Source organism: Sceloporus occidentalis, unplaced genomic scaffold (genome assembly GCF_023333645.1).
Source record: "Sceloporus occidentalis isolate IW3139 unplaced genomic scaffold, rSceOcc1.0.p SCAF_15, whole genome shotgun sequence".
NCBI lineage: Eukaryota > Metazoa > Chordata > Lepidosauria > Squamata > Phrynosomatidae > Sceloporus > Sceloporus occidentalis.
This window is the reverse complement of record NW_028316995.1, coordinates 17,602,520-17,746,698: the sequence shown is the minus strand read 5'-3', so window position 1 is coordinate 17,746,698 and position 144,179 is coordinate 17,602,520. Positions and strand designations below refer to the sequence as shown.

General features: G+C 38.5%; 1 protein-coding gene across 1 annotated transcript; it reads left to right on the top strand.

Moving 5' to 3' along the window:
* The first annotated feature begins 25,166 nt into the window (after positions 1-25,166).
* Positions 25,167-136,131, top strand: ACOXL (acyl-CoA oxidase like). The gene is made up of 19 exons (XM_089481531.1): positions 25,167-25,177; positions 27,163-27,259; positions 28,338-28,421; positions 29,503-29,589; positions 35,766-35,864; positions 36,291-36,405; positions 38,102-38,188; positions 39,998-40,070; positions 42,227-42,359; positions 42,518-42,552; positions 63,609-63,725; positions 64,740-64,893; positions 73,936-74,025; positions 80,024-80,133; positions 91,772-91,883; positions 95,031-95,118; positions 103,776-103,846; positions 110,282-110,383; positions 135,937-136,131. Exons 1-19 carry the CDS (start codon positions 25,167-25,169, stop codon positions 136,129-136,131), a joined length of 1,860 nt encoding a protein of 619 aa, XP_089337657.1.
* Positions 136,132-144,179: the final 8,048 nt, after the last annotated feature.

Genomic DNA, 144,179 nt, shown 5'->3' with positions numbered 1-144,179 from the left:
GAGTTAACCTCTTAGAGCCCAGAGGGAAGGGCAGTTCTTTAAGCCATGGTCCCCCAGAGGTTTCCTCCAAAACTGGGGGTTTTTCCTCGCCTGAGTGCTGAAGAATGACTCTTCGTGAGTCCAGAGGTTGCTCCTTCTCTGTCCCCTCTGCTCCCATCTATACAATGTTTTTAATTATATAATAAAGCTTTCTTTGTTCCCAAAATCATTCTTGTCTGTGAGTTATTCTTTAAAAGGGATTAATATATTATTTCCATAAGTCTGCAGCGATTTGCTAATGAACATTCTTTTGTGGACTAGCAATTTGATTTTATGCAATTAAAATGTATTTTTCTGTTAAAGAAACACTGACACTAAACATTGTATTTATTGTAAAAACACATTTAATTAAAACAACACATTTATCAAAACCTAATGTATTGACAGCCATTAGTGAAAGTAATAAAACGCAAAGGGTCATCTTTGTCGCAAACTTTTCGATTATAGGCTGCACCTCTAATTAAAGATTTAAATTAGGGGAAAATATTCCAGCATATAATCGGGACAATACGGTACATAATTATTTACAGTTACATAAATAGCTATGAAGAGGAGAAAGAATCTTGTAAAACGTGCACCCTTACCACACGCCTCAATTAAAGGTGTCCTTTCTTAAGCCACTTGAAATGTTGAAAGGTACGATATATTCATTTTAAATAATATATTTTGTAATGTAGTGGGATAGCCAATTGGCCACTGAGCCAACGAAGCGCGTTCTCCATACTTCCCCTTGGAAGTCCTCATACAATGACCCAAAACAGATGATTATTTAAGTAAATCAAAATTAGATTTATTCAGTTAAAACCATTTTGATGGAGTTTATACTCTCCGTGCTGACATATCCAGAAAATATGGACTGGTTCTGACCCTTAAGGCCTGGAGTTTGACAATCCTATGTTATAGACAGGAGGCTTGCATTTTCTCCTTAACATGGAAGTGCTGGTCCGTAAAAGGAGAAGGCTGTTGATCAGTCAGTTTAAAAAAATCAGTTACCCTTAAGTATATGGAGCAGACAGCTTAATAAGGCTGCCCGCTACCATGGTAACAATATGGAAACAGAAAACAAAGTCAGATTCACTACTTACATGCAAACATTGTAATTGACCTCCACCTGCCAAACGCACACAAAAAACACATGTATACATATATAAATAAATGTATCTTTTTAAAAAAAAAAAAAATAGAACGCCAGACAAGCTTGTGTGTTACGAGACGATGTAAAACAGGCCAAATCTTTTATCAGCGGCATGATGAAATGTTTGAGTGAGTACAAGGTTGGGTGATTATTACAAGTAGATCCTTGAAATTTTTAAAAGCTGGATTAATTCCTAGAATTGCAAATTTATCAGAATAATAAATTCTCCAGGTCTGACCCAGAGTCAGCTTAATTTTAGCCAAGTCCACTCCCTGCCTACTTTGCCTCCTTCATAAGATCGGCAACCAAGTAACATAAAAATTTAAAATGTTTGTGTGGTGGCAATTATTAAATGTAATATATAAATTAATAGGAGTGTTTCACTAATCCTCCACCATTGAACTATACATATATCTCTTCCTCTCAGCACTTGTAATTATGTTTCCGGGAGCAGGCTGGGGTTTAATAGTGTCCTTGACACTTTAAGGCGAGCAGCCAATAATTTACCATACCACATCAAGTGTGCCAGTTTTGGCTGGATAGTCATGATTTTTCTGGCACTGTCTTGCTGTCACACGTAGTTAGGCCAGTTGGGAAAATCTTCTATTCCCCTTGACCCACCTAGGTAGCTGTTACATCAAAGGAAGATTGTGCTGTTGCAGCTCAGACCTCTAGTGAGTGCCTCTCCTACGTAGCGGCGCCTTTGGATTGTAAAATGGGCAGTATTTGGGGGGAGTGTGTATGTATACATTCTCCAACAACACATGGTTCAGGGATGTATTGCATCCTTCATTTACTATAAGAACGTTAAATATTGTGTCTCAAGGATGCAGAGATGGACACCATGCGTTCCCATAGGGCTGTTCTTTTTATTTTCCCCATTCTACAGCATCCCAACACATTATAACCCAAATGCTCATTTTCATTCTTAGCACCCACTTAGCACAATAAGGAGTTAAATATACTTACAACTTGTCTGCAATTTGCAAAGGTTTAAATTCAAGTAATCCACTCAACTACAACTCCCTTTTTCAAGATGTCATACTTGCTGCATTGCTCTCACTGTGCCTTACTTAATCACCATAGTTTGGAATAGGGCAATAATGTTGCCAGACTTATAATAATAATAAATAATAATAAGAATAATAATTGTATAACACCTTAGCACAACATGTTGCAATTTTAGTAGCAGAATGATTTTTTGAGTAATGTTTGTAAAAACCTCTTCACAACTTTTCTCTTCAACTTCTAAATTCTGCAACCAGGGTGCAGCATTTCTCCCAGGGAGCAAGAACGATTCCACTCTGCTAAAATAACTCTTCTGACTGCCTTCAAAGCAATTAGTGAACACCTTTTCAGACATGTTCCCCTCTAGCAGCTAACAAAATAGGAGAGTGGGAGTTCAGCAAATAACATGATGCAGGTGCTTCTCCGAAAGATCCTGGAAAATTCAGATCAAGGTATGATACTTGAACTACTGATGAGCATAGACTGATGCGCATGTGCGCATAAGTGTGCGTTAACATGAATGTGGGACACGTTGCTTGTTAAGTCAGGGGGGGCTGGGGAAATTTTCGCTCTGAGGTAGTGTGGTTTCTAGTTATGCCCCAGTACATAAATACAGACTCTGGTGATGTTATTAGGATGTATTATTATCATACATGGGAACTCTCCGGGTTTGACCCGGAGATTGCCAGGTGATCACTGCTCCTCTAGTACTCCTGGTCAAGACCCGAATCCTCTGGGTCGCAGGAGCGGGCTCTTGGCACGCTCCACTCCCTGCCCATTTTTCCTTTAAATGGGGGTGTTTCCCGCTGCCCTCTGGGAACCCCCACCTGACATCAGCCGGACGTCTGTGCGCAGTCCTGGCTGCATCCCGCAAGGGAAGGCTCCGGTTTTAGTTTTATATAGCTCCATCATATTGCGTAGAGCTGTACAATGGGTAAACAGGACATAAGTAGTATATAACATAACAATTTCACTTACAGAAACAACAAGTGAGGAGGGCTCTGCTCAAACGAGCTTATGAGGTATGATTTGGTTGTTATTATTTATTGATAGAAATTGCACCATCATATTCTGCAGTAATGAGCAGTGGCGGTTATAAGGCAAATCCTTAACATGAAAGACATCTAAAATAAAATAAAAACAACTGCCCTCCCAGCCAAAAACTTTTGAAAATAACTAAAAACCTATTGAACCTGATTGAGCACTTTGGCCCTCCTGAAACACCTACACATTTATGTGGGGTCTTTCTGTACTCAGAGGATGTTACTGAACATAAAATGATTTTTTCACACACGGCACCGAACGTAGCCCAGTGGTGTAAATTAAATTAAATTATATATTTTTTATTGACCTAACATTTTAATTTTTTAAGCTTTCCAGAGTATCAACCACCTTTGTCAAGTCAAAAGCAATTCTAAGCCATGAAAGGTCAATGCACTTTGACCGATTTCCATGAAACGAGGAGGAAGAGCTAAACGCGCGCTCGTGATGTTTGCAATGAATAGGCGGACGATCCGGGTCGCGTGACCGCGCTCCGCCCCCACCCCTTCTTCCTCGACCTGCAAGACAGATCGAGCCGAGGCGGAGGCGCGCGCGCGCATGCACAAGAGAGGTGAAAGCGCTGCAGACAGTGCAGAGATTGGGGCACTCTTACCAATTGAATGAAATAAAGGCCATTCTTCAGAAATTGCTGCTAGTGGGATAACCGCCCCTGTCAACAGTCCCACACTTCCTTCCTGCCTACAATATGGAGAGACAGTCTGCAGATCTGGGGATCACCCAGACCCCCCTGTCCCGATTCCTGGATGGAGACTTCTGGGGTATGAAGAATGAGCTGAGGAGGCAGATCGCGGAGAGCCCGCTCTTTCTGCAGAGGTACCTGTGAACCTGTGCACACCCACACTGTGGGCCTGTAATCCTCCCGCTGTACGGCGCTGCGGAGTATGTCAGCGCTTTACACCGGGCAGTGATAATCAGCACCCTTGTGTCAGCCATAGGCACGTGTTTGTTTACCTGTGAAAGGGGTGATTGGCAGGCGCGTTCAGGTGTGAGAGGTGCAGAAATGCTTAAAATCAAAGGCTGTCTCTTTTGAGACGATGTGTGTTCCGCTACGTCTCTTGTGTCATGAGAGGCACAGAAGTTGGTTGCATGATACATGGATGCTGCTGCAGGTGCGTGCGCAGGTGTTCTTCTAAATGCAGGCATTCCCAAGTTGCAGACATTCTGCAGCTGTAAATATTACGTAAGCATCTCATAGCCTTATACCTGCCTGGACTACAACTCCTACCACATGGATGATGAGAGTTGTACTCTCCAACAGCTGGAGGGCCAGAGGTCTCCTGTCCCCATGTGGTGATGTTTACTGGGGATATTCCATCATGGTGCATCTACTGAGTTATGACACACATCCAGCATATTGGATTGGACACAGAGTATCATTTAAATCTCAATATACAATATAATGTATTTTTTTATTATGATTATTATTTGCATTTTTATTTTAAATAAACGCTGTCTTGCTATCTGGGATTTAAAAGTTACGGCGCTCTTTGTCCACCCTTCTTGGTCATGTCCTCTGCTGTGGACCATTAGAAAGTCCACTGTGGAAAGGGTGAAGATTAGCCAAGTGCCAAAACCTAACTATACACACCCTGAACCTTAAATGAAGGCTAAGGGTTTTATTTTTTGAACATTGCCACTACTTTAATCCAGAGCAAGTCTGTCCTGTTATTTATATTTTTAAATAATTAAGACAAATATTATTCATGTCTTTTCACTTCATAAGTAGTGTTACTTGTCCATGCTAGGAGAGGTGTTTTGTGATTTGACATGGTTCAACATATGGACAGCCGTCTCCTGTGGTAGCAATCAATGAAATCATTCCACTGGCGGCTTTGTTTTATAGAACCATTCGCCCCATCTAGTCTGGCCGTTTTTCTTGATGTAGTTATGAAGACCTTAATCAGTGTCCTTCATTGTAATAGCCTCTACCACCTCTGATGGGAGGCTATTCCACTTTTCTACCACTCTCTCAGTAGAGTAAAACTTCCTTACATTATATCTAAACCTCTGACCTTTCGGTTTAGAATATGGCCTCTTGTTCTAACATTCTCTTCTGAAATAAACCTCCTTCCTGTACCTGTTAAATTCCATATAAGTATTTAAATATTTCTATCATTTCTTTCCATTAAGGTATAGATGTAAATTTCCCTATTTTCACCAATAACATTATGTCAGCAGGTAGAATATATTAGGCCGCAAGTAAACATTTCGTCCTCAAAGTTGATGTGTTAGAAGCAGGAAAATGGGCAACCGTAAGGATCTGAGTGACTTTGACAAGGCCCAAAATATTGTGATGGCTAGGCGACTGGGTCAGAACATCTCCAAAACTGCAGCTCTTGTGGGGTGTTCCTACAGTGGTCGGCAGTGGTCAGTACCTATCAAAAGTGGTCCAAGGAAGGCAAAGTGGTGAACTGAGGACAGGGTCATGGGCGGCCAAGGCTCATTGATGCACGCGGGGGCAAAGGTTGGCTAAAACAGACGAGCTACTGTAGCTCAATTTTCTGAAAAAGTTAATGCTGGTTCTGATAGAAAGGTGTCAGAACACACAGGGCATCGCAATTTGTTGCGCATGGGGCTGTGTGGTCATAATGTTATGGCTGATCGGTGTATGTTGCAAACCATTTACCACTTATGAAACTTCCCACTTCTAGTGCTCAGACTAATCACAAACGATAATATTCATTCCAGGAGAAACCTTTTATTTTTTGCTTATACTACAAGGTAATAGTTGATGCATAACATTACGAGAGTAGTTTTAATTATTTTGGATTGTGTTTGTAATACATTTTACATAAAATACATATTTTATATACACTTCAAGAAATTACTTTACATTTTATATAATTCAATAACATGTTTTTGTAGAAACATGCGATTGCAGTGTTTTCTGATTTTGTTTCGGATTTAGAGTAAACCATGGTGATTGTGAGTAAGCCAGGTAGCCTATTGGCAGGGATATTGTATAATTGAAATACATACATTACATGTATGATCATGTCTCAGAATTTTTTAATATCTTTAAAAAAAAAAAAAAAAAAATTATTGTAAGATAGGTTCTTCAAACTGCGATTATTCTGGATGGCTTCAAGGAGGGACATTGCAGTCCAAGCATACCTTCACGTTCCACAATATCCCCGGTATGCAGAAGCTGGTTTTCAACACGATAAGCGTATTTACCATTTCCTTCTAAGTGTGTATTGAACTATCACACATCAAAAAAAAACTGGCAAATGTCATTATTGCAGCATGTGATTTATTTCTCATGTGGTTAAATGTGAAAACAATTGAAACAATGAATCTTCACTTTTTTTTTTTTAAACCGCCCATTTACTCTTTACTGTACATAATTACATGAACCCCGTATTTTTTTTAATTTGCTTTTGTTTAGAGGCAATTCCCAAGTTTCAAATGGGTGAGCAGTGTAATGGGTTGGCAAGGGTTAACAATTTACACGGAACAATTTTATTTTATTGAATCTCTTACCTGCATATGGTAAGTCTAAGTATAGATATGGTCTTAAAACAGGGCTGTCATGTATAAAGGTAGACATTAATTAATAGATTAGAGGTACAACACCATATGACAGTTGTAAAGATATGTTTTTTTTTGCTTCATTATCCCTTTTTCCCCTCTAACGGAGTAAAATTTCCATAATACATACCGCCCTGTCCTTTACCCGGCATTTGGTTGCTCGCTCTTCCGTGAGAAAGTATTTGGGGTACAGTTAGACTAGGGGGGGCAGTTAAGAAAGTAAATGTAAAAATATTTGCATATTTGTAATTCATGCAGTTTATTCATTTTAAAATTGAGACTCCATTGTTATCATCATTTTCCAGCTACTCATTGTCCTCTCAAGAAAAAGGGGATCAAACATTGCGGAGCTCCCACCAATCTTAGCTGGTCTCACATCTTGACTCTTTACAATCCACCATGAACTCTGCTGCCAGATATTTCTCCATCACCCATCGATATTCTAAGCCCTCTCTCGTTTGAGGGCTTGTTTTGCACAGATGCACTTTGGGTATTACTTTAAATTCAGTATATTTTTCTAGCAAATGTGTGAATACCGAGATATTCCGTGATCTGCTTCCTATTCTTAGCTGACACCATGAAAACATGTTTTGGCTCATATTACATGTATTTCATGCGTTCAGCATTTAGCGAGCCCAGTCTGAAGATTAAACAAATGGGTTTAGGTTTTGAATTAAAACATTTTGGATGATTCCTTATTTCTGTATATGTGCTTTAGCCCTGTAGAACAACATTGATAATAAATGACGGCGTTCTTCGCATGTTATGTATACTCATTTCCATTAATATTGGTTTGCCTCATAAGATGCATATCTCATTTTTATGACATCTGATGAACTTTGACCTACTGTGAACATGTGTATTATATAGTACACAAAGTTCATTAATTGTGCCAAATGTTAGTAAGATAACTAGAGTATATTAATAAAGGGCCATTTAGTCATTTAGTGTGTATGCGTGTTGCTGTTTCCAAATAGGACCAACACTTAACAGCTCTTCCTCCGCTCAATAATCTCTTCTTCAGACCTATAGAGATGGAGCATGAACTATAGGCAGACCAGAACTATGCTGCAGCAATACCCACATTACTGGCTACTAGAAATTAGATTTCCAGTTGCATGAAAAAGTTAGATCCATGACCAACACTTTAATTGGATAAGCAGGAAACTTGTTTAAGAAACATATACTTTTGATACAGAAATTATTTATTTAACCCCTTCGAGACAAAGGCTGATTTTACTTTTTGTACCCTTTGTGACAATGGCCTTTTTAACATTTCTGCGCTGCTTGTGTTTAGCTGTAATTTTCTTCTTTCCCGTTTACTGAACCCACACACATTAGATATTGTTTTTTTCAGGACAAGAAGGGCTTTCTTTAGATGACATTGTTTTGATTGTATCATATTATTTACTATTAAAAAAAGTATAAAATATGGTGAAAAATTTAGAAAAAAATGACTGTTTCTAACTTTTAGTTGAAAAATCTTTTACTCATCTATAAAAGGTAATGAAAAAACCTGCTAAATAGATTCTACTATTTGTCCTGAGTTTAGAAATACCCAATGTTTTTATGTTTTTTTGCTTTTTTCTACCCATTATGGGGCAATAAGTACAGGTAGCGTTTTGCTATTTCAAAGCCATTTTTTCCAAATCTGGTAATTCTTCCCCCCCATGTGCCATTTCGGGTATCTTTGAACCCGGCCAATGCAATTTACCCCATCAAGCCATTTATATTTTTGAAAACTAGACAGCCCAGGGTATTCCAAATGCTAGTATTTTAACTCTTTCCATGCACCATATCTACCACCAGTCTTTGTCAAACTTTATGGTAGTCATTTTTTTGCATTTGTTTTGTCATACACATTTTACTTCAGGTATGAATTAAAATGTTCTAGTTTATGTCACTATCACAAAACACCCCAATATGTGTTCAGCAACATCTCCTGAGCGCAGCGATACCCCACATGAATGATTTTGCCTGGCTGTTTGGGGGCAAAAGGGCCACATTTGGGGCATGCGCATTTTTCAATGTTGAACTTTGGCATTTGGGGATCCACTGCCCATGCCCTATTTGGTACATCTTTGAGCCGGGCCATTTCAGTGTGCCCAATAAACCCATATATTTTTGAAAACTAGACACCCCAGGGTATTTCAAATGCTAGTATTTTAACTCTTTCCATGCACCATATCTACCACCAGTCTTTGTCAAACTTTGTGGTAGTCATTTTTTTGCATTTGGTTTTCCACACACATTTTAATTCAGGTATGAATTAAAATGTTCTCGTATATGTCACTATCACAAAACACCCCAATATGTGTTCAGCAACATCTCCTGAGTACAGCGATACCTCACATGAATGATTTTGCCTGGCTGTTTTGGGGCAAAAGGGCCACATTTGGGGCATGCGCTTTTTTCAATGTTGAACTTTGGCATTTGGGATCCACTGCCCATGCCCTATTTGGTACATCTTTGAGCCAGGCCATTTCAGTGTGCCCAACAAAACCATATATTTTTCAAAACTAGACACCACAGGGTATTTTAAATGCTGGTATTTTAACTCTTTGCATGCACATATTTTACCACCAGCATTTTTTCAAAGTTTGCAGTAATATTTTTGTGTGTGTATTTTTCCCACACACACCTACTTTATGTATGAATTTACAGCTCCTGGTATATGCCGCTGTCACACGACACCCCATAATGTGTTCAGCAACATCTCCTGAGTGCAGTGATACCCCACATGCATGGGTTTGTCATTTTTTGGGGGAACTAAAAGGCCACATTTGGTACGTGTGCATCCTTCCCCCCGTGTTAATTGGGACGTTGTTGAACCTGGCCCATTCAATTTACCCCATCAAATCATACATTTTTTAAAAGTAGACACCCCACGGGCATTTAATATGCCAGTATTTTAACTCTTTCCATGCGAGAATTGTTTTAAGCTAATATGCTAATTTTAGGACTTGCTCACAAAAATATATTTTTTATATATATATATATTTTTTTTTAATTTAAAAAAAAAAAAAATTTAACATTTTTTTTTAACTTGGAGGTTCCCCTGATAGTGACATCAGTGGGAAATGATTTTTACATTTTACTGTTTTTTTTACTATTTTTTTCTAATTATTATTTATTTTATTTTTTAATTTATTTTTACTAATCACACTGTGATTAGAAAGCTGGGCTCCATTGACTTGCATGGTGAATGCAGTACCTGTATTCAACCTGCAAGTGGAGCCAAAGTTCTCTAGATGGTCTGGACTATCTAGCGAACTTTTAAAATTTGTGGTTCCTGTTACAGGACGGCGGCCATCTTCCTTGATGGCGAAGATTGCCGGCAGCTGCGGCTGTGACCGCTCTCCGGAGCGGTCACAGCCCATCAAAAGGTTAGTGTTTGGTGTCGCTGGATGCCTCCTGATCGAGGCATTCCAGCGACACCATTTAAGTTTAGGAGGCGATCGTCGATCGCCTCCTAAACGCTTTTAAAACGGGCGTCCGCCGCCATACAAAGTATGGCGGATGTTGACGCCCCGTGGAGGGGCCAGAGATGGCCCCTTCGTGCCGATCGCGGCGTTGCTGAATGCCTCGAGGTCGAGGCATTCAGCAACGCTTTTTGGGTGCAGAAAGCGATAGTAGATCGCTTTCTGCACCCGTTTAAAGACGTGCCGGTCCTGGCACGTCAATTGTCGTAAAGCACATGCTTTTCCGTGCCGTGCCAGGACCGGCAATTGTCATTAAGGGGTTAAAAAGAGTTATGAAACAACCAATACAGTTTTGTGAAAAAGTAATCACTGCCTAAGACCAAAGCATGGGTACACACCTTTTATCAGCAAAAAAATATACTCCTGTATTTATTGATCAGTCTACATCATTGAGGAGCTTTGACCCACTCTTCAACGCAGAATGACTTTAATTCAATGAAATTTGTTGGTTTTTCCGAGCATAAACTACTTGTTTCGCTTCCTGCAACAACAGGATTTAAATACAAATCAGATTGTTTGGTTCCTTAATGATGGCAAGATGTCCGTGCCTGGTGCAGAAAATCATCCCCAAGCCTTAACGGTACTTCCACCATGTCTGACCATTGGTATGCGGTTGTTAATGTGGAATGCATTACTTGCACTTTTATCAGATAAAAAGGTTTCAGTGTTGCCCCAAAAGTTCCACTTTGACTAATAAGTAAATACTGAATAGAACACTGTTTCAGAACTACCGTGGAGCATGCAGTTGGGTTTTTGCAAACGCGAGTAGAGTGTATGTGTCTCTTGTGGAATTATGAACACTGACCTTGGCTGAGGGAACCGAGAGAGGCATGCAGATCCACAGTTGTTCTACGGTCTGCTAGAAGATTTTAAACCTTGGTCTTTGGAAGCTGTTTGTTGGACATCCAGTATGTGGAAAATTCACTAGCATCCCAAACTTCATCCTTCAATCTCTTCAAACTCTACACGTGGTCCACAGTTGGCAAATTTCTACTGCGCAGGGCAGGTCAAATCAGGTCTGATCATAATAGTAAGTTCGATTGGGTTGGATGAGCATCAGTATGGGTTCTTCAGGAATACATAGCTGTTATTACCCCCTCAGTAAACGCAGCACAAAGAAAGTAATTATTTGGGGTGTATCTGACCAATAGTAACACAAACAATGCTATTCCCACCACAATTCTGTAAACGTTTCCTTGCTGCAAGTCTTATTCTTGATTTACTTGTGAGCCAAGTCTCTGCTAAAATGATGAAACTCCCCATATGTCACAAGGTTATTTAACATAAAGCAAGTCTGCAGCTAGCAATCCCTTTCTTTTTAGCCCTTGTAAAACTTGGACTTTAGTGAGTAGACTATTCTTATTTACGCTAAAATTATCTGATTTAGAGGATAATAGTGTAGTACTGTAATATACTGTAAATAGTGTATGCCAAGTAAAACCATTCCCTTGTGCACTAATTAGCTGCAAATAAATACCTGATAAGAACTCCCTCAAGATTACCGGAGAACTTTGCATCTTAGAATATAGCAAACCCTGTACTCTTGTTATCGTATTACCTTTAATTATCAATAGGTCCCATAATTAAGAGCACTGGGGCCAAGGTGTTGCAGAGGGATCAGGCAGTTTATCAGGTTATAGAAATACATTTGAAGATTTGCACCTTGGCTGATAGGTCAGAGTTTGTAACCATGTGGGGACCTCGATATATATCGCTCCAATTAACTAGACTCAAAATGAGATCCATCTCCAGTATGTGTGTCCAGCAGGTTATGTAGGTGATCTGCAATGGTCTTTTTAGGTCCCCAGAATCATTTTTAGATTCAACAACTCTTTATTATTATAGGGAACAGACCGTTATAGCAATCCTTGTCACATTGTGAATATTGGACCGTAGTCTAGAATCATTGGGTGTTCCATACAGGCTTTGGATCAAGCCTTTTTTCTTTGATGCCTCTAAAAATGATGCATGTCATTTATTTTTTAATTTATCCTCTGTTCATTGCTAGAGAAACATTATTATAAAGGATCGTTATTAAAAATAGCCGAATTTTGCATCTTTGTTTTCAGACATGCTGGTGAATGTTTACTCTACTCTACAAAATATGTACTTCAATCTACAAGAGATTGTAGAAATCCACAGGAACTGTCGGTCTGTAGTTATGGTATACTGTGAGTCTAACAGTTATAGTTGTGTGAAAAAGAAACTCTTTGAATTATATGGTTTTGCATATCATCTGTTCCTTAACAGGTCTAAACATTAGGTAAATATAACCTCAGATGAACAACTCATGACATATCACAATGCATCGTGATTTATTTAACGAAGATAAAGCCAAAATGGAGAAAACGTGTTAAAGAATAAATAAATAAATAAATGTACACTTTATGATTCAATTGTTTGTAGAACCAACTTTAGTGGCAATAACTTGGAGTAATCGTTTTCTGTGTCTCACGTCATTGCTTCAGTTCGTTGGGGTTTGCGGGTATTTGTTTATTCACAGCTCTCTTAAGGTCCTGCTACAGCATTTCAATCAGGTTGAGGTCTAGACATTGACTGGGCCATTGCAGCCGTTCTGTTGTAAATTTACTGGTGTACTTTGTCTTTTTCTGTTATGACCCAATTTTGGGCAAGCTTTAGCTGTCGGAAAGACGTCCTCACATTTGACTCTAGAATACGGAGTAGTTTATGGTTCGCACAATGACTACAAGTTTCCCAGTGGCTGCATGTTAGAATATTCTTTGTCTTGAATATCTAAGCTTCTCCAGTGATCAAACAGCAATCAAGACCACAGCTTCTATGTCTTATTAATAAGGTTTATTCGATAACAAATTATCAATTCATACAATACCAATGCTGGAACAAATGTTGATAAAAGGTACTGTAGGCTAAGTATCTTGGTGAGATGAAGATGAGAGCGTGGAAAGAGCGTGGAAAGAGACCTTGTCCTTGTAGTCATGCCAATTTATACCCCTTTACATTTGGTTAGGGTATACGTAAAGGAATCCTATTGGAACAGTAATAGGATACACCGGCATTCCACAGAAGACCCTCTAAACTACGTCACTTAATTGATACCATATGTTCCTAGCACTCAAGTTGCATTCAGGCCTAAAATGTGCAGAACAAAATAAAAGTATAAAAATGATTTCTTACACTTCCCCCTGTTTATGGTTATGTACCATAAATAAATGTTTGCTGTCCATTCATACAACATTCGTATCACATTCAGTGAGTGCAGGAAGATATGTAAACGATAATATTATAAAAAAGAATCTGTGGAAGACTGATGCATCCTACGTCTTAAAGTTTCCCTTAATATCATCTCTCCTTGCTTTATCTTTTCTCGAATAGTTAAATATGATTTTCTTATTCTACATAATAAACATATTTGAAAAATAATACAGATAAAAGACACAAATAAAACAATAATAAATGGATGTAACAAAACATTGGTGATAGCGGAGCCAACAGATGATTTTGCCATAATTTCTGTTGACTTAGCAAAGTTTTTCCACCAAGATGTACCTGAGACTATTGACCATTCATGTTCTATGTTTTTGAGTTTACCTTGCTCATGTTGAAATACAATCTGTGCTTCTTTTAATTGTTTTTGCAAGACATTTAAAAATCCTACATCTTTCCTTATCTCATTTGCCCACTTTTGCCATGGAAATTCACTTACTTGTGATAAATTAAACTGTAGTGGCAAAACATTTAATTTTTGAGAATTAATTTGAGAAACATTAATCTGAGTTCCATATATATAGATTGCTATTGGATCGCCATCAATACAATACAGACCTTTCGATAATATTTCTGTATGCGTACATTTAGGAAACATTGCTTTAATCAATTCCCCATTAGACATTACCTGTACACATACTCTACCTTTCTCTATAGGCGTTACAAGATCGTTAGATGTTTTCACACTTTGAATTGTACCTGAACATGAGCTCTGGTTATGAAAACATGAATGATATATAGTCTCAGCTTGATGAGACAAACAAATAATTTTGGACACAAAATGTAAACATGCAGACAAGTCTAACTGTTCCGGTTCTGACATATCTGTGGAAAAAACAAAATCAGGATACTCTAATTTATAAAATAATAATTGTGTACTACTGACAGGTATTCCCAATACTCTCATCGGGAATAATGTTTCTTCTTTACCTGCCATTGGTATTAAAGATGTACCTTTACACACATCATTACTACATCCTAACCATTTATTTACCCATAAATCAGTATGATTTCGAGCAAATGTAAATTCTTCAGGTAAACTACGTAGAATTCCTAGAGGAGTAATACCACCTTGGAATGCTTGTGCCATTATTTTGAAGTCAGTAGAATATTCAATTTGGATTTCCAAGCAAGCTCTGGCTACTTCTGATAAATCAGCATTAGTCATTAAAGCCATGGTTGCTTCCTGGAGATGTTGCACTGCAGGTCCTATCACAGAAGCTGTTTTTATTATCATATTCTCCAAGATTTTGTTTAAACCTTGTTGAATATGTGTTTCTTTACTTCCTATTAACCCTGCAGTTTCCAAATCAGACTTTAGTGTCTTAATATCCATAGTATTAAGTATACTTTCTACTGTATTTACACCTGTTAAAATTCCTTGTATTACATTTCTCTTTTTCCTATTCAAATTTGTATTATTTCTACCAAACCAGTCATCAACACCTCTTTCCATATTTAATAAATATTTTTTGCATTGTGGAAATCTAGATGAAATTTTCCATTCTGATATATTAAAATTCCAAATTATTGTTATAAATTTACCATCTAAAAGGAGAGGTTTGGAATGGAGATAGTTTACCTGAAATGGACTTGATTCTTTAAAAATTTTGTTTTCACACACAGATATTGTTGGTGAGATGACAGTAACATTTACATCTACACATTTCCTTTCAAAATTTTTCAATCTTAAACAACACTGATAATTCCCCTTGTCATTGAGAGTAGGCTGGTCTTTATGATATGTAAATCTCTTCTCAGACCATTCTACTCTACCTACTAGACCTCTATGTATCATACTCGGATTTGCATTAGAAAAACTTCCCAGGAACTCATCACCCTTAATCCATGTCATTAAAGACTCAGGAGATAACACCGACTCAATACTACATGTCAACACTAATTGATCCCTTCCTTCTAGGATCTCTATAGAATTAGGAAATACTTCTATATTAGGAATAATCAAATCTGTTACAGTTATTGCCATTTCCACATTTACAAACTTTGAATCCCTAAATGCTTGTATTTTCCATACTATAGGTGTATTTGATATGTTATTTTGTAGTATTGTTCCTGGTTGCAGAAATTTATACCATACTTGTTCCGTGTATAATACCTTTGTTCTCGTTTCTCCATCTTTAGTTACTGCCAAACCTGGAGTATTTGGTGCTAGATCTCCAGACCAATTTACTATCACATCACCATGTATAACTACACTCAAGTACGCTACTTCATTTATAATATGATCCCAAGACCCAAATTTTTCATCATCTTGTGTGTAGGTCCCTTTAGTCCAACTAAATAAATGTTTAGGCCCTATCGTAACATTTAACCTTACATTACTTTGTCTATTAAAGTTAATTCTAATGTTACATACTGATAAGTACCCTTTCATTACACCAAAACACACATGACCATTAAAATCATCAATTTCTCTCTTCTTTCTAATAATGTCTGGGAACACTCGAGTTTCGTTAATTTGGCTAGTTAGTTGTCGAATCTGCAGATCTTCAATTTGTGGATCCTCCTTAAAACAGTCAATCATCAGTATTGTCGTCATCAGAACTGCTATAAACAAAAAAGATTGTCTCTTCTTGAAAGTCAAATGTCTTTGCCATAAGGAACTTTTGTTGGAGTCTGCATCACCCATGGATCTGTTTTGTACACACTAGGGAAAACAAAATATACAATATCAATATTTAGTTATATACAATTTACATTGATCAGAATGAACCCAAAAACATTTTTGTCTGCGTTTGTTACTCGCATTATCCAATGGTCGTTGAACTTTTAACATTATCTTGCCCATTGTATCTATAATGTTATACGGGCCTTCCCAATTTGCCTCCCATGGACCAGTTTTCCTAAAAGTTTTTATCATGACCATACCCCCCTTTGAAAACTTTGAAAAATCTGGAGGTGCCATTTTCTGCATACGGGTTGCTGCAAATGGAAGGAGCTCTGCTAAGTTATCTTGCAACAATTGTAACCATTTTGTTTTAGTAATAGCATCTTTTTGTGGCGTGGACAAATATGGTTCATGAGGGAAAGCAAGTGGCATTTTTCTACCAGTCATAAGTTCAAATGGTGTATACTGTGTAGCTGATGATGTTGTACCTCTAATACCCATAAGAACAGCTGGGAGAGCTTCTACCCACGTATTACCTTTGTCAAGTAACATTTTTGCAAGTCTTGATTTCAATGTTCTGTTCATACGTTCCACAATGCCAGATGATTGTGGGTGATATGGAACATGAAATAGTTGGTCTATTCCCAAAATTGCGCATAAAGACTGCATAACCTTACCAGTGAAATGAGTACCTCTATCGGATTCAAGCATTCTAGGAAAACCCCATCTGCTGAAGATATGACACCACAAAGCTTGTGCTGTACAAAAAGAATCATCTTTCCTTAATGGTATACATTCTACCCATTTAGAAAATACATCTACTACCACTAAGGCATATTTCAACCCATTTTTTCCTGCTGGTAATGGACCTATGAAATCTATTTGCAATGTAGACCATGGACCATCTGCTGGTGCTATGCGTTGCATTGGTGGTTTTTGTCCTTTGGGCCTAGGATTTACCTGTGCACAGATGAGACATGATTGCACTACTTGCTGTAATGTTTCTTCCATTTTTTCCCAATAAAATTTCTCCTTTAGTACTTCTAACAACCTCTTTTGTCCTATATGACCTAGGCTTTCATGATTATACTGTGTAAAGAAAGTCTTCAAATGTTCAGGCATAACAGGACGTAATTCTCCATTTTGGTCATGACACAAAACCCCGTTCTCATGAACAAATGGAGGTTTCGGATCAACCCGAGAGGCAGCAAGGGATGGATCCTTTGCTTGTTCCTCTGCAAATGAGGGAGACTGCGTACTTGCCTTTTTTACCAATGCTATGACTATAGGTTCAGTTTGATATACGGGTTCACCTGTTAAAGCTGCCCGTTTGGCTAACATGTCAGCTGTTTCATTCCCTACACTGTGAAAATCTTTGTCCTTTCTATGTGCTGGTACTTTAACTATGGCATGAAATTCTGGAACTTGAAAAGCAAGTTCAAATATAGCTTCAAGTGAATCTTTGTGTGTTAACACTTTGTTTGAAGCATCTACAAAGCCTCTTCTTTTCCATATTGGTAAATGTTCTGTCAATGATCTTACTACATATGAACTATCACTATAGATCACTAGGGGGCCTTTACTTTCTTTCTCCTCAATCTCCAATGCAGTTTTTACAGCTTCCAATTCTGCTCTTTGTGCTGAGAAGTGTCCTGGCAATTTATGTTCAATTGAATACCCTCTTTCTGGATACCAAATGGAATATCCTGTGTAATACTTTCCATCTGAACAAAATCTGGACCCATCAACAAATACAGATTCATCAAATTTTCCTACCTCCTTTCTGAAAACCGAAGGAAGATCATCTTCTAAGTTTACAATACACTCATGTGGTTTACCTTCATATTGCATAAGTTGTGGAAGCACATACTTAGCCTTATGATCCACCGTGATTCTTTTAGAAGACAATGCCAACAACCACTGTGAAAATCTCTGATTTGAAACACCTGGTATACCCTTTTCAAGTAAAAGTTTCAAAGGTGTATGTGGTGTTTGGAGAATGATATCTTTAAACCCCACTATGTGCTCAGATGCCATTACAGCAAAATGCACTCCAACTAAATGCCTTGCACAAACATCCAATCCTCTTTCCACTGGGGAAAGAACCTTGGAAAAGTATCCTACAATTCTCCATGTTTCTTGTTGCAATTGTAAAAGTACTGCTGAGACAGCCGTCTCAGACGTATGTACTTGAATAGCAAACGGTGCAGTAGGATGTATGGTAGCTAAAGTAGGTGCCCTTTGCAGATCTTGTTTAAGAACTTCAAAAGAATTTTGATGCTCTTCCTGCCATGGACCAAAACAAGATTCATTATCTTTTAACAGGTCATATAAAGGTTTTGCTTTTTCAGCAAATCCTTCAATGAATTCCCTGGAAAAAATCATCAATCCCAAAAACTGTCTTAATGCCTTAAGTGATGTTGGTACTGGAAGTGAAGCAATTGTTTTAATTCTTTCCTGTACTGGCTTTCTATGTCCTGGACCAATATGAACCCCTAAGTATTGTACTTCTGGTTGCATCAGTTTCACCTTACGTGTGTTCAATTTTAACCCAGATTCCTGCAACAGAGAAAATAATTCAGTCAAAAGAATCAAATGTTCTTCTTCAGTTTCAGTTTGCAGAAGCATGTCATCAACATATTGTAGCAAGCATTCTGGTTTAGAAAATTTAGACAAAACATTTGCCAATGCCTGGTGAAAATAAGTTGGTGAACTGTGAAATCCTTGGGGTAAAACAGTAAACACATATTGCTGATTCTGAAAAGTAAAAGCAAATTTATACTGACAGCTCTGCGTGAGAGGTACTGAAAAGAAACCATTACTCACATCTAACACAGTAAAAACTTTAGCATTTGCCAGTAATCGTGACATCATATCTGGAGTATCTGCTACCACATGTGCTGAAGCTGGTGTGTATTTGTTTAATACTCTTAAATCAATAGTTAATCTCCATGAATCATCAGTTTTTTTAACAGGCCATAGAGGGTTGTTGCATGGACTGTTTGATTTCCTTACCACCCCTCTTTGTTCCAGATCATTTACCACACTTGCAATTGAATTTATTGCTTCTGGTGGAAACCTGTATTGTCGCTGAGCTGGAGGATCAGGTCCCTGTATATCAATCATTACATCTTTGAATCTCCCACATTCATTTTTACTTTGTGCCCAAAGTAAAGGAAATTTTTGTACTATCTCTTTAAGACATTGGTTATTACCAGTATATGGCCATTGTATTTCTGTAGAAATTGCCTCTACTGGACATACAAATCCCAAATCACCGTATTCTGAGGGATCTACCAACACTGGTTTTCTACCCTTAGCATCTTTCCAAATAGCCTTATTTCCAAGATCAACAATCCAACCTCTTTTCTGCATTACATCAGTACCAATAATATTATCAACATCCTTGCAATACCAAATATCAATTTTCGTTTTTAAATATCCTGGTATTTCTAAAGGAATATCTGATATTAATGTTGCAGTAGCACCACCTGTTTTGTCAAATCCTATAACAGTACATTTAGGTGCCTCGTGTGACAACGGTAACTTCAAGCTGGTTACACTTAGCTGTGCTCCTGTGTCAATCAAGAATTCAGTATCATGACCCTTTAGAAAACCCCGTACATGAGGTCTGCCACAACCATCCAAATAAACCGGAGCCAAAAATTCAAGTGGACGCGGGGGCAGGGTCTCAGACCGTCATTGTGGAACAAGTAATTTATCCTTAGCACTGCATGTGTTATCAACATAACTATGTCTGTTTTCTAAAGCAACATTATTTGCAGTAGCTACAATTTCCCTGACTTCTCTAATGAGTGGTGCATATGGAGATTCTCTCTGTGATGTAGTGTGTACTGGATTCCTTCTATCTATTTGGTCAGACGTGTGAATAAATCCATTTGATTTCCCTTGTCCTTTACATTGCATATCATAAAAAAGTTTACGACATTGTTTTTTAATGTGACCTGGTTTGTTACAATAGAAACACTGTATAGGTTCTTTGTTCCAAATCCTTTGTCCCCTGGGAGCCAACATGTGGTTCCTTTTAAACTCCTGAGGAGGGGAAGGGGGATGAAAGGAATTAACCCTTTCCTTTCTGTGTGTGTAAAAACTTTTGTTAATAGCAGCCACATTCATTTTAACCTTTTCATTTTTGCGTTCCCTTCTGATTTTATCAATAAACGCAGCAGCAGCCTCAAGTGTTTGCATATCCGAAGCAATTGCAATACTAGTAGGATCCAAATATTTAAACTTTTTAACAAACACTTGTATCATAGAAGCAGGACATTCATCATCAGAAATTTTAAAAACTATTCTATATGCCTGCTCAAATCTTAACAAAAAAGAAAATGGATCCTCTGAAATTGTAGGTTTCAGGTTTTCTAGTATGTCAAGTGTTGGATTTTCATTTCCAGTTGTAAACTTAATCAACTGTTGGAGTCTATCCTTATCTGTTCCATGGATGATTTCATCATCCTCCACTATAGGAGTACTTATTGGAGCTACTAATCTTCTACTCATGTATGTAGGCAACCATATTTTAAATAATCTGTTTCGTTGTTCATTAGCCAAATTATGCTTCTCTGTATTCGATTCAAATACATCTGCATTACCAAATGCATCCAAATTAGAATTATACGGCGGTATTTCTTTAAGTAATTTCATTAATTCGCTTTGTATCTGTAATTTTAATTTTGCTGCTTTATTTCTAAGCTTCTTCCTTTGCAGTTCCTGTTCTGAACTGACCTCTGGTTCATCCTCTACATTTTCTGGAATTAAGCTGTGTCTTTGTCTATCTCCCCTTGTAATTACACAAACTTGTTTCAAATCTTTCTGCAATTTTGTAATTAACAAATTCTTAATTTCTAAGCAATCCGACAAATCAGAAATCTCTTCAGTTAATAAATCACATTTAGGACATTCCTTTTCTATTGCACACACATTGTGCATCTCATTTTTAACCATGTCACTACTCTGTGAATTACTTTGACTAACATCATTATTAGTCAGATTAACACCACCATCAAGTAATGTATTAAAAATCTTAATCATTTTCATTACGTTTCTCAACTTTTGTTTCTCCTTATTCACAGAAAATATCTTTTTGTCTATCTTCTTATTTGCATCTTCACATTGACGCCATAAATCATGCCACAAAGCTGAATCACTAGCCGTATAAGGAACAAACGTAAATTCAAGTTTACTTCCGGAAGACAAAGTATTAATAAAATCCATACTTACCGTAGATCAGTTGCTTGCTCAATCTGCTCTCACTACGATACACGGTTCTGGAATGCTCTTGCTTCTCACCACGTGGTCTGGTAATGGTCTGGTAGTGTCGAATTACACTTTCTTCTGATCACACTGCTAGGTTTTTTTGTTTTTTTTTAGTCAGAGGATCTCTTTGATCTCTTCAGACAACTGCACACTATCCCCCCTTTGTCGGAAGAGGAAAAGTAAAAAACAAACGTGCAGTAAAGGCTCGCCGTAGAAAACTGACTAAAGACTGGCTGGCTCGTCAATTTGTTAGAATATTCTTTGTCTTGAATATCTAAGCTTCTCCAGTGATCAAACAGCAATCAAGACCACAGCTTCTATGTCTTATTAATAAGGTTTATTCGATAACAAATTATCAATTCATACAATACCAATGCTGGAACAAATGTTGATAAAAGGTACTGTAGGCTAAGTATCTTGGTGAGATGAAGATGAGAGCGTGGAAAGAGCGTGGAAAGAGACCTTGTCCTTGTAGTCATGCCAATTTATACCCCTTTACATTTGGTTAGGGTATACGTAAAGGAATCCTATTGGAACAGTAATAGGATACACCGGCATTCCACAGAAGACCCTCTAAACTACGTCACTTAATTGATACCATATGTTCCTAGCACTCAAGTTGCATTCAGGCCTAAAATGTGCAGAACAAAATAAAAGTATAAAAATGATTTCTTACACTGCAAAAGAAGCCCAAATCATCAACCCTCCATCACCGTGCTTGAGCGTTGGTATGAGGTGTTTGTACTGATATGCTGTACATGGCGCTGTGCATTATGGCCCAACATCTCCACTTTGGTCTCGTCTGTCCAAAGGACATTGTTCCAGAAGTCTTGTGGTTTGTTCAGATGCAACTTTGCAAACCCAAGCCATACTGCCATGTTCTTTTTAGAGAGAAGAGGCTTTCTCCTAGGAACCCTTCCAGACAAACCATACTTGTTCAGTCTTTTTCTAATTGTACTCTCATGAACGTTCACATTTAACATGCTGAGGCCTGTAGTCTGTGATGTAACACTTGTTTTGGGTTTTTTTTGCAATTCCTCCGAGCATTGCATACTCTGACCTTAGGGTAAATTTCCTGGGACAAGTGTATAAAAACTATCACTATCTGCTTTTTTGTATCAAATAACACACTAAAATGAATCTGACCAATCAGAGGCCAAAGCTCGACACTCAAAGAACAGCAGACTAAAGTCAATTTTTTATTACAGTGTGTCTCAGAAATTGTATAAGATTTGGCTCATTATGAAATGTGTAATTATGCTTAAACAGTGAATCTATATAATGTGCATATAGAAAATGACAGACATTAATATATGGAGTGGATGTGTTGTTCCTTTTAGTAATATACCATATGTTTGTCCATTGTTTGCTACTTAGGCTGTGGAGCCATCCTTACTGTATGTACTACCGCACACCACAAAGCCAACCTCAGGGGACTCCTGTGATGTGTAGTACAATAAACATAAATGTTACTTTAGGATGGTTTTTCTCTCTACTCTGTCTAATAATAATAATATGTGATGAACGGTAAAACACCCCCTGCTGTGTGTGAGCTTTGTTACTGAAAAGGCATGATCTTGGTCCCTAAATGCTGTGCGGAGGACATTGGCGACTGACGGAGGTGTATCTTATTTATTAACACTCTGCAGATGGTTATCATAGTGTGTACATGGCCTTGGGTCTGTTTATCCCTGCCTCCGGAGACTGGCAGAACCTTGATAATTAGAATCAGACATAAAAGATCTGCAGTACAGGTCAAATCCGTTTTATGACCGGTTTCTGAAAGCCAGAATCTTTGTTCCTGAATCCAGACTGATAGATTTACATATTTCAAGTATGATTTTTATTTAAAGGGATACTTCAGGGCCCCATTCAGACCAACCAAAGAAGATTGTAGTGCCTTGTAACTGTGGATGCATTTTTAACTAAAAGAAACAATGAAACAAGAACCCCTTACCTTTAGCCAATCAGGAAATGTTCCCATTGATTTCCTATTTCTGTGCATGCAGGTGGAAGAACTCATTAGCTCTCTTGTATATCTTGTGTTCCAATAGACACCGAGACCCATGCCCATGCATATGTAATACAACCTTTATAATTGAAACATCAGCTTAAAGCTGCATTGGCACTGCTCTGTATTTTTAGGATACACTATACAGGTTACAGCCCCGGGGAGGTGTTTTGTGCATGGATGACATGCAAGTCTTGTGTATTTATTGAACAAAACAGCATTCTGAAAGCAGGCTGTTATGCTAAAATAGACGCATTGGTGGCACGTGGACAACATGTGTCAAAGAGCAGATGATGTTTAAGGAAATCCCCCAAAATATGTAGCAATGTGGTTTCTTTGAAGAGAATTTATCTATTTTAGGATAAGAAAATGCTTTCTTTTTTATGCTACGTTTGTCTAGAAGTGATTTTTTTAATTGTTGTATGAGGCTATACCTTTAAATCGATACATGTAAAAACAATTTGGTTCATAATTTAACAGCAATTCTAGAAATTACAGCCGACACCTAGTATGTGGCGCCACCTGCTGGACAAGGACTACACTGTCTTTTATTTTGATGCATGCTTAATAAAGTAAAGAAAGGTTGGCTGTATCACACAATTCTGTCCTCTACAATACTGTCAACATAGGAGCACAAGGGGGTTGGCAAATGTACACTAACATTCAAAAGTCTGGGATCACTTAGTTGTTTTCATGGAAAACGAGGATATTTCTAGCTGTGCGAATGTTAAAATTTTTTTCCAAGGATCAATTAGCCTTTTAAATTTAAACTTGGATTAGCAAACACAATGTGCCATTGGAACACAGGAGTGATGGGAGTGATGAAGCTATTCCATGAAAAAATCAGCCAGCTGGAATAGTCATTTACAACATGAACAATATCTACACTGTATTTTCGATCCATCTAATGTTATTTCAATGGACAAAATTTGCTTTTCTTTCAAAAACAAGGAAATTCCTAAGTGGCCCCAAACCTTTATGTAAAATTTATGAGTCAGAAACAGGGAGAGTTAAATGTTTCTGACACTTCTACCATAAAATGCGTATTAAGGTACCTGCTGCAGGTGTCCTCCTCCATGGGCCTATTATTCTTGCCACTGATTGGCTGCTTGAACCGATCAATCAGTGTCAAGAAAGTGCATCTATTGAAATTGCTGAACAGACCTCTCTGAGTCAGAGCTGGAGCCAACTGGAGCTATGTATATCTCACACAGGAACACATCTCCTGCACTGCATTTAGCAGGGGATGGTGAAAGGGACAATTACATATGGGGGGGGGGGGGGTCCATGCATTTGCCAAAGGAGATGATAGAGCTAATATATATATATACTCTGCATTTTATTAGGTACACCTTGCTAGTACCGATTTGGACCCCCTTTTGCCTTTAGAACTGCCTTCATTGTCATTCCAAGGTGCTGGAAACATTCCTCAGAGATTGTGGTCCATATGGACATGATGGGATCATGCAGTTACTGCGGATTTGTCGGCTGCATATCCATGATGCCAATCTCTCGTTCCACCATATCCCAAAGGTGCTCTATTGGATTGAGATCTGGTGACTGTGAAGGTTATTGGAGTACAGTGAACTCATTGTCATGTTCAAGAAACCAGTTTGAGATGATGTGAGCTTTGTGACATGGTGCATTATCCTGCTGGAGGTAGCCATCAGAAGATGGGTACTCTGTGGTCATAAAGTGATGGACATGGTCAGCAATAATACTCGGGTAGGCTGTTGCGTTTAAACAATGCCTAATTGGTACTAAGGGGCCCAAAGTGTGCCAAGAACATGTCCCCCACACCATTACATCACGACCAGACTGACCCTGCCATCTGAATGTCGCAGCAGGAATCGAGACTCATGAGACCAGGCAATGTTCTTCCAGTCTTCCATTGTCCAATTTTGGTGAGCCGTGAGAATTGTAGCCTCAGTTTCCTGTTGTTAGCTGACAGGAGTGGCACCCGGTGTGGTCTTCTGCTGTTGTAGCCCATCTGCTTCAAGGTTCGATGTGTTGTGCATTCAGAGATGGTATTCTGCATACCTTGGTTGTAACGAGTGGTTATTTGAGTTACTGTTGCCTTTCAGTCTCGAACCAATCTGCCCATTCTCTGACCTCTGACATCAACAAGGCATTTTCATCCACACAACTGCCTCTCACTGGATATTTTCTATTTTTTGGACCATTCTCTGTAAACTCTAGAGATGGTTGTGTGTGAAAATCCCAGTCGATCAGCAGTTTCTGAAATACACAGACCAGCCTTTCTGGCATCAACAACCATGCCTCGTTCAAAGTCACTTAAATGCTTGGTTTGAACTTCAGCAGGTTGTCTTGACCATGTCTACATGCCTAAATCTACTGAGTTGCTGCCATGTGATTGGCTGATTAGCTATTTGTGTTAACAAGCAACTAAACAGGTGTATCTAATAAAGTGGCCAGTGAGTGTGTATAATATATTAACCCCTTCAGTCCCATATGGAAGTACTGGTACGTCCTGCTCTTCTTGCAGCGGCAGGGACACATCCCTACCACTGCACGGGAGATCAGGCTGTCGTTAGTGATTTCCAAAATAATACAATTAATAATAATATTAAAAAAACCCCAGACCTCTAACCATTTAAAAATAAATATATATATATATTAAAATGCAAAAAATAAAATAAAAACACCCCTTACATCCCATTGCCCTAACACAATATCTACCCAGTATAACCCTCCTGCCCCATTCACAACCCCCAAACCCGTTAAGCCATAAGCATAACAGTTCTACGAATAATGTACACCTTATAGTATGTTCCCTATAAGTGCTGGGAAAGTATGGAAAATCTATATAACTTGGGTATTTCTGAAATCAGGACACCTGAATTGATAAACTTGGAGGGGATTTTCCATCACTTTACCTAATGTTGTGAGGATTCAGAGAGAAAATGTGTGTATATATATATATATATATATATATATATATATATATATATATATATATATAAAAAAAAAATAAAAAAAAAAAAATAGGTGTTCGCTAGTTTTTACAAAATTTCTCATTCTAAATTTTCAGCTAATCATCTAACTATGGTATATAAAAAAAAAAAAGCTCTATCTGTCCTTGAAAAAAACAATATATAGTTTACATGTGTACACTATTCACAGGAAAAGAGAATAATCACTGAACCGACATAGCGCAAAAATGGCAAAATTGCTCCGGGACTTGAGGTACCAAAATTGAAGGGATTGAAGGAGTTAACATTGAAAGTGGTATTACCTTATTTTTTTTATAATTGAGGAAAGAACATCCCTGTCAATGATCTCCTGCAAGAAGAGCCAAGCTGGCTGACATAATGTATGGTAAACTATCAATTTAAATGATTTAACTATACAAGCCAACCAAGTTCTTTGTTACGGGAGAAGCTCACTGTGGTTGGACCGTCATGAAGTTTAATGATGTTAATGAGGGGAAACACAGCAAAGCCCCGGGCTCTGATTTAGTGAATTAACCCTTGTCCTGGTGCTATTCAGCCAAATAAAGCAGTATGAAAAAAAGAATGCTGGGATGCATGGTGGCGTACCTTGTGGAAGCACAAATTATAACTTTGAATGGAAGATGCATCTTGTGGTCTTATTGAAATAAAGGTTTATGTATATAGTTGAATGTATACTTTGCACAACAGCAATTTTAATATAATGTAACCTGTTTAATCTGTTTCAAACTGTTTACTTTCATTTCTGTTCTTTTTTCTTTTATTAACAGGTATGACTTGACTCTGGATGAGATTAGGGACCTTACCTTTGAAAGAGTGAAATTTACCATGGGTTTACCTGAAGTTCAACGTGCATTTGTAGAGATGGTAAGACATTCCCGTACCCTACATTTATTTATTTAGAGGTAATTCCATGTGCGTTTGCACGCAAAGAAAAATTTGTTTTCCAAATAAAATGTTTTGCCCAATGTATGTTATGTATTTGGGCTAGAATATGTAGGATAAATCAGTAAGATGACAAATGCGTCTGATGGTCAAGGCAGTGCAGAGGAAATAAATGTAGGTGAAATTGTGTAGAATTGGAAAATCCTGTTGATTTGAGTCTGTTGTATTATTTAGAGGAATCGATCTTCTACCGTCCACAGTAACGGACTTAGACTCTATCTTTTCTTTACCAACTTCACAGAAATTTATATTTTGATGGCAGATAAGAACTATTCCATCCATATAGTCTGCCCATTTTTCCAAGTGGAGAGACCATTATCAGTCCTTGGCTTTGTCTTAGAATCGGGAAAGATTTATGCCTATCCCATGCCTGTTTGAATGTCCACACTGTATTAGTCTCTGCCACTACTGATGGTAGGCTATACCATTCATCTACCTCCCTTGGTAAAGTTAAACGCCCTTACATAAGCCTCCACCGTTCCAGTTTGACTAGGCCCTCGTGTTCGTTTGCCCTCTAAAGTAATCTTTTGGGCCAATACTTTGTAAAATAACCTTCCATCAATACACATCACAAAGCCTAGTGGTACTGAAGCTAGTCACCTGCTTTTGAATACATGCCCCCTTACAAGATTTCAACAAAAAAAATAAGAATGGAAACATTTGAGTCTTCGTGGTGTACTGTGATAGTTGGCAGTGCACATTGTACCCACCAAGTACCAGTAGACTCAATGTATTGCAATCATACTGTAGTCTTCAATGTAAAGGTAGAGTCCAACTTATCGTATAATCAGCATTATTCTTGGGTAACCAGAAGCCCTAGAGTCTGCCAGTTGGGTATGGAGAGAGGTCCTATCCCACAAACACATTTTACTTAACAATCATTCCAAACAATGGGAGCTATGTATACAGAACAGTCCTGTAACTGCGAACGTGGTGCACTCGCCTTAGTAACAAATGAAATGTACTTTTTTATATATATTATGTTTGTTGTTGTGTTTAGATAGATAAAAAGAAAAACTTTATCAACAGAAGTCTGGTTATTGGAGAAGTCCTGTGTACTGCAGATATGACAACTGGAGTAAAGGTAAGATCATAGACTCCTGTGACAAAGAGCATGTAGTAATTTTACTTTTTTATTCTGAAAGAAAAAGGATCTTTTAGCAGGAGGATGATTCCTTTGCAGAACATATTCAAACTGTAATGTTATGATATAGTGTTGTGTGTCTATTTACTGTAGTGACATCAGTAGGGCCCATGTTCTCATTAAGAAGTAGGAGGACAGGACCCATAAGTAATTGTCTTAATATCAACTAGTTTAGCATATTTCACTAGTGCATATTATAGAGCACTATATAAGTATTTTTCATTACTGGTGTACTTTACACACCCAAAAATATAATTAGAAGAAAACAGGAGAAAAAGTATTAAAGGATCATAATTCAACATGTTTACGCTGTGATCAGAGTTAAGATATCTAAATGTAATGCTGATAATGAGCTGGATTTAATGATTGCAAGTAATCACAATCACAGATAATGGGATAGCAATCCTCACTCAGATTGTAATGGATAAAATTGGATACAAGCAGTTATACGTTAACCCCAGATTCATCAGCGGACATAAAGCATATCAGTTTTTCAATTCTCTCTATCCAGCCCAAGGTTTCCATTGCTTCGTTAGTTAACACGATGCTGTGTTCCGCAAATTCAACAAATCATCCTTTAGACCTCAATGTATTCAACAGTGTTTTACATTGGATAATTTATTTTAATATATTTTATAGACATGAAAAGCTTAACAAGGCTGTATTAATCTGTAATTACATTCATTGCGTTTTGCACACTTCTACTTTTAATTCTGAATGTATGTTTTAAGCATCACTGTTCTTGAGATCAGAGTTTGTGTGTGCATCTGTTTGAACTTCCCAGATCTCCTCAAATAATCCCAGGCACCTTTGTTAACACTCTGGCAGGAGTTTATGGTCATTATATACTGTATATGCCGATTGAATCTGATACAGTACTTGATCCAGCTATGAACATGTAAGGAGACCTGCTTGACTTTGTAAGAGATTTTTAAGGACCAGCGATGAGGAAATATACTCCATTCCAGAAGATGTGACCTAGTACAAGCAGAACATTTACTGCAACTTCCATTTCTTACAGTGCGGGGTTATTTGCTGGTTGTTTGGTGGAGCTGTGATGAATCTTGGAAGTCCAGAACACATTCAGAAATGGTTCCTTCCCTTAAAGGTACAGCATCGATGCTCACTGGAGTCCTGGTTAATGTATATCTCGATCTTTATAAGTAGCAGTATTGACATTGATTGGCCTCTTTGCAAAGTATACATCATTAATGTATACTTTACCCTATGTATACATCATGGAAGTCCCCCTCTCATGCAACGATCTTTAATACTTTCTCCTTTTTGGCAGACGTTGTCACCTGTCCTCGATCGTATTATAATGTGAAATTATCCGCTGTCATAGGGTCTGGACGGTTTCGGTTACATATCGGGACATATGTCCTGTATCGGGACAGTGAGCACATATGGTTAGATAAAGCACAGTGGGTGATTTGCAATAGAAAGTAACATTAAATTAATCATGCAGTATACATTACTGTTACTGTTTGTATTTTGAGTGGAAGAATTGTCAAATTAAATAAAAATAGCATTGTTCGTTAGGTGGCGCTCATGTACTTTGGTTTCGGTATCTGGCACACACTACGAGAATTTATTTTGAAGAGGAAAAGTTTATCCCTTTGTGAGAATGTGACTGATACTTTTATCTGTGTTTTAAAAGTTGCCATGCCATAGTGGGGAAATATTGGCTGCAGTTCTTGTGTTTTCATGTTGTGGAAGCTTCTTAGCCACATTTGTTTGGCTGAAGCACAGATTTTTCCATAATATTGCGTGTTCTCCCTAAATCACAGCTTAAGTTAATGTTTATGCATTGTCTGTCTAATCTTCACCTTTCACCTCAACCCTAGGCTACAGGAGGGAGTAAGGGGGTGGTGGTTCAAGAGGTTTGTGTACAAGGCCTGGGGAGCATTGGCTGGATCTCCAGTCCTACTTAACGTCTCGTCATGAGTTAGAAGCACTGGAACATTTTCAGAGTTTTTGTTTTTAAATGTTGTTTCTTGGAAGACTCAAAGTGAATTAAAGGCTAAATGCCCAAGAAATCAAAGAATAAGTAATTCATTGCCCAACAGATATAACCGAAAGCCATTAAGCTTCATCTGAGGTTACTGAGGGACGTAATTGTGTGTTCTTCAGTACATAGCACAGGTGGACCTGTCATTCTGCTAAGACCCTGATTGATCAAACCCCAAAGAACTACTCTGTGTGGGAGTGCTGACAACAGGCTTACATATCCCAGCACTCACAGTATTTACATGTGGAACTGAACTCTAGATGCTACGGATATACTCTATATGTATACAACACACTTCAGCAACAGTATAACCAATATCACTGGCATCAAATCTGGTCACACGGTGAAATGTACCTCCAAACTGCTCAGTGTTAATGTCGCTGAACTTGCTTAGTGGTTTAATTTCCAAGAGTGAAAGGCAAGAAGCAGAGGAGTTAACAAAGCAGGTTTATATAGGCAGCTGGTGTGACTCAACCGAGCAAAGCTTACGGTGGTTAATGTAACGTTTATAAGTAAACAATCATTGTGCTGCACATGTATGGTGTCAATGTATAACCGATTTATTACCTTAACAAGCCACTGGAGCATAAAATACAGTGCTGTATACAGTAGTATGGATTGGTTTTATCTCAGTTTTGGGCAATAAATTACCCTTACCTACAAACCTGGGGGCAGGTCCAGGGTAGCGGAAGTTCCCCTGCTGTAAAACCGGGGGGCAGGTGGCCCTCTTGGAAGAGCAGGCATCCTGTTGTGTTGATGCTTAATGGGACCGTTAAAGGAGGGATCTTTGATCTCCCCCAACTGGCCCATTTACATTACATTACATTTATTTCTATAGCACTAGCAGATTCCATAGTGCTCTTACAATCTGTAAAATCATTTTAAATCACAAACAAAAATAAACCGATACAAAAGCAGAAGAGGGCCCTGCTCTAGTCAGTCAGTGATTGAGGAGGGAGTGAAACGGTAGGAGAGGACTGCATGGATGGGGATGAGTTGCTTGTTGATCATTCAGATGGCTTGATTAGGGTAATGGCTGAGAGTATTGGGAGGATAGGTTGTACTCTTCTTTTGATAGTTGCGTACGAGGCAGAAAGTCAGTGTCGGTACTGCCACCGGCTCCATTAAATGGTGCTGCACAACTTTTAGATGCTGTGCGCTGGGATTTTATATAGGTCAGTTAAAATGGTGCATCGATAAATAAACATACCAAACAATAGAATATCTTGGTAATGAGAGGAAATAAAGTGTTTCTTCTGGAAATTCCATGCAATAGGTTAATATAAATTTGTGACCAACCCCCCAAAACCAGACCCCGGTCTAATGCCACAACGCCTACAAAGCTATGCTTGGGCGAGCAGGCAAATCACTTGCTGGGTAAGGCCCAAAGGACCCTTACTTAACTGACCCATATATTTGTAGTCCGCAACCCTACCTGTAATTCCTTTTCTAAGCCAACCCCACCTGGTAAACCTTGAACATTTGGGTCAGCCCCTACATTCCGTCTCTGGTGCTTACTATCACATTAAAATGCGTTCATCGTTGTTGAAGCACCAAACTCTCCCTTTAAGAACAAATGTGTTGCATCTCAAAATTGCCAATATGTTGCATGCCTAATCTTATCCACAACAAATCTTCTTGGGGTAATTATAATCCTACATATATCAACCATGTAGAATTATAACCAATATTACAAGGACTAAAGGCAGCATTAATACCCTTACTGTGCAATCCCTTTTAGGTGAATATGTGGAATAGTGCCAATAAAACATTGCTTCCAAATATTTTCTGGGACAGAGTACATTACATGGCTAGTAGGCTGGTCTTCTGGGCCAAATTGTGCCAGCTCTCCCATGTATTTCAGAGCCATGTTGGCCTTCCCTTAAAATCATACTAGATGCTTAGCTGGTAGGTGGTTCAACAGTGACTCTACCCAGTATGGTCAATAGCCAGCTGCTTTTGGACATAATACCAATGCCCTATTCTATTTTTAGGGTCTGGATAGCGAATTCAAGTAATTAGTATTACTAGGAGTACCAGTACCACGTGCTCCTTCTGAAAAATATGAGCTTTGTATTTCCTAAAATATGGTTTAGGTTTTTCAGAAGAAATTATAATTTACTTTAAAGTAACAGATACATTAATCTTTTGATGGAATAGCTAGATCATGTGGCTTAGATCCAAATTTTTTTTTAAAATAATAATAATAAAAAAGCAAACCTAATTGTGGATGGAAAACCGGAATGGAAATATTATCTAAACGTTAAATCCCTTTGGATTAACAATTATTAAAAGTTAATGTCATAGTATCTTGCAGCCAGACACTTAAATAAACAAAAGGGAGCTAAGCAAACAACTGGAAGGAGCAAAGCCATACTTATTTTGCTTGCTTTGTTATAGATTATAATGTCTGCTAAATATTAACCATCCAACATGTTGACTTGCAGTGTATAGAAAAATTATCTACATTTTTGTTAGGGTGACGTTGTAGGTTTTGTGCTGCCGACCTACTGCAAATTTATATGCAAAACCCAACCTGTAAAATAGAATTCTAAAAAACAGATGATGAGTTTCAAGGTCTAGGTCCTCAAAGCTAAATGGCCCTTTTGTCTTTAGCAGCATATGTTTTCAGCATCTCCTCTAAAGGCAGAATGAGTGGATGAACGGCAACAAGAATATTTGTAACCTTTTAACCCGTTAGGCAATAGAGGATTTTTAAAAAGTTTCTAAATGTATATTTACAGTGCTTTTTTGTCATTGGGGCGATCAGTAAGCAAGGTGTTATGGCAGGAGACCCTGACAGATCAAGAGGCTTCCCCTGTGATGTCAGCAATAATGTTATCGGCACGAAATGCCTGAGCTTCAGGCATTTTAATCACCTTTGAATGTAATGGAACTCAGAGCGCCATCACGTTCAGTCTGACAGCTGGGGCCATCAGGGAATGCCGTGTCCAACAAACTGCGATGTGTGTTCTGACACCATTCTATCAGAACCAGCATTAACCAATTTCAGCTACCGTAGCTAGTTTGTTGGGTTTGACCACACGAACCAGCCTTCGTCCCCCATGTGCATCAATGAGCCTTGGCCACCCACGACCCTGTCACTGATTCACTGTTTTTCCTTCCTTGGACCTTTTGAGTCGCTCGCATCCTTACGCTTGCCCATTTTCCTGCTTCTAACACATCACCTTTGAGGATGAAATGTTCACTTGCTGCCTAATATATCCCACCCAGTGACAGGAGCCATGGTAACAAGATTATCAGTGTCATTCACTTCACTTGTTAGTGTATACATACTAACGACACACATAGACATAGAAAGTGACGGCAGATAAGAACCAGTAGGCCCATCCAGTCTGCCCAACCTCTGAGTACTTTCCTTTAGTACATGCCCTTATCCTATATCTAGCTTGGCCTTATGCCTATCCCATGCTTGCTTAAATGACTTTACTGTATTAACATCTACCACTTCTGCTGGAAGGCTATTCCATGCGTCAACTACCCTTTATCAGTAATATTTTCTGATGTTACCATTAAACCTTTGCCCCTCTAGTTTATGCTTGTGTCCTCTTGTTGTGGTAGTATTTCTCCTTTTAAATAAACTCTCTTCCTTTACCTTGTTGATTCCCTTTAAGTACTTAAATGTTTCTATCATATCCCCCCTGTCACATCTTTTTTCCAGGCTATATAGGTTAAGATCCTTTAACCTGTCCTGGTAAGGTTTATCTTGTAATCCATAAACCATTTTAGTAGCCCTTCTCTGCACTTTCTCCAACATTTCTATATCCTTCTGGAGATACGGTCTCCAGTACTGTACACAATACTCCAAGTGAGGTCTCACCAGTGATCTGTACAACGGCACGAGCTCTTCCCTCTTTCTACTGCTAATACCACTCGCTATACAACCAAGCTAATGTATATTAAAATTGGGAAATATATCATAACTTCATTTTTTGGGGGGATCTACATGATCTTTTACGTTATCACCAACTAATTATTCTGTTGCTTCCAACCGTTATTGCTCGAGCGGGTAAAGACGGGTAACTGATCAGATAATGCTGGCCTTGCCACAGGCTTCCGCCAATCCCCCTCTTCCATGAGGTTACATGTTAAACTAAATATCTCAAAACCTGATTATACTGATTGCCCATGGAAGCTATAAGTAGTCTTCATTTCGCATAGGTCATTATGCCAAAAGCTGTGACAGCAAGACTTTTCTTTTAAGGATAGAAAGTATGAGATTTTAAGTTTCCCAGGCGATTGAAACTATAGATGAGCCGAACTGTTCTTTATATGTCATCAAATTGTTCAGTCTTTCTTTAAATAATTACAAACTGGTTCTTCTGAATAGTTTTCAAAACCAGCCTCCATGCTGCACATTACCTTAGCTTGTCTCGACATGCAGCGTCGGTTGTGTTCACCTACCTTTATCGTGGAGATGAGAGGTGGGAGCTGCCAGGAACGCAAAAGAAAGATGTACAATTTACGTGAAAATATACACATTTTGATGATAGGTTTCCTATCTGTTTTGTGGACTGTTATTTTCTAGGCAGTCACTTTGCCACTCATCGGTCAAACACTTTGGCCTGAATGACGATCAGAGGAAGAATAATCCAGTACTTAATTAGTGAATCAGGGAATCCCAAATGTGGCTTATTAGAGCCCTACTAAATATAGGTGTAGAGTGCATCTTTTTTTAAAACTATAAATTCCTAGAATAGGAATAAAATGTGCTTATGTTATACTTTTTGGTAGGGGTTTAATTGCTATAATCTTCTAAAGTCGTAATGTACTAGTCACTGTAATTATATTCAGTAACCTATATAATAATGATAATAAATGCATGTGGGTTTATGATGTATGACCTTGGTGCATAATAGATTTAGATAAAACAAAACAAAAAGCGGCAAGTTAAGCAGAATTAAATATTGGGCAACTTATCTACGTGTGGTATACATGGATGTTTTAAATGGTTCTGAGAAATGTTAATGTACAAATGTTGTGCTTGTATGCAACATACATCTTTGTGTGCTACAGATTAATGTAAAACGGTTTGCAGTTAATGGTTCCATGTTTTTACTAAGTGCTCCAATTGAAATAGAACCCATCTCTTTATTCCATAAATTAAAACTTTTAGAAATATTTTTTACTCTGTCAACATTTTGGTTCCTAGAGATATACAGTACTGTGTATTTGACGGCAAAGTGATAATTGGGCATGGATATTTTTCTGGTATTGACAATCAAATAGTATTTTGTTTTTTTGTACAACAGAGCCAGGTATTCACAGGGATGTTTGCGATGACAGAACGAGGACACGGCAGTAATGTAAGAGGGATTCTCACGGAAGCTGTTTTTGATCCAGCGTCACAAGTAAGCAGCTGTGGTCATGTATGTAATATGTAGTAAAATGTTTTGCTTTAATACTTGGGTTGAAATATCCCCAGGAACTTGAGTAGCGTCATTATATTAGGGAAACCTTTAACACTTACGCTTTTACTTGACAAAGTGAAAGAAATAGTAACATGTCTTTAGAACTATATAAGGCTGAATCTATAGATGCACAAAATGTTTATCGGATCTTGTCACTGGAACCTTAACGTGTTTCTACAATGTAATTCCTTGGCTCTTGCCACTTTCACTCTCAACCCTTCCTTGAAATATTATTTTAACATATAATGGCAAAGTTTCCCAAAGTGCAAGGTCAAACCACACCTTAAGATCTCATCTAGAACTTTTAGTTTACTGTAACTATCCTCTATGTTTTTATTTCTTCTTATTGTTTCCATTTACATTTAGGAGTTTATAATCAATACGCCATGTGAAAATGCACAGAAGATGTATATTGGTAATGCAATGAAAGGGAACCATGCCGCTGTATTTGCACAACTGATCATCAATGGAAAATCTCAAGGTTTGTATAGGTCATTCTTGGTTAACTAGGCTAGGACCTCTTAACTGAACTATAGACACTACAAGGACTCGTTATAACATTAACAACTGTCCAAGACATTGCTATTAGCATACTTCACGCCAGTGCAAACACGGATACTATTTTATATATACCTTCCCTTTGTCATATCTTCCTCCTGGGTTGTCTCGCTTTTTCTTAGGGCTTTTTTAGAAATTTGATGTTTGTGAGTATGCAGTGACATTCAACAACAGTAAAACTCACAATAATGTGTGTTTAAACTGCGTTACAAATGTATGAACACACTACTTGGGTTTTGAAAGAAAGGTATATTGGCAATTATTATTATTATTATTATTATTATTATCTTTTATTTATATAGCGCCAACAGTTTACGCAGCGCTTAATACAATACATAAATTCAAGGGATATGACAAGACAAGAATTGACAGACTAAGACAAACCGATACATTTGGTGGAGAGAGCCCTGCTCGCAAGCTTACAATCTAGAGGGAAAATGGGGTGATAAACATAAGGCATAGAGAAAGGGTGAGAGGTATTGTGGGGGTTGTATCGATGACAAGGAAGTTCTAGCAGCTAAGATGGTGCGGCTTCTCTGAAGAAGTGGGTTTTTAGATGTTTCTTGAAAGTTGGGAGGGAGGGAGAATGCTGAAGGTTCCTTGGGAGTAGATTCCAGAGATATGGGGCAGCTCGAGTGAAATCTTGTAGACGGGAAAAGGAAGAGGTGATGAGTGAGGAGGAGAGCCTTAGCCCATGGGAGGAACGTAGGGATCGAGTAGGAGAGTATTTGCTAATGAGGTCAGAAATGTACGGAGGAGCGGTATTGTGGATGGCCTTATATGTCAGTACCAGGATCTTAAATTTAATTCTAAAGGTAAATGTGTTTGGGCTTAAATTTGAGTTAGCCATATATAACTGCTTGTAAATCTTTTAAATCTTTTCTTGTTGTTTTTGATTTTACAGGCCATTTGTATATTCTACATTCTAGATATTTATACTTTTTTAATGGTGTGCTTCTTTATATAATTTTTTTTATTTGCATTGAATTCAGCAGCATCCGAGTTGTCGTGTCGTACACAATTAGTGATTTTTGTTACAATATTAAAATGCATAAAACAATATACCATATAAAATTGTTTAATATGATATAATATATGCATAAAATAGTGAAGCAAGATGAGTAGAACATACATTGAAAGTTAAAAGGTGAGCAAAAAATAATTATCCTGACAGTGAATTCTAGACCAATGAAGGGTTTTGTGAATCGGTTAGTGAGTAGGGAAAGGTTTGAAAGTGAAAATGTCCTTATCGTATCTTTCGTTATTTAAACACATGAACTGGTTTCGTAAAGTAATTTTTTTTTTTTTTGCTCATTTTATCACTTGAAATGGTTAATCTACAGGGTTAAGAATAATATATCACATAACTCATGTTCTTTTCAATAGACAATGTATTGGGTATCTTACGCTCTGGAGAAAAGATAAAATAAAATGTTACCTTGCGTGTCTCCCACACTGTGAAAGTGCTTGTGAACACTTGTTATCTGCCACTTGTACGCTAAATAAATATCACCTTGCTTCAGCTATGTTGGTTATCGCCCATTTGGCATTACCATTGTAGATTTGCTGATCCAAATTCTGATGTGTTTTGGTTTTTTTTAACCCCTTTTGGTGTTTAGGACCTCACTGCTTTATTGTCCCTATACGTGACCAAGATGGGAAAATGTATCCGGGAGTAGAAGCGATTGATATGATGCACAAAGAAGGTACTTAAAAACGCGTATGTAAAAATATTCCATGAATATACAATTTTATTTTAGCCTGAGCAGTCCATAAGGGAAAGGGATAGAAACTTCTCCATCCAGAAAAGGTAGTCTCACATTTTACAACTCAGGAGCGCCACTGTTCAATATTTATTTTTATTTAACACCCCTTAACTTTACTAGTGTTGCTGATCCATATAAATGTTAGCGAAGGAGGTCTTCTAAGATGGTGGTGTTGCACTCGATATCTATCTATATGTCTTTGACTGCCAGTTCCTGGGGAAGTAGAGAACTATTAAGCATTAATGCTCACTTGCACTGTATATGCTCCTTTAGAGGATATTAAATATGCAAACCATGGAGGTTTATGCAAGTGGTTAACAAATTTGGCGATTCATCATTCTTCAAATAACCAACTAGGGCTACTGATATATTAAAATTAAATGTGAATAAATAACCCATACTGTACCCAAAGTTAGATGAAAATATCACAAAGCACACCTATAAGCCGGCTACATCCAAGTGGAGCTGGTGTCTGGTCCCTGTCTTGTGTGAAGCAGCAGCCTTTGCTGTGCATGTGTCCTTGTGATCCACGTGTGTACACGTTCACGCTCCCACATCATTCTCCTGTAGTAGCTGGGATCAGATTTAAACCATGTGATGTGTGCCTTTGGCATACCAGTGTACTAGGCAGGTTCAATATAGTCCTTCTCTAATAAAAAACATCTAATGAGACCCACCTGGTAGCCATTTTTGGAAGAAAAAAAACAAACCAAAGTCTAAATGCTGTAGCAAAATACTTTACAGTTTTGTGCGTATGTTGTACAGGAAATTGCATTGCCCGCTAACTTATGTTGCAGATATAGCAATTCTTAAGGTTTGGTAATTTTTTTTAAAGAAAACTAAAGGACAAAGAGTACTTATAAACCAAAAATGCTAGTTTTTTTTTATTCTGTGGTTTATCAACTGTATCTTGTGGTGTAAAAAAAAGCAGATATCTGTGGTGGGGGGGGGGGGACTTTTAGTCATAAATACCTTTCTGCTTCTTTTAAGATGTGCCAGTGAGCTACACCAACACACAGTACATTCAGATGCATGAAATATCACCAAACAATATCCTCAATTCTGGTCTAAAGGACTATATTCAATGAAATGATTTGCTATAATCCATTTAAATTGATATTTTAAGTATATTTATTATTTCTTCTGCCTTAAATGTAAGTTTAATAAAATGCAATGTTGACCCCAAATATTTTCTTATTCTTGCCTGTATATGGTGGCCCATAAGTTAATTCAAGCAATGTTACTATACTTTATAGTGTCCTCTTTGATGTAGAGTACATGTAGCTTTCTGGTAACTATGCATATACCATGCATAATTTTCACCTAAACCTGGTTCTTTATCAAAGAAATCTTGATTTAGAAGCACATTTTTAGACATTGTAATGAAGCGGTGTGATCCAACACCTGACTCAGTTTGGCCCTTCCACAATAGAGCAGTGTCAGCTGCAACCAAGCTTGCTCCAATTTCTCCTCTCACGCATAGGTACTGATACTGATGCTCGCTTTTCTAAATGTTTCTTTATGTTGTCGATGAGACTGGCTTGACAAGCCAAACCTTGTGTCCGCTTGTCCGGCATGGTTTGTGCCATTCCTCCAGCTGGCTCACACACCTTTAGAAGTAATCAATGAATCAAGTGCTGTGCCCAGACTGGGTCCACCCAGTAGCTTCCTTAATGGCACCACAATCTATGTCTATAGTATATAAAATTACTTTTCATTGCTCTTAATTATAGTCCTCTTTTCTTTAAGGTCTGCATGGTGTCGACAATGGCATTCTGACATTCAGACAAGTTCGTATACCAAGAGAAAACCTTCTAGACAAGTTAGTACAAGACCCTTCATTGTTGTTTGTAGCATCCTGGCGCGGGTTGTGCGTGGTTAGCAGCAACTGGTTCTCCTCCCATGAAATTAATAGAAAAAGACACGCAATATTTTTGTATGTTTTCGGCACAGATCTAGGGGAAAATTAAGCGTTTTTTAAAACAAAATTGTAAAGGACCCGTGGTTCCTTTTATGTAAATATACTTTCATTTTGTTATTTTAAAGTAAGCAGGTAATGAGAATGACAAAAGTAATGGGAAGGAACCAGTGGCAGCCTCCATGTCTGACATTTGCAGATATATTTGACTCTCTCTTGATGTGATATTCCATACAACGTAAAAGTAAGATCACCCCTTACTGTCCCTCTAAAATATAGTTGTATGCCAAATTAGTTATTTTGGGTTGTGCCAGGGCTGCATGATGGTGAATGGGTTGGTTATTAAATATATTTTGCCAGTTATGTGGCAATATACTTTACAGTATAGCTTACTAGTGACGGAGCAGGATAGGCAGGCTGAGCTGAAGAACTTAGAAAGCAGCATTAAGAAAGGGCTGCCCCGCTATATCTTATTAGGTGAATTTGACGTCAGGGTCGGTAGAGCTTGCTGGGTATTGTTTAACAGCCCAAGAGTTTAGCAGTGCTGCTTGAGTGCGTGCATGTTTGGGTTCTAGAGTTTATGTAGCAATCCATGATGCAGCTTTCATGAAGGGGCTGCTTTGCTGGGCCTGGAATATCATTAATATACACAGTGCTCAGGGTTCAAGCCTGTGTGGATTCAGCAGAAATACGGAAATGGAGAAGCTTGTGAGTAGGAACCATGGGAGGTTATAAATGATAGACCTTCTTCAGACACCTCCTGGTCGTCCTTGTTTCATGTCAGGATCAGAGCTGGCGAGGAGTCCGGGAGGACTGGCAGCAGAGGAAACTTAGCTGTCCGAGGTACAGTTAGTTAGGGTAGCAATAGCACTAGTGGATAGCACTAGTGGATGGCACTAGCGGATGGCACTAGCGGATAGCACTAGTAAGTGCAGGACTCGCCGTCGGCTGGATCCTTGGTCAGTGGCAAGCCGTGCTTCCACCATGTAGGGGATGTTATGCCACTGGCTATGGCTATGTCGGTTTTCTCAGGGACCCCAGCCAGTTAGCAAGTTAAAGATAACACGCTTATCAGTCAACATCCGGCCATGAAGTCTAATTTGGAATCTTCTCCTGCCTTATTACTGCTGGAGGCAGGGACTGTACTTGGTGAGACCTATTATCCACAAAGTGGTAGGTGGCAGGTCTGAAGAGACGGCAAAAATAAGCAAAATGTGAGGGGTAGCTAAGGGGAAAGTACCTCCAGAGATTTGCTCCATATTTTTAAGGCAAATGTGCAAATTGATTTGTCAGTAACACACAGCAACTTTTATCGTTCCCTCCATGTTTAATGAGAATTGTAGATTAAAAAAAATAATCATAGCTGTTGTGGTTGTCCAGAAATAAACAGTGACTACGTGACTTACTCTCGTATTTGATAATTCAGCATTACTTGCGTGGCTTTGATGTAAAATGAAACTAGAATATAAAAAAAACCCAAAACATAAACAAATGGGTATACGTACTGTACGCAACTGAATAGGTTCAGTGGAATTATATGCTGTACTTGTATGTAAACAAGTGTAAATGCAAACATGTGACCATCGCGTCTCTAAATCATTTTAGCTGTAAATTAGTCGGTTTTATTTACTGTCTGGGCGCATTTCGTGTTGCTCTCAAGTTGCCTCAAATTGTCAGTCTGTGAATGCTCACTTTCCTGTCAGACATTCTCAGTGAGACTGCAGTTTCAGGTCTCCATTTTGGTTTTATATACATCACTACCCATAGGTCTGGAATCGTCTCAGAAAAGCAGTTGATGATATGACATAAGAGCCAGATTAATTGCTGAAAGGCCGTTGTTTCAATATAAGAGGCTTTTATTTATTGTTTGTTTTATATAGCACCATCGTATTCAGCAGCTCTGTTATATAACAGAACATTTAGCCCCGCTCAAACGAGCTTACAATCTTTGCTGATCTATACATTTCCTATACAGTTTGTTCTATAATCCCCACATGCAAAGAGTAATTCTGCTGCTGTAATAATAATTGCTATTTTATTTTTTTTGATTGACGCTGCAGGTTTGGCTCAGTCTCTCCAGATGGAAAGTACCGCTCATCCATTGAAAACAAGGGTGCCAGATTCAACGCTATGCTGGCAGCTCTCACACCAACGAGATTGGCATTAACCTTTCAAGCCTTGGGAGCCATGAAGGTATTCTTTTATTTCATCACCATAAAACTTAAGCAGAAAATGTGGTCCGTGAAGGGATGACTTATAAAAATTTTTTTAGACCTCTGACCTTGTGGGTTTTTTTTTCTTAACTTACACTACAAACTGAACTAACAGTGTTTTTCTATTTCAATTTGCAGCTTGGATTGACGATAGCCATTCGATATAGTCACAGGTAATCATAGTTTTTGTTTTATTTAACATATAAAATGATGACATTTTTAATACCAAACCTTTTAAATGAATACATAAAAAGTATGGGGGGCATGAGGCTATTTTGGCCAATGTGTATAAGCTCAGCTACCATGTCAGGACCCCCTGATGAATAGATATAAATAATATGTTAAAGAGCACAGGTAAAAATGAGACAGATATGCTTTAAATGCCTGGGTCAATTTAGGGTCCTAATTTCGGGCTGACACTTTTACTAGGGAACCTGTTTTAACCCATAGCAGTGTGGGACTTATCACAGCCAAAAGCTATCATAACAAGAATGAATTTTGTTGCATGAAGACATAGTTATAACATGTTGCCTGAAGAAGGTACAGTACTTGAAGATTTAAAAGAAAAACACACACGCAAACAGAAAATACAAACTTATATTTTTAGTGAGTATTACCCATTTAAATGTATATAATTATGTTATTTATGTGTGACATAGATACAACAGGTATGTTTTTTTTCTCTGCTTGTCGGTTTTGATTTGTCATACCTCATATGCTGTATAAGTGGCTGTGTTAACGCTGGACATTGTATAAATACATTTCCATAATAATGAACATAAGAAAAATATACGTTTTTTTAAACACTTGAGGAGTAGAGAGTTAACAGGATTCCAGCACCGGTGTTTGGGACTTTCATAACTTGCTTTGTACTATTTTAATTATATGGAACCTGTGAGAAAACTTTTTATTGATTAGTAAGAGCACCTCTCAGACATTTCCTTCCCTGAGCACCCTTCTGCTCTTTGACACATTCTTTTGTATAATTAATAATAATAATGTAAATATTACTTCTATAGGGTGGCATACTTCATACTTGCCATATAGAATGGCGACTTCGATGAGCTTCAGTGGTAGAAGGTGGCAGTATGACAGTATGCTATAGAAAGTGTTAATGGTAGCATCGGCATGACAGAGAGTAGGGTGAAAATATGAGAAAATCTTTTTTACAAGATTTGTGGAAAATTCACACTGGGTTTTAAGACAACCATGTACGACTTGACAAATAGGTGGGTGGGCAGTAAAACAGGCAACTCTGAGAATATTAAACCGAGATGTTATGAACTGCGGTTTGGGATGGTGATGCAGTCTTCTGGATAACTTGAGCTGCTGATATAAATAGACAACCAAACGGTACGGGCTTCTTACCCTCTCGTTGTAAGTCGGCAGTCCTGGTAAAGTCCCAAATGCATCCCCCCATGTCTGTCAGGTGGATAAAAGCAACAAGCAGATATAGGGCACAACGTCAGGAACAGAAATCCCCAAGCGTATGTTTCCATCCCAATTTACCGAATTTTATTGGTTCACAAGGACTTCATAAAAGCTTTTCGCTCCCACTGGACTTAATCATGCACTTTTGTAGACTGTAGTCTATAATTAAGTCCAGTGGGGGCAAAACGCGTGAGACTCATTTAAAAAAAAAATTAAGAAGTCCTTGTGAATCCATAAAATTGGATAATTTTGGATGGACGCATACGCTCGGGGATTTCTGTTCCTGACATTGTGCCCTATATCTGCTTGTTTCTTTCATGCATCTGAGCTGGTGATATGCTAACTACTACCACAACATCTAAAGCTGAAAACAATGGATATCTTTATGTATCATATCAAGAGAACATATCTTAAGTTGACCTTCCTTAGAATGCAAAAAAGTTTAAAGGTTGATACCTCTCTCTTAAGTACAATTTTTAATGCATATGAAAGCCACATCAGTTTTAAGTGATCTGAGATCAAACATGAAGTTTGAAGAGCTATTAGTGTGTGCTTTGATACAAACCACACTTACTTTTTACTGTTACTAATCCTTAAACAATTCAGATTTCTGCTTTGACAGAGGGAAAGAGTTCCTGTGATTTTAACCTAAATATCATTTTTTTTTCTGGAAACATTTTTTAATCTTCTATAATCAAAAAAGTAATTTAATAAATGGACCGCAAAGCCATATGTCTGTAAAAGAAATAATTTCTCAATAATAGATATAAAATAATGTAAAACTGTGATTTTTTGTGATGTATAAAGGTGTGAACAGTAAGAGGATTTTGCATTTATTATTGAAGACCACAATTATCCACCTTTTTAGTGCACGCGTCAAAGGCCTGGACTGAATGTCCGCAGCGGCATAAGCGCCGAGTCAAATCACCAAAAAAAGATGAGCATTTGTAGCAGATGGCCCACAATTACTGTCAAATTCTGCATTTCTATAGGCTGCGGGATGGTCACCTGCCACAATTTTTGTGAAATGTATTATGCTTTGGAAGATTGAAAATCACTGCCCTGAGGACCAGCTTTAGCAGCTTGCTGTCACATCTACCTTCCTGGTAACTCTTCGAGTTTGACTCGAAGTGTCTCTGGGTGACTAATCTCTTAATCTGGACAGAGGGAGCACTGGTTAGTCACTCTTACTCCTACTAACCCTGTCCTGATGCATGTGCTGGTCCTGCCCAAGTCATGGCTAGTTCTGCTTACATGGCTGGCTAGCTCTGCCCCTAAGTTTGTGTCTGTGTGCAAAACAAAGCTAATACACTGTTTGCACGCATACTCTTATGTACATATGATGTGGACTCTTGTGTACTTAACTTTTTTTTTTTTATCTTTTTTAATTTTATGTTTTTCTGTTATGCTGACCAATTTTTTCAAGGGCCAGGATAGCCTCTCTCTGACACACACTAATCAAAGGATGTGCCGATATGATCAAGATTAAACAGAGTTTGTGGCTTCCTGTAGATGACTTTATTGTTTGGCAGGTAGACTTGTGTGCACCCAACGCACCACTGATCTGCAGTATACATGTAGCTTTTGATCTTTTTTCCACACTATAGATGTCAGATGCCATATTTATCTTCTCTGTGTTTTTTTTTTTGAGCCGATTAACTAACTTAACTATTCTGTTAAGCAAAAAATTAACCAAAAATTGTATTCTTCTGAAAAGTAAAACACCACTTAGCTGAGATATTGCGTTTTTAAAGTCCCTGAGACCCCAATAATATAGAATGCATATTATACTGCCCTGTGAGTTTACTATGCATTCTTTAAAATAAAGATCAACCCAGTGTAGAAGCTACAGCTGTTCCCCTTCTTTTGTAGAGAGTCTTGAAGCAGCCCATCGGTTTCGGGAAAGTGCTCCAAATAAACTCTATGGGAGCAGTTTCTTAAACAGACCATGTAGCATTCACCAAGACAGTGCTGGAGCAGACTGAAGATAGGTATATCACATACGTGGCATATAGCTGGTGGGAGGGGATAGGGACAATTGCATATGAGGGGATTCTGCAGAATCCCACCATGCATTTGCAAGGGGACACCACAATCATTAAAGTGCATATGATGGCTAGAGTGTTTCTTTAAGGGGAAACCCCTAGTGAGTGTCTTCTACAAGAAGAACTGTGTTGTTCCTGTATAATGCGCAGTTAACATCGGACAGATTGAATTATGCATTATGAAGTGCAAACAAAGGCAATCCAGGAAGGGGATTTCTCGTCTGTGCCACTTCTGACTTCTAAAAATCTAACGATAGAAGTTCCTAAAAGTTACGTGATAACTGTGTGTGGCCATGACGGAATTATAAGAACTATAAACCATCCTTTTAAATAGATAGTCCTCACCCGCATAAGGCATACCATGGGAATCCACGTTAACTGGTTATATTACAGTTCCTTAACTGCAAGAGTCCAGCGAGCATGTGCACAAAATTGTCTAATTGGCTTAATGATTGTAGAGATTTATACTTAGAATTTTGGGAGTCGGTGCCTTGTCACATGTTAATCCTACCTAGCAAGCAGGCACTGTTAGTATGTACGGCATAACCGGCCAAACCCTCAGCCTGCGAGTCTGCGATATACCTTCTTCTTTAACAAAACTCGCTTTTCAAACTATAGGTGATCAGCTGTTTTCAGAATGACAGTTTCATACACAGATACAGAGCCAATCGTACACTGAATGACACGCTTACACCCAGCAAACATTCTGAGGTCTTAGAAAGAAGGTTCATCTAGGAAGGAAGAGGGACACATGGATTTCAGTCCAAATATGAGCTGCTTATCCTCAAAACCTGTCTATGTTGAAAGAATACAAAAATAAACCAGATGATGTGCATAATGATGATGATGGTGGTGGTCTGGTCGTGTAAGCTCCTTAGCATGTAGCCAGCAATGTAGGATCCTCTGTTCAAGACCATCCAAAGGATGTATGACACACTTATAGTCAACCATTGAGTCTCCAGTTAGTATAAAAGTAGAACATATCAGCAAGTGAATTTTTAGTCAAATCTGTTGAAGTTTTAAACCTAAGCTCTTTCTGAAGGGGTGTAGGAGATGCATCATATCGCACAAGTATTGCTTTTTATACAGGTCATTCTTGTGGTTGTGTATTTTTTCATAGGATCTGTCTTTTTAGGTGATCTAAAATCAACAGTTGAATGCAAGACCTTTTAAGCGATAGCTCAGATATTATGCTGTATAGTTTGTTAGTCAGTGCCTTAGCCTAGGGCTTATAATACTTGAGGTATCTTAAATGGGTGTGCAGTTCCACAATGTTGTATTCATTTCTTGTAAACCTGGTGCTTGACTGATTTTTTTTTTTCTTAGATAATATACTTTTGTTCCGTCTTTTGCTCATCAGCCTTTGATGTCAGAAACCACTTTAGTGTTTACTTGGTATCCCCAGAATCACCCCTGACTGATAAGACATCTCCTTGTGAGCCCCCACCACCTACGTGTTGAGGATTGACTTCCTGAAACGTGGGTGTTCTCGAAAATAATTGAGTATGTGTTTTCTTAAAAAGGTGTTTTACGGCAACAGCGTCAGATTTTGTTTCTGCCGTGATGGGAAAGAAATGTGGTTGCAATATGTGTAATTGGCTTGATTTTCCTTGTACCATCTGTAGAATCTATCTTTGGTTTTATCTGACTTTCTTTGTTGCAATCTTATCCCTTTTCCTTATTGTCCTACTGAGGAAAACAAATAAAAAGAGTACAACTTGACTGACAGATCTCCATGCAGAACACTTGTTAATTGAACCCTGTGAGCCGGGCTTATCTGATACGTTGTGAAAAAGTGTTGAGAAAAAAAAATAAAAATTATTTGCTTATCTGGTGTGTGTGCAACAGATCTAGGTATCCCAAATGGGTATATCTGCTAAAGTTATCGGCTACGCTGATGCCTTCCCCCTCAGAAAATTAGAAACTCAGTTTAATGGAAAATACAGGTGTATTTGAATAGTACAAGAGGGTAATTTACATTCAATAGTCACAGCAAAACACACACAGTGCTCAGTATTTGCACTCTGACCACCTCAGCCCAGTAGAGGGTCGCTAGTGTAGTCTATGTAGAAGATGGTACTCACGTGCGGTTTCTGTGACTTCTGGCCGAAACCGGTTAGATATCAGATCTTGGTGCAAATACTGGCCAGAGAGGTTTTTGCCCTGTAAGTCCTGACCTGATGGAGAGTAACACCACACATAAAACCCACTCTGAAAATGCAGGTACCCCAAATCTGTGTCCGAGCTCCACAGTCTTTAGAGTCTCTGGTAATTGAGGAACTTTTGCACTGTGTACCCTTTTACCCACCTCCCCAAAAACAAGGCACATAGTGTATAGGGGGAGGCTGACCCTTAGGCCCCTCTAGGAGTCCAGGACACAGAGGCTTTTGTGACAGTGTAAAAATTGAGAATATCTGACTGTGAGCTGATGAGCTACCAAGTATTCTTACAATTTGGACTTAATGGGGATACTTCTTAAAGGGACAGTTTAACGTGCCATATAGTCCCACCTATGAAGAATGTATATTAAAATATTTTGTAAGGGCTTTGCTATGCATCATTTACCTTTCTGCAGATCCAGAGCTGCAACACATTCTCCCTTTCAAGAAAAAAAAAACTTTACCAAAATGAAAGTAGAATAAAATAATAAACATAAGTAGTACCATTATTCATATGAGAACCCTGTGATCAATAAAGACCTCTGAGAGATCTCCAGTGTTAAAAAGGTTAATAAATTAAGGCAAAGTGAAAAAGGTGTAAAAATCTCGCACTAGAAATATAAAATAAGAAAACACCCTTTTCACTCCTAACCTAAGAGGTTAAACTATTTAAAAAACAAAACAAAAAAAAAACTGTGTAATATAATAGGGAGCACAAAAACATACAGTATGTACATGATGTGTTACTGTGCTCCAGTGTCTTTTTGGTGAACATTGGGGTGTTTTTCAGCAGTGGCACATAGTCTCATGAAAAAAATACTTGCAAAATGGTGTTTTTTGTTTTGTTTTTAAAAAAAATAATAAATTATTCAATTCATACAAAATGATATATCACAAATCAAATATAAAATGAAATAAAATATATCATGTGTGCAGATACACTCATATTGAAAAAAGGAAATAATGATTAAACAAACATATGGTTAAAGTAGCAAAAAAGCTCCCGTCCTTAAGGTGGGAAATCCCTTTGTCAAGTAGGGGTCAAAGAGGAAATCTAATAAACTATTTTCTTCCTATTCAGCACATGGAGAATGCTGAGCAGTAATTTTTTTTATAATATTAAAATTTAATTGAAGTTTATTTATGTGTATTTACACAAGCTAACAATTTATGTTGGCTTTGTTTTGTCCACATTCCTCTTTTCTAGAGAATTTGTATTGCTTCTGCAGATATATTGTGCTATTTTGTTAATGTTTTGATATAAAACCTTTTCCCCCAAGCTGTGTGAGATGTGGTTAGTAAACCAAATAAACTCTACTTTCTTAGCTTGAATTTACTGTAACCTTGAAGTTCACAAAGCAATTTCGATCTCGCTGTAGCATCTAGAACAGATGTGCAACAGGTGCTCTGTCTGTGCTATAACAAATACAATCTCTTACAACTACATATGCCACATTTAAAACATTTCACGAGTGACAAATAGTCGAAAGTACACTTGGCTATAGGTGTGTTTGTGACCAACATAGGTATATGATCTGTTAAATAAATAACCATTTTTATGGTGACCTTTATCACTATGTGATTTTATAATTGATTAAAGAGCTGTGTATTGGTGTTTCCAGATTTAAAAAACAGTATAGATATTAAAAAGTCCACATTGTGTTTCTGCAGTGGCAGAAGCAGTCTTCCTGTTTTCATGATCCGCAGGATTATTCTGCCCGTTTCCAGCTATGCAATATGAAAAAAGTATGTGGACACCTGACCACACCTAAAAGAGTTAGGCATCTCATTCTAAAACAATGTTTTTTATTTTTTTATGGAGTTGCCCCCCTTTTAGAGCAGAAGCAGCCTTCACTCTCCTGGAAAGGCTTCCCACAAGATTTTGCAGTCTGTTTGGGAATGTGTGCCCATTCAGTGAAAAGAGTATTTCTGAGGTCAGACACTGATATTGGATGAGAAGGCCTGGCTCACAAACGGCATTCAAATTATTTTCAAAGGTGTTCAGTGAGGTTAAGGTCAGGGCTTTGTGCAGGTCACTTGAGTTCCTCTACACCAAACTTGTCAAACCATGTCTTTATGGACCTTGCCTTGTGCTCAGGGGCACAGTCATGCTGGAGCAGAATAATGGCCTTCTCCAAACTGGTGCCACAAAATTAGAAGTCTACAATTCTCTAAAATGTGTTTGGACTTGGTGCAGATTAAGCAGGGCACAAATTCCACAAACTGACCAAAGGTCGCTTTGACATTGCCGCATTTATAGTCCCTAAGCACTCCAGTACGACCCATTCTACTGCCAATGTTTGTCCATGGAGATGGCTGCCTATGTCCTTGATTTTATACATAGCAATGGAAGTGGCTTAAAAACCTAAACTCACAAATAAGGAGGAATGTCCACATACTTTTGGTTGTGTAGTGCACTTCTTCCCAGGTGGTTGGATGTTCAGGAAACCCTGGAAGGATGGGCTGAGAAGATGCAAGAGATGCCAAATGAGTGTCCCGGACGGCATACAAAAACCCACCAACAAAATGGCACCACTCATAGAAGTTACCAAAAACATGGCAATTGCCCCAAACTGTACATTCCGTTCAACCGTGTGGCAGATCTGACACTGGGAGTATTGCAGCGTGGGAACAGGTAGCAGGTAAGTCTGTAACACCATCCACTCTTCCAGGAGCACATCCCGCGTGACAAGGAGCCGGTTTATTAGGATGGGAATTGTGGAAGCCATTAATCAGATTGAGAGTGCGGATATGATGAGCTGACACCGTAACCCTCCCAGTCAGCTAACTATTGAAGCTGAGACCTTACTTGATGAGAATCCGGGATACAGCTGACAACAAATTATTTGTGACCCTCTACTATAACAGGAGAAGGAGGGAATGGGATAGGAGAAGAACATCAAGAGACAACAAGTTTTAATAAAGACACATGAAAGACACATTTCTAAATAGAATTGCAAAATTTCTGGTTCACATGCCACTTCCTTCAAATGCTAATTTGCTAGTTTCCTTACATATAATTATTCCTTGTGACTAATGGGGTCTGTGACCTATATGCTTACTTCTTTGGTCTGTGAATGTGTTCTTCACTTTCTTATCCTACCTGCCTTGATATATTCATGTAATTGTGTTTAACCTGCCTCACAACTTTTCAGGGCTTCCCCTGCAGCATTTACTTTTAAGTGGAAATATGATCAAAGAGTCTTTGCACATTATTAACATCTAAAATAAAAATAAGACAATAAAGGCCAACCTCCTTTCTGATCATGTTGTGTTTTGCTGTTCTGTTATGTTACTTAAATTTATGTGGAATTGATCTTGCGATATTTCAGCAGTAGTTATTTTTTATATACACTAAGATTTTTCTTGTCTGCATCTGTATTCTCAACAAGTCATATTGAAACGCTAGAAAAAGAGGAACACGGTATGGCAAACTGTGATAGATTTAGTGTTTTCTCCCTCTGTTTCATTATAGCCAAACCTCTTCTACAGAAAATGTGATACACTGAGAACCACAAAAGCCAGCACCCCCAATTAGTAATCTGTATGAAAAAGTGCAAGCAAATTTCTTCTTGCAGTATGAAAACACTATTTAGTAACAATATAACAAAATCTAAATAAGAGATAATATATCATGTCAACATTTTGGGAGGCATCTGGCTCTTTGCAAAATAATATGCTCAATTTTATCAAATGGACATTTGAAATAAACATTAAAAATAAAAAAAAGAAATATTACAAGTTCTGAGATAACAACACGCTATAGCTTGGTATGTTTACATAGTTGTTTACATACTTGGGACCTCTTCGAGTTTGACCTGGAGTCTCTGGGTGAAGCGCTGCTTCCATGGGTCTTGTGTTTGGACATGTTCACTCCCCACCTACTAGAGGCTTTCTGGGGTTAATCCTGACCCCTAACAATGCCACAGAAGAGGGATCCCCCAGGTAAAGATCCCTTAGGTAAGTCTCATGTATGTACATTAAGCATTATTATGTGCAGGTCTAGGAGTCAGGGTATGGATCTGCAATGCAGAGCTAGTATCTCCTGATGAACACACAGCAACAGCAGGAACTCGGTCCAAAAGGGCAATCTTAGTCAAGGTAGGCTGAGGTTGGGTATGGCCGCAGGAGGACTTGAGACATCAGTACAAATGGATAAGGTGGAAACAAAGGACCCAGAGACTAAAGATAGCTCTTGGGCACAGGCAACAAGGTAGGAGAGTGGTATATGTAGGTATAAGAAGAGGGAAGTGCACACAAAGCAATTAAAATTGGGCATCTGTTCCACTGCATGATGGGCACATAGAGAAGCTTCCCCCGAGTACTAGCCATTAGTACTTAATTGAACAGGACCGGAGGGACAGAAAGCTGGGGGCAGACATGACAATGAGGTACAATTGTGCTGCCGCCTCATCATACTTGGAAGGACCTCACTACATATTGGCTTAAAGGGGAATGCATACCCTCGGCACAAATGGTCCATGATGGTCAAACCATTTACCATGTAAAGCCTGATGTCGGACTCTCACTTTGTATTTTTAACCTATGTTAACAGAAATGTTTCTGGAATATGTTGAACACTGTTTAAAAGATGAAGGCGCACCCTGGCCAAACTATTCATTTAACCATCTAAAGTCAATTATGAAGCTTTTTAATCCTGCAAGTTGTGAGGTGGGGCCTCCATCAATGCATCCTGGTGCCATGTGTTCTCCAGGTAAGCGATGCACATGTGCCTGACCATCCATGTAATGTGAAAGAAAGCGTGATTCATCAGACCAGGCCTCCTCCTTCCACTGCTCTGTGGTCCAGTTCTAATGCACATTGTAGGCACTTTCGGCATTGGACAGGGATCAGCATGAGCACACTGACTGGTCCGCGTAGCAATACGCAACAAACTGTGATGCACGGTGTGTTCTGACAACTTTCTATCAGAACCAGCATTAACTTTTTCAGCAATTAGAGCCTCAGTAGCTTGTCTGCTGGATGTGACCACATGGGCCACCCTTCATCCATCAATGAGCCTTGGCTGCCCATGAGCCTGTCGCCAGTTCACCGCTTTTCCTTCCTTGGACCACTTTTGATAATGTTATGGCTGAACAGTGTATTATGTAATTTAGGTTGATAGTGGAATTAAGATAATACAAGAAATTCTGAATGCAAATGTGCCCTATGTTTATTTTAATTTTTTTTTTTTGCTTTTTAAGTCCAAAAATTAAGCAACTACATTTTTTTTAATTCTTTTGTGTAACTTTGAGTTCAAGTACATAGTATTTTTTTTTTTTTTTTGCAGCATTTGACACGTTATTCATATTTATATGTTAATAGTGAGTTCCCCTGTTTTTTTTCTGTTTCTATACTGCAAGACCTAATCTGATGCTGACGCAGCATTATTGGTAAGAATGAGGCGCTACTAACCACCTGCACTTCAGATATCTACACAGTGTTCCAGATGGCCAGTTCAGGCCTGTTTAATAGCATTAAGTGCTTACCCCCAGCACGAAAACACAGCATCTATAAATCACTGTCTCTCTTGGTAGCGGAGGCAGAATACTAGAGCTCAGTAGCATTCTTCAGACGTTTTTTTTTTCCATGATCGCCCCAATTTTTGTGCACCGTCCCAGGTAGCTGCCCCACCTTATATGTAAGGAAACTTACTTGGGTAGCGTTTCTCTCATTTAGTGTACAAATAATATATTGTTTTTAGGAGAAGGGCTTTCTTTAGATAATAGTATTTTTATCTTATCTAATTTACTATAAAAGAAATATAAATGGAAAAAAATTGAAAAAATCCTTCTACTTCTTATGACCTTTACTTGAAAAATTTTTTACTCATCTACAAATGCTAATTAAAAATTAATGCTGAATGGATTCTAATATTTGCCCTGAGTTTAGAAATACTCAATGTTTTTATTTATTTTTTTGTTTTTTTACAAGTTATAGGGCAATAAGTACAAGTAGGGATTTCAAAACCATTTTTCCCCCCACTAGACACCCCGGGGTAATTCAAATGGTATAAATGTATAGCTCCAGCCTTTGTCAAACTTTGTGTTAGTATTTTTTGTTTGTTTTCCGTCACACACATCATACTTCAGGTATGAATTTACAACTCCTGGTATATGTTACAGCCAAACCCCTATCTGAGAAAAACCATAGGTTTATCTGGTTGTTTGGAGGCTAAAAGACCACATTTGGGAGGTGCACATTTTTTTTTAGTTCTAGGGTATTCCAAATGTTGGTAATTTAGCTCCTTTTCATGCCAGGATTTTTTTTAAAAAAACTTTTGAACGTTTTATAATTTTTTGTTGGAACTGGATGGTTCCCCTGATGGTAACATTACTAGAGAATTTTGTTTTTCTTTTATTTATTTTAACTATATGTATATTACGAATCACATAGTGGTTAGGAAGATGGGCTCCATTCAACCTGGGTGTAGAGCTCAGAGTTATCAGGAGGGTGTGGACAGAACCGCTGGGAACTTGTTTACTTTTTAGTGGTCGCCATCATCTTGTGAATGGCAGCATGCCTCACTCCGAAGCTTGAGATAGTTTTCCGGAGCAATCATGGGGCACTTTTGGATGGGTTTTGGGGTTGCTGAAGGCCTTTCAGCAACATTGATTGTGTTCCTAGGGGCACATAGGTTATAAATCTATGCACTGTACTTTAAATGTGACACTGTCATAGGATACCTCAAGTCAATATGGGTAATTTCTGCTCTCCTAGATCTCACCTGTTCCACTGTAAATGGCATTATTGTGGAGTAGGAGAGTCTAGAAGTAACAGCTCAGCCACAAAGCTGAGTGAGGCCACCTCAGTTCCAGCGAAGGGTATATTAATGCTACAGCATACAAGGAAATTATAGGCTATCGTATGCCTCCAACTTTGTGGCAGCAGTTTGGAGAAGGCCCTTTGTTCTTCTGTGCAGAAAGCAAGATCTGTAAAGATGGACTTAGCAAGTTTGATGTGGAGGAATTTAAGTGGCCTGCACAGAGCCCTAACCTTATCCCCATTGAACACTATTGATATGAATTGGAATGCTGATTGTAAGCCAGGCATTATTCATCTAACATAAGTGCCTGACCTCAGAAATGCTGTTTGCCAACAGAAGCATCCAAGATCTTGTGGAAAACCTTCCCAGAAGAAGGGAGGTTGTTGTAGCCATAATGACGGGAGGAGGGGGCTCCATGTTAATGCCCATGGTTTTGAAATGGGATGTCCAGAAAACTCATATACAGTTAGGTCTGGGAATATTTGGAGACTGACACCAAAATAAATTCAAGTTACAGTAAAATAATGAATATGGGCTCTCGGCTTTAATTTGAGGCTAGTCACATTTTTCCGGACCTAATTGTAGGTTAGATGGTCAGGTGTCCACATACATTTGGTCATAAACTGTATCTTAATTTGAAACACACATTGAATGTAATCAGGGTGTATAGAATTGATACCTTTATAAATTTTTTAAGCAAACCTCAGCCAAACCTTCATTTGCTTCACAATGCGGGTGTGCTCGGGGGGAGGGGGGCTGCTAATACAATGAAACCTATGCTATCTAAGAGAACATTGAGGGTTTTTTTGCCACATTTTAGTAGATCAGTCTAAAAGATACTCATTAGGCACAGGTGTTTAAGAATTGTGGTGAAAGGGTCTGTAATTTTCAAACTTATCTCGCCGAAAGCTAGCCACATCTGTAACATTGTTCTTAATCTAGACATCGTGCATGGGGGTGTTTATAACCAAAGAATGTACTGATCTAAGAGAAAGTAACACTGTTGCAAATATCCTTTTACTCATTAGCGTTACCCCAATGCTTACTCTTCTCAATACTAAAGACTCAATTTGTAGTTGGAAAAGTAAAATTTAAATATTTTAAAAAAATCTGTTTAAACTAGCTGCTAAACCACATTTTGTTATATCCAGATACTGTATAAGGGGGTACTTTTTAATATTATCACTATTTGGTTATCTTGATACAAGGATCTCATATGCAGTCAAGAAAATCCTCTTGGGCATCCTGACAGTATGTCACATAGCGGTAGGTTATTACCAGTTTACAGAACGTTACAATGTCATAAATAACCATGCTGTTTTGTAATTTTTCAGTAAAAGGTCTAAAAAAAATAGAATACAATAAGTACCAATTTCACATGTGGACTACTTGTTAAGGGGTGTATTTGTCATAAGAGGCATAGTTGTGCATTATACGTAAGTTTTACTGTAGATATATAAACCGTATTTGCCCGAATATAGGCCACACTTCCCTTGGGAAGATGAAATGTAGAATTCAGAATATTTAGGTGTAAACAGTTATTATTTGCTTTAAAAAAAAAACAAAAAACCTAGTGTTTCCGTGGGAATATTTGTCCATTCATCCAGTAGAGCGTTTGTGAGGTCAGGCACTGATGTTGGAAGAGAAGGCCTGGCTCGCAATCTCCATTCCAGTTCATCCCAAAGGTGTTTGATGGGGTTGAGGTCAGGTCTCTGCGCGGACCGGTCAAGCTCTTCCACACCAAACTCATCCAATCATGTGTTTATTGACCTTGCTTTGTGCACTTAGGCACAGTCATGTTGGAATAGAAAAGGGTCTTCCCGAAACTGTTGCCACAATGTTGAAAGCACAGCATTGTCCAAAATGTCTTGGTATGCTGAAGCATTAAGATTCCCCTTCACTGGAAGTGTGAGGCCAACCAGACCAATATCCCTTCTACACACAAAGCAGTCAGGCAGGTAACTCCTGGCATCTGCCAAACCCAGGCAGACTGCCAAACAGAGAAGCGTGATTCAACCCTTGGCATTGTATTTATGTTATGTGCTCGGCCAAGGAAACCCATTCCGTGACACTCCCGCCGTGCCTGTTTTGTGCTGATATTTTGGCGACTTTTACACACCATGCAACTCAGCGCTGGGTGACCCCGCTCTGCGACTTTATGTGGTCTTCTGCTTTGTGGCCGAGTTGCTGCTGTTCCTAAACGACCCATTTTTTTCACAAATGTTTGTGAATACAGACTGCATGGCTAGGTGTTTGATTGTATACACCTGGTCTGATTGAAACCCGTGAATTCAATAATTAAGTGGTTAGTGTATATAGTGTACATATCATGCAAAAACATTTTACACTAAAAGCTTTATGCAATTTAAGATCATCAGCAATACTGTTTGTTTTAATTATAGTAGGGGTTATTAAATAACTATACCTTTGGAATGTAGAGTTTGATAAGTTGCCTTGTCAACATAGCAACCAGTGAAATGGTCCTCTCTTTATTTGAGCCTTTTTTTGATATGGTAATCATTCCACTACTTAAACCTTTAGTACAGATCAGAATCATTTAAAAATCTGTAAAAATCTTAAGCATTGTTTGATCATTGGTCTTGATAACCGATAACCTTATGGATATCCCATTCCTGTCCGACTTTATTTGCTGCATGAAGCTCTACCACTTCAGCTAAAGGCCTTTCCACTTATCTGCCAACTCTCGGTGAAGTAGACCTTCCCCGTATGGCCGTGTCCTAGAATCACCTTTTCTTTATAAATAACCCCCATAGGCTGATGTGGTTTTTCGTAGCTGGCTTTAGCCCTTGTGGTGATTTCTACAAATCTCCATAGATTCCTGCCTAACCCCATTAGCTGGGGCTGCACCGAGTCACCAGTCTGCAGCACAAAGAATCATTCTTGTGCCCCACGTCTGCAGTAAAGCCATACAGGGTTCTGAAACAGCCTAACCCTGTGACCTGCTGGCATTTAAACGGTAATTAAACAGGTAAAACAGTACTATGACTAGACAGCAAGTGGCTAGCAATCACTGTATCAAGTGTTTATGTAACCCTTCCCATGACTCATTTATACCTTCCTCTCAGGAAGAAACAGAAGGCCACAAAACACGTCAAAGGTATACCGGGAAGAAGTCTACAGTCATAGGCAGAAAATATGAGTTAGCAGAAAGCTATAAACATAACAGGTGAATACTGATATATCTTGATACACAGGAACATACAGTATAAACAGTACACTATAGTTATGTTGTGCACAGATACCATCATGGACTAAACGTTTTGTGAAAACGTTTGGTATTGTAGAAAGTTTATTTTGTTTCTTTTTGTACATTTAATGTAATCTGCTGATCACATGTTTGTTTGGGTTACTTTATTGGAGAGCCTGCATTGGTGCCCTTATGGCTTTATTAGTAGTGTTGCAAACCTGCGATATCAAAACTTACTTAATAAAGTGTTTATCCCATAGCAATAAAAAAAAAACCTCTCCCTGGTAGGCACAAAGCAGCTATATACACAGATGAGATGTGCAATGGGTAAAGGTTTCAGTGATTTAAAACAAAAACAAAAAATCTAAAGCTTGTTTATAAATGAGCCCAGACATTCACTAGCACTGTGTTAACATGAACAGGTGCTGGGGGCATCCTTATATATGTACCCAATGCATCACTCCTTAAGGCTGGGTTCATGACTGTACTAACACACTGCCAGGGCTGTTGGCATGGATGCTTATCACACATGCTAGGTTGTTGACGCCACCAAATAGAAGCCCTACCTGTTGCTTCATTAAGGAACACTATTCCTGGCATAAAAAGGGTTAAGGGGAATCACTAATACACCAAAATGCCTTTACTTAAGTTGTCCAGTTCATTATTTCTGTATAGTATGGAGTGCATAATTTACATTTAAACATATTTCTTCCATGCTCTTTCTTAACCCCATACTTTTAGATGGTATTAGTTTTTTACCCAATGCCTACTGTGCATAAACATGACGTGACTCAAAGACAATTTGTTATTCCCTTCTGCATAAATGAAGTGTGTCCTCTGCCAGGCGTCGCACTGTATGGGGGCTACCTTATTTCCACACCTTCAATAGATAGATCAGAATAAAGAGGAATCGGCTGCTTACAGATGAGTGCATCTGAAATGATTTAACGAGTTTAAATGTAGTGCATAGCTTTTTCTTGTTAATGTTAATGTGCTGCTTTAGCCAAGATCGACTTTTTGAAATGCAGCACAGCTGTGTCAGCTATTACTCAATGCAAAGGTTACCCTATTGATGTCTGCGCAGATGTGTTACAGCGGGCTGCCTACTGGGAAATGTCAAGATTCAAGATTACAAAGTTAGCTGAAGAATGAAATTGTGGTATTGTGATCTATAACACAAACAAAGTGAATGGTTTGTAATGCGAATTAGCCTGTGTACCTGTCGTAAATTACTGAGAAGTAGATTCCAGTTTTGCGGTGTGTTCCTCTGAGCGTTGACTGTACTAAATGCTTTAGTTTTCACATATGATAATACAACCGCTATAACAATTTGGCTAGAGATGTGGTTGAATCGTTTTGCATTGAAAAGGGGGCAATGTGACAGGGTGCATGATAAAATGTCAAGTAGCACTGATTTATAAACCTACGCTATACAGAGTAAAATAGAGCTAGGAACTGTATTCCGGCCAAGTACAGTATTGTCCAGAAGGAAGAATTTGAATGGTCACCAGTTTTGTTGTTACCTGCAATGTAATGGAGCAGATTATGAATATATCTCTAGGTCGACATATTCTATTTGTACATCAGCAGATTTGGAGACCTGAAAGGTACATGAACACAACTTTATTTTTGATAAATATAAGATTTTATGGATTTAATACATCAATAGGCTGTAAGGGGAGAGGTCATGTAATCCGGCACATGGGTACTACGCAAGAACACAATCGAGTGGCATAAGTGTATGTGCTGGGGCAGGTACAGACTTCATGGCCCTTTGTAAAGAATTTCAGTTATTGGGGATCATATGAAGTTCCTTCTTGGCCTATTGTCAGACCACAATAGCCCCACAGATTCCTGCATATGACTCAGGGCCTTAAACGGTGTCTCAGCTTCGGTGTTAAATTTCACGTGGTTTCGGTTGAGTTGGGGGTCATGTTACCAAACTAATAATCCATATCTCTGTGCTTTAACAAATGGTTCCATTGATGGTTATACTTATCAACGTTACATGTTTGCATACCCAAGACTTAAAATTGTTGTTATGGTTAACAGAAACAAAGTGATAAGTTTATATACTGTATATAACATTACTCCCTCCAAACTATTCTTAAATAATCTTCATAGAAAAATAGAAATAAAGGATTATAATTTGGGTACATTGTTTGCTGCAAATTGCAGACAAGCATGGAAAAAGGAGTTGGTCTGATATGTAAGTTACACATCTGATATTAAATAGAAATGGGCACACTAGGTTTGCATATTCTGCTTGAGAAATGTTCTCATGTTGGGCTAAAACTTCAGCTACTGGAATTCTGCTAACCCTTCCTCTCCCTACCTTCTAATTATCTACTTCCTCTCTCCCTATTATCTACCCTACCTCCCCCCCCTTTGTACTTCACTTACCTTCCAGCAGTCCTGCGGCAAGTCTCCCTGCTCTGCCATGGTGCGTGCTGCTTCACTGCTGAGTGCCGGAAATTACGTCATATTCCGGCGCTCAGCATTACAAGCCGGCACCGAGACCGAGCTAGAGGGCTCGCAGAGGAGAGAGAGGGCCGCCGAGCGGGTACTGACAACTTGATAAGCAAAAACCACTCGGCGCTTGGGGCGGCAAAGTGCCACCTCTTCAAAAGTGCCGTCTAGGGCAATTGCCTCACTCCGCTCCATGGCAGTGCCGGCCCTGGCCCAAACCTCACTCTGCAAGCCTTCGTCCTTTTCCAGCCATGCGCCTCTCTGCTAGAAATAAATCCTCTCCTTGTCCCTTATTTTGCCTCTGTGCGCTTGTCACCATGCTAACTGATCAGTAAACAAACAGCAGGATCTCCACACAGGTAATGAAGCTCAAGGTGATGGCTGAACGAGATTATCTCATGCTCTGAAGACTGTTACTATTTACTGGTCACCAAGAAAACACAGTCATGTTAAATACAGAGCCCGGCACACAACAGAAGCAGAGTCACCTGGGGCAGGCGCAGTGTGTATAACGTCAGGATAAAGGATTTCTTGTAAACTCAATTCTACGGTTTCCTTTAAGAGGTTAAAGTGCGGGGTGCTTTCAGGCAATAAGTTTGGAAGTGACCTGTGAAAACCATCTTGAATACAAAATTAAGAGCACGTAAGATTGTTGGTTTAGTATTGAAGGTTACCAGATCTAATTACATTACAGAGGTTACCTTTGTGCTAATGTTGTAATCGTTGAAGTAAACACAATGACAGACATTTTTAGTAACAGATTGTTACAGACGGGTAATTCGTTGTTCCAGTTTATATTAGTGATAGGATAATGTAATTTCCCCGGGTATGTAGACGGTGCCCCCAAGCAGGTCACGAGATCACCTTAAGTGATATTTCCAAGTAATTATCATTGTATTATTAGTTGCGTGCATTAGAATCATGATCAAAGTTAAAGCTCAGTGTGCAGAGTTGCCAAGTATTATAAGAAGCTGCCTTATTGTTCACTGATCAGGCAAAAATTTGGTGCATATAAGGCATTGTTGCATGATATCAAGATGCTAGTGGGTATTGTGGGTGAAGAGTAATGAGCCTTAATGGCATATTCCCCATGGGGCGTTAGCTCCATATTTCAAATTACTGGGCAGCTGCATATTTTCATAACGCCAACGAGCCCAATAACCTGTATGTTGGTCTTCCAAAATCACCCTACGCTCGACATCAAACTTCTCCAGAGTCTGTCACTTTAATCAGTATGTGGGTGAAAATATAAACCATAAAAATGGCACATCTGATTTATAACAATATTTTGGGCTTTGGCACAAAAGAGCTATTATTAACGGATCAGATGGCAGACCTGCATCCACAACATATTATTTATATGAAGGTTGTGTAAGGGTTTATTCTGTAGATATGTCTTGTTTATATTATCGTGTCCTTGTGTCATACTTATAAATCACACTCATAGTTATAAAGTACACTGGTTTCACCTGCGACTGTATCAGGATGGCACCGATATATATATATATATATATATATATATATATATATAGATATATCTATATAGATATATCTATATAGATATATAGATGTCTATATATAGATCTAGATATCTACTTTTACATTTCAAATAGATACACAATTATTTGTCACTACTTATTTGAAGTATCTCTTCAATGAGCTGGCATCCCCAATTTATTGCAGCAGCATTGTCAGAAGAGCCCAGGAATAATAAGATGCTAACCTCTGAAAATAAATATCTAATAAGCACTTTCAAAATGTGTATAATAATACATTAAGCACTGTGGATTAATAAGAAAACGCAGATAAATCAAAGCACCAGAGTGTAACATTAGTCTAGACTGTGTCCTGTACCAGAAGAATGCGCAGCGTATCTCGCCCCAGGTCACCTCCGAACCCATCCGATAAGTGGCTGTTGTTTTGATATTCTGCCATTTATACTTCTGATTTCACAACAATTCAAACAGGTATGTAAGCTGTTTGGCAGCGCAAATACAGTAACTTTCTAAACGTCTGAGCTCTTTTGTGCTTTTCATGAAAGATGTCTTTTTATCCTAATCCTAATTTTGGAAGACAGATCAGTTAATATCTAAATATAATATAATTTAATTTAATTTATTCAGCCATAAGATTTAAGCCTTAAAGTCTTATACCAAATCCACCCTGTAAGTGTGTGGATAGAAGACGAGCATCAATTCCGAGCGGTTAATAGGCAATCCCGTTCTGCCGTGCATCATTTTTTTACTACGCCTGCATATGGCAGGCGTTTAGCGTTTACGTTTGTTTACTTATTAGGGGCCAGCTCTCTTCCCCCATATGGATGATTTTTATGTTATTAGATATTCATTTTTTTTATTTGTTAATGTTATTTCTGATAGATTTTGTTGTGCTTTAATACAAGTGCTGCAGACATTTCATATTCCAAATCAGGTGTTGCGTTTTCTTTTAAAGGCGGCCCTTTGTGACAAGTAGTTACCCGTTGCAAAGTCATGCAAACTTTCTGCAGGGCCAGTCTTAGAGCAAACAACACCCCAGGCAAGAATACTCTTTTGCACCCCCCCCCCTATTTTTTGTTTACATTTTAGATAGTGTTTTATACAATGTTTTTACTCAAATGTATTAACATGCTTTCTGCTTTGTCTAAAAATATTTTGTGACTTTTATGTCTGTAGAACATTGTCACCGATACACACATTCCCAGCAAACATTCTGAATTACTGGAAATAGGGGCGAGGCTTTACCAATATTTTGTATGTAACTTTGTGACTAATTGTGTAGGTAATAAAATAAGGTATTTAGAAGAATTTGTGTGTGTGTGTGTTTTTGGGTTTTTTTTTTACACAATTTATTAACACATTTTCTTCTGCTTCAATACAGATTATTGTAACGTTTAGGGCTGTAGAATACTAAGATACATCAAACATTTTGAGAAAATAGGAAAGAGGGACTGTCCCGCCTAAAGAAGGGATACTTGGAAATCTTGTAACATGCAGTACCCAAAATATAACTAAAATGCAGTACTGCAGGGCAATTCCAGCAAGCCTTTAATTTTATTTTTGAGGATATGGGAAAATACTGAAATGAAGTTGCAAATTTTGTACTAAACATCTGTTATATACATTTATGTTGATATGAAGCTTTCTTTCTTTAGTCGGAGACAATTTGGGCCTAAGGGCAAAGAAGAAGTAATGATAATTGAACATCAAACTCAGCATTTCCGATTGATGCCCCACTTGGCTACTGCATTGGCGTTGATATTCACCAGCAGGTAGGCAAATGCCCCTTCTGTTTTGCACTTGTCTTGTTGTAGAAATAAAGTAGTGACACTTCTTTTGTTTTTCAAAGAAAAAAAAAAAGAAATAATAATTTTAAAAAAAATATATAAATAAATAAATATATATAAGCTTAACGCCTCAGGAGGGATCTAAAATTATTTATCAGATACAGGCAGAATTTGCAAAAAACATAGGGGCTATATATACAAAACTGTAGTGCAGTGCTTGAAAATGTACGTAATGTGCACACCTGTTTAGTAATTGACAATAGGCATTGTCATTGCTTTTTATGGTCTTTTTTATTTTTTTAAAGAACATGTCAGATCAATATTCATAAAAATCGATGCATCCTTAAGATTTGAAAACATATACATATGCTTCAAAAATCTAAGTGATCTGAAAAGGTATTCAGAGCTTAAATTGTTTACCAGTACTCGACAGATCATTCTGATGAAGTATAGGTAGATCATCATGATATGTATAAGGAAAGTAACAGGCACAGTAAGAAAGCCTGTTGCTTTCCTTTCTCCATCTTTCTAATTATGTTTGTTCTCTGTAATCACGTATTCTGCTATAAGGAGGTACAGCTGTTTGTTGATGCAGCAAACTCATATCCGATGTGTCATTTGTCAAGAATATTATGGTATCCCCTTTCCACTAATGGAAAAAAAAAATTGTATTAAAGACATGGTACATGGACGTCTTATGCTTGTGGCTGCATGTATTCAGCCAGCCCACACACTAAAGGACCAGATCTGCCATACAAGCGGCAATACAGTTAAGGGAGCTGCACCGGTCCAGGCCTGGGAATGACTACCAATTAGCCATTTAAGTTATGCCCTATGCATCTTTCTAGTGTGCCTTGTTGGGAAACCTAGCCATTAAAGTGTACAGTATGTCAGTTGTAATTGCAATGACATAATGTCGAACAGTGAATTTGAGTTTACTCATTACAGTTTTTTAAACGTATCAATTGTCATTGGTTTCATGTGCTCTTCCTTTATTAGATATGCAGGGGAAATGCTTGATGAGGATGTCTACCACAACAGAGACCTAGTAAACAACCGGCCTTTGCAGGCTTTGGTTGCTGGACTTAAGGCCTATAGCACATGGGAGAACCTGGCATGTCTACAAGACTGTCGTGAGTGTACTGGAGGAATGGTGAGTCAGAGGGCTGTTTCATGCGTTTACTGGGATCAGTGTGGGAAACGCAATATCAGACCAGGGGCAGATCCAGAGCCTGGCCTCAGGAGGTGCACTCTTACTAACACACACCCAGACACACACTAATGTACTCAGGCACACACTAACACAACTAGACACAATAACACACACGCACTAACATACCCAGACACACACTAATATAACCAGACATACCCACAGTAACACACCAAGACACACGCAAACCCAAGCAGACACACGCAGCTCACTTACCCTGTCTTCAGCTTGTCTTCAATGCAGCTCGCGCACACTGATTTAATATATGATTTGAAATAGATGTGTATGTATGTACATGTGGGGATGCTGAGACAAAGTCATTGAAGGTAATCCCCTGAATTACCTGAATAAACTAAATTTAAGAACATTCATTAGTACCATAGATGTATCATAAAGAGGCATGGCCTATGATTAGAATCTTAACTTAAATATGTAAATCAGATTTAAAAGTGCAGTCTGTAATCGGGTTGGCTTGTATTCTGGCCACCATAATATAGGACAACTCCAGCATTTAGGTTCTCAGGTCAAACTACAAATATGACGATCTGTTATTAAAAGGGACAGCTCTTTAACTCTATCACTTCAATGTTAAACTCCCTTTCTCTCCAGCTTTAATTAGTTCATTTAAAATGTATAAAGTATAAAGTAACCTGAAAGGTTACATGTATTATTCCTCAATTTGGAAAGCCTGATATATCATATTTGGGTCAGAATCCTCTGCATGAATTGTCCAAAGCAGGACACCTGTGTTGGTGTGTGGAAATTGTCAGGTGGGGTGGGCCAGGCTCTGGATGTGGCCATGATGGGAGGTATGGCCACTCACCCAGCTTACCCAGTTAGTCACTTAATGACGCTGGGCTACGTGGGAAATGCAAACTCACGCAAAGCTATAATGATATTTAGATATCAATACGCAGCATATTGCTGGGGAGACACAAATAAAATGGATGTTAAATGGATACATACATTTTTCCTAATTATGCCACTGTTTTGCACCTCCAGGGCATCTGAATTTATTGGTTAGAACTTATGGGAGTAGAAATCCAGTAGAGCTCATCTGCCCTTTTATTTAAAAAATAATAAAAATAAATAATAAAAAATAATTAAATATTGTGAGTTTTTATTTATTAGGCTAGGGGTTGACAAGTGTAACTTGGCACCCATAACCACACAAAGTCTTATCACCTAAGTATGCATCAGACCTTTGTTCCTGCATTCTGACAAAGCACTGCTGGGGCTGTTGCTTTTTTGATTGTTGTCATGGTAACTTGCAACTACATTAAGATACTGGTTCCATGCACTGATCCCTGATATACAGGCAAGGATCAGAGACAATTTCTCTTATAGTAGATGTTGCAGATACATCACTATTTAAATGTATTAAATGTATTAGACTTCCCTTTATAAATATGCAACTTCAGATTGAGACTTCAAAATGTTGCCAATCGGCTCAGCCTGCAATCAGCAGCCCCACTGCACACAGAAATTCTTGTTTTCCTGCACTCACTAAAGATGGGTTAGGGTGCCACCATATACAGGAGATGGGGTTGGCTTCCTAGGTCTGCTTGGACGATCAGATAAGTCATATATGATTGGCACCCAAAGAGTTAATGATCACTGTTTTTAGTGTTCCATTCCTAGTGTGCAGTTGTGTCTGACATGGTTCCAAGTCTCAGAGTCACTGTCACATAATTCTTGCATGGGACAAAAAGAGGCACAGAGACAAAGATACAGATACAATTATCTGACGTTTTCCTAATAGATCAGTCAATCAGTTTCAGTTGAATAAGCACTGATGGGTCACCTTTTTTGCTTAGATAAGTGATACCCTCTGACATGTCTGTCCCCTTGGTCTCAGCTTTTGCTGTAATCAGACCTTTCCAGTTGGATACACACCCGTAGGCTACCTGCCAACTATATCACATAAATGCTGGAAAGATAAGATCACTATCTGACCTGCCCCTGACTCTTCTGATCATGCTGAGATAAGTAACCTTCCAGAATATACAAACCATAGATATTTGCCACAGACATTCCTAATTACACAAGAATTCACCTTAAAAGGTGCACAGGGTCATGTGAATTGTTCTCTCATGATAACTCTCAAGACATATTGCTGTCTCACAATGTAGTTCAGTCTACACCCAGCATCTATGCTTTGCTGTGCTTGCTAAGTAGCTTGTAGAAATCATACAATATTCTGAGTTTTCCAGTAAAACAGGAAGATTCAAAGCATGTATGTGCTAATTTTTATCAATGATAATGCGCCGGAAAGACTCAAACTAAAAAGAAAAAATCAGTTCTACATAAAATGTAGTATACGTAATTCAATCTATACTACAAATTATCCCTGGCCTGAATGGTAAATTTATTAAAATGTAGATTGAGTCAAATATTAGAAGTTTTGAGGATTCAGCACATATAGTTTTATTTCCCCCCACTATAAAATAAAATAGGTGGCTTACATCATTTAGTCCTTGAAGGCTTCCTGTAATACCTGAAATGTATTTCTATTAATGTTACATTTAAAGCTCCAATAATCATCTGCACCTGTAGTACGTGCCACTGAACCAGCCAACACTTTCTTCAAAATTCTTCAGACTCGTCTTTTTTTAGGGTATGAGATCTTCCTAATTAGACCCCAAAATACATTTATCTTTTGAACATTAATATTTAGTGGAAAGAAACGAACAATGCATTTCTTGCCATGAAATAATTCAGAAGGCGCGTTTCTTGGCCAAAATAATACAATCCAATGGAGGCCAACATCATGTGCTATTGATAACCAGCTATTATTGAAACTTTGAAGTCAAGGCCCTGGAAAACAATAACACGGATTTATTGATCATAGTCAATGTCAGATTTTAATTTAGAATTTAGAATAGGGTTGATTTCAGTAACATTCTGTCCTGTTCTGTAGGTCTTACTTGATTTACCCCCAGAGTAACTTAAAGAACACTTACAGAAACCCATATGGTCCCTTAATAGGCGTGCTCAGAGAATTCATCATTTACCAACAAATTCCTGGCTTCAGAGAGTTCTCTTGAGTGATGGTGCCTTTAATACAAATTCAACCCATAGGAAACTTTACTTGATTAACTAGTGAAATCACTTCGCAAAGGACCGCATTGGCCCTTTAACCTCATTAGCGGGTCCAGTTATTGAAAGTTATTGTTTCAGAACTATTCCTAAGCAGCTTTAGTTCTGAATTTCTTCCATTCGCTGGATTTCTGCAAACAGCTGACCTACACTCCTGTAAAGCATAGTCCAGAGTATCTAGAAAGCCAGAGACTCGTTAATCCTATCTGCAAACATTCACCCCTAATCACATTTCAGAAACTGCAGACCCCCCCAGTGGTAGCTGTGCCTTAAGAAAGTGAAGAAGAGAAACAAAAAACACATATCTGTGTTACATCCCTATGAAGATTTAAACATTAGTGCAACAATATAAATAACAAAGGAAATTCCAAAATATAGTTTCAGCTCCCAGATGCTGATGTCTGCAGGCGGCATCATTTTAAAGGATCTCTGAATTGCATTCACTTGTATACTGAATGCATCCAACTTGGGTTTTTCTAATTGACTTGTATGGGCGTATTTGTCACGGACTGGGTCCAAACAGATGACTAAAAGACCCAGCGCGCCCAAAGATTGTGTGCAGGAGTTACGGTGCAGTAGTGGAGTTGAACAGGGCCTGGTTGTAGGGCGACCACACTCACCCAGGAGTTGAGTATCTAGGGATGTGCAGCCCAACACCAGTGCCCTGATATAGCAGCGGATGTAGTCCAGAACAAAGTCAAATCCTGCAGGCACCCTGGAACAGGCATGAGACATCACACAAGACTCATATGCAGGCTGGGAGTATGGAAGCTAAGCAGAGAAATATAGCAGACACATAACAAGCAAGGGACAGGGAGACCAAGCACGAAACATAACCAGACAAGATATACATATTACTGAGCACAACAGTGAACAAGACAAGGAATAAACATAACCAGACAAGATATACATAACACAGAGCACAACAGGGAACAAGACAGGACACCCCGCTGCCGGGGATACAGGACAGGACACCCCGCTGCCGGGGATACAGGACAGACTGACACACATAAATACAGAAACTAGCCGAGGACTGTATGATAACTATTGGAGATTCCGTCACATCTTATGGTCATAGTATGCTTAGCCCACCACTACGCCAAAGTACTCCAATGACGGTGGGTCCTAACGCTAATCCCTGCTGACAGAGGTACGAAACAAACTAAACATGTAACCCAAACGCATAGCACTGAGACATACCTTTAGACTGCAGACTGAGACAAACAGAACACACAGGTGGGGCACACCTTATAAAGGATACAAAGCAAAAGCAAAGAGCTGAAGCAGAAGCAAGGAATGGGAGATCAGAACAGAGCAAAAGGAAATCCAGGAATGGATTGAAGCAAAACAGGGAAATTGAAACAAGAGCGAGATATGCAGCTCAGCAGCCTGGGAAGGACGTGACAGTATTATGCTGGAAAGTTAGGTAAAAAGAATAGTCTTTCATGTAAAGTGGGAAAGGTTAATGCACTGACGGGATAATACACAGGTATAAGCTATCTAGAACACAATGCAAGGACAAAGTTACATTTGGAGCTCTACAGTAAATAGAGAAAAATCGATAGACTCTTAACTGCTGTCAAATTCTATGTAACTATCTTTGCATCATTCCATACCACGTGCCTAAAAAAAGACATCTTCTTACGTCCAAAACTTGTTCTGAGATGACAAGTGTGTAAAATAAGAGAAAGTATGTTTATCAGCTTTATGTAGTCATCTGTAGTTGATTATGACTTGATTTTGCAGAAACCGCATATCATCCGAGCAGATGTGAGTACGTAAGCCAGGCCAACACAAACAGTTCAAAAAAGTTTGTGAGAAACTACTTCGATTACAGAATAAAGCAGGCTTCTGTCAGTTTTAATGCTCATTAATTTACAGATAAAACCAAGCTGTTTTCCAATAAATGTACAGTGTCTTTCTATAGAAAAGTTTAATTATATTACATTCTATCCTTATTTATTTGCTTGATAATATTTATTATGATTATGATTAAGTTGGTAATCATTTATGTATGAAGCACACTTATATGTGATCTATATATAGATATATATGTAAAAGGGTGAAGCCGTATTAGTCCAGTAGACACGATGTCAAAAAATAGAGTATTGCAGAGTATGCGGTGATACCTTTTTTATTGGACTAACATAATATTAAAAAGACAAGCTTTCGAGAGTTATCCTCCCTTCATCAGGTCTGAAGCAATACTAATCAACATGATAGAGGTTACAACTTAAAACAAGTGATGGTATAAGGGGGGGGTTGAGTGGGGTGTCGTAAATAATAGGTCTGGAGGTGAGAAATGCAGAGAGGTGGAGAGATAACCCAGGGACAGAACAACGGTCAGGACTACTTGCCAAGCCGTGACTGTGTGGAGGGCGTGGGCATGAAGGGGTTAATAGCACCAGGCCTCTGGATTTACTAACTTGACCCCTTAACAAGGCATAAGCTACACCAAATTAACCCCCAAATCCTATATATATATATATATATATATATATATATATATATATATATATATAGATATATACGCGCGCGCGCACACACACACACAAACACACAAAAGGCAAAAACACAAACACAGCATAGGAATTATATGTTGTTGCACTATGGTTGTACAGTGACCCGCTTGATGCTCTCACCTTCTAATGAGACTGTGATGTAAAATGTTGTAGGCTTTTCCTGTTCAGTATGAAAAACAAGCTGGCTAAACTCCTTAGCATAGTGTCTGACTGTTGTTAAGGTGTAACAAGAGGGTGTTCTGTCTTGGAAATGGTGGGGTAGAATATGCAATAGTCAGGGCCGTATAAAGAGCATCATGGGCCTAATGCTGAAGATTTTGGTGGACCTTTTTAATGGAAATAAATAAAATGGAATAGACAAAATCTTAACTCTTCGGCATCCATGTGTACTGGATAAAGATGACATCAGTGCCGGGCAGATAATATAGGACATAATCTTATGTAAAGGGATTGGGAGTAATTAGTACACTAAAAAAGTCATCATACATGGGACACCTGAAGCCACAATTCAGTGCTAAGGACTAATAATTTTTAATAAAATATGCAGATTTAATAACACAAAATCTTTACTTTTCCTCTCACTGATTTGTGAGTGAAGAAAGTTTCAGGAGGGATAAGTAAAAACTAAATAGTTCAATTCCTACAGTAAGTAAAGAAAACAGATGACCTAACACACACACCAGGACAGGCTCTGCCACACCGACACCCAAACACACACCAGGACAGGCTCTGCCACACCGACACCCAAACACACACACACCAGGACAGGCTCTGCCACACCGACACCCAAACACACACACACCAGGACAGCCTCGGCCTTGAGCTGCAGCTCCATTAGCCCCTGCTTTAATCTTGCCCTGGCAATAGTGCATCAGGCAATTTGTGATGTTGGAACTAGCATATACACGAATATATATTCCTTATAGTAATAAGTTGATATATTTGGGAGGTTGGGTGATTTTATTTTGTTCATGGAGTAATACAATGAGCGGCTGTCTATTCTACACGTTACCGACAGTGTTACCACAAAATGGCTTGAAGGTCTGCCCAAACAATGAGAGATGACTTCTCGCTTTTATTCTTATTTCAGCAGTAAGCAGTATTGTTAGTATGAAGCAAATGGTATTATTTTTTAAAACGAAAATGCAGCAGATTTGTTTGGTTTGTGTCCTTGTAGTTCAGTGGTAAAATATAGAGATATGTCTTGTACAAATGATACTTTAAAAACAGGACATGTGTCTTGTGGCTTCCTTGACAAGGTTTATGCTTGTACTGTATGATGGTCTTTTATTACGGTTGGATGGACCATTGGGCGTAGAGAGAATACCCACAGACATGTGAAAGCAGAAATATCTGAAGTTGATTGGGAGAACCCACAAGAATCCTCTGTTAATCGCCTAACTAACCCATCATAACTTTACATATGATCACCAAGCCATTTTTTATTTGAGTATATTCTCGTTTTATTTTAATTGCTGGAAACTGGCGCACGACGTTGCTGTATTTGGTCATATTTTCCATTCCACTTCACCACATGCAGCTGGGGATGCCTAAGTTCAGTTTCAGAAGCCTCTTAGTTACTTACTTGTAATGTTAGTTTTTTTGTTTTTTTAACTGTACTCTTAAAATATAAAAACTGCTGTGCAGACACTATGGGCAAAGAAGAGCAATCACAGCATTATTGTCATGAAATCTTTATGGAGAATTAGTGTATAGTGGTTCTGTAACTTATTCAAACTGACAATAAGCTTTTTAGTAAGTCAAATAAAGGCTTGTTAGTAAATCCCAATGGATTTTTTTAGCATATTAAATGCAGATTTTAGTTCCATATACAAATAGATTTCCTAAAACCTCAGTTTCATGTTTAAATGTGCTTTTTCATTCAGTGGAAACATTAATCACACTCTCTAATATGTTAAGGAATACCTTAGCATATCTTCCTCTGAAGGTTGAATCGCATATAAACACATGTTTTAAGAAGTTGTTTCTGTTCTATGGCAACAACCTATCAGAGCCAGATTTTTTATGTTACTTGGTATGTGTCCAGCTTGTATGGATGAGGCAATGTTTTACTTGCTTATTTATGTGTAGGGTTTGGGCATTCAAATGCAATGAATTATGTTACTAAAGCTACATTGTTACAGAAGTGGAACATTACCAGAGTCGGTGGTTTATTTAAAACTAGTATTAAAAGGGGAACAAAGTATCAGGATGCCAGCACCCCAGGAGTATACTTGGTCAGTTGTAATCTGTGCAATGTGGCCCTTCCTGATCAAGATCATGTTACACTCCCTTAACATACAAGGTCAAGAACTTGATCTCAAGCTGCCAGGAAGAGCAATTTCTCATTAAACAAATATAGTGTGGTCTTTAAAAGTACTCAGTAACATGATGAAGAGGATATTTTCAAGTACTCAATAAACATCCAATCAACATGTTAAGTGAAGTGATTTTATAAGTACTCGCAGACAAACAACATAGTTTATTGTCCTTAATGAGATTCTGTAGCAATCACTCATATATTCACCAATCAGCCGTAACATTATGAGCACTGACAGGAGAAGTGAATAACACTGATAGTCTTGTTATCATGGCACCTGTCAGTGGGTGGGATATATAAGGCAGCAAGTGAACATTCTGTCCTCAAAGTTGTTGGAGGCAGGAAAAATGGGCAAGCGTAAGATTCTGAGTGACTTTGACAAGGGCCCAATTGTGATGGTTAGATGACTGGTTCAGAGCATCGCCAAAACTGCAGCTCTTGTGGGAAGTTCCCGGTCTGCAGTGGCCGGAAAAGCGGTGAACTGTTGACAGGGTCATGGGCGGCCAAGGCTCGTTGATGCATGTGGGGTGCGAAGGCCAGCCCATGTGGTCAAATCCACTAGGCCAGCTACAGTAGCTCAACTTGCTGAAAAAGTTAATGATGGTGTCAGAACACACAGTGCATTGCAATTTGTTGCTTATGGGGCTGCGTAGTCGCAGACCAGTCAGGGTGCCCATGCAGACCCCTATCCACTGCCAAAAGCGCCAACAATGGGCATATGAGCATAAGAACGGGGCCACGGAGAAATGGACGTAGGTGGCCTGGTCTGATGAATCATGTTTTCTATTACATCACGTGGATTACCGGGTCGCTTTCCGCGAGAACACATGGCACAAGAATGACTAAATCGAGCTTTAAATCACCAGATTCATTCTCCTGCATAATGCATTATACCAAGAACTTAAAACCAGAGCCTTTCCCATCGAGGGGAGGGGGTTACATCTACATTGTTGGAAAACTCAATGTGAATCCTTATCTGCTCAACATCCAAAACCGTGTGTATAGAACATATGCATTATAACTTGCTTTTTTTTGTTGTTGTAGGGATACATGATGGAAAACCGCATTCCTGGGTTGAAGTGTGATTCTGATGTCTTTGTAACATTTGAAGGAGACAACGTTGTCATGTTACAGGTACAGTCTGAGCACAAAGTCAGTTTGTACTTTTACTTTCCAAGTGCATTATTTTATATTCATCGGTACGGAATCTCAACTTTATGAAATCTTTTTGATACATATATTATGATCTCAGGTTTCGTCTGCAAAAATAGACATTTTACTATAAATAGGTTAATAATATATACAGTTTATATTTAACATATTTTCAGTCCAGGTACACATACTATCAGTTTAAGGCTAATCTCATTTTTTTAATGGTCAGTCACCATTGTTTCAAATATCTTAGTAGAAGCTCAGATCAACCATGTTGATTAATAGATAATACTACAGTTTTGCCTACTTCATTATGTTCTAGCATTGTGTCCCTAATAGTCATTTGAAATATTTAATCAGCTCTTGATATTAAACTCAATGGTCTAGAATTTTCTAATTTTCTTTCTTCAGATAATTGTATCCCATTAGCATTTCTTCATTACTGTAGCTCAGATATCAAAATACAATACAATACACCATCGCTATTTAATAACTTTTACATTTTATGATTTTCAGTCACTATTTGGCCTCTTTTTAAGGTGGCCAAATGTCTATTGAGTAATGTGTATTTTTTCCTGTAACTGGTCCACCACTGGCACTTTATTAGTGTAAATGGAGGAAAATAGAATGATAGAATTTTCAGTATGTTCACCGATTCACCTGCTCCATCTGATCTTACCCATATTTTTGTATTAGTATGTTAGTATTACCTGTAAAGCATTAGATTTCGTTTACTTGGCTCCGTTTCATGAACTATAACACAAAACCATCATTAGTGTTTATTTCAGTGTAGATGATGTTCTAGGTATTTTTCACAAAACTATACACTTTTTGGTGTGATACTACCAGTATTTTCAATTTGCCCTCTGTTTTCTCATTTTAAAATCTCATTCCAGTTTATTTTCTTCAGAGAAGCGTAACAATGCTTTGATTGTGTTTATTGTGTATTATTTTGGTAAAATGTCACTATTTTAGTTTTCTATTTTGTTATTGTTAGATTATACAACCTATACTGTTTAGTTTTATGTTGCTAAGTTTTTAGTAGTTGGGGGGAGCTGTTTTTTTGCATCATCCACTTTCTTTTGCCAATTGCAAAAGTCCCCATCTTTGAAAGAGTTCACGAGAAAAGTGCAAATGCAACGGTGCATACAGTGCTTTCTAGTATATCGGGTTTGTAGAAATGTGGCATGTGATGAGTTACCTTTCCCCTACGATAGGTGTAATTTAATTTAGCAGTGTCTTAAAATGGTAGTTTTAAAATTGGAATTAATGACGGGTTAAGTGTTAAAACCCTTGACCCTGCTGTAAACCTGTTAAATGAAATGAACTGGTCTCATAGAAGGGAAGGAAGTCTTCTACAGAACAATATGCTAAAATCTGAAATTCTACATGTGTTCTCTGGCGCCAACACAAACAATAGTAGCAAAGCATTAAGGAAAAAATATTTTTTCTAATTAGTAGGACAGTAAACTGTCCATAGGTTGATCCTGGGTGATTCATGATGATTCACTTCCTCAGACAGATGTCTAGACAGTAAGTAAAGAACAGCTAGACATTTGTCTAAATCTTGAAATATGATACAGCGTTGAGTGGATGTTCCTGCGTTCAGGACTGACATAAACCTGCATGAAAACTGTTTTTACTGTTGTCTCTTTATTTACATAATATTTTACAGAGTATTCTTGCCTTTGTGTTTATAGAATTTAGAGGCTAGACACAAAAGCCATGTTATTTGTTTGTAGGTATCTGGTAGGTTTATTCACAGAGATCATTAAAATTGCATTGGATCTATATATCAGAAAGATAAGTATGTGGTATCCATGTGGAATTAGGAGAATAAAAAAAAGCTCTGTTCTCTGGCCCCTAAGGGTTTAGGACTTGTACTGGTTACCATCACCTCCATGCCCTTAGGAAAATAAAAGTGAAAAGGATTGAATATGTGGGGCATCGGTGTCAAACAATATAGAAATATGATTCCATATAGGCATAACAGGGACTTCTCCCTGGGGAATAGGGCCCAAAGACAGCTTTTGACATATTGTGGAGCTGGACAGAATGTACCATGTATAACTAGGCTAATCGGTTCTGCGTTTCAGCTATACTCTGCTGCAGTGGGTCCCAATAGATCCCAAGCAATGGACAAGTCAAAAGCCGGGTCCAGTGTAGTGAATATATCTTTTTAGATTGTAATTTAATTATCTGCCATGGAATGAGCTGAGGGTTAGTGAGTAGACCACAGCCATTTGTAGAGTACATTCACGAATACAAGGATCAAATTATTCTGGTAGGTGCATAGTAGTGCAAATTAGAGATTAAAAATGACGCCTTAATAAATTCTGATATACACTATAGTAGAAAATGTAAAACAGCCCAAGGCAGCTTTGTGTACCATATCCCTGATAGAGTTGGCAGCTTTAAAGACATGCACAATGCTATGTTTTGAGTGTTTGCTTTATTTCTAGTGTCTAAGCTTGACCCCTCTGTTCATAATGTTTGGTGAGTGCAGGTTATTGAAGGTAATGCTCTTTAAACATGCAGTAGGTTTGTTTCAAGGAAATACACGGTTATATCCAACTACAACAAATAAGAATGTAAGAATTAAAGCTGTAGATAAAAGGAAATGCAATGTCATTTACACACACAGGCATAACTAGAAAACACAGGGCCCCCAGCCTCACAAGCAACATGTCCTACAGTGCCATCTTTTGCCCCTGACCAGCTGGTCTGTGCTATCTTTTGCCCCTAAACAGCTTGCATGTGCAGTCTTTGTCCCATACAGCTTGTCAGTACTCCAGACAGCCTATCTGTGCCATCTTTGCCACCAAACACTTACACATCCAACATGCAAACACACATACACTTACACATATACATTCATGTTAACATACACTTATACATATACGTTCGCACATGTAACATGCATTCATACATATTTACTCCCACTCACTAGCTGGCGCCCTCCCTCTCGCACCTCATTACCTCGCCCGCAGCTTTCTCTCTGGCGCTTGCACACTGTGCGAGCAGCCTCTCTGTTACTGCAAGTTCATGTAACGTGACCCCGCTGTGTTCCTGCCTTCCTAATCTATCCTTCGGTCCAGTTTAGTTTTGTCATACATTTCTCCTGATGTAAAGACTCAGACCGTAATCAGTCCAGGACAGGTATATGCTTATCCCATGAATGCTTAAATTCCCTCACTGTGTTAATCTTTAACACTTCTGCTTGGAAAACTGTTCCACTCATCCACCACCGTGGCGGTTGTTGTTGGACCCAGATTTTCAGTATTATCCTAAATCAGTGGCCAGGTTGCTCTTTAACCCCTTCGTGACCAGATACCACACTGTAATTATCTGACATTTTCTGTTATTCTTACCATAGTTTTGTCCAATTATGATTTCTCTTTTTCATTATTTAGTGTACAAACACAAATTATATATTGGGGTTTTTTTTGTATAGTTCAGCATTTGGTATAAAAAATATATTTTAAAAATAGAGAAAAAATTGTTTTCCTGTGTAAATTACCATTAAACTAGTTCAGTACTAGTTATTCATTTTTTTGGGTGAATAATAACTAGATAACAGAAAAAAAATAACTAGTGTTCCAATTTTGTATGGAAATTCCTGAAACGGTTATTGATGTAGAGACCTGGCACAGAGGGACAGGAAGGGCAGTAGACGTTTGAGTCTCTACAGACTTCCAGTTCCAAACTTTCAGGACAAAAGGGATTCCAAAAAAGAAATATGAACTAAATGTAATTCCAAAATCTAAGAAATATATATATTTTTTGTTCCTGTGGCAACTTTTTTTGTATAGTACATATGTGTTTTACACAGATGGCAACCATTTTGACCATGACTTTGGTTTATGGTATACCACATATAGCTGTAGTCTCTGGTCAACTAAATCTACTCCCCCAGATGCTTATTTTATTCAATAATGTGGCTTGCTGACTTCCCTTTGTAGGCACTGTTCTTTTGATGTGTATAGTAGATACGACATCCTTTCTGTCTTTATAACAAAGGGCCAGCAGTTCCTCATTGCGCACAGCTGTTATGGCGCTGCATAATTTTTTTTTTTACAGTAGCTGCTGGGGAAAGCATTTTTCGGTTTTACAAACAGTGCCACAGGTCGGGGTCTTAAAAATATATAAGTAAGGGAGTGATGGTATAATAATTACAAAAATGTTAATTTTTTTTCAAAATCACTTTTGTTGCTTTGTAAAACCATTGGTATGTTTCACTCTCGCTTTACATCTCTCCCAGGCTTTGTTTACTTAGTTCGAAAACAAAAAATCCTTCCCCTGCTGAGTCTGTAAGAGGACACATGCTCTTAAAGGAACAGGCCTAACCTTGTCTAATCATGAGAAATCTGCCTGCGACAAAATACCTCCCAGCCCTGTTAAACAGCGAGGCTGCATTTTCAGGGCTAGGGATATGTTGTCACCCGACAGATTTTCGAGGATGTTTTAAAGATATTATATATATAATATATTATACAACCAAGCTAAATCCAATGAAATATTAGTACTTGTTCTCTCAAAAGTTATTTTAGTACCGGAGGCAACAGAGTATATCACTCCTGTTCACTAAGTCGGGAGTTTGCAGTTGAGCTAACTCCTTCATAACATTATGGATTAGCAAGAGCCAACTCCTGGGAGCTTCTCCTGCTCAAAATGTATCATGAGATGACTTTAAAAATGAATCTTACATTAAGCATGGATTATTGAAGGTCAGCTAAGCACTACTGGCTGGGTTCCAGATTTAAAGTGAATACAAAGCTTGACAATCAAAGCAAATACCCTTAAGTATTCAGAAGATTTCATGATTATTTATTAGGTGATGAGTCAAGATTATATGTATTAGGCCTAGCTGCTATCCTATTTACCGTATGGTATAGTTCTCAAATTTTCCAGTCCAGTTCTCACACGTTTAGTGTATTTCCTATACACTTTTGATGTTATTTGTAATTGCGTTATTCCTTCTTAATTGATGGAAGTAGACAACTAATAGTATATGACAAAGTGCAGAGCAGTTTTTTTATATGAATATTTATATTTAGAGACATTAAAAGTTTTTAGCGTTATTCAGAACTAGCCTTCCTTGTATCAAAGACATTAGTGAAGTTTGCCTATTTCCAGGGCACATGGACCTAAGACTAACAAAATCATAAAAGAATAAAGGGTGACACGGAGTTAAAATGAGATTTAAATAGGTAAATATATACAAGTTAAATTGTAGGAGTGAAGAGTATTTAAAAGAGAAGAAATGAAAGGACAAGAGGTCATAGTGTTTCCTGTTATTCCATTTCCCCCTCATCCCATCGCTACAAATGCTGCAAAGTCCAGCCAGGTTCCTCCAAACAGGGGCAGTAACTTGATAATGTGGAACGATATTAATGCAAATTCTTAAAATAAAAAGTTCTAATAAAAGGAACGGCTGCTCCTCTGTATATGATTGATTTCTAATTGATTATTGTAGTTTGTAAACACCATTGCATAGCTTTGCTTAGTGTACTGAGCTGTAAATTTAGGAGTTTAGAAAGTGAGAGATCCGAGGGGTGAATTGATCACTGCCATCAGTGCTACTGCTCTGTAGTCAGACCCATTATGTATAATCAGGGAAAAGAAAATGTCGGTGCGCCGAGCTAGTCACAGGCTCAAATAATACAAATGTATAATACGAGGCCTACCAAACAGGTGTAAGCATGCTGCAAAAACAGTGTATTGGCTGTACAATGTATACAAAAAACAGGAACTGTCTCTCAATAGGGTGAGATCCTACTCTCACCTCCTACATAGTGGGCACACAAAGCAGTTTTATACTGCTACCAAAACCTTATTAATGTGTTGGGGGAGGTGCAATTAAACCTCCTCCCTATTAACCCCTGGACAGTATTATGTATAATGTAGAGCCTTTTTCCTGTATGTGTGCCTTTGGGCTGTGTGCTAATGTTCTGTTCTATTGTTTGTATTCTGTGAACAGGTTGTGGTACGCGAGCTTCTGGCTCAGTATACCAGACAATATGAGGAAAGCCCTGTCTTTGGTCTTTTTAGAAACTGGACAAGTTCTTTTGGGGACAAACTACGAACAAGGTATATATATTGTATCTTAAATTACCAGTAATTACCAGGGATATGCAAGGGGCTATATTCTATACCTGTCTAAATATTAATTGATGTTCACTGTGTTGAAAAAAGCTTGGTATGCAATTCTGTCTAAAACTGATTTGTATTTGTTAAATCTAGATCATAATAAAAAAAACTTTCATATAAATCAGTTGGAAATGATCTCACCCTAGTGATTGAGTGGGGTGTGCAGAATATTAGCATGTTTTTAACTCTTAACAACCCTATACACATACTGTTACATAAAAAGGGTGAAGAGGAACCTTTGGGCATAATAGTATTATTCTTATTATCTTTAATTTACATAGTGCCAAATAATTACGCAGCACTTCTTACAGTACATCCATTCAAAGGATATGGAAACTGTAAACTAGAACTGACAGGCTAAAATAAACTGGTACATTAGATAAAGAGGGTCCTGCATGCGAGTTTACAATCTTTTACACATCCAGCTTTTTTTCGATACATAATGTAGTATGAATGCCTGGCTCCCTGCCAGCACTGGTATGCCTTCACTGTGTGAATGCCTGATGATGTGATCAGACTTTTCCTTCCAGTAGGTGTCACTGCTGAACCTGCCGGAAGGACTGAGTAAAGAATCAGAAGGATCTGTCCATGGCCTGTTGGGGTCTCTAATCCCTCCCTTGCAGCCTGATCACAAACATTGCTATCAACAATGCAGGGCTATGGAGGGACACAAAAATAATAAAATTTTAAAAATTGTTTCCCAATACCTTGTACCCTACCACTAAAAGCAGGAAAATAAAACAACCTTTCTACCCCAAACCCAGAAGTATACAAAAAACATACTAAATATAGTGCTTTGTAGGGTGATATAATCAGGGAGTGTTGATAAGCATAAATTGGGTTATTGTTTATCAATGACATCTACTCTGTAGACAAATATAAATTTTCACAAAGTCTGCTGCCTCAGTTTAGATGATGGCAATTTACATATTCTCCAGAATGTTATGAAGAGTGATCAGATGAATTGCAATCAGTTGCAAAGTCCCTCTTTGCCATGAAAATCAACCAGCTGACATCACGTCAGTGATTCTCTCGGTAACACAGGTAAGAGTGTTGACGTGGACAAGGCTGGAGATCACTCTGTTATACTGATTGAGTTAGAATAACAGACTGGAAGCTTTAAAAGTAGAGTGGTGCTTGAAATCATTGTTCTTCCTCTGTTAACCATGGTTACCTGCAAGGAAACATGACCTGTCATCATTGCATTGCACAAAAAGGCCTTCACAGGCAAGGATATTGCTGCTAGTAAGACTGCACCTAAATCAACCATTTATCGGCTCATCAAGAACTCTTCAAAGAGAGAGATTCTCGATTATTGTAAAGAACGCATGAGACCTCCCAAGATGGTCCAGCAAGCACAATGACCGTCTCCTAAAGTTGATTTAACTGCGGGATCGGGGTGCCACCAGTGCAGAGCTTGCTCAGTAATGGCAGCAGGGAGGTGTGAGTGCATCTACACACACAGTAAGGCAAAGACTTTTGGAGGTTGGCCTGGTGTCAATAAGGGCAACAAAGTCTGTCCAGGAAAAACATCAGGGACAGACTGATATTCTGCAAAAGGTACAGGGATTGGCCTGCTGAGGACTGGGGTAAAGTCATTTTCTCTGATGAATCCCCTTTCCAAGTGTCATGCCAACAGTAAAGCATTCTGAGACCATGTGAGGTTGCTTCTCAGCAAAGTGGGTGGGTCCAGAACACAGCCATGAATAAAGAATGGTACCAACACATGCTTCAAGTGCAACTTCTCCCAACCATCCAAGAACAGTTTGGTGATAATGCCTTTTCCAGCATCAAGGAGCACCTATAAGGGAGAGATAATGAGGAGAAGTAAGAAAGGAGTAGAAGCAATATGGGGGCTGGGAAAATCCTTTGGATTTAACATTGGGTGCTGGCCAAGTCTTTTGAGTGTGACTTGGGTGCTGACCAAGTCTTTTGAGTATGACTTGTGTTGTGAATTATGAGAGTGAATTATGTTGTACCACTGTCAGTTTCAAAATCTGAATCTGAAATTTCTTTTACTTTTGTTTACTCTGCAGTTCTAATATCACAAACTTCCTTGTTATTTATCTATCTGCTTTCCTTAAAATAACCATCTGAAACATATTAAATTAAATAGCTTGTTACAAACTACAAAGTTGAAGGGAGTTTTTACCAATTGTAAAAATTGACTTATTTGGGCTTCATGACATGAATCTTTAAATCTTTACTTAGAGTAAAAATCCTCTTTAGTTAAATTAATGGCATTTGTAACACCCTTGGTTTACGAAGAGTACGGATTGTCAGCATGGTGACACCATGTTGTCAGTTAGGTTCCTTTTACTAGAAACCTGCCATGGATAGCAGCTGAAGGACCTCTAACCCAGCTAGAGACTGACATGGGCTTTCCGTACACAATAGACTTTAGTGTGCATGAGACATCACCGGGCAAGCAGCAAAACTTAGCCAATGAGAGCCAAAGCAGAGTGACCTTGTACCTTTTACTATAAAAACCACAGATTTCACAGATGTGAAATCTCTGAAGAAACACCAGACCACCCACTACCTCACCTAGTGCTGTCACATTTAGGATTTTTACCAAATACCCAATCAGAAGCAATTCAATCTCTTCCAGGTGCATTTGAGCACTGGCACTGTGTGCAAACTTTGTAGCATGCTGAGATGTGGCCTTTCACGAATGGCACCTTTTTGATTTCACTTTCCACCTACTGCGTCCCTGGATCATTAGCAGACCTAAGCAGTCTCAGACAATTAACCCCTCCATTACCAGAGATGAGCAGTCCCAGATAATTAACCCCTTCCATTACCAGACATGAGCAGTCGCATGTTCAACATAGTGAGGGCACCTCCAGCCCTCTCTAATTAGTACTGCCAGGCCCTTACATCTGTAACGGTTGTACCCCTTTGATGGCAACCCTGCAACTCTTTAATGGAAATAGTAATTTATTACAGCATAAAGCAGGCAACGTTTTGACCCTCAAGGACCTTTTATCAAGCTGTGTGTTTGTTTTTTTTGCAGTAGATATATCTACTTTGAGGTCTTATGCAAGTTACTTTGGTCATACTGCTATGATTACTTGTAGCAGAATAAGAAAAACATGCAAACGCTGTAATGTAAAAGTATGGCTATTCTAGTATTACATAATAACAAATCAAGAACATCAGTCGAGAGACCAATAACCACTGAAAGTGATTACATATTGTTGAAGTAGTGAAAAACTGAAACTGTCATAACATGCATGAGCTCACCCGATTATTGCTATAAACAAGCAGAAAACATAGCTGCATCGAGCAGACTGTATCGAAGAGAGGAAAATATAATTTAACATACAAAGCTTCGTGAGGTGCATTTTACCTTTAAATAAAAACACAAATGCATGTGTATTGTGAAACATACATGTATGTGGATCTCATCTGATTTCTTAAGTATAGTTTTTAGGTTTATATAATATATAAAATGTTTCTGAAACATCTACCTACAACGCTTAGAATGACAAAGAGCAAACTAGTCTATTTACGGGATGCCAGGCAGCAGAGCACGGGAGGCACAGCACTCAAGCGTCAGGAAGCATAGGAGAGAGAGAGGGGCCCGAGCAGTCGCTAATGAAATCCTTTTCAGCTACCATGCAGCACCCCTCTCTCCTCCGCTCCCTGCTACCACCCACCTCGGCGCTGCCATGACTTTGGTGGTGGGAGAGCAAGGCCGCTGCCTCGTGGTGCCGGTGCTTTGGGAAAGGTAGTAAGAATATTGAACTAAAGAGAAAAAATATAAGGGAGAGATAATGAGGAAAAGTAAGAAAGGAGTAGATGCAATATGGGGGCTGGGCAAATCCTTTGGATTTAACTTGGGTGCAAAGCAAATCCTTTGGATTTAACATTGGGTGCTGGCCAAGTCTTTTGAGTTTGACTTGGGTGCTGGCCAAGTCTTTTGAGTTTGACTTGGGTGCTGGCCAAGTCTTTTGAGTGTGACTTGTGTTGTGAATTATGAGTTTGAATTACGTTGTACCACCGTCAGTTTCAAAATCTGAATCTGAAATTTCTTTTACTTTTTTTTTTACTCTGCAGTTCTAATATCACAAACTTCCTTGTTATTTATCTACCTACTTTCCTTAAAATAACCTCTGTATAAATATATAGCGGGGGCACAATTTTCTGTTCTAAAAGGAGATAGCTACAGATTTGACAGCTTTGCCCCTTTATTTCAACAGCTTCTTTAAACTCAGAGCACCGAATGTCACTGACACATTAAGTGTATTGCTGTTTAGGGAGCAAATATGTCACTGATGACCTGTTTGGGCCAAAAATGACACTGGCAAGCAGTTTGGAGGTAAATATGGCACTGGAAAGGTGTTTGGTGAGAAAGATTGCACGGACCAACTGTTTGGGGTCAAAGCTGGCATTGTGGGAAGCGAATCACATGGTGAAGTCGAGGGAGGGCCCAAAGTAGTGGAGTGGGTGTCATAGAAAATAGGTGTGGTTAGAGGGGTTATATTTGTTAAGGGGAGGGGTTAGCACTATTACCACACCCACCTGGGAGGCACCAAAAGATTTTTTTGAAGTGAGGCATCGGTGACCTTAGGCTTGGCCCTGCCAGGCATGATCAAAAATACACTACTTCCTCAACTTAACTTCACTGGGTTTTTTCTCCTCAATGTTCAGTAATGCTTTGTGAATAATAAACAGAAATTTACCAACGAGATACTGTTGAATGCAGAATGTTGATTATTAGTGGATACAATTACAAATGCAGCATTGGATCTGAGATGTCTTGGCTGTGCCTTTGAACTTGGGTGACCACACCAGTCATTATTTTTTTTACCGCGTATACATTCTATGTACTTCAGACAAAAGCCTACAATAAACATAGATCATGCTGGAATTATTTATTTTTATTTTAAATATCTAAAAAATTGTATGGTATGTTAAAAAATTGATTTTTAGTGTGTTATTGGGGGGGGGTTATGTTAATACTGTGAGGAACTTACATTTAACTTAAAAAGCACTAAAAGCGTCCTCATGGGAAATCTGGCCAAATTTATGTAGCATCACATCCACTTTTCATGTATCTCTTCAGACTTTGTAGCAAATTTCAGTAATAGTTTTGCTTTACCTAAAGGAATGCCTAAAATGCATTGACGTTCATGCAAAATCTACGCCAATATGTATTAAAAATAAAAGCACAATTTTAGATACTAGACTGTTCATTTAAAAATAATGTTTAAAACTGAGCTTAAATAAAAATGTTTGGAGGTATTTTTATACTGCAAATTGTTCTCAATATACCCAATTCATCTGTTTTGCAGTAAAAAGCATTGTGCTTTACAAATTCACTTGCACACCGCAGGTGAAAATGCAGAATATGGTATATAAATTTCCCTTCTGTTAAAATGAGGAAACAAGCCAATGTTGAATACCTGAAAGTATTATGATTCATAGTCACGGGATTGAAAGTAAGGAAATGAGCAATTACAGTGATGAGAGATTCAAATGAAAAGCAGTCAGCCATATCTCGGTGCTGTGAACCATTGTCCAAAGCAGCATAACTACCTCGTTTACTGTACCCCTAATACTATATTATTCCTTTGGATTTTTACATCTGAAGTACATTATTTTATATTTATGAATTTATGGTACTTATTATATACAATACAAATTTGTTTAAGCTGCATGAACGCTCCATGAGATGTAGACAAAGAGGATCGTGTGGCATTTTTTATAGTGCTGTAACAGGCACAAGTGCCACAAGCTAAGAGTTCTAGATTCACACATATAGTGTGTAGTGAGGTTAAATACGCATCATACTGCAGAATTGGGGATGGAGTCATTGCAACAAAATTGTTGTTCAACAGAATGATGCATTTACGGTATATATATGTGTATTTGTTAATGTGGGCCTTCAACTTTTTAATACGTAGGTTTAGAACTTAACTGAGAAAAGTCAGAATTCAATGTAGCCTCAGTTTATTAATGACCTACGTACTGGTTTGTTCCAGCATCCCAAATCAGTTATCTTATTGAGTATGACATGAACATAATCCGTCATCAGCTCCATTTAAGCCGTAGTGGATATAAGGTTCTCTATAATTTTCTCTTGCATTGCTAGGTGACAGAGAATGTTCCTTGGCTCTGTTCCATCACATAGAATCTTATGTTCCACCTTTTAACATAAGGTGATTCTGCTATCACAGAGGAAGTACCCTTTATGACTGTGTGCCAAATATCTGCTTTGTTCCTAACGCTGATTTATTACCTGAAATGTCCTTATCTGAACTGCTATGAGACTAGGCAGTCTTGTCTTGGCCACTGAAAGTATTTTGTGTGATTCCTATATCTTCTGTTGTGTCCTTTAATGTACTCTGGGAAATGCAGTAAAGTCAACCTCTAAGGCAGTGGTTTTCAACCTTCCTAATGCCGCGACCCTTTAATACAGTTCCTCATGTTGTGGTGACCCCCAACCAGGCCCGGACTGGCCATCGGGCACACCGGGCGTTTGCCCGGTGGGCCGGGCCGCATTGACTTAGGGGCTGATGGAGCTGCAGCTCCAGGCCCCTACCCTACCTACGGCCGCATTAACGCGGCCGCACAGGGTTTAAATTAAAACATCGGGGTTTTTTTAACTTTATTTAACATCCTCCATGTTAAATAAAGTTTTTTTTTAACTTTATTTAACATGGAGGATGTTAAATAAAGTTGAAAAAACCCCCCGATGTTTTAATTTAAACCCTGTGCGGCCGCAAACCCCTAAGGCCGGCCTGGTGGGGGCTTCCCGGCCCCTTAGAGCAGGACCGGCCTTTGGGGTTCAACCCGGCTTAAAATCACTCAAGGGAGCCGGAGGTCTGCTAAAGACCTCCGATACCGCTCCCTTGTGATCCGCGCGGCAAGAGCTGCTGTGCGCCGGGGTTTGTTGTTAGATCCCGGCGCACAACACTGAAGCCGCGCCCACCGCTGTCCGTGCCCTCTGAACCGGAAGAAGACAGAGAAGACAGAAGAACTGAAGAAGAGGAGCGAAGAGGAGGAAAAGGAGCTGTAAAGAGAAAAGAGGAAAGGTAGGAAAATATTCAGTGAGAGTGGATTAGTATATATGTGTGGATTGGTATATATATGTGGATTGGTATATACGTGTGGATTGGTATATACGTGTGGATTGGTATATACGTGTGGATTGGTATATACGTGTGGATTGGTATATACGTGTGGATTGGTATATACGTGTGGATTGGTATATAGGTGTGGATTGGTAAGTGTGTGAGAGTGATGGGTGTTATGCTGTACCATTTCCAATGTCTTTTTCATGATCTAATTATGCTCTAAAAGTACATCATAACTCCCATCACTCTATACTGTTCCATACAGTGGCAGAGCTGGGAGGCAGAGGCCCTGCACCCTCACCGCAGGACTCCTGAAAGGTAAGTGAACTTCAAAGAGGGAGAGGGTAGATAGTTAGGAGGGGGTAGATAGGGAGAAGGGCGTGAGACGGGGGAAAGGGGGTGGATAGGGGGAAAGGGGGTAGATAGGGGAGAAGGGAGTGAGAAGGGGTAGATGGGGCAGAAGGGAGTGAGAAGGGGTAGATAGGGCAATCATACTCCTATCATGCCAAGTCTGCGAGTACATCCTGGAATCTGGGTATGCCTGGGCATGATAGGAATGTGATTGCTGTTAACAATCATATATATATACATATAATATTGTTTTTTAATTGTTTTGTCCTATTTTGGTGTGTTACTTACTTTAAATAAAAGGGGTTTTTTTATGGTGTGGGGAGGTCATATTCGGTTTCGGACAGGTAAATGCTGCATTTTCGGTTTCAGTCCAGAATTCGTTTCGGTGCATCCCTACTACTAAGTGGTAGGCCTACACCACAACAATGTTTGGCGTAGTATATAGTGATTGGGGTTATGCTGCACTATTGTCAATGTCTGGCTCAATGTATAGTGATAGGGATTACGCTGTACCACTGTCAATGTGTGCCTCAGTATATAGTGATAGGTGTTATGCTGTACCACCGTCATTGTCTGCCTCAGTATATAGTGGTAGGTGTTATGCTGTACCACCGTCAATTTCTGCCTCAGTATATAGTGATAAGTATTATGCTGTACCACCGTCAATGTCTGCCTCAGTATATAATGATAACAGTGAGAAGAGGCAGAGGTGGTAGATAGTGATACAGGGGGATAGATAGTGAGAAAGGGGAGTTTTGTTACAAGTTTTTATTCCTTTCTTTTTTTGGGATGGGGGGGCACCAGAGGAGTAGTCCGCACAGGGCGCCAGAACACCTAAGGCCGGCTCTGCCTTAGAGTGGCGGACCCGGTTGCAGTTGCGGCGGGCTTAAGGGGCTCTGCCTTAATGCGGCCATATAGGCCCAGTCAGTCCGGTCCTGACTGGGCCTATTTTAAGGTAGGAGCCTGGAGCTGCAGCTCCATCAGCCCCTAAGTCAATCCTGCCCTGCCACAGGCGCGGTCTCAGTTGCTGCTTGCTCTGGCAACAAGGTAAATAGGGTGAGGGAAGGGGCTGCAGTGAGAAGGGGCAGAGGGGGGTTAGGTAGTGAGAAAGGGGGAGAGGGGATAGATAGAGGCGGTACATATTGAGAAGTGGGGAAGGGGGTTACATAGTGAAAAGGGGGAACATAGTGAGAAGGGGCAGATAAGATGATGAGAGGGGGTAGTGTGAATGCGTATGAGAATGAATGAATAAATGTGTGGATGAATTGTGTGAATGCGTATGACAATTAATGAATTCATGTGTGGATGAATTGCTTGAATGATTTGTGAGACTGCATTAATGAATGTGTTAATGATTTGTGTGAATGATTAAATGCAAAGATGGTACATGAAGGGTGGGCTTTAACAATAAATAAATAAATAAATATGGGCTGCTCAGGCTTAAATGCCCGGGCCTATTTTTTGTCCCAGTCCGGGCCTGCCCCCAACCATAAAATTATGTGATTTATATATTGTGAAATATGTGTTTTCCGATGGTCTTAAGCGACCCCTGTGAAAGGGTCGTTCAACCCCCAAAGGGGTCGCGACCCACAGTTTGAGAACCGCTGCTCTAAGGGAATTGATACAAATCTGGCCATTGTGCAAGTTCTTCTTACATGTGGCATCATTCTTGTTAAGGGGTATTGCTAGGTCTCCAAAAAACCCGGGGCCAGAGCCCACAGCAGATGTTATGGTAGTGGAGTCTGCTTTGGGAGATGTGCAAATATATACACACATACAAACATTAGTGCAACATTTCTAAATTCAATTTCCAGCAACCTCTTTTAAATATGAAACCAAGTCTATTTGCTTTAAACATCCCATTTTAACTTTAAAAGGACTTACCCAAGCACCAGGATTGCACTCACAGGATTTCCCAGATTGCATCCACAGGATTTACCCCGCACACCAAATTGCACCTACAGTGGTCTCAGGCAGGGCCGGCCCAAGGCAAAATGCCGCCTGGGGCGAATTTTAAAATGCCCCCCCCCTTTTTTACCCTTCCTCTCCCTCCGTCTCTGCCACCCCCCCCATTATATACCCCCCCCCATATTATCTACCCTTTCTCCCCCCCCTTGTACTTACCTTTCAGCAGTCCTGCGGCGAATCTCCCTGTTCAGTCTCGGTAACGGCTTGTAATGCTGTGCGCCGGAAATCTTCCGGCACTCAGCATTACAAGCCGGCACCGAGACCGAACAGGAAGACTCGCCGCAGAGGAGAGAGAGAGGGGCGCCGAGCGGGTACTGACAGCTTGGTAAGCGAAAACCACTCGGCGCCCCTTTCTCTCTCTTTCGCTTTAGAAAGAAAGAAAGAAAAAAAAAGGGCTTGGGGCAGCGAAGTGCCGCCCCTTCAAAAGTGCCGCCTGGAGCGGCTTCCCCACTCGGCTCCATTGTCGGGCCGGCCCTGGTCTCAGGTCTGCTCTTGATCCTCCCCTTCTCATTATCGCTTACATTTCTTTTTATCCCAGCTCTCCCTTTGCTCTTTATGTCTCCTGCACTTTCCCTCTATCTCTCGCATTTCTCTTTTATCTTCCCCCTTTTCTTTCTCTCTTCTTTCTCTTTACCTCCCTTCTCATTATCCCTCCTCCTCTTTTTCTCTTCTTTCAATCTCGTTCCTTTCTGTTTCTCTTCCCTTTCTTTTTACCTCTATTTGTTCTCTATTTTACCACCTTTCTCTTTATCTATCATCCTCATTCTCTCACCTTTTTTCTATTTCCTCCCTTTCTGTATATCTCCTTTTTATCTTTCCTCTTTATTGCTCCCTCTCCTTTCTCCCTACATTTTCTCCCTCCCTTTCCCTTTTCTCCCCTCCCTTTCCCCTTTCTCCCTCCCCGTTCCCTTTTCTCCCTCCCCGTTCCTTTTATCCCCTTTTCTCATTATATCTCCTCTTATTATTTATCTGATCTCTTCCATTTCTCTTTATCTCTCCTCCGATTTTACTTTTTTCTCCCTATCCTCCCCACTCCTCATCATCGCTCCCCTTCTCGCCTTGTTGCTGCGAGCAGCCTCACTTTAGCACATGTGGGGTCACATAACCTTGCATTACTTGACCCTGCTCTGTTCCTGCCTCTGTGGGTCAGTCGAACCGACCCTTTGTGAACAATTTTTGGACCGCCCTGGGAGGCCCCTCCCCCAGTGAGGGTCACACAGGGCATACCTCCCCCCGGAGCGCTGGGATATGGTGTCTTAATACTGCACTCAGCATTAATTTAGGAGCAGTTAGAGGGTGATCTATGATCTACCCTTAATGCCCATAGCCGTGAATGGAGACTATGAGGCTAAAGCTTTTATTATTTTTTTAATAGAATTACTGGTTAAAGGAGAAGTCATGCCATCACATATTTTAGCATAACTAAAGTCACCTTTTTGTTTGTGTGTTTTGTTTATCAATTAGTATTATTTTTTTGGAGATATCTAGTTTAAAAATTGGCTTGCCCGTAACTAACGTCGACAGAAGCCGTTAGGTGGCAGAGAGGCAACATTATTCAACCAATCTCCTATCCTGAAATTATCTCTATTTTCCTCCCTGATCCTTCCTGAACCACTTAAGAATAAATAGTGACTTCATGGGGAGAAAGAGGGAAGCATGCAGATCCCTCAATCAGGACATTATGATACATATTCTCTTATATATTTATATAAATATGTTTAAGAGACTGCCCCATACACAACAAACTATGATGCACTATGTGTTCTGACACCTTTCTATCAGAACCAGGATGAACTTTTTCAGCCAACCTTCGCTCCCTGCGTGCATCTATGAGCATTGGCTGCCCATGACCCTGTCATCGGTTCACTGATTTTCCTTCCTTGGACTACTTTTTCATAGGTACTGACCACTGCTTCTAACACATCAACTTTGAGGACAGATTGTTTACTTGCTGCCTAATATATCCCACCCACTGACAGGTGCCACGATAACAAGATTATTCACTTCACCTGTCAGTGGCCGTAATGTTATGACTGATCGGTGTATGTTTAAAGTATGTTAATAGAACATTATGTATGCCTTCTTAATTAAAAAAAAATATATTTTTGTCACAGGTCAGCTTCCAGCTATTTAAAATGTATTTTATTTTACTAATGATATTCCTTTTTTTGCAGCTTTCTGGCATTCAGCTCGGACAAAATTAGTAGCTTGACTTTTCTTTTAAAAGCTGTTAATTTTCGGGAAAGAGTACTACAGCGTGGGTTGGCAGCCAGACTCTACCGCAAGGTAATGTGTTCACTGATATATTTACGTAATAGGTTTGCTTAAAGCTTCATAATTGCATTGTAAAATTTGCCAAACTATTTAAGAAACATTTAATCATTTAATGATAAACCATAATGGCATATTTATAGTTGCCATTGCTGAAAGCCGACATCCACTGGATCCACATCCTAGAGATACAGGCCTGCTGGGAGAACCTTAGTACCTTCTATGTACTCCAAATAGCCCTGTTTAAGTAAAACGGAAATCCAACAGAAAATGTGGCCAGGGACAGTCTATCAGTACCTCTGCATCAGGATCTAGCATAGGGTTTGTGTTGCCTGTTTGTAGTGTTTCTTCTGTGTCTCCCCCAATAACTAACACACACTTAAAGTTGGATTAAGGAGCTAGGAGCCCAGGACACTTATACACTCTTTTCTTGTGCCCAACTGTTTTTTTCTATCTCAACATGAATAAATCATAAAATAAAAACAAAAAACTCTTTATTATATTCCTTTATGATGTCACACCCTGTTCACATTAAGCATTGGCATAGCATTATGTCACCTAATCTAAAATAGGCAGAGCACATGTGTAGTCAATGACTTGACCACTCTGTTGTGACATTATATTACATATACCACACAGCACAGAGGTAGAAAAACACTTCCTTGTGCAGCCTTCTAAACAACAGGATACAAGCACTTGTACAACCTCTGAGTAGGCACATAAGCCCATATAGCATGGAGGGAAGGGCAGTAAAGGAAGGGAAGACACTGGAGGCTAAACAGCAATCAGAGCACACTCTGTGATCACCCCCCCCAATCTTCCTGCTTGGAGGACTGCTTGGATAAGGATGTGTTTGTTGAGTCAGGATGAGCTGTCGAAGTAGTTTAGATGGCTTAGACAGGATGCTGGCTGAGAGTGTTATGAGAAAAGGTTGTGTGCTTCTCGAAAGGGGAGGGATTTCAGAGACCTTTCTATTTCCATATGAAAATCTGACAGAACGGGTACTTGAATTCCAGAGGGGTACACCAAGGGGGAAATCCTGGATGCCGGCGTGGGAAGAGGTAACGATGGTAGAAGAGAGACCAAGGTCGTGAGATGAATGAAGTAGGCGTTTAGGTGTGGATAGGATGCTATCCCATGCTATGAGATATAAGGTGGTGCATGGTTGTTAAGGACTCTGTAGGACAGGAGTTTGTGTTATTGCTTCTGCTCTACTTTGATTGTGTTTATCTGTTTTTTGACCCGGTTTGCTTGACCTCGCTCCTTGGTTCCTGATTCGGCTGTCTTTCGTGCTCTTCTGGTCCCGACCTGACCAGTTGTTTTGCTTCTCTAATCCCGACCTGACTTGCTGACTACGCCTCTGCTCTTTCGAGCGTTGTCTAACACGCTAATACTGTACCCTCACACACAAACACCATGCAAAAACACACTCTCCAACACCATACACTAATGCACACACTCACTCTAACACCATACACTTACATACACATTTTCACACTATACGTTAACACAAACAATGCTCCACGTCTCTTACTATCCCTCCCTCTCTCTCTCTTCCATCTGTCGTGCAGCATACATTTCTTAACCTCCATTTTTCCTTGTGCAGAGCCCTTATTTTAGTGCTAATACATCTGAGTTTTGTAATGTCACGTTATATGACCCCTCTGGCCACCTTAGTTTCCCGTGGTGCCTGGATGCCACGCACACACTTTAGCGTGCCCCTGACCTGCATTAAAAGCACTAGACCTGTCACTTCACCCGATTCCCCCGTTTCACAATTTGGGATAATAGTGTTTACAGATAAGCAATACTTAGAAGCTCATTTAGAATTGGTGTAAACCACCGGCTCTTAAAATGAGTGTGGTTGTTAATCATTTTTAATGTATAACTACTTTTTGGGTTTCCAGACATAAATAAAGCACATTGATTTATTAATTAAAAAATATTTTTTTATTAGCTTCTTCCACACTTTACAGTCCCTTTAGAAAAAAAAAGACTGTAGCAATCCAATACATTTATTCTACTGTTTGGATTAACACTAAAGAAATAAAATTACATTACATGCTTGTTTAAAAGATGCCATCCGTATTACGGTATATTTTTACACTAAACATTTGCATCTTAAGAAACTCCACTTGTTTTGAGGTACAACATTAGATCAAAGGTCTATGTTTATGGAAATTAAACAAAGCCTGATATCATCTGAAATCGTATTGTTTGCCAGTAATACGGTAGCTGTTTGAGGGAGATCAACTTAGGTCATTGTTTGTTTGTTATTCTGCAAATAACACACTGTGACAGATATTGTTGAAGTTAGTGTCAAGCCAGGGAAGAAAGAATTAGCCTTCCCATTGTAAAAATACAGCATTGCACTTCTGCGGTGTCTGATGCCAGTAAAGGAGGGATCAAGTATAAAGTAAAATTGTTGCGCAAAGCAGTACAAGTCAATTAGGATTAGTTGCCGTGGTGACTGCACTAGTAGTGATGAATACAGGGTAATAAAAAGTCTGGTTAAAAGAACTCCTTGTTGCGCTAGTTTGATTAGTACTCCTGTGCTCCTGTAGGGATTTCATTAATATGGGGTAGTTTTAGACCAACCAATATTATAGTACATTATAAGAGAAGATGATTGCTGACAATAAGCACCTTTGTTAGTTGGTGGTAGACGGGCCTAATGTGGACCATATTTAAGAAATGCTAACGTGCTGTCAATATCTTGATGACTAGTTATTACCAGTAAGAAAACATACACAGTTTGTTATTTCTATTTTAAGATTACATATAAAATCTGACTTTAGGTAATGTGTTATGTTAATATACTATGGTGTTCATAGTTGTCGTTTTACCTTTCACAAGACTACTAGACACAGTTCTGGCATTTACTGGACTGCCATTGGTTTCATTAAATAGTACATGGTAGCTATTACACTGTATTGTTCTTTAAAGAATGATGTAAAGTAATGTTTTTAACATTGCTGCACTTTTCTTAACAATTCCAAGTCTATCCAGTTTGAAACCAGTTGGTTTTTGTGGTATTCGGTTAGTCTGCGATTAACACTCTTCTTAAAGTTCTAACTGGAGAAAAAAAACCTCATCATGCAGCATTTCAAATTTTAGTGGTATTAGTTACTAATCTTGTGCATTTTCATTTTCTCATGTCAGGTAATGACCCAGAAGGAAGAGTTTTTCAGTGCCTGGAATTCATGCCTCCACCATGTTGTCACACTGGCCTTGGCTCACATCCACAGGGGTCAGTAGCTTCTGCATTTTACATGCCATCTGTCCAGCAGGTCACAGAGTTTGTTATTAAATAAGTGTGCAACACAGCCCTTTCTCAGTTCCTTACAATAAGATCAAAATTTTTCCATCCATCTTTTCCAAGGTTATAACCTCAAAGAAGGGGAATTTGAAAAATATTCCGTAAGCTTGACATTTTTGCCAGGAATACTTTGTTGGCATAAAAACCAAGAAAGCTTCTAAAGGCAGCGACCGGATGTCATTCTTGTTACCAATCTGTAGCTTTCTCCTCTTTCCTCTGTAACAGTCTTGTGCGCTCTATCTACGTTGCAGAAACCGCTTTATGGCAAACCCTAGTGTACCACCTCATATGAGATACATAGTTGGCTTCTAGGGTCCACTAGTATCACATACGTGGTTAGAACTGAAAGGTTTAAGTAGAGAAAACCCGCACAAACAGCAATGCACATAGGGGTTGATAGTCTGCATCTCTGGAGCTGGGGCTTCTTAAGGTAAATAGCCATTTGTTTTTCAATTACAGGTAAAAAAAAAATCTATATTAAAGTACTTACAACGTAATTATGCAATAATGAAAATTGATAATATCTTTAATCTGGTTACAAATTATATGCTTTAAATGGTATAGAAATGCTACAAAATGCTCATTTTATAGGATCTTCACTACAGGAAAATTGAAAGACACGCATGACTACTTGATCTGTGTATCACAACATACCCATACAATGTTTCAGTTGTATAACCATTTTTATCAATAGTGGTAATCTACATATATATAGCTGAAATCAATCAGGTCTACGGCAAATCGCCAACAACACCACAGGACAGATCTAAACAGTGCTCGAGGTAACCTAAGGACAAGAACAGTAATCGTTCAGGTTGAACTGACGGCCTTTCTTTGAAAACATCCATCAAATTCAGTAAATAGAAATCATCTATAAAACGTAGGGTTGGAATGCATATATAGAACAGGGCTTCAGTTTTCAGGTTATCCTCATATAAACAGGAGAGGATCTTTGATCATTTCAGTCAACGCTGTCAAAAAGCAATAAACACATTTTTCTCCCACCAGTATTCATGCAAGGAGGTCCTAAGGACACAAAGTGAAAGGTTTTCTGGTCATTTGTTTTTTCTGATTGTTATCTGCAACAATCGGCTAGGGAAGAAAATTTACTCTTTTGTATGCTTGTCAATTCCACTAGATATTCTTACTTCACAGTCTGACGCATAGACCACGAAGGAGGTGGTGCCAGTGACCTCCATGGCTGCTTTAGCTGTTGTGCCCTAAGGAGTCATGCCTGAGCCAGGGGTTACTGCAGCTTCTCCCAGCAGCCATGTTTCAAACTTCCATGCACTATACACCATTACTTTTATAACACACATCTAAAAGGTGATGAAGCAATTTAGAACAACTGAAACAACATTAAAATGAAGAACGGCGTGTTGTGCCTATAAATATAGCGGATGTGGTTTTCAGTATCATTTGTCCAATGTTCAATAGAACATAGTATGTCAAACACTGAACAGATTACAAATAATGCTTTCGTAAAAAAGATTTATTGAATATGTTAGCTATCTTTAAAAAACATATATTGCTGACCTATCATATCATTATGCTGGTTCAGACCAAACAAACGTAGACCTTACAGAACGTCTTAGACATTTGTGATAACTTGTAGTGGGCCAAACCATAGACCTTTTCTCCAGGTAGAATTATTGCTTGAAGGTTGAAATAATGTATTTGAAGAAGGGAGTTCTGCGCTCTTGCAAGCTTACACTATGTCTTTTTGTAAGAATATATCAAACGTAAACCAAAATTGAAACACACGCAGTAAATTTACCAAACAGGGGAGAAAGTGAAGCAGTTTGAGTAATCACACTTAGAAATAATCAACCTGCCCCGAGTAGCAGTTAACCTGGCTCATCGACAGCAGTTATGCCCCTTATTTTAGGGGTCTCCCTGTCAAGATTACACAAAGGACTAATACGAATGTAGGACAAAGAGCCAATTATTATTCCTGTTATTAAGACATTACTGGTAAATTCAGTCCATAGGAAGCAGAATAGCTCTGTAACCTTAACTGCAGCGGAGCTAACCAGCTGCTGAAATATTTAGCAGCTGGATTTAGTCTGCTTAATAATAGATAACTTTGTTTAACCCATTTAGTGATAAATGGGTGTGTGGCTCAACAATCAGTGTGTGCATTTGTGGTTATGTGTATACTGGGCTAGTTGGATATAGCTAAAAGTGCCAGCACCTGTTGGACATCTTGTTAGCCATTTAACAATCTTATAATGTTAGCAGAGAAAATGAGATGAGTGAAATTATTTATAATTTTCCCTTCCCAAATCCTATAATGATTATTAAATATTATAATAAGCAACATATGTATTTGAGACTCGTGTGTGTATAAATATATGTATATGTACAGGCACTAAATCTTAACTTCCTTTTTCCAGGATCTTTTTGATTGTTCTTCCTTGCTAGTTTATCTGTGAGCTATTGTTAAAAGGGACACCTCAGCTCAAGTTTAAATAAAATGCCTGCCATATGGCAGGTGGCCCTAGTGACATACCTCTGCGTATTGCCGAAATATGACATAATATCACAGTGCTCTGTCTCAGAATAACGCCCAGCACCGGATTGGCACTTCCGTAGTCTAAGTGGGTGACCGACAAGGGAAATCTATAATCTTCCCAAACAGCCCATTTAGAAGTGGCACGCTGAGGACCTGCGGCCATAGGCCAGTATTCACCACTGCGAATTGCTATGGCTGATATATCCAGATAAAATGAGTCACTAGGAAATGTGTCTAATAGTTTGTCCTATTACAAAAAATACATACAATGGCACTATATGTTAATACCTAAAGGTAAAGATAACACCAAACTTTATCAGCAATGGTTAATATTCCACTGAATCTGGGAAAAAAATATATTTTTATTTTTGTCTGCTATCTGTTTATGTCTAATTATTAGCTTCATATTAAATTATATTCTTTTTTCTGCATACCTCACATTCTTTTTTTATATACTTGATGTCATGGCCTGAATTTACTTTTGTAGCTTTCTCTGATTTCTTGCGGCGTTTGGACCTGGCTGCCAAGTTTTTAAGCCTACTAAACTTTTCTTACAGCGGCACCTGCTTTGGAGCCTCACCCACTTGTTGACTTTACTGCATGAAATACTTGTCCTGAGGGCGATAACATTATATGAATGAAGCAAAAACGAACGCAATTTTTAAGTGTATATTATCCGGTATTTGTTGCGCTTGTTGCATTCTCCATTTAGTTAACTGTTATGATAAAGTATATGAAATCCTGCACTCTAGCATGTACTAACAGCATGGGGAAATGTTCCATTTGAAGCGGCAGCCGTCCTTTGTTTACCCTGTACTTGTAATATAAATTGGGAATTTTTTAACACGTTGTTCCAAGGTACAAAATCACTTTCCTTTTCTGTTCCAGTCATAACGAAAGCAAATTAAGAACAGTAAAATTGTATTGGTAGGCAGTGCCTTTGTGCATTTTATGAGAACTTTAAATATAGATTTTTGTGATCATTATTTATATTACAAGAAGTTGGTTCATATTAAGTAAATTCAAAAGAGAAACTGTAGGAGTGTTCCTCCAAAATTCTACATTTCACAGTTCTGTACATAAAGTAATCCTAAACACAGAATAAAATAAGATATAAAATTCAGCATTTTTTATATATGTATAATATATATATATATATATATATATATAATGTAAAATATTTATATAGTATACATATATAAAAAATGCTGTATCATAGGTGTGCTTATATACGGTATATATATATATATATATGTGTGTATTGCAATGGAGAAGTAAGGTATTGTAATTTCATGGGTTTTTTTCTCTCTATTGTTAAGTTGCTGATTAATGTTGATAGGTTTGTGAAATTTTTGCAATGGTAGTGAGAGAACTTTAGGACAAAAGATTAGAGATTACCGACTCCACATCCGCCCATAGATTGCAGACTTAATAAGGTTGACTTTAAACTTTTGCAAACTCTTCTTGTTAAATGAGAATTGTATATCCTAAAATATTGAAATAGACAATACCTGTACCTTTGGTATTAAGACAACTAGCTGAGTATCTCCATCCAGTAGTACAGTATATTGCAATTTTTGTTAACATTAGTTACTTATTTGGACACATACAGTGTGACATGTTGTTATATTGTTATTTACCAATATACAGGGTCAAGATGATCAACATTTTTTTTTTTTTAAGTATCACATTTGACCAATAAAGTGTGTGCATTGATTATAACATGTTCATATTGCGTAATTTAATGGGTTAGAAGAAATCTCATGGATTCAACTATTCTATAAAGGGCTGCTCATGCTCTTCATGAAGCAGAAGGTTATTGGAGATGGGCCAGAATATATAGTGAAGTTGAAACCACAACTGTCTTGCAGACTCTGATAACTCCCTCTTATATCGAATCAACTTTTTTCAGCAATACACCACAACAAAAGGGGTTGTGTTTTATGTTTAAGATATAAGTAAGATACTTTACTTCCTCAATATACTTGGCACACTTTCACCATCTCTTTAAAGGTCTTGTCTATAGTTCTACCACTTGGCTATCACCAGTGTTCAGCCTACTGTACCTAGGGTGATCACACAGTCCATTTTCCCTAGGAAACATTTCACATGTTAGTGGCTGGCATATGTTAAGTACCGACATATGGTATCTATAAACTCACAGAATATAATTAATTTAATAGAAATGACTTTCTACACCTTAGTTTTGCCAAGTGTGTTTTTGTAATACAGTTAGGCTGTATTTCATTACATTTCAATTAAATGTAGACGTATATGGCCCACGGAAAGGCCTCTCTCAGCACTCAACATTGGAATGCTGATCTATATTAAGATGGTAAATACACTGGGAATGGTATATTGTTACTAATATTGCACTATTTCCTAATAATATTCTACCTCTGGCCCCTCTCCCATAGTGCTAAGCCAGATATCTTTTTTTATTATTATTATGTATTGTTTTATATAGCGCCATCAAATTCCATAGCTGTACAATGGGTAGCTAGGACATAAGTAGTATGTAACATAACAATTTGACTTACAGAAACAACAGGTGAGCAGGGCCCTGCTCAAACGAGCTTACAATCTCCTTGAACTGTTGGCAGGTTGAGCAAAACAGATCACAGAGAAAATAAGAAGCATTGAAATTGTAGTCTGAAATAGTGCTAAAGGTCAGATATTGTTTCTCTAAACGAACCCACTGTTATCTACCATATGCAACTTACCCACAGACCTCACTGGGTATAAGTGTATGGCACCCTAAACACTACTTCATCAGGTCTGGGGCTTTTATCTTTCTCCAGATCAGTAGATTGAGTGTTTAATAGAGATGTTTTTGTCTTCTTTCTCACTGCTGGTATTTCCCCCATACACACATTGCTATACTCTGTTGTAGACTGACACTGTCTGTTGTGAGCATGACACATCGAGTATTTCCTTGTAAACAAAGCCGCTTTGGTATGCAGCACAATAAACATTTAAGCTCTTCACCTGCAAAGAGGTTTAACATACCATAATTAGGTGACCATGTGGTGAAAGTGGTATTCCACTCTACAGTGTTTACTTTTCAAGATGCCTACAATTGGTTTTACAAATTAAGTTCTAATTTTCTACTGTAGTCCAATTCACAGGTTTTTATGATGGCTCCAAGTCATAGATTAATGAGACACTTTTATTAGCTTTTTTCCTTTCGTTTAAAAATATATACAGTCAAAAATCTAGCAAACATATTAGAAGTTGAGTGCAAGAAGGATGAGGTTATTAAGAAGGTTGGGGATTAAAAGAAACCTTGGTAGGCTTCCGAGAGAGAGAGTAATTAAAGCTGGTTGAGAGCATCATTGAAAAGCTGGGATAGTGAGAATATGCTTGTTAGAGGTACATACATTTCTCTTAAATTTTTTATATAATGTATGTTTCTCATACAAACTTGCAACCATAAGTACTATGCATCCATCAGCCATAACATTATGACCACTGACAGGTCAAGTGAATAACACTGATAATCTTGTTATCATGGCACCTGTCAGTGGGTGGGATATATTATGCAGTAAGTGAACATTTCGTCCCCAAAATTGATGTGTTAGAAGCAGGAAAAATGGGCAAGTGCAAGGAACTTTGACAAGGGTCAAATTCAACAGACATTTATATAGAAATATAATTTCTATGATATCTGTTTGAGATCGGGGACCCTCTAAATCCTTCTTGATTAGGGTACTTAAAATATTAGTTCCATACCTTTTTTTATAGTATCTGTAGGTACAATAGCTGGGAATGATTGGGAGTTCTTGTTATGACTGTTATTGCTGTTATTTTTGTCGCACAATGGGATACAGTTTCTGTAGGTCACAGAAACTATTTGACGAAAACAAATATGTTATGAGAAATGTGACAGTCCTATTTTGCCACTTTACAGAAAGCGCCATTAAGTGTCTTCACTAGTTCTATTTTCTGTTTGAATGTTTTATTTGAGTAGGATAAATATATTTATTACTTTTTGAAATCTTATTTTGCAGGCATGCATACAAAGGGTTTTTTTTCCGGACAGCCATTAGGCATATGCTGTTCCATTTTGAGCCTGTAGGATATGTAACTTTAAAAAAAGGACATTTCATTTTATCCTCCGTGCTAAGTAAGCTCAAAAAAAGCCATAGCTCAAAAAGGGATTTTTTCCAGTCACCTGTGCCCCTGAAGTAGTCATGTGTCATAGTATATTCCAAGACACGGGTTGTGTCAGTCTTTGACAATAAAGCATATTTTACCCCTTATCTGGAACACCATGTTCAATCATGTTATAAAGATTGACTAATGGTGACCTCATTTCTATCGGACACACCATTGCTAAATCCATGTTTTAATTAATAACTTCACAAATAGAGATAATCGTGTGGCATTTAACCCTTAAATCATGAATTGATTTTTGTTTGTACAATAATCTACTTTATAGAATATTACCTTATTTAATAATCAGGGATTATACTAATTAACCAATTGCATGTAGATCATTTGTTGGTATTTTTTTTTTGTTTCCAGATGTGGGTTGTAGAGATAACAGATTTTTGCATTAGGTGTGCACATTAATGTCAGGCCATCATGTTCCATTTGGTTCTTGCTTAACAATGTATTTTTCTCTCAAATGAATCTATCTATCTATCTATCTATCTATCTATCTATCTATCTATCTATCCACTGCTGTTATATACCACCCCCCTACTTATAATGATGGTAACACCCTGGACCTTTTTGTTTTCTAGCACACGCTCTTTCATCTAACTTCTCTAATTCCCCTTTTCCACCTCTCAGACCACCACTTCCCATCATGCTCTCTAACCTTGCCTCCTACTCACTCCCTTGCAATCCAACCTTGCCTAACCAGAGACCTTAGCTCTATTAACCTTCAGAAATTCTCAACAGATCTCCATGTCATACCTAACAACGATACCTCTCTCTATAACTCCACCGTCAAATCTGCTTTTGAGGATGTAGCCCCAGCTCCTACTCGGTACTACTCGCTCTTCCGGACTTGCACGTTCAACCTATCACTGCTATGCCTTCCACTAACCTTAATGTCTCTGACTTTGCCACATACTTATAATAAAACCTTATAATGATAAAACCTATCAGATATGAAATATCTGCACAGTTACCCTCTTACTATGTGCCATCCATTGGCTTTTAATACCACCTGTATGCGGATGACACCGAGGCCTACTTCCCCTACTTACATCTCATCACTCATCTCTAAATACACTCCTAACCGGTCTCTCCGCTCATCCAATGATCTCCTTCTATCCTCTATATCAAGCTCTCATGCACAAGATTTCTAAAGGGCTGCCGCTATCCTCTTTAATGCTCTTCCTCAGCCTTCCTCATCTTTCCCCTGCCTTCTGCCTTTGGTCATTCAAAAAATCCTTCAAGACCCACTTCTTTAAGGATGTTTACAACATTCTACTTTATCCCCCTCTCATATTCCTTTAGCTCAACTTAGTCCCTCTCCTGTAATACCTTTACTATTGTGGCTGCTCCATCCCTAACAACAGTACTTTTACCTTTACCTGTTGTGTAATACACCCCAGCTCCCTCTAGATTTTAAGCTCGTTTGAGCAGGGCCCTCCTTACCTACTGTTTCTGTAAGGCAAATTGTTATTTTATATACTACTTGTTATGTCCTGTCTACCAGTTGTACAGCACTACGGAATATGATGGCACTATATAAAGCAATAAATAATGATGTTATATATGTATTTTTGTACACAGAGTATATAACTAACATACTTGGAATGCATACACTAAGAACCATGTCATCTTACTCTAGTCCTAGTGGCTAATATGGACTATGTCGTTGGCAGACAATGTTTACAGAGTTCCAGTTAGTGCTTATAGCTAGGCAAGTGTGGGCTACAGACAAAAGACCTGGGTTGGCATTGCTATTGGAATTGCGTTGAACTAGTGTACATATATTACCAAACACGGTTTGCACAGTTTGTGATATGATGTAATTGCTACATTCTATAAACACTAAATGTTAATCAAACGTACCCAGCCCTTAACGCGGTGTCATTATTTGTTTTCCTTCTAGTGACTCTGGAGCAGTTCTCATTAGCGGTGGAGTCTTGCCCTGTGCCAGAAGATCAGAGCTTGCTAATGGAGGTAAAGATCATTTTTACTGAAAAATACCTGCAAAATATGAAAAGAATATATATTTCAAATCTCAAATGGAAGTACATTTTTGTGGTTAAAAGGTTTGCAGAGTTTTTTTGACAAGCGTTATAGCATTAGATGGCCTGTGTGGGTAAAATTCCAAGCTCTTCTGTGAAAGAATATAACATTAAGATGATTTACTAAGATCCCAGTATGTATACCGAGGGGAGAAGAGAGAGAAACATTTAAGTATATAAATAAGTATGGCTGCAACCAACAATTATTTTCATAATCGATTAGTTGGCAGATAATTTTTTCCATGAATCGATTAATTCGTGAAAAAATAATATGCAAATTTTTTCTTTATTTAATATAATTCAATGAACAAACTGCAGAATAAAAAACCTGCAATTTACATTAACATGTGCACACAACACTTTTATCTCTTTATTAGGGCTGCAACTAACGATTATTTTAATAATCGATTAGTTGGCCGATTATTTTTTCGATTAATCGATTTATCGGATAAAAAAATAAAAAAAAATTTCAATTTAAAATAATGTAATAAAAACTTACAATTTACACTTTCATCTCTTTATCACAATGGCCTCTCTCTATTCACCTTCTTATTTTACTGACATAATAATAAAAGCTACAAGAACCCAAACACAGTGTTTCTCAAACTAGGTTTTAATACAAAGTTATTAGTAAATATTAATTCATATGTTAACTATTTTTCATATTTAATAAAAACTATGAGAAAAAAGCCTTGTTTAAATTTTTTTTTATTTACCAAACTGCCCCCGGTTATGCACATCTGACCCCCAGCTTGCCACTCTGCCCCCATATATGCCTTATACCTCTTATATGCCAGTGATATGCAACTGAGCCCCCTGATATACCTTTTACCCCCAGATATGTTTTATGCCCCCCTGATATGCCTTATACCCCCTATATGCCCTGAAATTCATAATACCCCCCATACACCACTATAACTCACCCATACACGACTCTGGCTCCTCCCCCTCCCATACACCAATCTGGCTCCTCCCCCTCCCATACACCACTCTGGCTCCTCCCCCTCCCATACACCACTCTGGCTCCTCCCCCCTCCCATACACCACTTTGGCTCCTCCCCCTCCCATACTCCACTCTGCCTCCTCCCCCTCCCATATACCACTTTGCCCCCTCCCATACTCCACTCTGGCTCCTCCCCCTCCCATACACCACTCTGCCTCCTCCCCCCTCCCATACTTCACTCTGCCTCCTCCCCCCTCCCATACTTCACTTTGCCTCCTCCCCCCTGCCATACTCCACTCTGCCTCCTGTCAGCCACGGAGGTTCACAAGACACCAGGGAGCCGGGTAGAGAGGCAGAGTGCCGTATGGGAGGGGGAGGAGCCAGAGTGGTGTATGGGAGGGTGGCTCCCCGCTCTGACTCCTCCCCCCTCCCATACACCGCTCTGCCTCTCTACCCGGCTCCGTTACTGACAGGAACTTTCACTGAAGCTTCATAGAAGCCTCAGCGTAAGTGAAGGTGAGTAACGGAGGCTGTCTGTGCGATGCAGACCCCCACCGGCTGACAGAGAGGATGATTCTCTGTCAGCCGGTGGGGGTCTGTACGATGCGCACAGACAGCCTCCGTTACTGCCCTTCACTTACGCTGAGGCTTCTATGAAGTCAGTAACGGAGCCGGGTAGAGAGGCAGAGTGATGTATGGGAGGGGGGAGGAGTCAGAGGGGTGTATGGGAGGGGGAGAGAGACGGAAGTGAGAGACCGGCCGACAGTGAGGGGAATCCAGGTCCCCTGCAGCGTTGCGGGGGATCTGGATTCTAGTGTTATAATCCGATCTCTGTTTGAAGTCGGATTATAATTTTTCTAATAGATAAAAATCGATTCGATTAATCGATAATGAAAATCGTTGACAACGATTTTCATTATCGATTATTATCGATTTTATCGATTAGTTGTTTCAGCCCTACTCTTTATCACAATGGCATTTCTCTAATCGCCTTCTTATTTTACTTTGACATAATAATAATAATAATAATAATGAAATAATAATAATAAAAGCTATATTTTAGAGGTACAAGAACTCAAACACAAAATTTCTCAAACTAGGTTTTAATACCTAAAAAAGTTTTAGTAGTAAATATTAATTCACATGTAAACTATTTTGTCATATTTAATAAAAACTATGATTGAGAAAAATGCATTTCTTGTTTTTATTTCCTTTTATTTGCTACTCTGCCCCCTGATATGCCCTATACCCCCTGATATGACACTCTGCCTCCCAGATATGCCACTCTGCCCCCCTCCCTAATTTGGCAATCCATCCAAAGACTTGCCCCCTGTGCTCGAGAATCCCTGATGTCTATTGAGGGCAGCTGGTAGACGTCCACGAGATAGGGGCAGACAACCACTGCTGCTGCCCGGCACTTCCGCCGAGCAGAAGTCCACCGACTGCCAGAGAGGAGAATCCAGGTCACTTGCAGCGCAGGTCACTTAGTTTTATAGTCAGACCTCTGTTTGAGGTTGGATTACAAGGCGACCTTGAATATAAGACGAGGGGTAGCTTTAAAAATAGAGACAGACCAGAAGTGTGTTTCAGGCTTTGCCATCCCTTTGCTATGAGTTTTTTTAAACTGTCTGCATGTCTTGTCAAGGGTTAGGTAGTATGTGCATGTATTGATTTGAAAGTATGTCCTTGTACAATAAGAACAATTCACCAGATAAAGAAGGAACCTTTTATTAAAGAGAGTTACATAGTTACACAGAAAACCAAATAAACAGAACACTAAAGCTATTAAAACATTCTAAATGAACAACAGTCCCTCCTTGTTTTTCATGTATGCATGAAGGTAAAAGTGTAATTATTGGAGCATTTAACAGTGTTAAGTAAAATGTCAAGTAAAGCATTTGTGAAGAATCACATCTTTTTGTGATCTGTTTTCTGAATACTATGTGACACAAAATTTCTCTGATCACATCACCAGCAGAATTCTCATTTCAAAACCACATGCACACAAATGTGTGTGCACTGCTAAGATGCAATAGAAAACGTTAGGCTAAGGCAATTTGTGTTTACCACTAAAAAGATCCAGTGGAATATAGTGATAGGGCAAAGAGTAATTGTGGGGAAGATATGACATTTAAAAAGAGGAAACTGGTTTGCAGGCCTTGCTAAAGACTGTACTCCAGAACAATGTAAACATGATCATTATGTAATATTAATGCAACAAACAAAATTGTACAGTTTCCCAACCCAAGTCGACTTAAGATAAAAGTGAAACAATGACTCTGTATTTGTGACCTTCGGCAGTTTATATTACTATAACCCTACTAAGTAAACATTATTCTTGGGGGCTTTTATTTCACTTTTTGGAAATCTTTTCATAGATGACTTCACCTTCTGGCTAGGACTCTTTCTCGGGAGTGTGCACTGTTTCCTCGCTGTGTGGTTTGCTACATTGTTATATATTTTAAACTGGAGTTCTGTGTGTGTCAGATGATCCAACCATTTGTATTTAATAGCTACCTTATTTTGTAATGTTTGCCATTTTATTTAAATGTACATCTCCTATAAATATCAGAATCTCCAGCAGGTTTTTATTTTAACCCCCTATATGCCACTCTGCCTCCCTGATATTCCTTTTTAACCCCCTAAATGCCACTCTGCTTCTGGAAAGCCCTTTTACCCCACTTATGCCAGTCTTACCCTCCCCAGACTTACCAGTGCTTCCCTAGACTTGCCCCCCGAGCTTCAGATTGTTTGGTGTCTAGTGGGGCAGCCGGTGGAGGTCTGTGCGATGTGCTGCTGCTGGTGGCACTTCCGCCAGGGTTTCTATGAATGAGCATGTGATGCCGGTGCTCCGTCATAGAAGCCCCGGCGGAAGTGCCGGCAGCAGTGAAGGTTGTCTGTGCACAACGCGCAGACCTCCACCGGCTGCCAGAGAGGAGGATCCGGGTCCTCTGCAGCGCTGCAGGGGATCTGGATCTTAGTCTTGTAGTCAGACCTCTATTTGAGGTCTTATTAGAAGACGACCTTGAAAATAACACAATGGTGATTTTGTCAGAGCAAAAAAACCTTGTCTTATAATCGAGCAAATACAGTATGTGTGTATATATATATATAATGACATTGATGCTTACTATAAGCTCATATTATTATTATTATTATTATCCTTTATTTATATAGCGCCAACAGTTTACGCAGCGCTTAATACAATACATAAATTCAAGGGATATGACAAGACAAGAATTGACAGACTAAGACAAACCGATACATTTGGTGGAGAGAGCCCTGCTCGCAAGCTTAAGCTTACACTCATATGATTGTCCATTTGATTTAGGTCTCTACCAATCTCAACTCTTGTAAAATAAAAAAAAGAAAAGAAAGAAAAGAAAAAGGGGCATTCCAAAAGCCATCACTAACTCCGCTATTTTAGTTGAGGCTCCCTGTCATACCTGTGTAAATTCACATATGAATTTTAAGAAAATTATTTTGTTTGTGCTATTTCGTAATATTTAGTTTGCACATACTGTGCGTATTTTTATATATATATATATATATATATATATATATATATATATATATATATATATATATATAGTAGTGGCAAAAAACTGATAAGTGTCTCTAGTGAAGTGGCTGCTGCAAAAACATTTTAATTCTGCCTGTTATTATTTATTTGTGTAATCTGATTAGCAAATATTTGGCCTAGCTCCCAGAATCTCATACCTCCGGAGCCAAAGTATGCAGGCTAGCAAGTCTCTGACTATCATGTGTGCCATGTGAATTTAAATATTAAACTAGACTCTCTCAGGCTAAGAAGTGTCAGGAAGTGAATCACGTTTCCCCTTTTGCCTTGTGCAACTTAATGAATACGCAGATACCAAGGGGACTTTACCACAGTATGCCACGGTAAGACAAATGTTAGGGATATCAGAAGCACATCTTAACCCATCTCAGTGCTTATTAAATAGAACCCATTAGGATATTTAGATTTTTTAACATTTATTTTCTGTTTCATTTTGCCAGTTAGCATAGAAAATGCAAACTTAACCTCATGCTAATGAGTTTATAGATAGAAAAACAGTATGTTAGCAACCCACCTTACGGGTTTACCACCGAAAGCAGCCATCTCAAGTTCTAAATTCACATCATTAAGTTCAAGTGCTTTCCTGTTTGTTTAGGTTGTAGCCTTCTCTGCTGGCATATAACTTATTCTGCCTGTCTTTTTTTAGTGGAGCCTTAAGGACAGAAGATTTCAGAGACATTCACTGTCCCTGACAACCCCACTAAAATAGAATCCATGCTAAAATACTATGATCCGACAATTTTAAAGCAGCAAGTCAGTGGTGCATCTTCTGCGAGGAAAGAAGCAAACTCAGCTGTCCCTCTAATATGATTGTTGTTCTGCCACCTTTTGTCATAGATCCCAAATGCCATACGATAAAGTAGCTCCTTCCTTAAACAAGCCTCTAACCTCAAGCAGCACTACCTATGTGTTGCTTTAATCCATTGAGTTAGCTAAATTAAGAAGCTAAACTGTGACAGCAATGCTCTCTTTGTCACTAATGTCATCTTGATCCATGCATTTTTAGGTCCTGGGGTGAACATGATGTGTGTAGTATGAGACCATGCTATACCAGAACATGATGTGTGTAGTAGAAGATCAAGTTATACCAGAGCATGCTGTGTATAGTATGAGACCATGCTATACAGAACATGCTGTGCGTAGTATGAGGCCATGCTATACCAGAACATGCTGTGTGTAGTATGAGACCATGCTATACAGAACATGCTGTGCCTAGTATGAGACCATGCTATACCAGAACATGCGGTATGTAGTATGAGACCATGCTATACAGAACATGCTGTGTGTAGTATGAGACCATGCTATACCAGAACATGATGTGTGTAGTATGAGACCATGCTATACCAGAACATGATGTGTGTAGTATGAGACCATGCTATACCAGAACATGTGTGTAGTATGAGACCATGCTATACCAGAACATGATGTGTGTGTAGTATGAGACCATGCTATACCAGAACATGTGTGTAGTATGAGACCATGCTATACCAGAACATGATGTGTGTAGTATGAGACCATGCTATACCAAAACATGATGTGTGTAGTAGAAGATCAAGGTACACCAGAGCATGATGTATGTAGTAGAAGATCATAGTATAACAGAGAATGCATGAGAGGCATATGGCTGTCCAGGATCGAAGACATTATTGCTAAAAAATTGCCCATATAACTATTTGTATTAACTATGTCCCCATGATTTTCCTTATAATTCTTAGATGATGGATGTTATTGTATTCTTTGCGCTTAGGACATACATTGGTCATTCAACCTGCATTTACTGGACATCCTATAAATCTGTTATGTACTTTGGACTTCTATATTAACAGTGAAGCTTTTTTTTGCAGTTCTGTCTGTTATATGGAACCAAGCTGGTATACCAAGAAAGGGCATGGTATCTTGAACACAAATATCTCACACCGGGAACTAGCGCACAGATCAGAAATCAGGTAAGTGAAGACAAATCCTTGTAATCATCCTTTTCGCTTATTTTAAGTGATGTTCTCTTTCTGACGTATTTAGTATTGCATGATTGTTGTGTCTTATGGTGGTGTTAGGATGTACTTAGTTGTGTTATGTGTATGTGCTTCTTGCTACACGATGAAATATTTACCATGTGGTACTGTGGGCATATCATAAGGTTCTCTATTGTCCTAAACAAAAACCATGAATGTTTTTTTCTGCAGTGGGCCACTTCATCAGAAATGTATGTGTGTGGGCCACATTAATTTTTCATTGAGAAAATGTGTCCCAACAAAATTCACAACAATAACCAGTGTTAATAATATGCAGAGTGAATAATAATATTGTAAAATGTGAAAAAGATTTAAACCACTTATATTCATTAGTGAGACAGATCAATAATAATAGTGACCTAAAGTGCCGCTAATAATTGGTCAGGTTGCAATAATTATGTATTCATGTATTCAATTTGTGAGTGTGTTTTTTTCCCCTTTACCTTGGATGACCCCTCTTTCTGTGACAGCTGGGAGGGGGACATCAAGGGTTGGTCAGGAGTAATCTGACCATCATCAGCCCACTCCTAACTGGCTCTGAAGTGGTGTAAACTGGTGCTGAGTCTAACCGACAGCAATGGATCTGGACACATCTTTGACATCTTAGGTCATTGCTGCTGAAGAAATTTTTTACTCTTTCAATGCTGGTGCTCTATAGAAGCTCAGCATGGATTGTGATTTGAAGACACATACATTAACCCCTAAAGATGCAATTACAATATTGAAGGGGTTGACAATGCACAATCGCTATCATGGAGCGACCACGTAGCATGCGGGCGTCAGGGCAACAAATAGCGTTGTGATCAGGAGAGCCTGCTACATTTCAACACATTATATATATATATATATATATATATATATATATATATATATACACACATGTCTGCATGGTCCTTAGGTGGGCTGCATGTTAGACCCCCCTGCTATTGATACAGGTATTGGCATGCCTACATAAAATCTACACAATCCTACATGTCCTTTCTGGTACTGTACATAAATGTATTGATTGAGGTGATGCCAATTAAAACTCAGTATGATAGTGGTATAAAAATATATGCGTTGCATTGACAATAATAGTAAAGAGAGAGACTGTGACTAATGGGGCAGATAAACTGCTACATATATTTGAACAGACTAATCCCGCTTGCCCTGACAACTGTTACATTTCAAAAGTGGTTGCTGTCAAATTCCTAAACAGTTATTTCACCTGATGAAAAGGCAATAGTATGTTTTCTAGTTGTTTTGTCCTTCTTGATAGCATAACAAATGCCTTATAAAGCAAAGGCCAACATCAGCATGGTGTGTGGCACCTGTGTTCATGAGGCATATATATACAATATGAGCCAAAGTTTATAGCGTTATTAGCAGGTAGTTGCTACAAGAAAAGCTACTTTGTGCAGAGTCAACACAGGCAGACTTGTTAAACATTCCCTTTTTGTGCAGCTTAGCTTAGCATCGGCATTCACGTTCTTAACACCAAACCATCAAAGCAAAAAGCAGCCTTACAATGGGAAGAATTTGTGTTTACTTTGAATTTTTATTCTAGAAAGCTGAACAAAGAGGTAGATAAAAGTGTAGACCAGTGCTCCATCATTTACATTGTGCATTGCTAATCAATGTGCTGTATGAGAACTATATCCTGAGAAGATGTTTTGTTGGCAACAATGAGGTCTTCTTTAAGGGCCCAGAGTAGAACGCTGAGTGGAATGCAGGAGTTTTTGCATGGCTCACAGTCTGCCTGGAACCACCATGGGTTCCTTTGTAATATGTTATTGGCTTAAAGGGGGAAGTTCCAGTTCCTCCATCTCCTTCATAGAAGTTTAAAAAGTGAAACGACCTTCAACAAAAGCCTTTATGGTGAATACAGCGAGGAAACGTAAACATACATGGGATTGTCAAATGGCTGGCCAGAACACAACACGTAGTTTGAGTTTTTAAAAATGGGAAGACTAGATAGACTAGTTCTTATCTGTCATTACATTTTATAACTTTATGGTTCTAAGCATAACATTTCTCACTTGGTCTTTTTGGTTTAGTAGTGAGAAGTTTTCTTTCTAGAGAAAGAGGCACGTATAATAATAAAAGATGGTGTGAAACTGGGAAGAATGCAAACAATAGCGGGGTTCATCGTGGTAGTTTTTGAAGCACATGAATCTCAGGTTGAGTATTCACTCTTCTCATGAGGGAACCTCATTTAGTTACATAGGCTGAAAAAAGACATGTGTCCATCAAGTTCAGCCTTTCCAAAAGAAACCCAGTTGTGGCTCTTTCCAATAGTTCTTTTGGTAAATAATTTCACACAGAACCCCCATATGCAAATGGTCCATTTGCCGTCCCCCCAGCTATTTTCCATGTGTTTGGCATAACACATTTACTTGCACTTGATATACTAGAGCTCCCATTAAATTAAATTACCCCTGGAGTCCCTGTCACTTTTCAGAAATCTTTCCTAGTATGTATGCTATGGTGAAAAGCAGCTTAGATTCCTGTTCCAGAAAACCATGTACTTAGGGTCTTTACAAAGAGTAATTACTTAGACAGAAAATTGATTAGATAATGTCCATTCACTTACATACAGCTACCAATCTCCACTTCTATGAGGCAAACTTTTAAACTGAAATAATTACACTGACAAAAATCATAATCTACAGGTAGCTTCAATAAATGAAATTAATTATGTGATGGCCGCAGCTCCCCTTTAACCCTTTGAGTGCCAGGGGTAGGGACACTTTCCCCCCATGAGAGGCTGGGCACACAACAGTGTGGGATTAAAGGACAGGTAGAATTCTCTAAATTATTCTCATTGTCACACAGATCATTGTTGCTGGTGGGAGGACACTAGGGGGGATTTTATGAACTGTCTGCAAGCTGATGTTGCAATTATTGTGAGAAGTTTCTTGGAGTGGTAATACGGTGTATCGGAGTGTCAGAACTCAACTGATTGTAATAAAGAGCCAAATTATAACATAAGTTTAAAAGAGGAACAAATGTACTTTTGTGACTCTGACTTTGAACTAGATTGTCTCAGACATCCTGTGGGACTGCTGTGGCAGATGTGTCAGATGAGCAGTGTACTCCATGTGAACTTGTGGTTGATCCTGTGCACTTTGCAGTCAGAATGACACATAGCCCACAAACACCAACCGAGGGGGAGGGGGCGCTGCCTCAGAAAACACAGACAGGACAGCAATCATCATGATATTCACTTTGAAAAGCATGTAAGATACATCTATTTGACTCCGGTCAAATTAACGCAATATACATGGTAAAATGGCACATAGTATCCAATATATCAGACATGATTTTTAAATGTGCTTTTTTACTTACCTGTGTGGATAAAATCATTGTATAAATAAATATTAATTGGAAAAATCATCCATGTGACTCTGAAATGTCTAGACTAGATATATGTATTAAATTATGTTTTTTTTTGTGTGTGTTATTTAGTCAGAGACCTTAAAATCTAGGTTGTAGTCGTGTGAGGTAAATTGATATCACTGATATTATGAAATCTGGTGAAACCCTTGATGGCTTCGCCTGCAAAAAAAGATACATCAGCATAGCAGAAAACATCCCAGGTCAGGTCCTTTGAGCTCTCCTTCTCCTGCTCCTCGTGGGAGGCATAAAAAAGGGGCTTGGCTGTATCACAGAGGCTGGGCCAGCCCCACAGGACTTGGAAGAGGGAGGGGCCAGTCATTAGACTTTATCTTTTAAAATGGTTTTCTATCTACCCACATTAATTCAACAATTTTATTATAAAAGTATGCATTAGAACTTGATATACTGTATGTCAAAAATACATTTGGCCAAAGTGTGGTAAAATTGGGACGGTCTTGCAGCAAGCATTATGGATCCCTTTGAAGAATTGAATTGAATAATTTTTAAGCCTACTCATATTTATGTACTATTGATAAGCAAGTTGTTCTACAGGGTAGGTTCGTTTTAGCATTAAATATTTGTTATACAAAATACACATTTCACATATGTAATACAAATTGCCTCATAATACAACCAAATACACTTCACCGGCGATAAATGATCTCAACACACTGTCTAAAAAGAATTGGAATGTTTTGGGTAATTGTCTGCATTTTATTATAGTCAATTGGTCATTCTCCAAAAATCACTGTTAACATCTTGACCTTTCTGCCTAAACAAATAAACTCCCTTTCCACAATTATCTCTGCTGAAAAAATCATGTGTGACAAAACAAATTATGCTGTTAAATAGGCGATGTTTGAACTCATTATCTTCTGCAATGTCCAGTATGGTGTCTTGGCATGCTTTCATCCAAGCTCATTTGTTCTGCACTTAAAATATGCCTCTATTGTTTAAGAATCCAGCTTTTGATTACATCACTGGGAACTTTAAGTGCTTCGGACCCGTGATTCTGTTTTAGTGGAATTTTTGGCCTCCCTGAGGACTGTGGTTAGTGGCCAAATAAGGAAGCCATGCACAGATGGCCTCAGCTAATAAAGCCTCTCCTCTTTGGGGAGTTTGGAAACAAAGCCTTGTGCACAGGCATCAATGTGTGAATTCTGTCACTACAACTAAAGTCCATGTCAGTGTCCCCTCTATTGTTCAGTTCCCTTTCTTCATTTCACTTGTCAATATCAGCGCCAGAAGTGACTCTGCCTTCATGGGAACTAAAAAGAAAAGATGAGTCATAGGTTAAAGCTACAAAGTTTCCGATGTAGATGCCTGTTTGAAAAAGAAAAAAAAAAGAAACATGAAAGCATGGCCTGGAAAACAGATGGTAATAATAACCTGTAGTGACATTTTGTTAAAATGAAGCTCCACTATAAAGGCCAGATAAATCACTCTGGGCAGCTTTATCTGCTTTGATATTCAGCAACATACTGTAGTAATCACATCGGTTTTAATGTAAATAATATTGTCATGTAACTGGTTTGTGACATTTCACTTGTCAGCTAGAAGAAAATTTGGCAAGTACGAAGTGAGCCAAGGTTTGATCCAGTTTCAGATGTTGCTTATTAGCTAATTTTAAACATCTGAAGAAGAGACTTCTCAATGCCTGAAAACTTGTGTGACTTTTCAACTTTTTCTATGTTGCCCCAATAAAAGGTGTCAGCCTCGACCCAATTTTCTCTTGGTCAATACAGCTTTGTCCCCAAGAATACCTTGGATGGCCCTGTGGAAATCATATTTAAATCAGTGAGTGGCCATAGTGATTGAACTACGCAGTGTGAAGGGCCTGCATTCTTACAGTGTCTTTTGCCTAATTACAAGATTGTAAGCTTACGAGCAGGGCTCTCTCCACCTAATATATCGGTTTGTCTTAGTCTGTCAATTCTCGTCTTCTCATACCCCTTGAATATCTATATTGTATGAAGTGCTGCATAAATTGTTGGTGCTATATGAAACAAAAATAATAATAATGATATGGTATTCAGGTAGCTGATAACCCAACTGTCCTGCAAATTATCTTGGCAACTCCATAGCTTGATGTAAATTTTTAAAATGTGTCTTCAGACCTGTTGGTCACCAAGCCCCATGTGTATGTTTTATTACATTACATTATATTTATTTATAAAGCACCGGCCGCAGCGCTGTTGCATTCATTAGAACAAGTTTTATAGATAATTCTATATTGGCAAGGTAGATTAAGGGGACCGATGAGCCAAATGAGTGATGCGCCTTTCTTACGTAGGGAAGGTTTGAAGGGTTAAAACCAGCACTATAGTGTGACTCCAGTCCAGGAGGTAGGTATGTGTGGCTTTCTTATTTAAACTCTTGACAAAGAATTTGGGGGCAGCAGCTATGCACACACCTCCGTTTTGGTAACAATATTGGTAAAACATTTGGAAAGACGTTAAACATTTTGGACTGCATGTTCTAAGAATATTGGGGCTGAGTTTTAGAATGTTCTCGTGGTGTGAAATGTGGAAGAAACAGGCTTAACCCTGTTTAACTATGGCTGAGCCTATAGTATATCTTTCTAGCATGTGCCTTTATAGCTTTGGTGCCCAGGACACAAGGTTGTCTATTAATATATCTTGTATTATTTGGTAACTTTTACTGTTTTAAGTTTAATATTGGTTAGGGCAATATGATCAAGTAAATCACATTTACTAAAGAGACTCTTAGCGTAGATTGTCAGCTCACATGTGGGGCCCTCGAAAGCCCACCATTCCTGCCAGCGATTTTGTGTAAAACTACCATTATTAGCTGACATTATATAATAGTAATAATTAGCTTGTACAGTGATTGTGTTGCATGGTTTTACTCGGTACGATCTTTCTGTACGGCTACATTGTATTTGTATATATTATATTTTAGTGGTAACTACAGCTTAGTTTGTTGCAATGCAAGTAAACTGAAGTATAGGGAATCTACAGAACCTAGAACTGGTTTGTGTCATTAGTGTTCACAGTCTGTGACACATGTAAAGTTGTGTAATCGGTGTGAGCCAGCTGGTCTGCAGTCTTTCTAAATAAGAAATGGAACAACCACAGTATATTTTGAAACTCATCACGAGAGTTAAGACCAAATCCTTTCTGATGGCAATTTACAGGGCTTAACTCGTCAGGAAGAGTTTGTGTTTAAATGTTAAGTATAATAATGTATTATTTTATGCTGTTGGGTAATGAAGGATCCTAAATGATAGAGGAAATGATTACATCAGTGTAGTATATCCAGAATCACATTTCAAATCTAGAGCTGATAGAATAACGTCACCTTAGTTTTACTGTAAAATAGTATAGTTGGACATAGGGGCACAGTCTGTCTTATTTTACAGTGGTAGAACCACAATAACTGATATACATAGATATACATAGACTTCTAAGCAACTTGAAGTTCTTCCTACTGCACTTACTGTGACTTTTCCAACCTACTTTATACTTTAATCTTGGGATATTTTTTTTCCTGTGTGCAAAACAGCCCCATTTGTAACAAAAATACCCAGAATCTTCAGAGTATTACAGTACTTAAGTGATGTGTGAGACTACAATCTACAGTAGTCGGGAGCTATGAATACTGTAATTCTTTCCTGTGTTCTAATAGTTTTGGGCACCTTGACTAAATTTAGAACAAACTGGTTTTCTTTCCGCAGCGTCTGCAAATTTTTCTAAGCATATTGTATACAGCTGAACACAAATTTAATCAGGAAGCTAGGGGTGAGGACACATCAGTTTCTTTTACATTCATAGATGTTAAGGTTTCATTCTTTTACATTTTTAGATCTTAGAAGAATGTAATTTAGTATTAAGAAATGGAGGGCCTGGCTTTTCTAGATAAACAATCAGACCCAGTATTGATTGCAATGGTGAATCCAGAGTAAATGTCTAAAAGTCTCCTGGGAATTTAAATATGCCCATCATAATATCAGACAAAATTTAAATTAATGTCTGTTATACCCAAATCAAGTATTCAATTCATACACAGATTATGACAAAAATGAACAAAAAGTTAAAATGAGCAGGAAGTATTAACTAGTTTACATCATTTAGAGTGCAAAAGTATTGTCCGAAAACCAGTTTTTACTGGTGTCTGGTAATTTTTTTTTTACTAATGCTGTCCCTTTTATTAACAGCTTGAAACTATACTTAATTCTATATAGTTGCACATTGTTTTAAGAAATGCCCATTTACTGTTACTATGGAGATCAATCAGTGTTGCAAGAAGTTGTGAGCGCAGATAACCATAAGCATGTCACTAGACTTGGGAGCTTTATCTGCGGCGGTTCCGTAAAACTTCCCAAGAGAAGAATCAGACAATGTACTCCACGGTGTCTCGGGAAGCAGGAGTTCAGAATCTCAACACTCATTTTGGCATTTTGGTATTTTCTTGTAAACCTGAAAAAGTGGAAATTTGTGTTAAATTTGTATGTGCACGCTATATTAGTGCCAGAGAGATTAAAATGAATTGCGTATTTTTGCAAAACAAATTGTGACCTATGCGTTACTTGTTATTTCCACAAATAAGCTTCCGTTTCACATTCTAACATGTTTACAGTAAATAATGAGTTCCTTTTTTTATTATTATTAGTATGCCTGTGTGTTATTTTAATATGCATTACCCTACATTAACACCTATATATTAGTATTCCCTGCCACGTAAAACAGATTATAGGAATTGTTAAACAACTGTTAAAGAGGTTTATAGTTAGTTGTATAATTTGCACTTTGCCTCAACTATTTATTAGTCCTCTTTGTGTGTAATTATGCGGATTTCACCATCTATATTTTATTACCCTGTTTGCTATCAGCAAATCCGTTGATTCTACAACCCAAACATGAGTATGTAAAAAAAGGTGATTTGTCTTTCACTTGTATTGATCATTATTGTTTTGGGGATATTTTTTTTAGATATTTTTTCTGTTCCAATCATCATGTTCTTAGTCATTTTTATTTTACCAGTGAATTGCCATATTGCCAAAGCTGTTAAATAAAAATATAGTTCTCTTTTTCTGACCAAGTTGTATAACTCAACCTTTATGTGAACAGAGAAAGATTGACCCAGCATATAAGTATGTGATATTTTTAGATTAACTTACATTTCGATTTTTTAGATATTTAAAGTGCATCTGTCATGTACTTCACTTTCGTAGTGTATACAAGACCTACAGATGCAATCTTTTTGATATGTTAACCAAAAACTTGAGATGCAAAAATCTTATGATACAGAATGTTTCCCACCAGCAGTATAACATACAGAATAAATACACTAATGGACTTATGTTAGAAATATTATTTTCAAAAAAGAAAACAAATATAGCTTGAAAACTAGAAATTTCCAAAGACAAAATATTATCTGACAAGGGGATAAGCAGAAGTACAAATGACTACCCTCATTAAAAGGGAATACATGCATTTAAAAACCTCATCCATATGGTGTAGAATCATATATGCTTGTGTATAACACTCTATGATTCATATATACCTTACTAGCTTTTGAAAATGTTGGCACTGTACCAAAGTAATTGCCTACGAGCACTCCAAAACTACTCATTTCAACCGGTCTGTCAAGTAATTAACACTGAATGTAACATAGTAACAGCAGCATTATATTTCCCAGGTAAGGGTCTTTATATCAACGTCAAATGTGTCCAATCCACTTCTAGCTTAGTTCCTTCAGCAGGTTGACAAACTGCAGTGATATTAACTAGTTATATATGGAAAAAAATATGGACCAAAAACTGAAATACGTAACCAAGGCACAAAAAAAAAAGGAGAAATAAGGCAACCCACTCTTCTCTGTAATGATCCAAAAATACCAGAGAGGTGGGGATGTCAGCATGTTTTGCAACTTCTTATATCAGACCTCTTGTTTGAAAGGAGAAAATGCAGCATTATGGGAAATAACACATGGCATAGCTGCACCTGACTTTTCTTTCATTTTTATATTTATGTGTAAATAACACAAGGAAATATTACTGGTATCTGAAAAATATTGTTCTTTTATTTTAAAACAATTCTAGTCTTGCGTAATGACTGTGGTATATGCCTGTGGTATATTACTCATTATATGTGTTCTAAGCCTAATCTACAAGAACGAGTCCTTATTATAATTCATTGTGATAAACTGTAGAATGGCATGATCTGTGGAGGAATAGACTTCATTAGCATTGCCATAAAGAATCTCCTCAATGCTGTGTTTGGAAAGTCATCCAAAATTTCACATGACTGACAACAATGGCAGCCCTCAGGAAGTTGATTGGGGCACAAAAAAAAAAACCTGAGAAACTATTTGAAATATATCAACTTTAGCCCATCATAGCCATTCTCTATCTCCTAGATCTCTTTAACTTTTACTACTGTAAGGTTGGCTAAACAGTAATGTACATTAGTTTGTCATCAGTAAACATAAGCAACAGGTATGATTATCTATATCCCTTACCTTAGTTCTTCAAATAAAAGTTTTTGAAATAGTAATTAAACTGGAAAAATGCATTGATTACAAAATCAAACTTCCCCATAACAGCAGCATACATTCTCCGGCACTCCAAAATTCCCTCGTCAACGTAAACCGCTTGTCTTTTTAAAAAAAATAAATATTTTAAATGCATTTTTGTGCATTTTTGCTATGTTTCATTATCAAGGAGTACAAGATCCCAGGTTAAGGAAAATATTGAGCGGGAACAGAATGTTTCTTTTGAGGTTTATGGTGCTGTTAAACCCTATTGCAAAAAATGTAGATGTGTATTATCAGCTTAGACATTCCCAATAGTCATGCGATTGTGTGTAGTGAAATAGAACCGTCACATGGAAATAACACTGTAATCGATTTTGAGACTGTAAACCCGCCTTCGTTTCAGTTTTATTTTTATTGTTAAGGTATTAAGATTTGTATTTTCTAGATCTGTCATGATTTGTCATATCCAGCGACTTTCAGATAAATTGCATTAGAATTCTAACAATAGAGCAAACAGGAAGTTGGACCACATTTCCTGTACATTACATAGATTGTGTTTGCAGACTGCACACAGCTAGCGCTAGAGGTTATCATACATTGGACCCAAAAAGGTTCTGCAGAATAATACTTTACTCATTGAGTGAAGGGGTGGTGTTTTGCTCCACCACTCGCCCCATTATCTGTAATAACAGACCATTCTCATGTGTAGCATGATGGAAGGAACTCCAGGTCAGCCAGCTTGGGAAGTCCCCAGGTGTGGCAGTCGCTTCAGTATAAGTAAACAGTCCAAACAATGTAAAACATAAGAGAACGTTGCTATAAGTCATATGGTTACTCTGTGGAACTATTAACACACACACATCTTTGGGTGAGTCACTTTAAGCCTTAGAAACAGCTGATTTTTAATGGAATATCTTCATGGGCGTACAGAGGCCCTTTGTCACTCCCATCACTCCTGTGTTCCAATGCCACGTTGTGTTAACTAATCCAAGTTTAAGTTAAAAAGGCTAACTGATCATTAATTTGCAATTATGTTACACAGCTAGAAGTTTCCTTGTTGTGACCCAAAACCTTTGAACAGTAGTTTGTGTGTGTGTATATATATATATCTATAGATATTATGGAATATTTGTAGAGCTGTTTGAAATTATGTTTAAAAATAATTTTCAAGACATCTTCTTACAAAATCTGATTTAGTCACTTTTTAAACCAATTGTTTAGATATAAATATAATTTTATTGTAAGTGTTACATGCAAAGCAGCCCCAAACTGTGATGCCCTTCCACCGTATTTTTCAGTCGGGATAAGGTTTTTTTTTTTTGGTTTAATGCTTTTTTTTTTTTTCTCTCGACAAACCTCCCAAACAAACCTTCTGTCCACGGAATATTATGCCAGTAGCACCGTGGCATAGCCAGCTGCTCTTTTGTGAACTTCAGACCTGCAGGAGTGAGTTCCTCCATAATGTCCTTTCATGAACACTGTTGATGTTCCTGTTTGTTATACGCGTATAAAATAAGTAAAATATGTTATCATGTTTGACAGATTTCTGTAAATCTTTAGCTGACACTCCAGTTTTCCTGTTAAACTCACTGAGCATTCTGCGTGTGCTCTTGCTGGACTCCCACTCCTAGGAAGGGTAGCAACAGTGCTGAACTGTCTCCATTTATAGGCGGTTTGTTTTACAGTGGACTGATGAACAGCAGTGCTTTGTGAGTGATTTTTATAGGGCATGGCAGCTTTAACTAACAGCTTCAATCTCTCGCATTAGTTAACTCTTGACTCCAATTAGCTTTTGGAACAGTCATTAGGCTAGGGGTTCACATGTTTGTTTGTTTTTCTACACCAACATTGTAAATGTTTACGCTGCGTGGTCAGTAAACGCATGAAAATGTAGAGTTGTGTGTTAGTTGAAGCAGGCTGTGTTTGTCTGTTGTCATGACTTGCTTGAAGACCAGATCAAATGTAATGATCAACAAATGCAGAAATCCAGTTATGTCTGAAGAGATCACATACTTCTTTCCTGCAACTCTAGGTATTGTAAAATCAAAGGAAGCTTGAGATGTGAATAAAATCACAGTTAATGTTTAAAAAGAAATCCCTTATTTCTCAGCGTTCAATCTTTAAAAGGAGAACAATTTCTCTCACCCTAGGGTTGTTTGTGAGATAACAAAGACAGTGGCCATGGCTTCCTGTTGGCTAGCATGATATCAAAATGTTCCCACAATCAGGGGTAAGCCTTCCCGAAAAGGTTTGAGGAAGTCTGTGGTGGATATGTGCTACTTTGTCATATGCCCATCACAAAGCCTGTTGTTGGTCATCACAACCAACAGAAACTATCTTTTAGAAGCAGCCGGTATTGCAGAGTTTTCTCGTCTACATTACGTTTTTACACTCTGACAGCGAACAGCCACACGTATCTATCTGGCAGCCGCACACTGCAGGACCCAATCTGTCACTAGAGTGGCAATAAGGGTAAGTATCGGGAGCTATCCGGGCTTTTATTAAAATAACCTGTTTCATCTCTTAAAACAAAACAACAATCACAGTAAATGTTCTTGGGGAATGCATCATTGCAGGGGTGTCAAAATCCTGGCCTTGAGGTTCACCAACAGACCCGCAATTCTATAAATCATCCCTTGAACATAAGAGATTACTGTCATAGGGCCGTCTTGCTTCAGGTGTATGTGTTCAAGTTAGGGTATCCACCTCTTGGTGCCAGTATGTGTGGCTGGATTATATGCAGGTTTCAAAGACATTTTCCTTAGCATCACCTTTTTCTATCAAATAAAAATAAAAAATAGTGTTTTTTTATTTTTAAAGCAAACATACTATAGACAGTATTTATCAAGCACATTGATTTGACTTCAGTCAAAATAACTAGTGTTTAAATACCATTGTGCAGTAACAAAGTTGGCAATGAAGTCTAAATCATAAATTTTTTTTCCATTAGGGACATGTCTCCTCTAAAGATTGTAAGCATTACCATTTGCGAGGACACAATATTAGGAAACTTCCTTAAGTACTCTTTAACGAATCATTGTAGGGAATTTCTATTTTTATCTGCTTTTATTTGTTTGTTTTTCTTGAAATGATAATTCTGTCTAGGTTTGTGATTAATTTTTTCTGAGATTACAACAAAATAGTTAACTGGTTTGTTGCTGTAGTGTGGCTTAAAGCTACATTTAATTTTTTTTTTTCAAAAAGGGTAGTAATAAAACATAAGTAGATCTTGTAAAGATTGGACTTTTTATTATTTATTATTATGATATTATTTATTAAGCACCAACAAATTATGCAGCGCTGCACAATTTAAATGGGGCAGTTAACATATACCTAACAAATATACTTTAATACATACTGATACATTAGGAGATGAGAACCCTACGTGTGAGCTTGCCATCTAGCCTTAAGGTACTTTTACACAAATTTTCTGGCAAGAATAGTGGGAGTTTTTAAGGGCCCTGCATGTGAGCTAATAATCTAAGGGGGTAGTATGAGTAACCAAAACAAACGGAGGAGTGAAACGAAGGGAGTAGTAGCTCTCTTGTAGCAGTGCTTAGGGGTAAGTGGTTTCAAGATGCAAAAGACGATGTATAAACAAAATGGGATGGGTTAGTTCTTGGTTTCAGAAGGTGACTCGCCCACAGCTTGGCATGTATCAGAAAGACTACAAGGGAAGAAAGAGAAAGAAAGGTTAAAGAAGATAAAGTTCTGTTAGGTAAAAGGTGGCAGATTTGTGGCTTGTAGGAGGTCAGAGGGAGATCAGGACAGAGGAGAGTGTACATTTGTAAAAGGTAAATAATTGAATCACAAAATCTACAAAAGTTTGTATAAAAGTTATAAATCTTGCCATATACCGTATTTGCTCGATTATAAGACGAGGTTTTTTTCAGAGCGACCAAAGCACCGTTAAGCAGCCTGGCAACCTAATCGAGGTCTGACTAGAAGACGACCTCGATTAGGTTGCCAGGCTGCTTACCCGTGCTTTGGTCGCGAGCAGCGTCTCTTCTTCTAGCAGCAGGAGAACAGGAAGCTAGCAGAATGTCACATAACTCTGCCTCCCCCCTCCTTCCTCTGGGGGCGGGGCCAGAGAAGTTGCTCGCACAGCCGGGCCCCTGCAGAAGTCTTCGAGTGAGAGATCTGCAGTTCAGGTAAGGGGGTGGGGGAGGGTTTTTGTGATTAATGTGTGAAGTATGTGTGATTAATGGAATGAATGAGTATTTAAATGTTTGTGAATGAGTGTGTGTATGATAGCATGGATGTGTAAGGTGGGTGGTGGTGGTAGCATGGCATAGGGAGGCTGTACTCACACTCCTATCATCCCCAGGTTCCAGCATGTACTGGCTGCCTTGGCTTGATAGGAGTGTGATTGCTGTTAGCAGTTTTATATATATATATATATACACCTCCACAAATGCCTTTTAACCCCCTATATGCCAATCTGCCCCATGATATGCCTTTTAACCCCGTATATGCCACTCTGGCAAATAGGGGGTATAAGGCATTTCTGGGGGCAGAGTGGCAACCCTGGGGGCAAATGTGCATAACTGGGGGGGCAGGTTGGCAAATAAAAGGAAATAAAAAAATATATATTTTTCTCAATCATAGCTTTTATTAGATATGAAAAAAATGTTTACATGCATTAATATTTACTAGTAAAACTTTTTTTTATATAGGGTAGTCTTATATTCAGGCTTTTTGTTCTTTTCCTAAATTAATATTTAGATTTTGGTGGGTTGTCTTATAATCGAGCAAATACGGTATTATTTGTCTGCATTTAGTAGCATACAGGGAGCTGTCATTAGTAATTTCCAACCGTGTGTATTTGGGAGCGCTGACCTGGGTTCAAGCCCAAACCATTCCTCAACTTGGCTCAAGAAGAACGATGGAGAGCAAGCAGGGGAGGGCTGGCAGCCTAAGGCCTTGGGGGCAAGTCTAGTCAAGTGGCCCTTTGCATCACCGAACCAGCCCACCATCCATGCCCATCTTTTCCTGATTTTCTAACGCATATTGATGTAATGTGATGGGATTGGGAGTAACCAGTACAGATGGACACACCAAACACACACACCAGTAATGCTCTGCAACACCGACACACACAAACCCACACCAGGACAGGCTCTGCCACACCAAACACACACACACATACCAGGACAGGCTCTGCCACACTGGCACACCAAGCACACACACATACTAGGACAGGTTCTGCCACACCGGCACACTAAACACACACCAGGACGGACTCTGCCACACCAATACCCACATCAGTATGGGTTAATCTACACAAAGCATAAAAAAATGCTTTCCACACTGGTTTGTTTTTTGTGTGTTTCCCCCTTGTGTATTGATGTCCCAGCCAGGTCCCCTTTGGTTTTAATGTATTCCCCCCACACCTGTGTGCATTGCCCCATGTACGTTTATTCCTCTACACCATTGTGTATTGATTTATGTGATGTCCCCAGCCAGCCCCCCTCCCTTGTGTATTGATGCCCCCTTTTCTGGTTAATGTACCCATGTGTATTGATGCTCCCTTTTCTGGTTAATGTACCCATGTGTATTGATTTATGTGATGCCCCAACCACCTTGTCGTGTACTTATACCCCCCAGTCATCCCCTTTTTGTATTTAATTGTTGTCCCAAGACAACCCCCCCCTTTGAATATGGGTCCCCTTACACCTATCACCCCAACTATTTTTTTTAATACTTTTCTGCTGCCTTTCTTCCCTGCAGAATGCTCTCTGGCATGTTCTTCCAGCTGTCATGAGAAACTAGGCCGCATTATAGACGGCCCTGGCGCGGCCATTTAATGTAGATTAGATGCTTCTGAGAGCAAGTTTGGAGCCAAGATAGCTCAAAGTCCTCCTCTCGGCAGGTATTTTGTGGGTTTGTCCATTGCGTTGTTTTGCTTATATGTGACTTAACTAGCCATGTCTATCTCTAGCAACTAACAGCTGTATGGGAATTTTATAGCTGTGCCCTGATTGGCTTAAGACACCAGTTACGTTAATTACAGCTATGAAATTAAGTGTATCTCTATTATGGAAACAATGCCATTTAGAGACCTAGATATTTTTATCAGATGGCTTTAAAGTAAAAAAAAAAAGGAAGGAAAGAAAGTGTAAGAACTATCGAATATTGCATAGTCATGCCACGGACATGAATTGGTGGAAACTATAATAAGACCACAGTTATTTCATTTTTCTAAATATACATCCCCTTTGGACATCAAATTTTTAAGCAGGAGCAAAGAGCAGGTTGGACTAATATGTAATGTTTCCTACTACAAGGCACACTTTTTAAGAAGCGTACATAAATTAACATATATTTTGTAACAGCCTTCAATCATCTTACCCTGATTTCTGCACTAGTTTTAAACATCTCATAAAGGTAACCAAATTGATTTTAGTGAAAAACAAACTAAACAGGTGAAGTGTAGACGTTCAACATCTTTGCAGTCCACTATAAATTGGTAGCTTTTGCAGTGCTCAGCAGTGTACTAACACAACTACTGTATGCGAGAGTGTCAACGTGGTGCAAGTGACTAAATAGGAACACAATGCACTAATTACAAAAGACTTTACGCCTTGTTTTGTTAAGGCCTGGCCACATGTATACACAACATAATCTGTGTGGGGTAAATGGGAGGTAAAGCATATATTTGGAGACTTATCCTTGTTTGTCTCTTGCTAATTGCACTCAACAGGGGTGATTTTATAAAACGCATCCACAACAGACATACATGTAAAGGCTACTAATTTCCTTTTAAGCCCACTTAAATGGCATTGAGCCTATTACATGCCTGCAGTACCTATACCAATATCTCTAGATTGTAAGCGTCATTTGAGCAGGGCTATCCTTAACTATTCTTTCTGTATAGTCATCTTGTTATATACTAATTGCTATGTCCTGTCAACGCTGCAGAATCTGATGTCTCTAGGTAAAACAATAAATGAAAAAAACACCTCTGATGCTCCAATTAACATGCTGTGAAATTTTACACACATATACACTCACTGGCCATTTTATTAGGTACACCTTGCTAGTACAGGGTTGGATCCCCCATTTGCCTTCAGAACTGCCTTCAATCTTCGTGGCATACTTTCTAGAAGGTGCTGGAAACTGGTAATTAGTCATTGGTAATATGGGGCCCGAAGTGTGCCAAGAAAATGTACCCCACACCATTACACCACCACCAGTGTGAACCATTGATACAAGGCAGGATGGATCCATGCTTTCATGTTGTTTAGGCCAAAGTCTGATTCTGCCATCTGAATGTTGCAGCTGGAATCGAGACTCATCAGACCAGACAATGTTCTTCCTGTCTTCCATTGTCTCCTGTGACCTATACCTTATCGCGCTCTATAATTCTCCTTAACCCCTGTAGTACTGCCCATGTCTTAAGTTTATGCCTATTTCTGACACTTTGTACAGTAACCTTTTATGTAGAAGTATATCAAATGCCTTAGCAAAGTGCAAACAGATCACATCTAATCCTACATCTATATTTTACTGACTTTTTTGTAGAATCCTGTTAGGTTGGTTTGACAAGACCTGTCTTTCACAAAACCACGCTTACTTCTATTAATTATATTCTGATTCGAGATATATTCTTGAATGTATGCCTTTAGCATAGTATCCTCATGGAAAAACATCCTGTTGACAATTGGCACATAAGTTTAAATCGAAGTAGAAAGCAATCTAAGAACGCTTTCTTCTCCCAAATGACGTTGCTGCAATGCCTCGATGTTGTGGCATTACACAACACTGAAAACTGCAGCAAAAGCCGTGTCTGATCGCTCCCCGGAGCATCAACGTGCACCATATTAAATATGGTGCTGTCCACCTGCTTTAAAAGACAATAGGAGGCGATCAACTGTATCTGACATGGGGACGGACTGAACAAATTTCAAAATTACCAAAAAGAGCGCACCTCTCAAATGCGGCCTTTTAGCCCCCAACAAACCCATGCATGGGTGATATCTCTGTACTAGGAGATGTTGCTGAATACAACATTAGGGTGTTTGGCTCTGATGTATAGCAGAAGCTGTAAATCCATACCCGAATTGCAATGTGTGTGAAAAAAAATCCACACAAAATACTACCACAAACTTGGTGGTAAAATTAGTGCATGGAAAGGGTTAAAATAAGCATTTGAAATACCCTGGGGTGTCTAGTTTTCAAAAATATATGATTTGATGAGGTAAATGGAATTGGCCGGCTTCAAAGATGTCCTAAATAGGTTATGTTATGGAGCAGTATGACCAGAAGTCAAAATTCCAATTGGAAAAATGTGTCTTTTAGCCCCGCCACCCAAAAAAACAAACCCATGCATGACTTGTATCACTGTACTTAGGAAATGTTGCTGAACACATATTGGGGTGTTGTTTGGCAGTGACATATACCAGGATTTATACCTAAAATAGAACGTGTGTGAAAAAATACTGCTGCAAACTGTGCTAAAGGCTGGTGGTGAAATGTGTGCATGGAAAGAGTTAAAATGACAGCATTTAAAATACACTAGTTTTCAAAAATATGATTTTATGGGGCAAATTGAATTGGCTGGCTTTAAAGATGTATATATATATAGGCTCAAAAACAGGTCAAACATATACCATTAAACATTTCATAAACTGTCTAACCAAAAACATAGTTTACCTGTTGGAATGTGGGTGTGGCCTACAATATGTGGGCAGAACCATAAGACCCATGAAAGAGAGGGTATTAAAAACACCTTGGGAACATAAGAAACAAGAACACTAAACATAGTGTCCCCAGACACTGCAACACGTGCCCGAAATTTTCTATAGAATCCCTCAAATTTACCGGTATAGATTGGGTTCCCCCCAACTGGAGAGGGGGTAGTACGGTAGATAATTTATCCAAACGTGAAACTGAATGGATTTTTAAACTAAAAACTTTTAAAAAAGGTGGTCTAAATATGGAGCTGGACATCTTGACGTATATGTAAATTTTCATAAGATAAACTATAACACTATGATGCAGTCCTTATAGAAGTCACATGTCCATATCTTTTCACTACGTATGTCCATATTTCTGTTACAAAACAAATCCTGTGGTAATGGTATGAAATGCACTTCTCTTAATAATCCATTAATGTAATATTTCAACAATATTTCAGCAGTGTAGTACCATTTAAATATATACGTATAAGAGGCATAATATATAGAGACCAAACAATATATAATGAATCCCTACGGATCATTATAAGCAATAATCCACCAATAAACCACTCAAATAAGAGGAAAATTACTATATTTTATTAAAAATTCATTCAACATCCATCTTTTTTGAAAAATCAGTTCACATTGACTCAAATATTAAAATAACATCAATTATTCCCATTTAGAGAATATACATAATAAACTCATATAAGGGAATTAATTATATACACATATTAGACATCATCATCCATGTAGAAATTCTCCCACTCCAAATGACACCCGAGATTAGGGCCTGTTCCTAACAAAAGAAAAAATAAAACATAGATATCTCAGTCCAACCACACACTCTACAAATACTGCAATCACGTTAAAATATTGATGCAATTTTGTTCACTCCCGATTTTCCACCTCTATCTTTATTTATCTATTATCTTTATTTAAAAATCATTATTGTCTGAACATCGTTTCGTGGTGGAACACGTTACTTGTTCCAGTACCCACGCACGGTATCTTGGGACACGCCCCCCCAGAACACTATGCGGCACAGGCAAACCGTACTCATCGGCAGCCCCTTTGACTGCCCCACACGGGCACTTTGTCACCGATCGGCACCGTTGCCGCGACACCTAAGACCCCCCCACACATGCCCATCACTACCGATCGGCACCTCTCGTTGCCGTGACATCTGAAATCAGTGGATGTACACAAAATACGTTGTACACTAACTAATAAAACTCTGTTTACTCACCTCCGAGTTCCATGGGATAGATGGGATGACGACATCAGAAGTATTGACGTCAGACGCCGGAGAACCAAGATGGCGCCCGGCACGATTTAAAAGAACCACACATCATTATAGAAATCACTCCTGATGAAGCCACACACTTGGCGAAACGCGTTGAGGATTTTATAGAGCTCTTCTTAAGGACATTTTTATTTGCTTTTTAATATATCCCTCTGTGGATTGTTATTAAGCTTTTAATTTGGCACCAGCCTTAAATAAATAGTATTGTATCCCACTACATTGTGGATTGAATTCTATCTACCCACGGGGTACAGACACACACCAGTGGAATACTGGTACAGATCCGGTACAGAAGTTGGAGGAAAGCAGAGGAGGACCGCCAAATACATATGGGCACTGTATCTTCATGAAAAGTGTAAGTGTGTTTCTACGTTTGCGTACCGAGACAACCGTTTGATACCACACCATTGTGGTCCCTTTTTGTCTTTCTGCTTCCTTACATATACCTGCTAAACGTCCACCCGGAGGATTTGATGGTTATGAAGCTTGAATACACATATACATTGTGAGTGCATAGCATCGACACACCATCTGCGCACAATACTACACTATTATTGTTTCTTTCTGTTTTTATGGTTTGACCGGTATACACAAGCGCCCCCTAGTGATCTTTGTTTTAAAGATGTCCCAGATTACACATGGGGACAGGATGACCACATGTCAAAATTCCAACCAAGAAAATGCACACCTGCCAAATGTTGCCCTTTAGCCCCCAAACAAGACTTATTTGCACGTGGGGGTGCGAAGGCTGGCTCATGTGGTCCATTCCACAGTAGGCGAGTTACTGTAGCTCAGATTGCTGAAAAAGTTAATGCTGGTTCTGATAGAAAGGTGTCAGTACACACTGTAGCCACAGCCCAGTCATGGTGCCCATTGTGCTCCTGTCCACTGCCGAAAGCACAATGGGCACGTGGGTTTAAGAACGGGACCATGGAGCAATGGAAGAAGGTAACCTGGTCTGGTGAATCATGTTTTCTTTTATATCACGTGGATGGTCGGTGCGTGTGCGTCTGTTGCCTGAAGAGCACGTAGCACCAGGATGCACTATTGAAAGAAGGCAAGACGGCGGAAGCAGTGTGATGCTTTGGGTAATGTTCTGCTGGGAAACCTTGGGTCCTGCCGTTTATGTGGATGTTACTTTGACACGTACCACCTACCTAAGCATTGTTGCAGACCATGTACACTCTTTCATGGACATAGTATTCCTTGATGGCATTGGTTTCTTTCAGTAGGCTAATGCAACAAACAAAATGGTTTAAGAATGGTATGAGGAATACAACAACAGATTCAAGATTTTGACTTGGCTTCCAAATTCCCCAGATCTCGATCCAGTCAAGCATCTGTGGGATGTGCTGGACAAAGTCTGACCCGGCAACTTCCAGTCCTCAAAGGATATTTTCTTGGTGCCGGATACCACAGCTTACTTTCAGAGCTCTAGTGGAGTCCATGATTCGATGGGTCAGGGCTGTTTTAGCAGCAAAAAGGGGACCTACACAATACTAAGCAGGTTGTCATAATGCTATGGCTCATCGGTGTAAATCAATAAATAGTAAAAATAATCTAGGTTCATGTTAACTATCACAACACAAGAGTCTGTTATGACTTGTAATTTGTATTTGTTTATTTGCTTTAAAAGGAAAGTGTAAATGTCTGCAGTGAAAGGTCAGTGACTAAAAAAACACTAATTTGACTATCGCACGTCAACCGCTGTCTCTTTAGAAATGTCAACAGGAATATTAGTTTGAGTCACTGTATCTATGTGTGAATGTAGGATACACTAGGTCCAAACTGAATTGTTAACATCTTGCTTTGAAGAGAATTCTAGCTTTGAATAGTCAGGTTGAGACCTTAAAATATACCCTTATCAGAACCTTCTCTATTTTAAGTAGCATTTAGTCATCTTTTTCTGTAAATACATGATGGGGAAATATTGCTTTGAGTATGCCTGTTACAGATAACATTACAATTTTGTCCCAACTAGACACAATGGTTCGGCTTCCTTGGGTGAGCAAGTGTTGAAATATCCCCCAAGGAGCATTCACTGCTTTTTAATGCAAATGTTCAGGAGAGATGTTTTAAAATAAAGATATATCCTTAAACTGAAAAAATAAGAGATTTTTTCCAGCAGTTTCTGCATATTTGTAGCTCTGAAAAATGTACATTTGTGGTAGAATTGTACTCAGAATTATAATCAGACTGGGAATTAACATCAGCCTCAAATTTTATAATGCAATTTTTTTTGCCACATTTGTGGCATCCTAGTCCTGATAGTATTTTTTTATGTTCATCCCCAATAATAACTACCTCATCGTCATTTCATTTCCCGGTCCTTCATTATACCCCATAACTTCTTAGTAAGATATTTACCATGCTTTTCAACATTGACAAAACTTTACACTGGCCACCATCAGCCACGTTTACACAAACACATGCATCACTCTCAGCCAAACTAAAACACATAGCATTCTCAACCAAAAAATAGACACTCAAATATATTAGACCACCTTGCTGGACAAAGGCCTATTTTAGCTATCATGTTAAGTTATAATATTACGCCTCTAAGACTCCTTGTTAGCTACCCATCTAAATTAAATTTGTGATTAGCTAGGAGATACTTGTAAACCAGTCAAAGAGCACAAAGAATAACAAGAAAAGAAAAGAAAACACAAAAATCAAAGTAATACACTTTTTGTATTTGAATCCACAACTTTTTTAAGTTCATTGTTATGTATTCACAATACAGAGGTAGAAAGGGGCCACTAAAAACCTTCCATGTTTCACACTAACATTGCTTAGCTGTAGCCCTGTATCGTCACATATATATAACCACAAATGAATAAAGATTGCACACAGTGATTTGGTATTTTTATTGCTGGCTGAGTGCAGGTTCTCTTCCAAGTTTGTAATGAAGTGGACTAAAACAAAACTTACTTCCAGTGTTCTTATTATGAGTTTTATTTACAAATTATCAGTGGAGAAAAAGTGATGTACTAGGAAGGTGTAGGTGAAACACGGTGCAGCTATTTAACTAAACATGTGATTACCCATTTCCTGAAAACATCAGACAGTACCAGTAAATCTTGTTTAGTTAACTACAATATTACACTCTGAGCTTTAAGCACACTCTAGATGGCACACACTAAATAACATAAAAACATAACATTTTGCCTTCGAACAAACCCTTCCCATTGTACAGCGCTGCAGAATATGATGGCGCTATATAAAACAATAAATAATAGTAAAGTGTTCTTTTTAACTTTTATAGAAATGTTTAAGAAAGCCTTACTTATGTTTAAATTTAGATTTGCATAATTTTATATTTTAGAGATAAAATTAAATAAAGTGATGCACACTTTAGTGTAAATCCATCAGGGTGTATGAACACACAGAAGGTGGTTGTTCCCTTAACCTGTGGCACAAGGAACAATCATAAATCATAACTACTTACTAATGTCATGTATTTAGAATGAGATGTCATAAACGTCCCTGTTGGTGTAATGGTCAGATTGTCCATATCATGTGTGTGTGTGTGTGTGTATATGTATATATATATATATATATATATATATATATATATAAACATACAGGTTTTTGGACTGCGATATAGTGAATTCCTGTACATTTATTCTCTATTTTTATATAAGAGTTTATTGACTAATCATTATAATACAAAAGTTAATTTTTAACACAAGTGTAGTTCCCACCCTCAGGAGATGCTAATGCAGTATTGATTTTCTCCAAAAACCTGTTTCCTTTTCCTAATATACCTCCGCTGACAGCCCAGTAAATCCCCCTACTGGATAAAATCAATACCCAGTATGAATATCAAGGATGGTAAGGAACAATAGCACCAGTGCATTAAAACCAGCATGGGACAAGGACCATCTTGGGAAACAGCCAACAGTCACAATTCTCCTTTATTTTGCATGAGAAAATATTTATGGACATTTGGCCCCTGAGGCCTCACATGCACTAGTGACAAAGTCTATCTCAGATCTGAGACGCATAAGTGGTGAGGACTGAGTAGATTGGATAGGCTTTTTGGAGGCGAATGGCATTTTATTGCTTTGTGTTTTTGCACAAAAGGCATGCTTAGAACTTTATCACTCCTGAAAAATTGGGCAACATGCCATTCTATTAACAACTTGTAGAGATTGTGTTTTGGCAGGTACCTACATGTATACACACGGGAGTTACAATAACTTGCATAGATATAGCTGTCTATGCATATTTTGCAATCTTTGATCCAACTACTCTTCTCTCTAACACTTTTTTGAACACACAGAATAGGCTAAATAATCTGAATTTGCAAAGCATCACCTCAATGTATCAAATAATCTCAAAATAATCTAATATTCCTGAGCCACTCTAAAATTGTGTAATACTAACCGTAAACTAAAATGAAGCAGTGTAAGGGTGTGAGGTGTGCCGGGTGAGGTATGATAAGTGGCTGATGTGGTGAAGTGTTGATAATTACTGAAATAACCATAGCTTGAATGCTAGAGGTTCATACACAAAGCAAACCATGAAAACGTCTTGCTCACATTAGGATCACAGTGCCATGTTTTCATGGAAAATTTGTGAATTAGCCTGGCTGCATCTTTGGTGGATCAGATGAGAGAAGATATATGCGTGGCCAATTTAAACAAATACACATTTCATCTAATAGATGGGAGTTGTAAAAGCTTCACCTAGCTAAATTCACACTGAGTTTCTAGGTTATGAAGTTACGTTCCAAATGTGTTTAAGAAAATGGTGATTCTTAATTCTTTCTAGGCTGTATGGGGGTTCTTCATTTTTGGCCCAAAGTCATAGCCAGTTAATAAAAATAAAGCGCAAAGCATGGGATGGGGGAAGTTGGTAGGCATTAGGAATGCATAACCTCGTGTGTCATTTAACTCCCTACCCGAAGAGGATGAGTTTCAAACTCACTTCAACACATGTACACATTACTTCAGCAAAATGAACCCCAAATACTAATAACAATACAATCTTATAATGTTCAATCCATACATGGGAAATAATAGTATCCTTCATTTTATTCTTTCAAAAGAGTTTACCGTCCATGAAACTGCCCCTTTAAATAGCGCAAGTGGATTTTGTATCTCATAGCTACATGAATGAAGAAAAGGCCATAACATACGGTAATTTAACAAGGTACATGAGGGGAATCTTAGAACAAGAGGTCATAAACTAATATTAGAGACAGAAGCTTAAATGTAATGTATGGAAGTTTTACTTTACTGAGAGGGTGGTAGACAAAAAGCCCTGTAGATTGTAAGCTCATTTGAGCAGGGTCCTCTTTAGCACTTGTTTCTGTAAACAAATGTGTTATGTTATATACTACTTTTCCTGTTTACTAATTGTACGGCAATGATGGTGCTATATCAAACAATAAGTGCGTGGTAACTATATATAGATACGTGTTTGGTATTTTGGCTTACTGGTAGACGCGTAGACAGACACATTCACAGTATGAAGTGTACAAGTCTGAGTTGTGTAAAGGCCTGGGTGTCGCAGTGTTTACATTCAGGACAAGCTGTTTCACGGACTGTGTGACTCACAGCAGGTTTGCAGTTTGTCTGTTTATCAGAACTCACTAGTAATTATGTTTTGTTTTTCAGTTTCTGGAGCTCTGCAAGTCGGTGAAAGATGACGCCTTGAAGGTTGTTTCAGCCTTTAACATCCCACACAACTCCATCCAGGCCCCCATCGCTGGCATCGCTAATCCTAGAGCCAAGTGGGCATATTACCCCCAGCCAACAAAGGAAGATAAAGGAATGAGTCAGACATTAAACAAGATTGCTGCTAAACTGTAGATGCAGTACGTTGGTGGTGCTTTTAGCACACAGGAAAGAGAGAGAACCTAGATGAACTGAAGAAAAGATGAACTTATGCATCCTGGTCTACAAATCCCCAAAATGTTCACTATTTTATTGAAAGAACAATCTTCCTAATGAGTTTACAATCATTTAAGGTGTGCACAGTTAGACATTGCCGATTTTTAAAAATCCTTTTAATTAACAATAACTATTTTTAAATGTCTAAAATGCAAATTTTGAGATAGAAACATGACATTGTTTGTATGATTCCTGGGGATGTGCTGAGTGATTGCTGTAGGGTGATTGACTGATGTACAATCTAGAAATAGTAACAAGCAGAGAACAATAGTGATCTAGTCTAGATAAATGGACTGCCTTAGGTAGCCAGCGAGCTGCATAGATATGAGAAATTGCACCATAGGGCAGTGAGAAAATGTCACCTCCATATTCCAAGCACCTTGGACCAACACCTGGAAAAACAATTAATACTTTTTGAACAATATCAGATACAATTTTGTTAGCCAATAGTAGATAGGGATACCGCTGTTTAAAATATAGTAACCTCATAACCTAATTTCACACTATAGAAATTAATCTGATTTTTGTCCCAAAGCAGTTAAAGCTTTTGTATATCTTATTAATGCATTTTTTTCAACTGGCAAGCCGAATAAAGAGAGGGGTATATCATTTCCACAGAAACTAGTCAGCCTTAAAAATGAATTGTGTTATTTTTCTGCATGTTATAGAGTCTCGTATGGTTTTTTTTTTTAGATGGAGAAGATGTTATGGTGATGCCATTTTTAAAAAATGTATGGGTAAAATGTATTTTATACATAACATATACATACAGTTGACACATTAAATATTCTTTGAATCGACAACCAAAAAAGGCCTAACAGTTACCAATCCATTCTATTTTGAGTACTCTACAAGCAAAGGGACATTCTTTCTTTTCATTATAAATTACAAATATAGAAATTGTGATTCCATGTTAATTAAATGTTATTTTTCTGATACATGTGTTTACCCCTTCTAATAACACAAAATTAAAACATGAAAACAGACACACAATAATACACTAATGTAAATTTCAAATATTTTTGGTGCTAATATACAAATATTTGTATATGTACATGTTAAATCATGTTGTGCTTTTTTTTTTTGCTTCTGCATACAAAAATATATTGCCAAAATTATAAAATATGCAAATAAAATAAAAATATTAAATTAAATTCTACATGTGATGCTTAAGGGTTGCAATAAGTAGTAATTGCCAAATGTTTGCCATATTGCTGTTCGCTGTGTTTTTGTTATGGTTAGTGGTGATTATATTTGGTAACCATGAAATAAATGTAATGTTGGTAACCTTGATAGTATGAGTTTTAGCGACAATTTCACACGTGTGGGTTTGTGTTCGGTGTATTTCAGTTTCAGATGTGCAATAACACCAAACATGGGATCTCACACAGATCTTAACATGCAATAAAAAGTTCTTTAGGACAGAGTGATCATGGCTTTTCATTTAGAATTTTCACACTGGTTGGTGGCTAGTGTTCAAATCACCCCAGTAATACCTAGTAATACCCAGTAAAATAGCTTATATCAAGACTGAGAAATGAGGGTTTTTTTATATGTTGTGTGGAGATATGTTGGCACTAGTCATAGGGAGGGACATTATTATGATAAGAAATTGTTTTTTCTAAGCAAAAAGTGTGCTAGAGCTTTGTCATCCTGAAATAGGTGTTCAAGGACTGGTGTATTTCACCCTTTACTGCCTATAAAGAATTGTAGTCTTTTCGCTCCTCATTAGCGACTCAGAAGGTACCCATGGCTTCCAGAAGCTTTGTTTAAATTCGCTTTAACACAAGGGTACATACATTTTTTTCTTCATTCAGTGCACATCAGGACATTCTAATAATACCACCTATATGACCACCACTTAATGGTCGGAGAGGTAGGGGAGTCAAGTCTACTATAACAATGTTTTCATTAAAGTATAATAGAGATGATGTCAACTTAAAATGGAAGTATATTGGATGCTTACAATGTATCTCCTATCCCAACAGACACATAACCCAGACAATGGCTATTGATTGATTATAGAAATTAAAGTGATCGAGTGGATCGAGTTTATTATATACCACTATTGGAAGTGTGCCAGGAGTTAAATGATGGGTATTTTGTTCTTAAATAAATTCAGTGGTTTAACAGATAGAACATCTTCTATGCTTCTACATCCTGTATCACAGAAAGTTATTTCTGTACCCAAGAGAAAAGATGACAATGTGAGACTTTAGAGATACATTGAAAGATTAAATGTAGCAATGAAGCATAAAACAGCTCTGATATTTCTCTGATGCTTTTTCTCATGAATAATTTCTGTCCGCCAGAAGCAGCAAGATATGCAGCAGTTCTATATGCAGGAAGCAGACGTAAGCACAATGTTTTACTTGGCAAATAATAGAAGCAGAAACCGTAGTAACAGCAAGAACCAAGATGGTAGTTTACAAAGCACTGAAGTTCCATTACTAATAACTAACTAATAAAAGGACTACTACCTTGTCACAGAGGCCTCTAAAACACACACACAGCAACAGGAGCCGCAACCACTACCTGCTGTCTTGCCGGCTCTTACTATGATATTAATATGATATTAAGGGGAGACATGGGTTTGAAAGGGTTAATAGTACAAACCAGCCCGTAGGCTCACTCACCACTATTCTCCCCAGGGTACAGAGCAACTACACCTTAACCCCAATCCTGTTCACCCCACAACATCCAAACTTTATTCACTGCCACCACCAAGGTCTGTTTAACGTCTTTAAACCCTTAAGGCCAGCAGTTTTCTTATTTGTTTGTACCGTTTATGACAATGGCTGTTTTAACGCATCTGCAATGGTTGTGTTTAGATGTAATTTTCTTCTCTCTCATTTAGTGTCCCCGCACACATTTTATATATTTTTCAGGACAAGAAGGACTTTCTTTAGATACCATTATTTTGATCATATCATATAAAAATATATAAAATATGGTGATAAATGGGGGGAAAAGGCAGCTTTTATGACTTTTATTGGAAAAATATTTTACTTATCTGCAAAAGCTAATGACAAAATCTGAAAAATAGATTCTAATATTTGTCCTGACTTTAGAAATACCTAATGTTTTTATGTCATAGGGCAATAAGCACATTGTTAATTTAAAACCATTTGTTTCAAATCTGGTCATTCTGCCCCTACCCTGTTTGTGACATTTGTGAACCTGGCCAATTCAATTTACTCCCGTCAAACCATTTATTTTGTTAAAGACACCCCAGGTCACTGTCAAACAACACCCCAATATGTATTCAGCAACATCTCCTGAGTATAGTGATACACCCATGCATGGCTTTGTCGGGTTGTTCAGGGGTAAAAGGCCAAATTTGGGAAGTGCACATTTTTTATTTTTTTTTATTTTGACATCTGGTCAGTTTGTTCCTATTTGGAACATCTACCCAGATATAAATGTATAGCTTGTGGTATATGTCACTGCCAAACAACACCCCAATATATGTTCAGCAACATCTCCTCTGAGTACAGCATACCACCCGTGCATAGGTTTTTCAGGTTGTTTGGGGGCTAAAAGACCACATTTTGGAGGTGCACTTTTTTTTTAAAAAGAAAATGGCATCTGTTCAGTTTCTCCCCATGCCCTATTTGGGACATCAAATTGCATATTACTAGATACCCCAAGGTATTTCAAATGCTGGTATTTGATTTTTTTTCCATGCCAGGATTTCTGGAAAGATTTGGCACTAATTTTAGAACTTGCTCATACATTTTTTTTAAAAAAATATTTTTACATTTTTGGACATTTTCTTTGAACTGGATGGTTCCCCTTATGATGTCATGTTAACATCACTGTCGTTTATTTTTAAATTTTATTACAATTTTTTTAAAAAAAAATATTTTACTAATCACAGTAAGGGCTTGCACTGCTTTCTGTAAGTGTCCAGTTTGTGCACCACAAAGAGTTGTAAGAGAAACCAAGGTAAGCCAGATATTAATTATTTCAATTTTGTAAGGACACACATCCCTCCATAAAGTATGAGCAAGCTTGGAGATCTCACTCAGTGCCCATCATGCATGCTTGAAACAGCAATTCCTGAGTCCATATCGCTGTGGCAAATGTGAGCAAGTGGCCTCTCTGGAAGCTCAGATTGGAGCCCTGAAGAGGCATATTGAAACTTTGAGAGAGATTGAAAATCTTGAGAGGGGTCTCTTGCTCACTGAGCAGAGTTTAGATTTGACCACTAGCAATGAGGGAGGAGGATCAGTCAGAGGGGAGTCAGGCACATAGTTCGGTGACAGACATGGTTGCAGTGGGGGAGGAAAGAGGGAAGCCAGTCTTGAGTGTTTCCATCCCAACAAATTTGCACATTTAAGTGAGCATATTGGGGAGGCAGACTCAGGTGTGGGATTGTTCTAACAGCCGGGAGAGCAGCTCATCTAGGGTACAGGTGATCCAGAAGGAAAGGCAGGCAGGTTTTGGTGGTAGGGGATTCTATTATTAAGAGAACAGACAGGGAAATGTGTGGCTCTGATCGCAGCACCCAAATGGTTTGCTGTCTCTTGGGTGCCTGGGTTCGTCATGTTGCAGTGTGAACAGATTATTGGGAGGGGCTGGAGTTCACATACGCACCAATGACTGGAGAGTCCTAAGAGGTAAATTTAGGGATTTAGGGAGTAAGATTAAAAAAAGGGCCTCCAAGGTAGCATTCTTGGAGATACTACATATATCATGTGCTAAAGACAGAGGGAGATTAGGCAGCTAAATGCATGACTAAAGTCTTGGTGTAAGAATGAGGGCTTTGGGTTTTTAGAGCACTGGGCTGATTTTGCTTTGGGGTATGATCTGTATAGTCATGATGGATTGCACCTGAATGCAAGAGGGTCCAATGCGCTTGGAAAGAGGATGGCTAGACATTGGATTAGATTTTAAACTAGAAATGGGAGGAGGGAATAATAAATACCATGCTAGACAGTATAGAAATGGAAGGTGTTTTAGGTAGTAACCAGGTAGGTGGATTTGGGGGGCTTGATTTGTACAGATAATAGGGAGAAGCATTTATTTCGCCTCCCAAAACAAGGACAGATGGTGCCTGCAGGATGTCTGTTAAATGACAAATTTAAGGTCTTGTGTACAAATCATTGAAGTTTAGGGAATAAGATCCATGAACCAGTGACAGTAGTGGCAACTGAGAATTTTGATTTAGTGGCTGTTATTGAGACATGGTATAATGAGAAAAATGACTGGGGTGTAGTAATACCGGAATACTCTTTATATAGAAAAGACAGGGAGGGCAACAAATGAGTGGAAGAGTTGGATAATCTATAAATTGAGGAAATGGCTAAAATGACATTGAAGGGGGAAGTTATAATTATGGGTGACTTTCATCTTCTTGATGTGAACTAGAAAGCCAAAGTAGCTGCAATTCTAAACACCCTACTGGGATTATCTTTAAATTCAGTAGTTGAGGAGCCAACTCGAAAGGAGGCCGTATTAGATTTAGTGTTCACAAATGGAGATTTGTTAATGGATATAACCGTGGGTGAAAGTCTGGGATCTAGTGTGTGGTTTATTATATGAACAGTTGACTTTTCTAAAATGAGAATATGTATAAATGAGTGAGACTGGGGCCATTTAAATGGAGTCCAGGAGAAATAGGATTATTTAAAAGTCGAAATATTGAAGGTAACAGAAAATTGTATTAGGCTGGTCAGTAAGAACAAAAACTCTGCAGAAGTGGCCAGAAAAGGAAAAAAACAAAAAGTTACCATTTAGTAAATGCAAAAAAAAAAACAAAGTGAGAAAGTTAGACAAAGTGAGAAATCTATAAGATTAGACAGAAAGAGGCAAAGCAAGTTATAAGAGCTGCCAATGCACATGCAAAAGAGAGAATTGCCCAGGCAGTAAAAAAGAGAGAGAAAGTGTTTTCTTAGATCTATAAATGGAAAAAAAAGAAAGTAAAACAAAGATTAATTAGCCTTAAAACAAAAGAAGGAAGGTATTTAGAGGATAAAGGTCTAGTTGACTGACTCAATATTTCTCTGTTCAGTGTTTACAGATGAAAAAGAAGGAAAGGAACCTCAGGAAAAAGTAATTTGATACATATGAGTTTATCGAGCAGGAGGTTCTACTTCAGCTGTCTAAGGTAAAAGACAAATAAGGCGATGGGGCCTGAAAGGATACACGCCAATTTATTAAAAGAACTTGGTGATGTACTAGCAAAACCGTTAACGGATTTATTTAACCAATCATTGTTAACGGGAGTCGTCCCAGAAGATTGGAGATTAATGAATATTTAAAAAAGGCAGTAGGGAGGAGTTGGGCAACTACAGGCCAGTAAGTCTTACATCAGTAGTGGGGAAATTAATGGAAACTATGTTAAAGAATAGGATTGTTGAACATCTAAAGTCAAAAGATGAAAAACAACATGAGTTTACTTCAGGAAGATCATACCAAACTAATCTTACTGATTTGTTTGATTGGGTGACTAGAATAATAGATATATGTGGTACAGTACACGTTTTGTACCTAGTTTTCTTTTGACACTGCCCTACATAGAAGATTTATCAATAAACTGCAATCTTTAAATTCAGAGCCCAATGTTGTTGAATGGATTAGGCAGCGGCTGAGTGACAGATAACAGAGGGTTATGGTAAATTTAGTAGATTTGGAGCAAGGTCTTGTTATCAGTGGGGTACCTCAGTGGTCTTTACTTGGACCAATTCTCTTTAATATTTTTATTAGTGATATTGCAGAAGGTCTTGATGGTAATGGATGTTTTTTTGCTGATGATACAAAAATTTGCAACAGGGTCAAGGGAACTGTGGCAACTGGGATTTAATGTGGATAAATACAAAATAAGGCACTTAGGGCATGAAAAACCCAAAGACAGAGTATAGAATATTTGATACTGCCCTAACCTTAACATGCGAGGAAAGGGATTCAGGGGTAATTATACAGAGGATTTAAAGGTAGGCAGACAATGCAGTAGACCAGCAGGTAATGCTAGCAGAATGCTTGGTTGTATAGCGAGTGGTATTAGCAGTAGAAAGAGGGAAGAGCTCATGCCATTGTACAGATCACTGGTGAAACCTCACTTGGAGTATTGTGTACAGTACTGGAGACCGTATCTCCAGAAGGATATAGATATAAATATGTTGGAGAAAGTACTAAAATGGTTCATGGATTACAGGATAAAACTTACCAGGAAAGGTTAAAGGATGTTAACATATATAACCTGGAAGAAAGACGTGACAGGGGGGATATGATAGAAACATTTAAATAGTTAAAGGGAGTCAACATCATAAAGGAAGAAAGTTTATTTAAAAGAAGAAATACTAACACAAGCGGACATAGTCTTAAGCTAGAGAGGTAAAGGTTAAAGAGTAACATCAGGAAATGTTAATTTACTGAAAGGGTAGTGGATGCATGGAACAGTATTTCAGCAGAAGTGGTAGATGTTAATACAGTGAAGGTGTTTAAGCATGGATAGGCTAAGCCAGATATAAGACAAGGCCAAGGAAAGTATTGGGCAGGCTGGATGGGCCAAATGGTTCTTATCTGTTGTCACTTTCTATATTTCTAGTGATTAGTGAGCTGGGCTCCATTGACCTGCATGGTTGGCTGCAGTACCTGTAGCTAACCTGCAAGGATAGCTCAGGTCACCTTTGCTGTGACCTATACCTAAAGTCATGACTACATGGTCACAACAAATATGCTGCATCGCTTGTTTTATGTTAGAAGAAGCAGAAGGTCTAGGTTTGTAGCTTTATGTTTTTTACCGTATACACATGGTCAAAGTTCATACCTTTTACTTGGTCATGAGTTACATGAGTTGGAGGGGTGAAGTCTGTGCCAGCTGAATCGGCACAAAGATGGCATTGACAAGCTGTTTGGGCAAAGATGACACAAAGATGACACTGGTAAGATGTTAGGGGGCAAAGATTGAACTGACAAGCTGTTTCGGGGCAAAGCTTGAACAGTGAGGAGTGAGTGACATG

Excerpts from the sequence above, each read along its gene's own strand:
- ACOXL (XM_089481531.1), top strand. Across the intron at positions 42,553-63,608 it reads GCCATTCGATATAGTCACAG|TCGGAGACAATTTGGGCCTA; the intron begins GTAATCATAGTT and ends TTCTTTCTTTAG. Across the intron at positions 95,119-103,775 it reads CTTGGCTCACATCCACAGGG|TGACTCTGGAGCAGTTCTCA; the intron begins GTCAGTAGCTTC and ends TTTTCCTTCTAG.